The 144179-nt window shown below is 43.1% G+C and overlaps 1 protein-coding gene across 2 annotated transcripts; it reads left to right on the top strand.

Moving 5' to 3' along the window:
* Positions 1–65871: 65871 nt before the first annotated feature.
* On the top strand, positions 65872–143938 carry LOC124717161. Of its 2 annotated transcripts, XM_047243929.1 has the most exons (8): positions 65872–65938; positions 111549–111773; positions 117992–118096; positions 122668–122793; positions 127613–127696; positions 134369–134500; positions 136540–136655; positions 141998–143938. In XM_047243929.1, exons 2-8 carry the CDS (start codon positions 111552–111554, stop codon positions 142122–142124), a joined length of 912 nt encoding a protein of 303 aa, XP_047099885.1. In that variant the 5' UTR covers positions 65872–65938; positions 111549–111551; the 3' UTR covers positions 142125–143938. The 2 variants fall into 2 exon arrangements, with proteins under 2 accessions (XP_047099885.1, XP_047099887.1); XM_047243931.1 differs by lacking the exon at positions 127613–127696.
* Positions 143939–144179: the final 241 nt, after the last annotated feature.

The following is a 144179-nucleotide window of genomic DNA, read 5'->3' as shown; positions in this document are numbered from 1 at the left end:
ATTATGTTGATGGCTTGATTATGGACGAAAGTTCGAAACTGGTCGCCATTTAAATAAAAACAAACTTCTGTGCCGCTTCGAGGGTTTTGTAATTTCATTGGCTCATAGCAAGTTGCTGCCTACTGCCATCCAGCATGCTCGAGCTGCTGTATAGAATTATTGAATAAGTGAACCTGACTCGAATTAATCACATTCAAATCGCGTTATCCATTTAAATTCTCAATTATGGTCGAGTCATCACCCTTGGTTCAACTTCGTCAACTGCCAATCAGGTCATTTTACTTTACGAATACGACATAGAGTATATTCGATGTATTATGTTGACCCACATTCCATTTAGCTCATGTTTTTATGAATAGTTTAATTCCATCTATCATTAAGGTGGCAAGATCCCGTCATCATCTTTGATTATTTTGGTGATAATGGGATTAGTCTCGCAGTAAGAAATACAGGGTTATTACAAATGATTGAAGCGATTTCACAGCTCTACAATAACTTTATTATTTGAGATATTTTCACAATGCTTTGCACACACATACAAAAACTCAAAAAGTTTTTTTAGGCATTCACAAATGTTCGATATGTGCCCCTTTAGTGATTCGGCAGACATCAAGCCGATAATCTAGTTTCTCCCACACTCGGCGCAGCATGTCCCCATCAATGAGTTCGATAGCATCGTTGATGCGAGCTCGCAGTTCTGGCACGTTTCTTGGTAGAGGAGGTTTAAACACTGAATCTTTCACATAACCCCACAGAAAGAAATCGCATGGGGTTAAGTCGGGAGAGCGTGGAGGCCATGACATGAATTGCTGATCATGATCTCCACCACGACCGATCCATCGGTTTTCCAATCTCCTGTTTAAGAAATGCCCAACATCATGATGGAAGTGCGGTGGAGCACCATCCTGTTGAAAGATGAAGTCGGCGCTGTCGGTCTCCAGTTGTGGCATGAGCCAGTTTTCCAGCATGTCCAGATACACGTGTCCTGTAACGTTTTTTTCGCAGAAGAAAAAGGAGCCGCACACTTTAAACCGCGAGATTGCACAAAACACGTTAACTTTTGGTGAATTGCGAATTTGCTGCACGAATGCGTGAGGAGTCTCTACCGCCCAGATTCGCACATTGTGTCTGTTCACTTCACCATCAAGAAAAAATGTTGCTTCATCACTGAAAACAAGTTTCGCACTGAATGCATCCTCTTCCATGAGCTGTTGCAACCGCGCCGAAAATTCAACGCGTTTGACTTTGTCATCGGGTATCAGGGCTTGTAGCAATTGTAAACGGTAAGGCTTCTGCTTTTGCCTTTTCCGTAAGATTTTCCAAACCGTCGGCTGTGCTTGCATTATTCGTCGACTTCCGCGGGCTACGCGTGAAACTTGCCTGCACGCGTTCAACCGTTTCTTCGCTCACTGCAGGCCGACCCGTTGATTTCCCCTTACAGAGGCATCCTGATGCTTTAAACTTTGCATACCATCGCCGAATAGAGTTAGCAGTTGGTGGATCTTTGTTGAACTTCGTCCTGAAGTGTCGTTGCACTGTTATGACTGACTGATGTGAGTGCATTTCAAGCACGACATACGCTTTCTCGGCTCCTGTCGCCATTTTGTCTCACTGCGCTCTCGAGCGCTCTGGCGGCAGAACCTGAAGTGCGGCTTCAGCCGAACAAAACTTTATGAGTTTTTCTACGTGTCTGTAGTGTGTCGTAACCATATGTCAATGAATGGAGCTACAGTGAATTTATTAAATCGCTTCAATCATTTGTAATAGCCCTGTACAATGCGTCGTCTTCAGCTTCACTAAAAATGGCCTCATTTTATAGTCACTTAGGTTAAAATCCGTTGGGTTTGATTTTCACAGTAGTGTCTCAGAGTTATTTATAGGCAGGGCGTCATTAGACATACCCACGAGCCTTTTCACCTGAGAGAAAAGCTGTAAGCCTACTACGGATCATCTTCTCTTTCTTAAGTATTTAGGGGCTGTGGATCCCTACAGAAACAAAGTTTTACTTCTAGATCTATGAGGGTGCATTCTTGAACATCCTCAAGCAAATAGAGACATATTCACATGCATACACCAACCCTACAAATTTAGTGAACGAACAAACCGACCTAAGGCCCAAAAAGTCCACAGAAAAGTTAATTCACATTGTAAATCAAGAAAACGGTAAAGTAATAAATAGGAGACTCTAAATACCACATATCCTTAGTAACAGCGATAACAACATGAAGAGTATAAACTAAAGATATAACACAACATAAATCATATACAACAACAAAATTAATACGAAAAAATAGAACATATAAAACAAAAATCTCAAATATAATTAGAACAAAATCCAGACAAAAACATAATTAGAACCAAACATATAAAAATGATAAAAAACAACCAAATTTCCACACAACACTTATTTATAATGGTAACTATGTAAACACGTAATGTCGCTAATGCTCTGTCATCCAAGCTGTCAAGAGAAAAATGGCATACATAAAAACCAACTAAAATCAGATATACATCTCCAGTGTACAACTAAGAAGAAATATAACTCTGAAAAAGACAGGACAAGGCAGCAACTATATCACATGTAAGGTAAAAACTCTTAAGGTTCATTATAGGTTTTCTGATGATATTTACAAACCATTATATTAAGGCCATTGCTTACCTAAAAAATTTACAGAGCACCTCATGATGGCAACATGCCGAACTGGGCTCATCGTGAATCATCTATAAAATAAAGGACCATTTAAAAAGTAGTGTAGCTGGCTCATTTTCGTAATAATCATGTTATTAAAAGACATATTTTGCACTGCAGGTCCAAAAGAAGAAAAACCTTCTAGCTCAGTTCTGTTATCCAGCCAGCAAAGTAACTGACGTCGGCAGAAATAAATAATCGTTCGAGCCACATCTAATACGACAGTCACACGTATGGCGTCATAACCACGAGGATCGGAATTTCGTCAGAAACTTTTCTTTTTTGCTTAATCAGCCTTCTGACTTGTCTGATGCGGCCCGCCACGAATTACTCACCTGTGCCAACTCATCTCAGAGTAGCGTTTGCTGTTTGCTGGATGTATTTCAGTCTCTGTCTTCCTCTACAGTTTTTACCCTTTACAGCTCCCTCTAGCACCACGGAAGTTATTCTCTGATGTCTTAATGAATGTCCTATCATCCTGTGACTTCTTCTTGTCAGTGATTCCCATATATTCCTTTCCTCGACGATTCTCCGGACAGCCGGCCGCGATGGCCGATCGGTTCTAGGCGCTTCAGTCTTGAACCGCGCGACCGCTACGGTCGCAGGTTTGAATCCTGCCTCAGACATGGAAGTTTGTGATGCCCGTAAGTTAGTTAGGTTTAAGTAGTTCTAAGTTCTAGGGGACTGATGGCCTCATATGTTGAGTCCCATAGTGCTCAGAGCCATTAGAACCATTTTGTGCGATTTGAAAGTTGGTGGTAATAATATATGCTCTACATCCCCGGCGAAGATCGGATTTCGGAATTTAGTGAGCAGCCCCTTCCGTTTAGCGCATCGTCTATCTGCAAGTGTGTCCCACTTCAAACTTTCTATGAGAATTGTAACGCTCTCGCGATGGCTAAATGTACCACGAATGTTGCCGCTCTTCTTTGGACCTTCTCAATCTATTGACTCAGACCCAACTGGTAAGGGTCCCATACAGACGAACAATACCCTAAGACTGGACGAACTAACGTATTGTAAGCTATTTCCTTTGTTGAAGGACTGCATCGTTCCACGATTCTACCAATAAACCGCAATCTAGAGTTCGCATTGTCCTTTACTTGTGTAATCTGATTATTACATTTGAGATCATTTCGAATAGTCACACCCAAATACTTGACGGATGTTACCGCTTCCAAAGACTGCCCATTTATTTTGTACTCGTACATTAAGGGAGATTTTCGCCTTGTTTTACGCAGTAGGTTACACTTACTAAAACTGAGAGCTAACTGCCAGCCATTACACCACGCATTTATTTTCTGCAAATCCTCATTGATTTGTTCACAACTTTCGTGGGATACTACTTTCCTGTAGACTGCAGCATCATCGGCAGACAGTCTAATGCCACTGTCAATACTATCAACCAGATCGTTTACGTAAATCGTCAAAAGCAGCGGTACTATTACTCTGCCCTGTTGCACACTTGAAGTTACGCTTGTTTCTGTTGAAGTCACCCTGTTCAGGACGACATACTACTGCCCGTCTGTTAGAAATCTTTCTATCGAACCGCATATGTCATCGGATACGCCGTAAGCGCGCACTTTATGGAGGAAGCGACAGTGTGGAACTAAGTCGAACGCCTTTCGAAAGTCGAGAAATATGACATCAACCCGGGAGTCGGTATCTAGAGCCTGTTGTGTATCATGCACCAAGAGGGCCAGCTGTGTCTCGTATGACCGCTGTTTGCTAAAACCGTGCTGGTTTCTGCAGATGAGCTTCTCAGAGTCTAGAAAGGTCATTACGTCTGAACACAAAATACGTTCCATGATTCTACTACAAATCGATGTCAGTGAAATTGTCCGGTAATTATGTGCATCCGATTTTCTACCCTTTTCATAGATTGCTATGATCTGGGCCTTCTTCCAGTCCCGTGGGACTTTTCGCTGTTCCAATGATCTCTGATAGATGATGGATAAGAGTGGTGCTATATTTGCAGTACAGTCAACATATAATCTTTCGGGGATACCGTCTGGGCCAGATGCCTTCCTGGCGTTTAAGGATCTTAACAGTTTTACTATCCCAGATACACTAAACAGACGTCAGCCATCCTTGCGTTTGTTCGATAATTGAAAGGGGAATGGTACGGCAGTCCTCTACCGTAAACGAAATTTTGAAAGCTAGGTTTAGAATTTCGGCCTTCTGTTTATCATCATCAGTTACATTACCCGTACTGTCAGCAAGAGAAGGTATTGAATTATTTGTAGCGTTCATAGATTTTACGTACGACCAAAATTTTTTGGGGTTATTTTTAGAATCTGCTGATAAAATATTGCTTACAGTTTCGTTAAAAGAATCTCTCATTGACCTTTGACAGCTGCTTTCATTTCGCATAATTTTAGTTTTCGGTTTTATTAATGTTCACCCTGTATTTTAATATTTTGGACACCTGTACATACAGCGTGGATCATTTTAATCCATAATGGGAAATAGCTCGGGATAGAGGTGAGATACAGCAAAATGTTTTAGATAAAAGTTGTAGGTGGCAAAGATGATCTCACATTCCTACTAACAGCCGTGACCTTGAACGTGATTTTCAAGGCAGTGTGGAGGTTAAAGTGATTTTTTTATAGGAACCCCAATATTTGTTTTAAGATGTGATAAGAGCGCCAAATTTTACGTATAAAACGATACATTATTAAAGGTAACGGCTAAGGTTTGATGAAGGTCAAACAAGCAAGTATGTTCTTAGTTCTCGTAGGGTCCGCCACCATAGCTGAGTGGAGAGCAAGCCGGGTTGTCCTACCGGGGGCTCGGGTTCGATTCCCGGCTGGGTTGGAGAATTTCTCCGCTCAGGTGTGACTGGGTGTTTGTGTCGTCTTCATCATCATTTCATCCTCATCGACGCACAAGTTGCCGAAGTGGCGTCGCCTCAAAAGACTTGCACCGGGCGTTCAGGTCTACCCGCCGCCAGGCACTCGCCACGCGACATTTCATTTCATTTCCTCGTAGGAGTTAACTCGGAATAGGGGAGGGACACAGCAAAATACAAATTGGAAGGGGCGTTCCGAGGAATGAATGACTTACTTTTATTTATGTTTGTTGTGTGTCGCAAACGTCAAAATAATTCTACACGTTGTGATGTGTTTATTTTTGCCAATAAACACGTTAACTAGAACTTAAAATTCAAATCTCTCTTCACTCTTTCCAAATCCGACACGCAAATAGGGGTTCCCGTAAAATAAAACTCACCTTTCGAATGGTCTTCGCTGATTACCTTTAAAATCATGGTTATTGGTATGATATGTCACCCCTTATGCCACTGCCAATTTGTATCTAACATTGTATTTTGTTGTATGCCATTGTATTCTGATGTATCCCTCCACAAATCCGATTTAATCCCTACAAGATCTAAAAACATATTTGCTTATTTGACCTTCATCGAACCTTGCCAAGAGCTTGAATAACGTGTCATTTTATACGTAAAATTTGGCGCTCTTTTCAAATCTTAAATATTGGAGTTCCCATCTTAAAAAATCATTTTAACCTCTACATCTACATCTACATCCATACTCCGCAAGCCATCTGACGGCGTGTGGCGGAGGGTACCTTGAGTACGTCTATCGGTTCTCCCTTCTATTCCAGTCTCGTATTGTTTGTGGAAAGAAAGATTGTCGGTATGCCTCTGTGTGGGCTCTAATCTCTCTTATTTTATACTCATGGTCTCTTCGCGAGATATACGTAGGAGGGAGCAATATACTGCTTGACTCCTCGGTGAAGGTATGTTCTTGAAACTTCAACAAAAGCCCGTACCGACCTACTGAGCGTCTCTCTTGTAGAGTCTTCCACTGGAGTTTATCTATCATCTCCGTAACGATTTCGCGATTACTAAATGATCCTGTAACGAAGCGCGCTGCTCTCCGTTGGATCTTCTCTATCTCTTGTATCAATCCTATCTGGTACGGATCCCACACTGGTGAGCAATATTCAAGCAGTGGGCGAACAAGTGTACTGTAACCTACTTCCCTTGTTTTCGTACTGCATTTCCTTAGGATTCTTCCAATGAATATCAGTCTGGCATCTGCTTTACCGAAAATCACGTTCAAGATCACGGTTATTAGTAGCACCTTCAGCTTCTATCTCAAACATCTTGCTATATCTAATCTCTACGACGAGTTATTCCCCATTATGGATTAAAATGGTCCACCCTGGATACATCTGATAAATTGTCCGAGCTGGTCAATGAATTACATTCAAATACACTCATGCTGATAAATTAAGGATAACTGCAGAATGTGATGCCACACAACGGGACACTACACAAAACTGGCGCTAATAGCATAGGCACATAGGGAACACACAGGACACAGATCTGTAAGTCCATGGTATTGGTGATAAGTTGAGAAAACCGTCTCGAAACGCATGTGCTACAAAACGCCATTGTTTCCTGCGGATGTACCACGACATCGATATGGGATATGATCACCATGCACACGTACGCTGGACGCACAACGGGTTGGGATACTCTGGATCAGGTGGTCGAGCAGCTGCTGGGTTAAAGCCGCCCATTGTTGCACCAGTGCCAGTCGGAGCTCCTGAAGTGTCGTAGGGGTTTGAAGACGTGCAGCGATACGTCAACCGAGAACATCCCAGACGTGATCGATGGGGTTTAGGTCTGGAGAACAGGCAGGCCACTCCATTCGCCTGATATCTTCTGTTTCAAGGTACTGCTCCACGATGGCAACTCCGTGGGGCAGTTCGTTATCATCCACCAGAAGGAAGGTGGGACCTACTGCACCACTGAAAAGGAGAACATCCTGGTGCAAAATGACGTCCCGATACACCTGACCTATTACAGTTCCTCTGTCAAAGACATGCAGGGGTGTACGTGCACCAATCATAATCCCACCCCACACCATCAAACCACGACCTCCATACAGGTCCCTTTCAAGGACATTAAGGGGTTGGTATCTGGTTTCTGGTTCACGCCAGATGAAAACCCGGCGAGAATCACTGTTCAGACTATACCTGGACTCGTCCGTGAACATAACCTGGGACCACTGTTCCAGTGACCATGTACTGTGTTCTTCACACCAGGCTTTACGGGCTCTTCTGTGACCAGGGGTCAGTGGAATGCACCTTGCAGGTCTCCGGGCCAATAAACCAAGTCTGTTCAGTCGTCTGTAGACTGTGTGTCTGGAGACAACTGTTCCAGTGGCTGCGGTAAGGTTCCGAGCAAGGCTACCTGCAGTACTCCGTGGCCGTCTGCGGGCACTGATGGTGAGATATCGGTCTTCTTGTGGTGTTGTAGACTGTGGACGTACCGTACTGTAGCACCTGAACATGTTTCCTGTCTGCTGGAATCGTTGCCATAATCTTGAGATCACACTTTGTGGCACACGGAGGACCCGTGCTACGACCTGCTGTTTTTGACCAGCCTCCAGTCGCCCTAGTATTCTACCCCTCATAACGTCCTCAATATGTGTTCTTTGAGCCATTTTCAACACACAGTCATCACTAGCACGTCTGAAAACGTCTGCACACTTACTCGCTGCACCGTACTCTGACATGCACCAACACACCTCTGCCTATGTGGACTGCTGCCAGCGCCACCGTGCGACGACCGCATGGTCATACGCCGAGGTGATTTATTAAACCCACAAACCGCCCACCAGCGTTATTTTGTAACGCCGGAAATGCATATCCTCCTATTTCCATCTATTGTACTATTATTTTTTTTCCTTGTTTTGTTACCTCAAGATATGACATTTCTGTCTCTTTATATATTGTAATTGTTTTACTGTTTGTATATATATATATATATTTATGCACTTATGTCGATGTATAATTGGTTTGTTGTGTAAAGAGTATTTGTATTTTTACGCTGGGTCTTGCCTAGGGAAAACTGCTATCGAACGATTACATCGATAGGTCGTGTGAAGAATCAAAGTGTGTAGGATCTTTGGTAGTGTTAACTCTGCCGCGTGGAGCGCGGGCAGAACAGTCAGAGTCTGGCGGGAGTAGCGATTGGAGCAGGTGTTGTGTGACGCTCCCGCGAGTTGCCGCGCTTTCGGGGTTTGGCAGCATGTAATTGCGCTCGACTCGCGATGATAGTTTCTGACATGGTGTCGCGGACGGGAAGCATTAGCTGGCGCACATCAAGAGCCCGTTTCGCCTGGTGACCGTGTCGAGAAGAAGGCGCGCCAACATCCAGCTTCTGCAACAGCGACGGCCGACAATGAGTGACTGTCGCCACCTCCTCGATCGACGGCTTCAAACCTTCAATCAACCAACAAGGAAGACTAAAAGCACGTAAAGTTTCAGAACTGTATGGCAGACCTCAGCTTTTCAAATTGTTCCATTTGCCTCGCAAAATTACAGCAACTTAGCATGAACCTTTGTTGCTCATTGTCCCAATTGCATTACCAAGCAAGGTCCCTTCCTTTTCCGGAATGAACCCGAGTATCGTTGAAATTCAGACGCCAGAATTAAAGTAACATCATTTCACTGCTTTAATCTCAAAGGTATTCATAGCTGGCTTCAATATTCAGATTACACAAGCACAAATTAAGAGCGCGAGTTTTGTTATCGTATTTTAGCTTACCTGTGACTGCAGCTCAGCTTGGTACGTACTAAATTTTACTATTGTTAATTGTTCAGGATCATTTAATTCAAGTTCAAAGTTAAATCTCTTATTTCTAAATTGCGTAGATTCAAGTAGTTTTTGAAATGATTGTTGAGGTAGTCCAAGACTAACCGTATTTTACTGAATTTCGATGTGCTTCAGAAAGAAAGCTCACTATTAACTTCAGTCACTAAATTAACTTTCGATTTTCCGGTTATTAATTCTTTTGCTAAATTAAGTCAGGGTGTAGCGAAATTTATTACTTCTGACAAACTTTCAGTTTTCACACTACACGTGTCAACCTTCAGTTGCCACGCTTCTAGTGTTAATTATATGTGTAATAACCTTTCTTTTTCAGTTACTATAGTAATTGTCCTTAGGACTGGCGACCGTGATTTCCCCCAAATCTCAAATATCTAATTACCGCTAGTTAATTGTTAACGTAACGGCCGCACATTTACTTTCTTTATTAACTTTACCCCTTTTCAAAATTAATTTCCACCAGTTTCATTTGCATTTTTCCTTTCATTTAGATGTAACCCTTTCCTCCCTCTTTACCGACAGATTAACTTCGGTGACGATTGCTTTTCCAAAATCCCCATTAGGTACACGCGGTTTCATTTTTCACTGTCATTAAGGTCGGTAAGTGAGGGGGAGGTTACAATTTCACCATGTGTCAGTCGCCTTTTCTTGCTACAAACGGAATAATTAAGGCACGCCGGCGAAGGGCAGAGCAAACGTGCAACGAGAGCAGAGAGGGGGTCACCCAGGATCCACCGCCCCCGCTCCGCCGTTCACCGGGACGCGGCGGCTGGCGGCAGTCTCGGCGTTAAGCGGCCGCCAGTCGACGCCGCCGCCTCCCACTCCGCCCCCGCCTCTCCAGCGGTGGTCGGCCACCGGCGAAACCTGTCGCCTCCAGTCGCGTAGTGTCGTTTCGTTTCGTTTCCGCTGGAGTAACGGTCGGTGGGTCGCGTCGCCGCTGAATCGCGAAGCTGCGGCCCGGCTGATACGCCAGCGGTCGGATCGAGGCCTGGAGCCCTACACTGCACCGTAGCGCTGGGCGAACGACACTCGCGCTCGAACGGGCCCGAGATTTTCCGATACATGGTACCGTTCGAACAATCATGTGATATTTGCAACACACGACGGGCGATGGGCCTCCATCTTCCACCATAATCGAGTGCATCAACATGAGGTGGCAAATATGAGGTAGCCAAGGAGGTGGAATCGTGGGTTCTACTATGCCAAGACTGCTTGGTAGCTACAACAGGAAAACACAACTAATTAGCAGGAGTTCAAAATAAGAAAGTATTTATTACTTAACATTGCTGTAGTCCATGATCAGTCGGTTGACAATTGTAGAAGACGCGACTAGACTAAGCGTCTGTAGAATGACATAATTTACAACTCAAATCTTGCAGTGACGAATTAATCTTTGGTAATCTTGAATGTCGAATCCGGTGAATTTGAAGACGTAACTGGGCTACGAAGACTTGATGGCAGCAACGACTCAGCTGCAGACGATGACTAACATCGGCGTTGGCTGACCACTGAGCGCGGCTACGAACTGTAGACTGGCACAACTGCACCACTCTCCTGCTGCACATGAAGTGGCTTAGCGGCGAGCCTAAGTACTGCGACTGGCTGTGTACTCTTTGGCTAACACAGCCGTTCTTCTGTTCCGTTTATCGAGAGAATCGCATCCGGCGGATCGATCTCTCAAGCGGCGGTGTGGTCGTATGACTGACGACATCACAACGGGGCTGCAACGAACGTACAAGGAACTATGAAGTAGTACAACAATAAGCTATAGTTTTGCTTAAAATTTAAAATTCGATAATTTCGTGCAACACTGGAGGAAACAGTGTTAATTTATGAGCATGAGTGTATTTGAATGTAATTGATTGACCAACTCGCACAATACACCAATACACCAAATCCTACTGCATTTGGACAAATTTTCAACACAAGTTCTCACACAGTGCAGGTATGAACAACGGATTCAGCTTTTGACGCACTGTCCACAGGGCCATCTTACCACTAAATCTGACAGGGGTGCGACGAGGGGTTCCCCTTGTTAACAGGATTAAATACTTCGTGATGTACAAGCTACTGTGGATGTCCATCGCTCTCATTAAAAAGAACTGTTCCTATGCTCTAACGGTGGCACAGGGCTTCCGCAATGTGTAGCAATTACAGCTGCTGTTTTGAGTCACATATGTAATGCATCACTGGCTCTGTTTTTCCAGATAGGCTAAAATACACCATTGTCAGGCCTCTCCACAAAAAGGGGGAAACCACAGATGTCAATAATTACAAGACAGTATCCTTGTTTACAGCATTTTCAAAAATCTTTGATAAAGTAATGTACTCAAGAGTGAAACTTCCTGGCAGATTAAAACTGTGTGCCCGACCGAGACTCGAACTCGGGACCTTTGCCTTTCGCGGGCAAGTGCTCTGCCATCTGAGCTACCCAAGCACGACTCACGGCCGGTACTCACAGCTTTACTTCTGCCAGTACCTCGTCTCCTACCTTCCAAACTTTACAGAAGCGCTCCTAGGTTCGCAGGAGAGCTTCTGTAAAGTTTGGAAGGTAGAAGACGAGGTTAATAATAGTATAATTTTAGAGAAGAGGCCTCACCCACACAGATATGTAAGCACTCGCATTCTTTTCAACATTTACATATTTTTTCTGTGTTTTACACAGCTTTATGTATTTTACCCAATTACTTGATTCCCCACCCACTGCTCTTGACATCAGGTCAGCATCGCTTTAACGTCACGTCGCATCGCGCCGCAATGTCACGTCACGGCATCGCTCCGCGTTCTCGTGTCGCAGCGTCGCATCGCGTCACGTCACGTCGACGTCATGATGCTCTCAGCCAAACGCTGGGCAGCGCAGACCCAATTTATGTATCACTGTTAAGCCACCACTCCATTATTACTATGTGTGGATGTAACAGTGTTAGAAACGAATACGTAGCTGATTCTATAAGCACTACCGATCTCTAACCAAAGGTATTCTATCTATAAGAAATAACAGAACTCAATAGATGAACCCCTGCCAAACCACCTCCACAGTACTTTACTAGATTGTGTGATGTAACAGTAATATTCTGACACTTCCAAGGAAAGATACCGCATGTGTATAGCACTGCCCTACAGTACACGCCTCCAGAGATGAACAGTATCTGCGACTAAAGCGAAAATCATATCGCCTGCAGGGTAGACTACCCCTCACACACCGACGTGTGCGTGTATAGCCGCGAATTCGGTGCTTGGAATATCAACGTCCACACGCTACACAGAAACTGCCGGGGAAGTTTTACATCACTCCTTGTCCCAGAACTCCTGAAGGGACACGTTCACGGTGCATATTGTGTCACAGACACAGTTCAAAATCGCTCTGAGCACTATCGGACTTAACTTCTAAGGTCATCAGTCTCCTAGAACTTAGAACTACTTAAACCTGACTAACCTAAGGACATCACACACATCCACGCCCGAGGCAGGGTTCGAACCTGCGACCGTAGCGGTCACGCGGTTCCAGACTGTAGCTCCTAGAACCGCATGGCCACCCCGGCCGGCACAGACACAGTCTCTTTGACTGTTCAGAGATGTCACTAAAGCTACCCAAAGATGTCAACAACCATGCATGAGCAGCGCCTATTAGACGGAGGGGGACCGACAGCCGATCAGTTAAAATCGTTCCACCAGGAAGGAGGTACACGGCTCGTTTTATCTGTAGTTCAACCATGCCTAAAATAATACCGCGGTTCGATCGCGTCCGCATTGTTTCTTTGTGCCAGGATGGGCTATCAACAAGGGAAGTGTCCAGACGTCTCGGAGTGAACCAAAGCAATGTTGTTTGGGCATGGAGGAGGTACAGAGAGACAGGAACTGTCGATGACATGCCTCGTTCTGGCTGCCCAAGGGCTACCACTGCAGTGGATGACTGCCATCTACGGATTATGGCTCGGAGGAACACTGACAGCAACGCCACCATATTGAATAATGCTTTTCGTGCAGCCACAGGACGTCGTGTCATGACTCACACTGTGCGCAATAGGCTGCATGAAGCGCAACTTCACTCCCGACGTCCATGGCGAGGTCCATCTTTGCAAACACGAGACCATGTAGCGCGGTACAGATGGGCCCAACAACACGCCGAATGGACCGCTCAGGATTGGCGTCACATTCTCTTCGCCGATGAGTGTCGCATATACCTTCAACCGGACAATCATCGGAGACGTGTTTGGTGGCAACCTGGTCAGGCTGAACGCCTTAGACTCACTGTCCAGTGAGTGCAGCAAGGTGGAGGTTCCCTGCTGTTTTGCAGTGGCATTATGTGGGGCTGACGTACGCCGCTGGTGTTCATGGAAGGCGCCGTAACGGCTGTTCGATACTTGAATGCCATCCTCCGACCAATAGTGCAACCATATTGGCCAGCATATTGGCGAGGCATTCGTCTTCATGAGCCCTATCGAACATGCCTGGGATAGATTTAAAAGGGCTGTTTATGGACGACGTGGCGCATGCTAGTAAGGTATAGGAAACATCGGGTGGCCACGTCCACCACCAAATCCATGGCTACTAACGAGAGACCGCCACATGACTACCCAGCACTAGCCCAAGCATCTACCCAGACATGGTAGAGAAATTTCAAAAGACACTCAATCACTCAAGGATCGGACATCCCGCCCAAACCAACTTGTCGCATTATGCCGACGCCGTTACAGATAAACATTGCTAACATTTTTAGCGCCAACCACTCCCCTCCACTACGTTATCAAGATTTATGTGAGTTTGAACGTAGTGTTATAATCGGCATATGAGCGATGGGACATCAGCGTCTCCGAGGTAGCGATAAACTGGGGATTTTCCAGTACGACCATTTCGCGAGTGTACCGTGAATGTCAGAATTCCGGTAAAACATCAACTCTTCGACATCGCTGCGACCGGAAAAAGATCCTGCAAGAACGGAACCAACGACGACTGAAGAGAATCGTTCAGCATGACAGAAGTGCAAATTGCTGTAGATTTCAATGCTGGGCTTTCGGAGCCGAGGGCGCACTCGTGTATCCTTGATGACTGCACGACACAAAGCTTTACGCCTAGCCTGGGCCCGTCAACATCGTCATTGGACTGTTAATGGTTGGAAACACGTTGCCTGGTCGGACGAGTCTCGTTTCAAATTTTATCGAGCGGACGGACGTATACGGGTATGCAGACGACCTCATGAATCCATGCACCTGCACCAGCAGGGGACTGTTCAAGCTGGTGTAGGCTGTGTTATGGTGTGGGGCGTGTGTAGTTTGAGTGATATGGGACCACTGATACGTCTAGATACGACTCTGACGGTTGACACATATGTAAAGCATCCTGTCTTATCACCTGCATCCATTCATGTCTATTGTGGATTCCGACGTAAGTGGGAAATTCCAGCAGGACAATGCGCCACCCCACGCGTCCAGAATTGCTACTCAGTGGCTGCAGGAGCACTGTTCTTAATTTGAACACTTCCGCTCGTCACCAAACTCCGCAGGCGCGAACATTATTGGCCGTATCTGGGATGCGTTACAACGTGCTGTTTAGAAGAGATCTACCCCCCCCCCTCCCCCCTGCGACCGCTATGGTTGCAGGTTCGAATCCTGCCTGGGGCATGGATGTGTGTGACGTCTTTAGGTTAGGTTTAAGTAGTTCTATGTTCTAGGGGACTGATGACCTCAGATGTTAAGTCCCATAGTGCTCAGAACCATTTGAACCATTTTTTAGGTAATCTTTTTATCATTCTACAATAAAGTGAACTAGTATTTCGTATGTTGTAGTTCCATTCGCCCATTTCCCAGAGCAATCAAAGAACTCACAATTATACCGGACACTTGTAGCTTAGTCGGGGCATAAATGCAAGGATCAAGTCAGGGGTCAGAACGAACGGGAAAACGTTTGTAACATCAACAGGGTCAATGCTCGCAAAAGAAACGTTAACGCGTCGTTCTTTGTGAAGTTCGACTATCTTGCTTCCGAGTGTTGTTCATTAAAGACAGACGTCGAGTCTCTTAGCCTGTTTCTGCAATAGGTGAGGGTGCAGAAATACGAGCAAAACTGTAAGTGACCGCAAAATATTGCCAGGACATATCTTCATACACCGAAATTGCATTTAAAGACAAAGCGATTTGCTAACTAGCAAACCAACTTCAGATAAACAGCATTTTGCTGCCAATGGCAAACTGTACGATATTGTGAAGAACGTGCTAACGCCATAAGGCATATGTAACAGATATAAAATATTTAATGCCTAATTTTAGTTTCAATAGTTGTTACGTAAAACATGTTGTGTTTTTCCAGATCTGAATGACGCGCGACTCACCCATAACGGCACAGACGTGCTGGCACATGTTTTGGTAAAACAACTGAATAGCAGCTGTTTGCTTAGGCAGCCTTAGCAACGTCCCTGTGATGTCCGCCGGGTGTACAGGGTATTCAGTTTATCTGAAGACGTCCATATATCTCGAAATCAAGACACTGAATCCAAAAAATTCACAATTCAAAATTGTTTGCCTCGGAGGGGGACACCCAACGATACCGAACTAAACCAGACCCCCCCCCCCCCCCCACTTCTACCCCACCCAATGCGTGGGGGCGGGGAGGAAACTTTGAAATCTTAAATGGGAACCCCCATTTCTAAAGTGCATTCAAATTCTACGGAAAAAATACATAAGTTTTCCCTGAAACATTTTTTTTTTCGTTACGGAACAGACTGTGCTCCAATCTGAAAAATCAAGATCGGTAGAAAACCGTATGTTCCAAAAGGCTATCCAATGACAGCTGAATTGCCGCGCGGGGTAACCAGGCGGTATAAGACGCCTTGCACGGTTCGCGCGGCTCCCCCCTGTCGGAGATTCGAGTCCTGCCTCGGGCATGGGTGTGTGTGTGTGTGTGTGTGTGTGTGTGTGTGTGTGTGTGTGTGTCGTTCTTAGCGGAAGTTTAAGTCAGATTAAGTAATGTGTAAGCTTAGGGACCGATGACCTCAGCAGCTGGTCCCATATGGCCGTACCACAAATTTCCAAATTTTTTGACAACTGATTTAACCCCACGGTGCGAGGGTAGGGGAGGAAATTATTTCATAACTTTTAATAGGACTGCACTGCCTGTTATGGTAAGTCGTAGTTCGCTACAAGGCCACAGTGGCGCTTCGAGCAGTCCCCTTTTCGTTTTGTCGGACAAATACGACACTGAGAAAGGGGCATCCTATTAAAAAGGAAGCTTATGGAAGCGGTAAAAATAGCATTATTCCAAATACGCTTGTCATGTGGGAGCCGAATGACGCAACAGGGGACTACCGTGACCACGTGAACCAACAAAATTATGAAAAGTGGTTGACAGGGAAGGTGATTCCCAATTTAAAACCTAACTCTGCACTAATTCTCGACAATGTTCCATATCATAAAGTTAAAATAAACAAAGCTTCAGCGTCTTAATTCCGGTAAAGACGGTATCAGAAAGTCAAAGAAGAAAAAGAAAAGATTAGTGTTTAACGTCCCGTCGACATCGACGTCATTAGAGACGGAGAACAAGTTCGGCTTGTGTCAAGGACGGAGAAGGAAATCGGCTGTGCTCTTTCAAAGGAACCATCCTGGCAATTCCGTGAAGCAATTTAGGAAACTTACGGAAAACCTAAATCAGGTTGGCCGGATGCGGGTTTGAACCGTCGTCCTCCCGAATGCGAGTCCAGCGTGCTAACCACAGCGCCACCTTTTTTGTTCGTTTTCGTTCGTTGCATCTGCTCGGGGCGGACGCCGTAAGACATTCGTTTTAAGTTCGTCGTTGATCCATTAACTCAGTTTTTTTTTTTTATTACAGAGGGCAGCTAACCCTGTGACCGAACACTCTGAGCTACCGTGCCGGCAATGATGATGATGAGGACAACACAACACCCAGTCCCTGAGCGGAGAAAATCTCCGACCACACCTCGCTCGGTCAGAAACTGGCTCACAAAGGAACGGATTCCATTCTCGGATGACATTCTGACGCCTGTTCTGTATGAGCTTGTTCGAAGAACCGAGCCAGGAACCGTGTACAAGACTGTACAAACTGTTGGACACGTTCTTTTATGCTTTGCTCTTACCACCCGGAATTAAACTAAATACACAATATTTGATGTTTTGTGGAAGGTTGGATAGCTTCTAGGAAAATTCCATGCAACGTTTCAACTGTGAAACATTTGTGTGGAGAGAAATTTAATTCAATGACTAAAGGAGATTGGATTCCGTTGTGAGCGTGAACACATCCAGCAAGAAATCACTTTGGAGGCTTATATAGGTAAAATAATGACAGAAGCTATTTTATTATCCGGGCAACTGCAGCTGCTGAAAGGCATGATGTTAGGAAGAACTCCGCTTACAGGTGGTAAAATTGTTTATTGAAACATGACCGGTTTTTGTAGAATACCATATATGGGTGCAATATCGAAAAACACCATTCCAGTTTCAGATGGGGCAGAAAACTCAGGCACAAGAGAAAATCTATGGTAAATAAATATAACGAAGCTGGGTGTATACTCCATTATATACAGTGATTGCCATAAGAAACATGAAGGACAAACCGGTAGGTCATTTCGAATAAGATTTCAGGAACATTAATATTTTCAAAATTTCGCGGCCGTACCAGCAACTGTATAAATATTAATTTTAAATTAACAACAGCCTCAGTTGCAATGTTTACCCAGATTTATCTAGGTTTTAGTTGGAATACACCAACCTTCTTCATAATAAAAGGAACTACGACTTGTCCACAATGGACAACGTCAAAAACTAAAAACTATAATATAGTAATAGTAATTATTACAAATGTTAAGACAGTCGATAAATCTTTGTTCCTTACAGGATAACGTATACGTCAATCTCGTCAGCCGCATCTGGTTATTCATAAAATTTTATGTTTAGGAGTACATGTTGGTACCAGTGTTAACAAGTACGCATGACCCACTATCGCGCATGCGCTCTCGAGGCTATAGCCAGTTCCAGTACAACATCCGTTGCTGCCGCACTGCGGTCGCGAAGTGGGGCCGAGGCTGTTTCCGAGATAAGTTATTGCAATATGACGATGTATTACTATATTATAGTTTTTAGTTTTTGACGTTGTCCATTATGGACAAATTGTAGTTCCTTTTATTCTGAAGAAGGTTGGGTTATTCCAACTAAAACCTAGGTAATCATTGCAACTGAGGCTGTTGTTAATTTAAAATTAATTCCAAGAAGACTATAACCTAAATAACCCGCGATTAGCATTAACAGCCCACTTACGTGATGAGGGCCACAGCATCACAAGCCCTTCAGAAAATTTAAAAATACTTCACAAAAAGGAAAAGAAGCCGTATTTTATACATACTACGGGAAGAGGAAATTTGTAGACGTAGAAAAGAAAACGCACAATTCACTTTGAATAACCAATTGTAATTAAAGTACCACAGCAGTCCGGCTACTTTTGATTGTTTGTATGATTAGGTGTTAGTATGTTATTGAACCGTTGATTATTTTCAAAGAATATTCTTAAGAATTTATTTTACTTACTAGCGATTCATCAAGAACATTAACACATTTAATCACACTATGTAAGCGTGGAAGTAGTTGCCAGGGAGTAACTGATGAAATCACAATCAAATTCCTTTCAACAAATGGGAATTTTATTCACTTTAATAGTGCCTAAAAGCATTTTTTAAAAGAAACAGATTTAAAATTATAATCAGAAAGCACCCTCTAAATATCAAGTTACAATTTATTCAGTGGCAGAAAGAAATAAGTTTTGACTGTATGAGCTTTCGGGCAGAGAACCTTGCCGCTTCCTTTTGACACGGCCGTAGTTACGACCGCTCACAACAGCCTCTGAAAGACTACACTGGTGCAAATCTGCAACACACCAGATTACTTTAAACTAAAAGTTTTAACAATTTACACAAGCACACAAACTGTGCAACCCCATGGAAGTGGTACAAGACACTAAAAATTAAAATATTAACTTTGCCACCGAAGGTGCAACTTGATTTTAACTTCTAAGAAAAGTCTTACGGTGAAAGGGTGGCAACTTTATATACTAAAATCATCATTTAAATAAAAGCCCATAAAATGCAATCTTATATAAAATTCTACAACGTTGGTCAAACAAGTTAAGATGCTCTACAGTACACAGATACCACCTCTCAAGATGATAAACAAGATCAAAACATATTTCAGGAATTAGGCCGTTACACTCAAGGCAATAAATTCGTTAACACACCAAATCCGACAAACATGACAGAGACAGCTCCGATGACAGACAGACACTAACTGCCTAACAAATGCGGACGAGAGACAGAGGAGCAAGCTGGGGACGAGAGACCAAGAAAACAAGTAGAATGTAACAAGAGTAAATCACACAACATATAACGAATCACTTAACTTCTAATAAGCTGCGATTTCTCGAGAAGACCTGCCTGGCGCAGCACCCCCATATCGCTCTCCCGAACCGTCCGCTGCCAGCCGCTTCAACGGAAGCAGGAAGGCGCGCCGATCTCCCGTCTCACGGCGTCGCAGCTCGCGCCGGCCAGACCGATGTCGTGGGTTGACTCCTGCTGCTCTCGTGTCGGCCGCGAAGCCACAACACCCCGCTATACGGCGCGGCCCACTGGACTCACGTGGCGACCTCACATGCGCCGATGCAGTTGTAGGGGAAGGAGTAGAAGAAAAGGTTACAGGAGAATATGGGCTTCGGACAAGGAATGAAAGAGGAGAAAGACTAATTGAGTTCTGTAACAAGTTTCAGCTAGTAATAGCGAATACCCTGTTCAAAAATCACAAGAGGAGGAGGTATACTTGGAAAAGGCCGGGAGATACGGGAAGATTTCAATTAGATTACATCATGGTCAGACAGAGATTCCGAAATCAGATACTGGATTGTAAGGCGTACCCAGGAGTAGATATAGACTCAGATCACAATATAGTAGTGATGAAGAGTAGGCTTAAGTTCAAGACATTAGTCAGGAAGAATCAATGCGCAAAGAAGTGGAATATGTAATTACTAAGGAATGACGAGATACGTTTCAAGTTCTCTAACGCTATAGATACAGCAATAAGGAATAGCGCAGTAGGCAGTACAGTTGAAGAGGAATGGACATCCCTAAAAAGGGCCATCACAGAAGTTGGGAAGGAAAACATAGGTACAAAGAAGGTAGCTGCGAAGAAACAATGGGTAACAGAAGAAATACTTCTGTTGATTGATGAAAGGAGGTAGTACAAACATGTTTCGGGAAAATCAGGAATACAGAAATACAAGTCGCTGAGGAATGAAATAAATAGGAAGTGCAGGGAAGCTAAGACGAAATGGCTGCAGGAAAAATGTGAAGACATCGAAAAAGATATGATTGTCGGAAGGACAGACTCAGCATACAGGAAAGTCAAAAAAACCTTTGGTGACATTAAAAGCAACGGTGGTAACATTAAGAGTGCAACGGGAATTCCACTGTTAAATGCAGAGGAGAGAGCAGATAGGTGGAAAGAATACATTGAAAGCCTCTATGAGGGTGAAGATTTGTCTAATGTGATAGAAGAAGAAACAGGAGTCGATTTAAAAGAGATAGGGGATCCATTATTAGAATCGGAATTTAAAAGAGCTTTGGGGGACTTACGGTCAAATAAGGCAGAAGGGATAGATAACATTCCATCAAAATTTCTAAAATCATTGGGGGAAGTGGCAACAAAACGACTATTCACGTTGGTGTGTAGAATATATGAGTCTGGCGACATACCATCTGACTTTTGGAAAAGCATCATCCACACAATTCCGAAGACGGCAAGAGCTGACAAGTGCGAGAATTGTCGCACAATCAGCTTAACAGCTCATGCATCGAAGCTGCTTACAAGAATAATATACAGAAGAATGGAAAAGAAAATTGAGAATGCGCTAGGTGACAATCAGTTTGGCTTTAGGAAAAGTAAAGGGACGAGAGAGGCAATTCTGACGTTACGGCTAATAATGGAAGCAAGGCTAAAGAAAAATCAAGACACTTTCATAGGATTTGTCGACCTGGAAAAAGCGTTCGACAATATAAAATGGTGCAAGCTGTTCGAGATTCTGAAAAAAAGTAGGGGTAAGCTATAGGGAGAGACGGGTCATATACAATATGTACAACATCCAAGAGGGAATAATAAGAGTGGACGATCAAGAACGAAGTGCTCGTATTAAGAAGGGTGTAAGACAAGGCTGTAGCCTTTCCCCCCTACTCCTCAATCTGTACATCGAGGAAGCAATGATGGAAATAAAAGAATGTTTCAGGAGTGGAATAAAAATACAAGGTGAAAGAATATCAATGATACGATTCGCTGGTGACATTGCTATCCTGAGTGAAAGTGAAGAAGAATTAAATGATCTGCTGAACGGAATGAACAGTCTAATGAGTACACAGTATGGTTTGAGAGTAAATCGGAGAAAGACGAAGGTAATGAGAAGTAGTAGAAATGAGAACAGCGAGAAACTTAACATCAGGATTGATGGTCACGAAGTCAATGAAGTTAAGGAATTCTGCTACCTAGGCAGTAAAATAACCAATGACGGACGGAGCAAGGAGAACATCAAAAGCAGACTCGCTATGGCAAAAAAGGCATTTCTGGCCAAGAGAAGTCTACTACTACCAAATAACGGCCTTAATTTGAGGAAGAAATTTCTGAGGATGTACGTCAGGAGTACAGCATTGTATGGTAGTGAAACATGGACTGTGGGAAAACAGGAACAGAAGAGAATCGAAGCATTTGAGATGTGGTGCTATAGAGGAATGTTGAAAATTAGGTGGACTGATAAGGTAAGAAATGAGGAGGTTCTACGCAGAATCGGAGAGGAAAGGAATATGTGGAAAACACTGATAAGGAGAAGGGACAGGATGATAGGACATCTGCTAAGACATGAGGGAATGACTTCCATGGTACTAGAGGGAGCTGTAGAGGGCAAAAACTGTAGAGGAAGACAGAGATTGGAATACGTCAAGCAAATAATTGAGGACGTAGGTTGCAAGTGCTACTCTGAGATGAAGAGGTTAGCACAGGAAAGGAATTCGTGGCGGGCCGCATCAAACCAGTCAGTAGACTGATGACCAAAAAAGTGCAGGAATCGTGAAGTTGGGATCCGGGTTGACGTCCGCGTAAGCCCCGGTGACTCGGCCCAGGTCGTGGTAGCGAAAACAGCAGCCTGATCCCCAGCCGGGCGGTTTGAGGCGCCATGTCACGGATTGCGCGGCCGCGCTCGCCGGAGGTTCGAGTCCTCCTTCGGGCATGTGTGTGTGTGTGTGTGTGTGTGTGTGTGTGTGTGTGTTGTTCTAGCATAAGTTACTTTAAGAAGTGTGTAAGTCTAGGGACCGATGACCTCAGCGGTTTGGTCCCTTAGGAATTGACACACATTTGCATCCCCAGCCACCACACACTGCGTCGTCGTCGCCGCACTGAGCGTGTTCTGAAAGAAAGAGGCGAAGTCGCGACTCGCCGGACCACGCTAGGCGCCTGTTTCTGTGTTGTTTGCCGCACTCAGGCCTGGAGTTGGAATATCGGACAGCAATGTATAGAAAAATCAATGTATCGGGAAGAGGTATGGGATATTTTTAAAGGATATTTGTCCTGTCTAATTAAATCAGGTAAGACTGAGGAAATAACATTGGGAAACGAGGCTGTGAAGGTGTTAGATGAGTTATGTTATTTGGGCAGCGAAATCACTGATGGTACCCGAAGTAGAGAGGATACAAAATGTAGGCTGCAATGGCAAGGATAGTGTTTCTGAAGAAGAGAAATTTGTTAACATCGAATTAAGACTTAATCAGCATGACGGATTGTCAATCCTATGGGCCCGGATTCGATTCCCGACTGGTTCAAAATGGTTCAAATGACTCTGAACACTCGCGGACTTCTGAGGTCATCAGTCCCCTAGAACGGTCGCGCGGTTCCAGACTGTAGTGCCTAGAACCGCTCCGCCACTCCGGCCGGCGATTCCCGGCTGGCTCAAAATGGTTCAAATGGCTCTGAGCACTATGGGACTTAACATATTTGGTCATCAGTCCCCTAGAACTGAGAACTACTTACACCTAAAGACATGACACACATCCATGCCCGAGGCAGGATTCGAACCTGCGACCGTAGCAGTCGCGCGGTTCCGGACTGAGCGCCTGAACCGCTAGACCACCGCGGCCGGCGATTCCCGGCTGGGTCGGGGAACTTTCTCCGCCCAGGGACTGGGTGTTGTGATGTCCTCATTGTCATCGTTTCACCCTCATCGACTGCAGGTCGCCGAAATGACGTCAAATTGATAGACCAGCACCCGGCGAACGGTCTGCCCGACGGGGGGCTCTAGCCATACGATAAAATAAATAAAATAGACTTAATTTGTTAGAAGTCTTCTCCGAAGGTGTTTTCCTAGAGTGTAGCCACGTATGGAAGTAAAACATGGACAATAAACAGTCTAGCCAAGAAGACAATAGAATCTTTTGATATGTGGTGCTACAGAAGAATGACGAAGAAAGGTGGGTAGATCACATAACTATGAGGAGGTACTGAATATAATTGGGGAGGAAAGAAATTAGTAGGACATCCTGACTAGAAGCAGGGATCGGTTGATAAGACACATTCTGAGACATCAAGGGATCACTAGTGTAGTATTATAGGGAAGTGTGGGAGGTAAAACTCGTGGAGAGAGACCAAGAGATGAATACAAAAAGCAGATGCAGGAGGATGTAGGTTTCAGTAGTCATTCGAAGATGAAGAGGCTTTCACAGGACTTAGTACCGTGCAGAGCTGCATCAACATTTGCCATCGGTAACGTTGACATTTGGTGGCGATATAATCGATTACTATTATTATTACTTTCAACTAGTTCATAATGGAGAAACCTCAACTCAAGTAATTGAAATTAACATAATGAGGTGGTAGTACAGTAAAAACAGGATATCATATGAGATATGGCACGAACACGAGCCACGCACGGCTCAACAATCATTTTGGTAGTACAGATGCGTCCTACCTCTGCAGCTCACGTACGGATCAACTGCAGCAGAAGTGACAACATTAATTTCCCGCTCTTGTGTCCCCATTTGTTTCACTCTACTACGATGTCTAGGTGTTACACTACCACTTTCACGTAACTGGTTGAAGAAGTTGTTAAATAGCTGCCGACATGGTTGACGTATATTGGGGTACCTTGCCGCACACACCTACAAGAACGAACTGTATTCCCCCTGCACTCTCCAGTACAGTATGAGAATGTCGGCTCTTTCTGCTTTGCTAAATCCCATCATCCACTCACGACCCACTGCTTGGAATGTCTCACACTAACTGACTAGCAAGTTGCAGTGCACTCGAGGAACACACAAGCACACTGTAACTAAACATAAGAACATCCCCCCTCCCCCCATGAACCATAGACCATGCCGTTGGTGGGGAGGCTTGCGTGCCTCAGCGATACAGATAGCCGTACCGTAGGTGCAACGACAACGGAGGGGTATCTGTTGAGAAGCCAGACAAACATGTGGTTCCTGAAGAGGGGCAGCAGCCTTTTCAGTAGCTGCAGGGGCAACAGTCTGGATGATTGACTGGTCTGGCCTTGTAACACTAACCAAAACGGCCTTGCTGTGCTGGTACTGCGAACAGCTGAAAGCAAGGGGAAACTACAGCCGTAATTTTTCCCGAGGGAATGCAGCTTTACTGTATGATTAAAGGATGATGGCGGCCTCTTGGGTAAAATATTCCGGAGGTAAAATAGTCCCCCATTCGGATCTCCGGACGGGGACTACTCAAGAGGACGTCGTTATCAGGAGAAAGAAAACAGGCATTCTACGGATCGGAGCGTGGAATGTCAGATCTCTTAATCGGGCAGGTAGGTTAGAAAATTTAAAAAGGGAAATGGATAGGTTAAAGTTAGATATAGTGGGAATTAGTGAAGTTCGGTGGCAGGAGGAACAAGACTTTTGGTCAGGTGATTACAGGGTTATAAATACAAAATCAAATAGGGATAATGCAGGAGTAGGTTTAATAATGAATAAAAAAATAGGAGCGCGGGCTAGCTACTACAAACAGCATAGTAAACGCATTATTGTGGCCAAGATAGACACAAAGCCCATACCTACTACAGTAATACAAGTTTATATGCCAACTAGCTCTGCAGATGATGAAATGTATGACGAGATACAAGAAATTATTCAGGTAGTGAAGGGAGACGAAAATTTAATAGTCATGGGTGACTGGAATTCGTCAGTAGGAAAAGGGAGAGAAGGAAACGTAGTAGGTGAATATGGATTGGGGGGAAGAAATGAAAGAGGAAGCCGCCTTGTAGAATTTTGCACAGAGCATAACTTAATCATAGCTAACACTTGGTTCAAGAATCATAAAAGAAGGTTGTATACCTGGAAGAATCCTGGAGATACTAAAAGGTATCAGATAGATTATATGATGGTAAGACAGAGATTTAGGAACCAGGTTTTAAGTTGTAAGACATTTCCAGGGGCAGATGTGGATTCTGACCAGAATCTATTGGTTATGAACTGCAGATTGAAACTGAAGAAACTGCAAAAAGGTGGGAATTTAAGGACATGGGACCTCGATAAACTGAAAGAACCAGAGGTTGTACTGAGTTTCAGGGAGAGCATAAGGGAACAATTGACAGGAATGGGGGAAAGAAATACAGTAGAAGAAGAATGGGTAGCTCTGAGGGATGAAGTAGTGAAGGCAGCAGACGATCGAGTAGGTAAAAAGACGAGGGCTAATAGAAATCCTTGGGTAACAGAAGAAATATTGAATTTAATTGATGAAAGGAGAAAATATAAAAATGCAGTAAATGAAGCAGGCCAAAAGGAATACAAACGTCTCAAAAATGAGATCGACAGGAAGTGCAAAATGGCTAAGCAGGGATGGCTAGAGGACAAATGTAAGGATGTAGAGGCTTGTCTCACTAGGGGTAAGATAGATACTACCTACAGGAAAATTAAAGAGACCTTTGGAGAGAAGAGAACCACTTGTATGAATATCAAGAGCTCAGATGGCAACCCAGTTCTAAGCAAAGAAGGGAAGGCAGAAAGGTGGAAGGAGTATAAAGAGGGTTTATACAAGGGCGATGTACTTGAGGACAATATTATGGAAATGGAAGAGGATGTAGATGAAGATGAAATGGGAGATACGATACTGCGTGAAGAGTTTGACAGAGCACTGAAAGACCTGAGTCGAAACAAGGCCCCGGGAGTAGACAACATTCCATTAGAACTGCTGATGGCCTCGGGAGAGCCAGTCATGACAAAACTCTACCATCTGGTGAGCAAGATGTATGAGACAGGCGAAATACCCACAGACTTCAAGAAGAATATAATAATTCCAATCCCAAAGAAAGCAGGTGTTGACATATGTGAAAATTACCGAACTATTAGTTTAATAAGTCACAGCTGCAAAATACTAACGCGAATTCTTTACAGACGAATGGAAAAACTGGTAGAAGCGGACCTCGGGGAAGATCAGTTTGGATTACGTAGAAATGTTGGAACACGTGAGGCAATACTAACCTTACGACTTATCTTAGAAGAAAGATTAAGAAAAGGCAAACCTACGTTTCTAGCATTTGTAGACTTACAGAAAGCTTTTGACAACGTTAACTGGAATACTCTCTTTCAAATTCTGAAGGTGGCAGGGGTAAAACACAAGGAGCGAAACGCTATTTGCAATTTGTACAGAAACCAGATGGCAGTTATAAGAGCCGAGGGGCATGAAAGGGAAGCAGTGGTTGGGAAAGGAGTGAGACAGGGTTGTAGCCTCTCCCCGATGTTATTCAATCTGTATATTGAGCAAGCAGTAAAGGAAACAAAAGAAAAATTCGGAGTAGGTATTAAAATTCATGGAGAAGAAGTAAAAACTTTGAGGTTCGCCCATGACATTGTAATTCTGTCAGAGACAGCAAAGGACTTGGAAGAGCAGTTGAACGGAATGGAAAGTGTCTTGAAAGGAGGATATAAGATGAACATCAACAAAAGCAAAACGAGGATAATGGAATGTAGTCGAATTAAGTCTGGTGATGCTGAGGGAATTGGATTAGGAAATGAGACACTTAAAGTAGTAAAGGAGTTTTGCTATTTAGGGAGTAAAATAACTGATGATGGTCGAAGTAGAGAGGATATAAAATGTAGACTGGCAATGGCAAGGAAAGCGTTTCTGAAGAAGAGGAAGTTGTTAACATCGAGTATAGATTTAAGTGTCAGGAAGTCGTTTCTGAAAGTATTTGTATGGAGTGTAGCCATGTATGGAAGTGAAACATGGACGATAACTAGTTTGGACAAGAAAAGAATAGAAGCTTTCGAAATGTGGTGCTACAGAAGAATGCTGAAGATAAGGTGGGTAGATCACGTAACTAATGAGGAGGTATTGAATAGGATTGGGGAGAAGAGAAGTTTATGGCACAACTTGACTAGAAGAAGGGATCGGTTGGTAGGACATGTTTTGAGCCATCAAGGGATCACAAATTTAGCACTGGAGGGCAGCGTGGAGGGTAAAAATCGTAGATGGAGACCAAGAAACGAATACACTAAACAGATTCAGAAGGATGTAGGTTGCAGTAGGTACTGGGAGATGAAGAAGCTTGCACAGGATAGAGTAGCATGGAGAGCTGCATCGAACCAGTCTCAGGACTGAAGACCACAACAAGAACAGAGGTTGAATGGCACAAACAAGTGTCGGTGTGGGAATTTTTCAAATTCCGATATCTCGTAAAGGACTCGCTCTAGAGTCATACAACAAACACCATTAACATATTAATTTACCCAACTTTTAATTTGTTAGTGTCAAAAGGCCTTATTTCATTTTTAAAATTATATGTTTGCAGAAAAAATACACTTTCTGAGTTTTATTACAATCTGTTTATTGGCTAACAATACGAGCCCCTGACTACCAATCCGTTCTGTGAAAACCGCACATCAGAAGCACTTTACATTTGTGCAATGTTTGCGGTGCAACTTCTAGGTGATTCACCATGTATATTGCTCCCTCCCATGAGTTTCTCGCGAAAAGACTGTGAAAATAAAGTTGGAGAGATTCGACCGCACACTGAGGCCTACCGGCAATCGTTCTTGCCGCGAACCATCCGTGACTGAAACAGCGAAAGGGGGGAGGGGATGGGGGGGGGGGGGAGAGATGACACTAGTCCAGAAAATACCCTCCGCCACGAACCGCGAGGTAGCTTGCTGAGAACAGATGTCGATGAGGACGTCGACTGCCTTCTCTGGATATCCCGAGCTTCACAGGACAGTGCAGGCTCAGCGATTGACGAAGTGTGTGTGTGTGTGTGTGTGTGTGTGTGTGTGTGTGATTCACCCTCCTCTGCCGTGGCCACGCCCCGATTCCCATCTCACCGCTCTCCCTCCCCCTTCCCCTCCCCCACCCTGCCTCCAGCCAGCCAGGGAAGGTGCGGGCTTTCTCCACTGGAGAGTCCTGGCTTCACGCCCCGATTGCGTACAACACAACTCGGCGCACTTCTGGCGGAGCGGAGCGTGGCGAAGAACAGCTGCGCTTAGCTGTCTGCCTCTCCTGTTTGCTTAACACACACACACACACACACACACACACACACACACACACGCTCATGCTCAGGTAAAAAGAATCGTCTTATAGCCCCAGAGTTAGCGAAAAGGAAAAAGTCAATATCGCAAAGTACTTTCAGCAGTACGAGACATTTATTACTGTAATGGACTCAAGACGTCAAAGTGGACAGGTTTGTTTGCAAGGCCGTCTGCTGCACACTGAGGTGACAAAAGTCATGAGGTAGAGATATCCAGATATACATTTGACAGTAGCATCACGTACACAAGGTATAAAAGGACAGTGGATTGACGGAGTTGTCATTTCAACTCAGGTTATTCGTGTGAAAAGGTTTGAGACGTATGACCGCACAGTGGGGGTTAACGGATTTTGAACACGGAAAGGTTCTTGGAGCTAGGCGAATGGGACATTCCAATTCGGAAATCGTAAGGGAATTCAATATTCCAAGATCCACAGTGTCAAGAGTGTGCCGAGTACATCACATTTCAGGCGTTACCTCTCACCACGGACAACGCAGTGGCTGACAGCCTTCACTTAACGACCGAGAGCAGTGGCGTTTGAGCAGTAGAGGTGTCAGTGCTAACAGACAAGCAACACTCCGTGAAATAACGTCCGAAATCAATGTGAGACGCACGACGAACGTATCCTGTAGGACAGTGCGGCGAAATTTAGCGTTAGTGGGCCATGGCAGTAGACGACCGAGGCGAATGCCTTTCCTAACAGCAGGACATCGACTGCAGCGCCTCTCCTGGGCTGGTGACCAGAGCAGTTGGAGGAGAAAGAGATTAGTGTTTAATGTCCCGTCGACATCGAAGTCATTACAGACGGAGAACAAGCTCGGATTAGGGAACGATGGGGAAGGAAATCGGCCGTGCCCTTTCAAAGGCGCCATTCCGGCATTTGCCTGAAGCCATTTAGGGAAATCACGGAAATCCTAAACCAGGATGACCGGACGCGGGTTTGAACCGTCGTCCTCCCGAATGCGAGTCCAGTGTTCTAACCACTGTGCCACCTGGGTAATAGATTTTCTCCGTTCAGGCAATGGGTGTTTGTGTCGTCTTCATCATCATTTTCATCCTGCTCGACGGGCAAGTGGCCGGAGCGGCGTCATCTCAAAAGACTTGCACCAGGCCATCAGGTCTACCCGCCGGGAGGCCCTCGCCAGACGACATTTCATTCATGACAGTAGAGCTGAGGTGGGAATTTTGCACTCTTCCATTTCATAAACAAACAGTGTGATTTGCGAACCAAGTACAATTGGCAACTACCGCTAGAGCACGCTGCTGTAACAAATCACTAAGATATATTGGAAAATTACGTTATGATTTAAATACTGAACGAGTTACGTATTTTTTCATGCTTAGGAGACGAGTTTAGAGAATTTATTGTCACTATTACGTGGAAATGTTTATAAAAGTATTTTGTATGATGTTTGCAAAAAATGGTTCGAATGGCTCTGAGCACTATGGGACTTAACATCTGAGGTCATCAGTCCCCTAGACTTAGAACTGCTTAAACCTAACTAACCTAAGGACATCCATGCCCGAGGCAGCATTCGAACCTGCGACCGTAGCAGCAGCTTGGTTCCGGACTGAAGCGCCTAGAGCCGCTCGGCCACAGCAGCCGGCCACGTCAGAGCGGTAGGGCAGACGTCAAATGACATCAGCCGATCCGACGTAACCGCTTTCCGCGATGACTACCCTATTGGAAACCTACCTATCGAACATGTTTTTGAACAGTTGTACCACCTTTCCAAACATGGGTTCCAATTAATACTATTATATACTCACTGCCCTCTACAAGTCGTAGAAGTGTGCGAACTGTATGAGGTATGCAGGCCACAATTTGATTTTATTTAAAGAGCGACGAATTTCTTTCTTTTTTGGTATTTGTTACCGGATTTCTCTACAATGAGCTGTGGAATTCTTCAGACTCAGCATTTCGTGATACCTACTTCCTTCTTCTTGTCTTCTTTTTCCACTGTAATGTTGTTTGCTCTGCGTACCATTCTTCTGTATACAGTTTTCTTATATATCTGAGTGACAGTTTATTGCAGGAATTGTCCTTTTTTCTGTATGTTTTGACCTTGTAATTGTTGTTGTGATTTTCTGTGCACATATCTAGGAATGAGGAAGTATTGAATAGGAATGGGGAGAAGAGAAGTTTGTGGCACAACTTGACTAGAAGAAAGAATCGGTTGGTAGGGCATGTTCTGAGGCATCAAGGGATCACCAATTTAGTATTGGAGGGCAGCGTGGAGGGTAAAAATCGTAGAGGGAGACCAAGAGATGAATACACCATGTAGATTCAGAAGGCTGTAGGTTGCAGTAGGTACTGGGAGTTGAAGAAGCTTGCACAGGATGGAGTAGCATGGAGAGCTGCATCAAACCAGTCTCAGGACTGAAGACCACAACAACAACAACATCTAGGAACAAATACTATTATTTTTCTGGTATTCAACTGAGAAATTAACACTGAGGTGACAAAAGTCGTGGGATACCGCGTAATACGGTGTCGGACCGCCTTCTGCCCAGCTTAGTGCAGCAACTCGACATGGCACGGACTCAACAAGTCGTTGGAAGTCCCCGACGGAAATATTGAGCTTCTATACCCGTCAATAATTGTGAAAGTGTTGCCGGTGCAGGATTTTGTGCACAAACCGACCTCTCAGTTATGTTCCTCAAATGTTCGACGGGATTCACGTGAGGCATACTGGGTCGCCAAATCCTTCGTTCGAACTGTCCAGAATGATGTTCAAACCAATCGTGAGCAGTTGTGGCCCAGCGACATGGCACGTTGATGTCTGGGAACATGGAGTCCATGAATGGCTGTAAATTGTCTCCACGTAGCGGAAGATAACCATTTCCAATCAATGACCGGTTAATGTGGATCAGACGAGCCAGTCCATTCCATGTAAACACTGCCCGCACCATTATGGAGCCATCACCAGCTTGCGCAGTCCCTTGTTGACGACTTGGGTCCATGGATTCATGGGGTCTGCGTCACACTCTATACCTAACACCAGCTGTTAGCAAGTGACTCATCTGAGCTGGCTACAGTTTTCCACTAGTCTAGGGTGCAATGGATATAGTCACGATTCCAGCGTACCTGTTGCAGGCCTGTGTCACGCTGTTAGCACAGGCGGTCGCCTCAGTCGTCTGCTGCCATAGCCTACACTCCTGGAAATGGAAAAAAGAACACATTGACACCGGTGTGTCAGACCCACCATACTTGCTCCGGACACTGCGAGAGGGCTGTGCAAGCAATGATCACACGCACGGCACAGCGGACACACCAGGAACCGCGGTGTTGGCCGTCGAATGGCGCTAGCTGCGCAGCATTTGTGCACCGCCGCCGTCAGTGTCAGCCAGTTTGCCGTGGCATACGGAGCTCCATCGCAGTCTTTAACACTGGTAGCATGCCGCGACAGCGTGGACGTGAACCGTACGTGCAGTTGACGGACTTTGAGCGAGGGCGTATAGTGGGCATGCGGGAGGCCGGGTGGACGTACCGCCGAATTGCTCAACACGTGGGGCGTGGGGTCTCCACAGTACATCGATGTTGTCGCCAGTGGTCGGCGGAAGGTGCACGTGCCCGTCGACCTGGGACCGGACCGCAGCGACGCACGGATGCACGCCAAGACCGTAGGATCCTACGCAGTGCCGTAGGGGACCGCACCGCCACTTCCCAGCAAATTAGGGACACTGTTGCTCCTGGGGTATCGGCGAGGACCATCCGCAACCGTCTCCATGAAGCTGGGCTACGGTCCCGCACACCGTTAGGCCGTCTTCCGCTCACGCCCCAACATCGTGCAGCCCGCCTCCAGTGGTGTCGCGACAGGCGTGAATGGAGGGACGAATGGAGACGTGTCGTCTTCAGCGATGAGAGTCGCTTCTGCCTTGGTGCCAATGATGGTCGTATGCGTGTTTGGCGCCGTGCAGGTGAGCGCCACAATCAGGACTGCATACGACCGAGGCACACAGGGCCAACACCCGGCATCATGGTGTGGGGAGCGATCTCCTACACTGGCCGTACACCACTGGTGATCGTCGAGGGGACACTGAATAGTGCACGGTACATCCAAACCGTCATCGAACCCATCGTTCTACCATTCCTAGACCGGCAAGGGAACTTGCTGTTCCAACAGGACAATGCACGTCCGCATGTATCCCGTGCCACCCAACGTGCTCTAGAAGGTGTAAGTCAACTAACCTGGCCAGCAAGATCTCCGGATCTGTCCCCCATTGAGCATGTTTGGGACTGGATGAAGCGTCGTCTCACGCGGTCTGCACGTCCAGCACGAACGCTGGTCCAACTGAGGCGCCAGGTGGAAATGGCATGGCAAGCCGTTCCACAGGACTACATCCAGCATCTCTACGATCGTCTCCATGGGAGAATAGCAGCCTGCATTGCTGCGAAAGGTGGATATACACTGTACTAGTGCCGACATTGTGCATGCTCTGTTGCCTGTGTCTATGTGCCTGTGGTTCTGTCAGTGTGATCATGTGATGTATCTGACCCCAGGAATGTGTCAATAAAGTTTCCCCTTCCTGGGACAATGAATTCACGGTGTTCTTATTTCAATTTCCAGGAGTGTATAAACGCCAGATTTCGCCGTATTGCGCTAACTAATACATTCGTCGTACGTTCCACATTGACTTTTGCGGTTGCTTCACACAGTGTTGCTTGTTTATTAGTGTGGTGTCACCGCCAGACACCACACTTGCTAGGTGGTAGTTTAAATCGGCCGCGGTCCATTTAGTACATGTCGGACCCGAGTGTCGCCACTGTGTGATCGCAGACCTAGCGCCACCACAAGGCAGGTCTCGATATACGAACGAGCACTCGCCCCAGTTGTACGACGACATTGCTAGCGACAATACGGACGAAGCCTTCCTCTCATTTGCCGAGAGACAGTTAGAATAGCCTTCTGCTAAGTCCATGGCTACGACCTGGCAAGGCGCCAATTGTAACAGTGCATGTATCTTACGAGTCGCATTTGTATAGTCAAGAGAGATGTATCACAAGGATCATTAAAGTTAAGTATAAAGCAGCTACGTACTTTTCTTGCTACCATTCAATAGTTATCCTGTTCCAGACTTGACGCCCGTCGGCGTGTGTGTACGCGTGCCTTTCTTTCGGCTACCTCAAGTGGCGTAACAGTCTTGTTACGTCACTACAATTAGCACTGACACCTATACGGAAACGCCGCTGCTGCCGGTCTTGAAGTGGCAGCCGTTAGCTTCTGTACGGTCCTTGGTGAGATGTAATGCCTGAAATTTGGCATTGTCGTCACGCTCTTGTCAGTGTGGATTTTGGAATACTGACTTTCCTAACGATTTCCGAAATGAAACGTTTCATGCGTCTAGCTCCAACTACCACTTCTTGGTCAGTGTCTGTTGATTCCCGCCGCGCGGCCACAATCACATCGGGAACCTTTTCACATGATTCATCTGAGTACAAATCATAGCTCCGACAATGCGCTACCCTTTTATACCTTGTGTGTGCGATACTACCGCTATCTGTACATTATCTGATCAAAAATATCCGGACACCCCCAAAAACAAATGTTTTTCATTCTATTGTGTTGCCACCTACTGCCAGGTACTCCGTATCAACGACCTCAGTAGTCACTAGACATCGTGAGAGAGCAGAATGGGGCGCTCCGTGGAACTCATGGACTTCGAACATGGTCTGGTGACTGGGTGTCGCTTGTTTCATACGTCTGTACGCGAGATTTCCACAGTCAGAAACATCCTTAGGTCCACTGTTTCAAATGTGATAGTGAAATAGAAACGTGAAGGGACACGTACGGCACAAAAGCGTACAGGCCGACTTCGTCTGTTGACCGACAGAGACTGCCGACAGTTCAAGAGGGTCGTAATGAGTAATAAGCGGACATCTATCCAGACCATCACACAGGAATTCCAAACTGCATCAGGATCCACTGCAAGCACTATGACAGTTAGGCGGGAGGTGAGATAACTTGGATTTCATGATCGAGCGGCTGCTCATAAGCCACACATCACACCGGTAAATGCCATACGACACCTCGCTTGGTGTAAGAAGCGTAAACATTGGACGATTGAACAGCGCAAAAACGTTGTGTGGAGTGACGAATCACGGTACACAATGTGGCGATCCGATGGCAGGGTGTGGGTATGGCGAACGCCTGGTGAACGTCATCTACCAGCGTGTGTAGTGCCAACAGTAAAATTCGGAGGCGGTGGTGATATGGTGTGGTCGTGTTTTTCATGGAGGGGCTTGCACTCCGTGCTGTTTTGCGTGGCACTATCACAACACAGGCCTACATTGATGTTTTAAGCACCTTCTTGCTTCCCACAGTTGAAGAGCAATTCGGGCATGGCGACTGCATCTTTCACCACGATCGAGCACTTCTTCATAACGCACGGCCTGTGACGGAATGGTTACACGGCAATAACATCCCTGTAATGGTTTGGCCTGCAGACAGTCCTGACCTGAATCCTATAGAACATTTTGGGATGTTTTGTAACGCCGACTTCGCGCCAGCCCTCACCGACCGACATCGATACCTCTCCTCAGTGCAGCACTCCGTGAAGAATGGGCTGCCATTCCCCAGGAATTCCAGCGCCTGATTGAGCGTATGCTGCGAGTGGAAGCTGTCATCAAGGGTATTGGCGGGTCAAAACCATACTGAATTCCAGCATTACCGATGGAGGGCACCACGAACTTCTAAGTCATTTTCAGCCGTCTGTCCGGATACTTTTGATCACATAATGTATATTTTTAATGTATATGTCTGCCTGTAGCATTGTAGCTCCAAAAGGAATAGTCTCATTTTAATACAGTTTTTTTATTTCAAAATTGGTTTAATCGGGAAGGTTCTTTGTTATGTTCCACGAAAGTCTATTCAACTGTTTAAATTTTATCAGTTAAATTAAGTAAAAATATGTTCCACCATCGCGCTCTCTTGATATATGCTACGTAACACATATGACCTGCGTCAGGTTACATAGTGCCGGACAGTAGAGCTAAGAAAGATATAAATAAAAGCTCGAGATAAGATGAATGTTAATAATTATAGAGGGATCTCGCTACTACCAGTAGGATACAAAATTTTGTCAAGGAAATTACTTCAAATCGTGGAGCCAGTTCTGGATAAAAAAATAGGTGAATATCAAGCAGGTTTTAGACAAGGTAGATCCTGTGTTGAACAAATATTTAACCTGAAAACACTAATTCGTTACAGAATCTCAAGAGGCCGGAGATTTGCAATAGTATTTGTAGATTTCAAAAAAGCATACGACTCGGTAGATAGAGAAACATTACTGAAAGTATTGGAAGAATTTGGGGTCGATAAGAAAACAATTCAAATTATCAAACAGACGCTAACAAACAGTAAGGCCAAAGTTAAATTTATGGGTGAAATTTCAAGGAAGTTCGAAATTAAAACAGGTGTTAGACAAGGTGATGGTTTATCCCCAATCCTCTTCAACTGCGTACTGGAAAAGATATTGAGAATATGGAAAGAAGAACTCAAAGGCACCAAGAATGACATCAGAATTGGAACAAAAAAAGAAAAAATAGAAGTGGACTGTTTAGCTTTTGCAGACGATCTGGCAATAGTTACAGAAAACGAAGAAATAGCTCAGAACTACCTGGAGAAACTACAAGAAGTTTCGGCCAGAGCTGGACTGCAGATTTCATTTGAAAAAACCGTGTATATGTCTAATCATAGAAATAACAAGAAAAATCTTATTACTAAATACGGCAATATTAAGAGAGTAGAAAAATTTAAGTATTTAGGTGAAATAATTCAAGTGAATGGTTTAGACAAGAGTGCAAACCAGGCGAGAGCAAGGAAAATGGAATTTGCTTTTCAAAAAACCAAAGACATATATAACAAAAAAAACATTTCGATTCAAGCTAAATTAAGACATTATAAAACTGTCATTAGACCAGAATGCCTGTATGCATCGGAGTGCCTAACTCTTAACAAAAAGGGGGAAATAGAAAACATGGAAAAGAAAGAAAGGAAAATTTTGAGAAAAATATTAGGACCGAGAAAGATTGGAGAAGAGTACAAGCTAAAGAGTAATAAGGAAATATACAAAACTATTGAGAAAGTGAGTGAGGCAATGCGTAAACGCAGACTAACGTTTTATGGTCACCTGTCGAGGATGGATGGAAACAGACTAACAAGAAAAGTGTTTGAACATAGTAACAGGAACGAAAAAACCAACAATAAATGGATACAGATGGTGAAAAAGGATTTGGCCTATTTTAATGTCACCCGTGAGTCAATCAGGGACAGGGAAAAGTTTAGACAAATAGTGAACGAAATTAAGTGTTTTCCAGAAGAAACGAAACTAAAGAATAATAACAGGAAATGGTCGGAAGAGCGGAGGAGGAACCACTCGAAAATGATGAGGAAATATTGGGAAGAGAGAAAAAAAGATCAAAAAGCCGGGCAAGTGAATTGTTGAACGTGGTCCAAAGATGGCCGAAATCGAAAGAAGAAGAAGAAAAGCTCGAGAGAACACACGTTGATCTTATACGATTGACCAATAATGGTATTGTTTGGCTTTAGATCTAGCCCGTTTCAGCACCTACAAAGCAGGACAACGGTGACTGTGACCCAACTGTAAAAGATAAACATATGCTCTCGCAGACTTTTTTGTAGTTCGTTTTGAGGTCTACAGTCAGTTCTAAATCAAATGATTTTTTCCTAACGGTATAGGGAGCTTATTGCAATAGAGCACAATATCATCCCAGTTTCTTCGAATTTAGAATTATCGCCACTGATTATTGCTTATGTTACCTAAGTTAGCTAAATATATACTACAACAAAGTCAATGAATATATGCGTGAGTTAAAGAAAGAAATACGTAAATCGCACAAGTGAAAAAAATTTCATGTCGCAATTTTGTGTTTCGTCCCGGAAAGTATTTGTGGAAATATGGGGATAGACTCTCGATCCTACAATATCTACTAGTAAAGTATAAAGTTTAAAAAGCATGAAATAAAACATAAATTAAAAATTTTAAAACCCCCGACACAAAAAGACACCTAAAAAGTTTAAAAAGTCAAGTTTATTATAAGTTTCAATATTCTGATCCAAACCTAGTCGCGTAAGTAAACAAAATAAAAACAGGGAGCATCTAAAAACGAAAAGGTATGAAATGTAAATACAAGTGAACTACCGGAGCAACGCAGGTAAATATCAAAACAACAATATCAATGTAAATACAAGTGAACTACCGGAGCAACGCAGGTAAATATCAAAACAACAATATCAAAAAGTTGAGTCTAAGTTTTAATTAATCACTTTGAAAAATTCGCACCTCGCGCTCGCGGTTTAGTGAAAGTATAATCAGACCACTGCAGGACATAGGCCTCGTAAAGTAGATTAATACATGAAACTACATTCGTACGTATTCATGCAAAAATAATATGTAATATAAGTAACTGACTCTAGTCTTTGACCATGTTAGGCTAATTAAAGACGGAATGGTTTTCATATTTTATATCATAAGTATTTATAATTTCACTAGCTATTGTAGATGCGGGACGCGCAGGACTGGAAGAGATGACGCCAAACACAAGAGGCTTGTACCCAAAAATAATGGAAGTATTGTACGCTGTCCTAGAAACAATAGTTACCGGTAACTTGTTTTTTTTTGTTTTTTTTTTAAATTTCCTTAGCGGTCCCCCGGCGTGACGACGCTTCGATCAAAATAATACCTCTTATATTAAACTTAAAGGGGCAGTATACAGGGTGGTCCATTGATAGTGACCGAGCCAAATGTCTCACGAAATAAGCATCAAACGAAAAAACTACAAAGAACGAAACTCGTCTAGCTTGAAGAAGGAAACCAGATGGCGCTATGGTTGGCCCGCTAGATGGCTCTGCAATAGGTCAAACAGATATCAACTACGTTTTTTTTTTAATAGGAACCCCCAAATTTTATTACATATTCGTTTAGTACATAAAGAAATATGAATGTTTTAGTTGCACCACTTTTTTCGCCTTTTGATAGATGGCGCTGTAATAGTCACAAACGTATAAGTACGTGGTATCACGTAACATTCCGCCAGTGCGGACGGTATTTGCTTCGTGATACATTACCCGTGTTGAAATGGTCCGTGTACCAATTGCGGAAAAGGTCGATATCGTGTTGATGTATGGGCTATTGTGATCAAAATGCCCAACTGGCGTGTGCTATGTATGCTGCTCGGTATCCTGGACGACATCATCCAAGTGTCCGGAGCGTTCGCCAGATAGTTACGTTATTTAAGGAGACAGGAAGTTTTCAGCCACATGTGAAACGTCAACCACGACCTGCAACAAATGATGATGCCCAAGTAGGTGTTTTAGCTGCTGTCGCGGCTAATCCGCACATGAGTAGCAGAGAAATTGCGCGAGAATCGGGAATCTCAAAAACGTCGGTGTTGAGAATGCTACATCAACATCGATTGCACCCGTACCATATTTCCATGCACCAGGAATTGCATGGCGACGACTTTGAACGTCGTGTACAGTTCTGCCAGTGGGCACAAGAGAAATTACGGGACGATGACTGATTTTTTGCACGCGTTCTATTTAGCGACGAAGCGTCATTCACCAATAGCGGTAACGTAAACCGGCTTAATATGCAGTATTGGGCAACGGAAAATCCACGATGGCTGCGACAAGCGGAACATCAGTGGGTTAATGTATGGTGCGGCATTATAAGAGGAAGGATAATTGGCCCCCATTTTATCGATGGCAATTTAAATGGTGCGATGTATGTTGATTTTCTACGTAATGTTCTACCGATGTTACTACAAGATGTTTCACTGCATGACAGAATGGCGATGTACTTCCAACATGATGGATGTCCGGCACATAGCTCGCATGCAGTTGAAGCGGTACTGAATAGCATATTTCATGACAGGTGGATTGGTCGTCGAAGCATCATATCGTGGCTCGCACGTTCACTGGATCTGACGTCCCCGGATTTCTTTCTGTGGGGAAAGTTGAAGGATATTTGCTATCGTGATCCACCGACAACGCCCGACAACATGCGTCAGCGCATTGTCAATGCATGTACGAACATTACGGAAGGTGAACTACTCGCTGTTGAGAGGAATGTCGTTACACGTATTGCCAAGTGCATTGGGGCTGACGGACATCATTTTGAGCATATATTGCATTAATGTGGTATTTACAAGTAATCACGCTGTAACAGCATGCGTTCTCAGAAATGATAAGTTCACAAAGGTACATGTATCTCATTGGAACAACCGAAATAAAATGTTCAAACGTACCTACGTTCTGTATTTTAATTTTAAAAATCTACCTGTTTCCAACTGTTCGTCTAAAATTGTGAGCCATACGTTTGCGAATATTACAGCGCCATCTATCACAAAGCGAAAAAAGTGGTCCAACTAATACGTTCATATTTCTTTACGTACTACACGAATATGTAATAAAAAATGGGGGTTCCTATTTAAAAAAATGCAGTTGATATCCGTTTGACCTATGGCAGCGCCATGTAGCGGGCCAACCATAGCGCCATCTGGTTTCCCCCTTCAAGCTAGACAAGTTTCTTTCTTTGTAGTTTTTTCGTTCGGCGCTTATTTCGTGAGATATTTGGCCCGGTCACGATCAATGGAGCACCCTGTGTACTTTCTTCTAGTAGTTGTGAACATGGAAGAGGATGTTCTTTTAATTTTCTCAGTTAAGGCAGACTTTCCTCTCAATGTGGACGATGCACCTCCCCGTCTTCTTAGACGAGTGCAGCCGTGCCTCGCGGGGCTGGCTACGTGCGTCCCTGTTCTGAAGGACGCTGATCCATCTCGACAGGCCCGCTGAAGCGCGCGGTCTTGTTTCCAGAGAAAACGTCTGGCGCTATATGGAACAGTGGGTGAAACTCTAGCAATCAGCAACCGCGAAATCTGCCTGCTCCAAGGTAATTAATCTACAGCCGGGTGTGCCACGGCTTCAGCGGGCTGCAGGTTTTGTTCTTGCTGAGGCTAGAGGTGGTGTCATGCGGTGTTAACGCCGTCTTCTCTGATGAGACTGACATACACAGCTGTCCTTAAAATGTGTAAGTAAACAAACTGCTAACTACAGAGCGGGAACCAGCCCTCTTCTACAAATTTTAGGGGAGATACGAAAAACTTCTTTATACAAAAACTTTAAAGCAAAATTATTCTACATTTTTTCTATAGTCCGATTAAAAATAACTGATAGTTGGCATCTGTCACTTGCCGCTACAGTGTTGCCACATCGGTTGCCAGCTTCCGCTCAGTTAACGGGCGACACGCAAACACGGCGGGTCACTTCACAGATGCTGATAGTGTGTAACGCGGAGCAATGTTGGAAGCGCCGCCGCGAGGTACGACGGAAATGCGAGATGTTCTGCCGACAGCTGATTTTAACTGACCAGCGACTGAACTGCGCCAGACGACGGGCTTAGTAGCCTTGAATTTAAAGTCATGTCGTAATCGAACCACAGCCTCGTGATGTGCAATGTTTCCGCGACAACGGCGACCGACAATCTGCTACAGAACTAAAATCATGATCGCTTTGTTCACGGCATATAAACTCAAGAGAGAAACATTTGATAATATGTTTCTTTGCACGGTTATCTTTCGCAGTAGAATTTCAGTTTTAGCGGTTAAGCAAACTGTAATATGGTATCTGAAGATCCTCTCATTGGCATCACGGGATGCCGCGTTACCAACCGATTAGCAGTCCTGGCTGACAATTGGTTGCAGATTATAAGCGACACAAACAGATTCCGAACGAGAAGAGAATGATAGGAACGAAAATAAAAGTAAATAAAAAAGTCAATACGATGATGAAAAGAGGCGGTGAAGTATCAGAAGTATAAAAAAAATTCAACCAGTTAACTGAATAAAAATGATCATCACAGTATTATGATTAGATTTTTAAACAAATCGAAAATTTCAGTGCATTTGTCGAGATTTTTATTTTTATTTTTTTTTTTTTTTTTTTTTAGTAAATGGGGAACCGTTCCAGGAGCAAAGTGGACAGGGCACATTTTACGAGACCCGGCCGCAGTGTCTCCGTCGTCAAACAGGAAGAAATGGAAGGGTTAATGGCTGCTGGAAAATATTTATTTATTTATTGACAAAAATAAATCCGGATTTTTAATGACGTCTCTCTGTCGCCAAGATTTTAAATGAAGAAGGGATATGTACTACTTTCGTGGAAAAACGGGATCGAACCTACGATCTTCTAGACATGAATTTTGTACGCTATCCACTACGCTATGCCATCACACTGCTAGAAACACTTGTATTTATGACTGTGATGTCCAAGTCAGTTAATTGACAGCCTTCAAAAATTCGACTTCACGCAAGACCGTTCGAAGCTTATCTAAAGTAAGCTAATCTCCTTGCTTTAAATAACTGTACTAGTGTTCAAATAATTTACGGGGTTTGCTGTCGGGTGACGTCGTCGACAACCTCCGGTATTTCGACAGCAGCACACCCTGCCATTCTTAAGGCACAATTGCAAGGAGGAAGTAATGTGCAAGGAAATTTAATACCTCGGTTCACAGAGGAGAAACAAGGAAGATACCACACACAGAACAAGTAACCGCAGAGTCAACACACAACCAAGGATAACCAACATCAGAAATATCGATAGTGACTATTAATCAACAGGTGAGGTAGCACTAATTCTGTCCCTCTGTTTTTTGATGAGAGACAGAGCTGGATTCCAAGCAGCATTTAAACAAAATCCACCATCTCTGTTTACAAGGTTGCTTGATAGTTTGATTTCAACAGCTATTTCTGATGTTGGTTATCCTCGGTTGTGCGTTGACTCTGCGGTTACTTGTTCTGTGTGTGATATCTTCCTTGTTTCTCCTCTGTGAACCAAGGTATTAAATTCCCTTCCACATTTTTTCTTCCTTGCATTTGTGCCTTGAGAATGGCAGGGTGTGCTCCTGTCGAAATATCGGCGGTGGTCGACGTCACCCGGCAGCAAACCCGTAAGTTATTTGAACATTCAAATCGCCGGGAAAAGTTAAGGTCTCACACTGTATAAATGACGCTGAATCGTGTCTTGGGCAGAAGGATCTGGTAGTATTTGGTTAGTGCTGTGTATCAAATGTGTGCATTTTGTTAACGTCGTTTTGTGTGTATGTGTGTGTGTGTGTGTGTGTGTGTGTGTGTGTGTTGTTTTTGTAGTGGGTAACAGGTGTGACGAAATACTAAATACGAGGAGCAGATCTAGAATTCTGGATCCAGACACACCAAGAAAGAATGCCGGACAACGAATCGGAACTGAACTGATTATTGCGGCAGCTTGGCAACGACAAGCGGTTCGGGCGTGGCGTTGGGTCCATTGATGAAGGAAACCAGCTCCAACGCGTGACAATCAAATAATTTTAATCGGACTATAAGAATAAATGGCTGTTAGGCAATTTAAATTATGTAATTTCTATACACGTGCAGGAAATGCAAATGCGATATTTTGATCTTGCAGGAAATCCGTAGAGAACCTACCAGCCACAAACCAAAAATCAAGAGGTATGGTGCTAGCTTCAGGAATACCCCGTGAGCGACACAGGAGTGCAATATCACAAAGCCCGGCCTTACGATTCTGTCAGCGGCGATGACGCATACAGATGATTTAGACACTTTAACAGTCGAATTGAAGACATGGACTTGTTACCTCCATCTACAAGCCACTTGGGGCAGATTTCAGGTTCAGTGAACAAAGTAACCTTCAAGGCTAGTCAATCTACTTCATAATCGGAGATTTGAATAGCCACAGCACAACATGGATCTGCGAAGAGGCATATTCCAATGGGGAAGAAGTCGAAAGATGGGCAGAGAGTTCGGGACTCAAACGTATATACCAGCCTCTTTCAACAGTGGACGATGACGACATGGATACAACCCTGGCAGTACATTTGTAACAGATTGGATAGCTCAGTAGTCAGTGAAGCCTGTAGAACACGCGCTACCAAGGATTCAAATTACGAACGGCACCGAAAAAATAACCAGAATAACATTGCCTTGCTGGACGGAGCTTGTTTAGTACGCAGTTCTGCCGCTAGGCTTGTAAAGCGCAACTCATTGCCGGGTCACTGCCGCCTGTGTTGTCGACCTGTCTTGTTCTGTTCATCTGCAGTGCCTGTTTTTGCTAGCGCTGTTTTGTTCTTGTTTCGTTTTTTATGATGGCAAGATTAAGTGAACAACGTCCAGCCGTGAAATTTTGTTTTCTACTCGGTAAAAATGCTGCTGAGACTGTTTCAATGGTGACAACACCTTACCAAGACTATGCTATGGGAAAAATTCAAATGTACGAGTGATTTGCTCGATTTAGAAATGGCGACATGTCGAATGATAACAAACCTTGTTCTGGATGTCCATCAACTGCCCGAAACGACGAAAATATTGAAAAAATTAGACTGCTTGCGCTCACAGATCGTTGATAGACAATTGATCAACTGGCAGAAATTAGTGGTTATCTTGGAGCTCGGTTCAGCGAATTTTAACTGAACATCTTGGAATGGAAACGGTTGCTGCCAAGTTTGTTCCTCTGATTCTGACTGATAATCTAAAGGAAAGTGGGAGTTGAAACATGTCGTGCTACGAAACAACAGCTTGAAAGAGATCCAGATTTTCTGTCAAAGGCCATTACTGGTGATGGAGTCGTGGTGCTATGGTTACGATCCACAAAAAAGCAACAGTGAAGTCAATAGAGGGGGTCATCGTCCCCCGACCAAAAGAGTGTCGTCAAGTCAAATCAGACATCAAAACAATGCTGATTTGCTTTTTTGATGCTAACGGCATAGTTCATTGAGACCGTCAATCGAACCTTTTACTTGGAAGTTTTAAGAAGATTACGCAGCAATATTCGTAAGAAAAGATCCGATTTGTGGCAGACAGGAGACTGGTTCTTCCAGCACGACAACGCACCTGCACACACAGCCATCTCTGTTAGACAGTTTTTGGCCAAAAATGGCACGGTTCTGCTGCCCCATGCGCCTTACTCGCCTGACCTGACTTCGTGTGACTTTTTCTTATTTCCATGCCTGAAAAGGGACATGAAAGAGCACCGTTTTGACAGCATTGAAGAAGTCAAGAAAGAAACGAGGAAGGCGGTGTCAGCCATTTCTTAAGATGACTACAAAAATTTGTTCCTGTTTTTTGGGTATCCCCTTGTAGACCCATCACACTAAACGTAAATGCTGCAGCGTTCCCAGATACCGTCCGATTCAAAAGGTTCAGTTTCAAGAAGGCACGCTGGAGATATTTCACTGAAGAACTGGATGTTCAGATTGTTGAGATACCGTCAGTCGCCAGCTCCTACGATACATTTATACAGCTCACGAGACGAATATCTCGAAAACATATCCTTACAGGCTGCTGGAAGGAATACCTAGAAAGATATAAGCAGCTTTACAATACCGATCAATTCTCTGACGATACCTTAGATACTGGAGAGGAGCCACGACGAGTATCAAACACTAACAATCGCTCTGAGCACTATGGGACTTAACATCTCTGGTCATCAGTCCCCTAGGACTTAGAACTACTTAAACCTAACTAACCTAAGGATATCACACAACACCCAGTCATCACGAGGCAGAGAAAATCCCTGACCCCGCCGGGAATCGAACCCGGGCGCGGGAAGCGAGAACGCTACCGCACGACCACGAGCTGCGGACTAAGCACTAACAGAAGGGAGAAGTTGTGTGACTTAGTCACATCACTGGATATGAAACGGAACAGCAGACAAGCCTGGAGTCTACTCCAAAACACTTCAGACTGGTATTTCGCCAAATCAAATTCCCTGTCAGCTTTTACCCAATGAAAAATCCAGCCACAGATTTCCCCAACTTTCCATCAGAAGAGACCTGAAGAATGAACACCATTCACTCGAGGCACCTTCCGCAGTTAAAGAATTGTGGACGATAGTACGCGAAATGAAATATAACTACGCAGCCGGCCAAGACAATTTAAGGGTCGAACAAATTAAACACTGGGCCAAAAACTTTTAGGTAGCTAACGGAACTAATGAACAACTGCGTCAACACCATGCAGAGCCCCAGAGTCTGTGAAAAAGAGTGGTAGCCCTATTAAAACCAGGCAAGAATCCGACAGATATTAAGAGAAGACGACGAAGTAAATATTCCAGAATTCGAATCAAGAACAGCTGCCAAGCAGCTTACTCTCGGAGTAGAGAAACAACTTAAATCACTTAATAAAAGCAAGTCTTCTGGTCCAGACTGTATACCAACTAGGTTCCTTTCCAAGTGTGCTGATCCGATAGCTCCATACTTAACTTCCATATATAGCCGCTCCCTCGATGTAAGATTCGTACCCAAAGACTGGAAAGTTGCACAGGTCACACCAATATTCAAAAAAGGAAGCAGGAGTCATCCACCAAATGGCAGGCCCACATCATTAACGTCGATAATCAGGGTTTTGGAACGTATATTGTGTTCGAACATTATGAATTACCTCGAAGAAAACGGTCTACTGACAGTTAACACGGATTTAGGAAGCATCATTCTTCTGGAACACAACTAGCTCTTGACACACGTGAAATCTTGAGTGCTAGTGACAAGGAATTTCAAATTGATTCCGTATTTCTAGATTTCCAGACGGCTTTTGACATCGTACGACACAAGGCGTTCGTAGTGAAATTGCGTACTAATGGAATATCGTCCCAGCATGTGACTGGATTCGTGATTTACTGTCAGAGAAGTTACAGTTCGTAGTAACTGACGGAAAGTCACCGAGTAAAACAGAGGTGATTTTCGGCGTTCCTCAAGGTAGTGTTATAGGCCCTCTGCTGTTTCTTATCTGTATGAACGATTTACGAGACAATCTGAACAGCCGTTTTAGGTTGTTTGCAGCTGATGGTGTCGTTTACTATCTAGTAAAGTCATCAGAAGATCAAAACAAATTGCACAATGATTTAGAAAAGATACCCGTATGGTGGAAAAATTGACATTTGTCCCTAATTAACGAAAAGTGTGGGGTCATCCACATGAGCGCTAAAAGGAGTCCGTTAAACTTCGGTTACACGATAAATCAGTCAAATTTAAAGGCCGTAAATTCAACTAAACAACTATGAATTACAACTTAAATAGGAAAGAACATTTAGAAGACTGCGTTTTATTGGAAGGGCATTTAGAAAATGTAACAGGTCTACTAAAGAGACTGCCGACACTAAACTTATCTGTCCTCTTTAGGAGTACTGCTGCGGGGTATGGGATCCTTGCCAGATAGGATTGACGGAGTACATCGAGAAAGTTCAAAGAAGGACAGCACGTATTGCATTATCCAGAAATAGTGGAGAGAGTGTCACTAACATGATACAGGATTTGGGGCGGACATCATTAAAACAAAGGGATTTTTCGATGCGACAGAACTTCTCACAAAACATCATTCACCAACTTTCTCCCCCGAATGCTAAAATATTTTGTTGAAGCCGGCCTAAACAGGAGGGAACAATCATCATAATACGAGGGTTGAATGAAAAGTAGTGCCTCCACCTTCGTTAATTGGGTTTGGATGGGAATTTTTTAATAAATTAAACGCAGAAATAATCCTTAGAGTGTAATCTTTAATTACTGGTATTCACTTTTCCACAAAATCAACAGTCAATTTCAGACATTTCTGCCAACGATGAACAAGTTTTCTGAAGCCGTCACAGAAGAAGTCGACACTCTGTTTCCGCAACCACAGTGTCACAGTTCTCTCAAGGTCTTCATCAGAAGCATAATGATGTCCCCGCAGATCGTCTTTCATTATGGAAGTCAGACGGTGCTAAATCTGGAGTGTGTGGAGGATGCCGTATGGTGGTGAGATTCAGTCTCTGAAGTCCTGCTGTGGTAGCACGCGAAGTGTATGGTTTGGCATTGTCTTGCTTCAGGAAAACATTTCCCTTTCGGACCCTTCTTAGCCGTCTTTTCAGAGCTCGCAGCGTTGTGATGTAACGCTCTGGATTTATTGTTGTTCCACGATAAAGGACATCTACATGGAAAAAAGGTTCAAATGGCTCTAAGCACTATGGGGCTTAACATCTGAGGTCATCAGTCCCCTAGAACTGAGAATTACTGAAACCTAACTAACCTAAGGACAGCACACACATCCATGCCAGAGGCAGGATTCTATCCTGCGACTGTAGCAGCAGCGCGGTTCTGGACTGAAGTGCCTAGAACCGCTCGGCGTCCCAGAACACTGTGGCCATGATTTTTCGAGCTGAGGGCAGTGTACTGAATTTCTTTTTCTGGGGCGAGTCTTTGTGTCGATATTCCATACGCTGACGTTTCGTCTCTGGGTCGTAATGGTGTACCCAAGTTTCGTCTCCTGTCACAATTGAATGGAGAAATGCGTCACCAGTCTCCGAACGCGAGAGGAGTTCGTGGCAAATTTCAAGTCCGTGCGCTTTCATTCCAGGAGTCAGCAGCCAGGGAACCCATCGTGCACAGATCTTCCGATAGCCAAGCAAAGCGATAATGTGACCCACACGTTCTTGTGAAATGCCGATTGTGCTTGCAATTTCTCTCTGAGTGATACGACGATCGTCCTGAATCAATCTGTCCACATTTTGCTTGTGAAACTCGGTGGTTGCTGTCACAGGACGTCCAACTCTTTGTCACGCAAATCAGATGTTCCCGCCTAAACATCTTTATAAACTTACTCACCCATCGACGCACAGTACTCACATCAACACAATCACCATAAACTGCTTTCGTTCTCTGATGAGTCTCCTTTGGAGTGACACCTTCTGTTGTCAAGAATTCAGTGACTGCACGTTGCTTGAATCCCATTGACCGACCGTCTGCACAGGGTTCCCTACTCCAAAGTGTAATAACTCAACTGTTACATGCTAAGGCTTCCGTCCAACTGGAGCTGTAGAGAAGAGGCTACGGAACAAGCCAGTACCTGCCGCATACCAATGCTGACAACTGTTGAGGAGTTACGAAGGTGGAGGCATTACTTTTCAGTCAACCCTCGTAAAATAAGGAAAATCAGAACTCGCACGGAAAGATATAGGTGTTCGTTTCTTCCGCGCGCTGTTCGAGATTGTAATAATAGAGAATTATTGTGAAGGTGGTTCGATGAACCCTCTGCCAGGCAGTTATGTGTGATTTGCAGAGTACACATGTAGATGCAGATGTAGATGAGCTTTCGCCCAGTGTCACTGCTGTGCCACTTGCTTACGGCCCTGCCTGGAATAGCCAAACCCGTAAATGATCAAGATGGCTTTAGACCAGGACGCTAATGCACTGGGAAAATTTTGAATTTCATCCAGCTCAATGCAGATGGATATGGATGAAAGTAGGTGAGTGGTGTGGCTTTAATTCATTTGATCGCAGCCTGTAACACTGTTAACCAAAATAGACACACATACATATATAAGGCTTACAAGGAGACCTAGATTTGTGCAGTGTGTAGCGCAGAATAGGCACTTCTGTGGTACTATGCAGGGAAAAAGTGGTAGGTGGAGAAACGAAAAAAATGGTCTCGCTCAGTGCAGTGTTATTACTTCTATTGCTGTTCAACATACGGGGTGCATTACCTATAACTAGCATCGGAAATATTGAGGAAATGGGAAGTGCTATTGATATGAGGATTCCACAGAATTGATTTGTTGTCCGGGCCTCGTGTTGTTAGCCAACCAACAGACTGTAATAATACTTAGAAAGTGTATTCTTGTGCAAACATACACTTGTTTAAATGGAATAATGCCTACTGGCACTAACAAACTAGAAACAGGCTAAATTAGAATGTCAGTGGTGTTTGTTGCGGGATTCTAGTGCGAGTCTTTCTATGGGATATCATATTTTGAAAAGTTCTTACAGGATATCATATTTTGAAAAGTTCCCTCAGCGACATTTGTAAGTGCCATTCAACCTGCGTGGTTGCTTGGTACAATGTTGTTATGTTTGCTCACAGTATGCTTGTGTTTTCCTTGAGTGCATTGCGACTAATCGGTCAGTTAGTGCGTGACACTCGAAACAGCAAGTCGTGAGTGGAAGATGTGATTTTCCAATGCAGGAAAAGTCGACATGCTCACGGTGTATGGAGATCGTAGAAAGAATGCAGTTCGATCTTGCACGGCGCATGCGGCACGGTATACCAACAGGCGTCAACCATCTCGGCAGTATTTATCAACCTCTTCAACCAGTTGTGTGAAATTGGTAGTGTAACACCTAGACAACCGAACAGAAGGAAACAAGTAACGGTAGAAGAGGGTGAAACTAATGTTCTTGCTGCTGTTGCAGTTGATCCGCTCGTTAGCACCCGCACAGTCGATCGAGGACGTGGCGTGAGTCATGCAAATGTCCTACGCATTCTCCATCGACATAGGTTCCACCCCTATCACATCTCTCTTCATCTAGAGTTGCACGGTAACGATTATGAGAATCGTGTTATCTTCTGTACATGGGCATTGCAATAGGATACTCCAGACTTATCATGTATCTTGTTTAGTGACGAAGCCACATTTTCCAATAACGGCCAGGTAACCCACCATAACATGCACTATTGCTCTGTTGGCAATCCCCAAAGGTTAAAAATCAGCGTCCATGGAGCGTAAACATCTGGTGTGAAATTGTGAACCATCAGCCATCAGACCCGTTTTTCATAAACGGAACACTGAACGTGCACAAGTATCGCAGCCTCCTAACAGACCAACTTCCACGGATGCTGGAAGACGTTCCTCTGTAGACTGGGAGGATCTTGCGGTACCAACATGATGGCTGTCCAACCCATACTGCTCGAAGTACTGCGGCATGTCTTCACGAATTGTTTCCATACCGTTGGGCTGGACACAGTGGCGTTTACGCGGGCCAGCCAGTTTCCCGGATTCGACGCCCGTACATTTTTTTTCTGTAGGGAAAGCTTAAACACGTTGTCTACAAGGATATATCAACTACACCCAATATTGTGCGACGACGTATTACTGCAGCCTGCTCAGACACCCCTGAAATGATAGTACGTGTGCATCAATCGTCCCATACCAGACTGAAAGCGCGTATTGCCGCTGCCGATAGTCATTTTGAACAAAAGCCGTGATGGTCAGTTTTCTCGTTACTGGTCAGAATCCACATAACTAACGTACGCTCTTGTTTTGGTCTTTAGTGTGTGCTTCCACAAGTATTGTACAAGTGTCGGTGTGAGAACGATTGTTATACACTGAAGTGTCAAAGAAACTGGTATAGGCATGCGTATTCAGGCACAGAGAGATGTAAACAGGCAGAATACAGCGCTGCGGTCGGCAACGCCTACACAGGGTGTTACAAAAAAGGTACGGCCAAACTTTCAGGAAACATTCCTCACACACAAATAAAGAAAATATGTTATGTGGACATGTATCCGGAAATGCTTACTTTCCATGTTAGAGCTCATTTTATTACTTCTCTTCAAATCACATTAATCATGGAATGGAAACAAACAGCAACAGAACGTACCAGCGTGACTTCAAACACTTTGTTACAGGAAATGTTCAAAATGTCCTCCGTTAGCGAGGATACGTGCATCCACCCTCCGTCGCATGGAATCCCTGATGCGCTGATGCAGCCCTGGAGAATGGCGTATTGTATCACAGCCGTCCACAATACGAGCACGAAGAGTCTCTACATTTGGTACCGGGATTGTGTAGACAAGAGATTTCAAATGCCCCCATAAATGAAAGTCAATAGCGTTGAGGTCAGAAGAGCGTGGAGGCCATGGAATAGGTCCGCCTCTACCAATCCATCGGTCACCGAATCTGTTGTTGAGAAGCGTACGAACACTTCGACTGAAATGTGCAGGAGCTCCATCGTGCATGAACCACATGTGTCGTACTTGTAAAGGCACATGTTGTAGCAACACAGGTAGAGTATCTCGTATGAAATCATGATAACGTGCTCCATTGAGCGTAGGTGGACGAAACTAAAATGAGCTCTAACATGGAAATTAAGCGTTTCCGGACACATGTCCACATGTTTTCTTTATTTGTGTGTGACGAATGTTTCCTGAACGTTTGGCCCTACCTTTTTGTAACACCCTGTATAAGACAGCAAGTGTCTGGCGCAGTTGTTAGATCGCTTACTGCTGCTACAATGGCAGGTTATCAAAATGCGAGTTTGAACGTTGTGTTATAGTCGGCGCACGAGCGATGGGACACAGCATCTCTAAGATAGCGATGAAGAGCGGATTTTCGAGTATGACCATTTCACGAGTGTACCGTGAATATCGGGAAACAGTCAAAACATCAAATCTCCGATATCGCAGCGGCAGGAGAAAGATCCTGCAAGTACGGGACCAACGACGACTGAAGATAATCGTTCAACGTGACACAAGAGCAACCTTTCCGCAAATTTCTGCAGATTTCATTGTTGGGCCATCAACAGGTGTCAGCGTGCGAAGCATTCAGCGAAACGTCACCGATATGGGCTTTCGGAGCAGAACGCCCACTCGTGTACCCTTTATGATTCCACGACACAAAGCTTTACGTCTCACTTGGGGCCGGCCGTTGTGACCGAGCGGTTCTAGGCGCTTCACTCCGGAACCGCGTTGCTGCTACGGTCGCAGGTTCGAATCCTGCCTCGGGCATGGATGTGTGTGATGTACTTAGGTTAGTTAGGTTTAAGTAGTTCTAAGTCAAGGGGAGTGATGGCCTCAGATGTTAAGTTCCATAGTGCTTAGAGCCATTTTTAATTTTTTCTCGCCTGGGCCCGTCAACACCGACTGTTGATGACTGGAGACATGTTGCCTGGAGCGGATGGAAGTGAACGGGTACGGAAACTACTTCATGAATCCGTGGACCCTGCATGTCAGCAGGGCAAGCTGGTGGTGGCTCTGCAATGGCGTGGGGCGTGTGCAGTTTAAGTGATATGGAATCCGTGATACATCTAGATACGACTCTGACAGGTGACACGTACGTAAGCATACTGTCTGATCACCTGCATCCATTCATGTCCATTGTGCATTCGACGGACTTGGGCAATTAGATCAGGACAATGCGACACCCCAAGCGTCCAGAATCGTTACAGAGTGGCTCCAGGAACACTCTTCTGAGTTTAAACACTTCCACTGGCCCATAAACTCCCCAGACATGAACATTAGTGAGCATATCTGGGACGCCTTGCAACGTGCTGTTCAGAAGCGATCCACACCCCCTCTTACTCTTACGGATTGGTGGACAGCCGTGCAGGATTCATGGTTTCAGTTCCCTCTATCACTACTTCAGACGTTAGTCGTGTCCATACCACGTTGTGATGTGGCACTTCTGCGATCTCGTGTGATCACCACGCAGTATTAGGCAGGTGTACCAGTTTCTTTGGCTCTTCGGAGTACTATATCTCATAAACGACTCACAGAAGTATCCTGGAACAAACACCACTTTCTAATTTACCCAACTTTTAGTTTGTTAAAGTGAAGAGCCATTGTTCCACTTAATAAAGTGCATGTTTGTACAAAACGTTTCCTTTCTAAGTACTATTACAATCTGTTGATTGGCTAACAATACGCGTCGCTGAGTACCTATCCGTTTTGTAAAAATCGGACATCAATAGCACTTTTCATTTTCATCTACATCTACATCTACATCTATACTCCGCGAGCCACCTTACGGTGTGTGGCGGAGGGTACTTATTGTACCACTATCTGATCCCCCCTTCCCTGTTCCATTCACGAATTGTGCGTGGGAAGAACGACTGCTTGTAAGTCTCCGTATTTGCTCTAATTTCTCGGATCTTTTCGTTGTGATCATTACGCGAGATATATGTGGGCGGTAGTAATATGTTGCCCATCTCTTCCCGGAATGTGCTCTCTCGTAATTTCGATAATAAACCTCTCCGTATTGCGTAACGCCTTTCTTGAAGTGTCCGCCACTGGAGCTTGTTCAGCATCTCCGTAACGCTCTCGCGCTGACTAAATGTCCCCATGAAGAATCGCGCTGCTTTTCGCTGGATCATGTCTATCTCTTCTATTAATCCAACCTGGTAAGGGTCCCATACTGATGAGCAATACTTAAGAATCGGACGAACAAGCGTTTTGTAAGCTACTTCTTTCGTCGATGAGTCACATTTTCTTAGAATTCTTCCTATGAATCTCAACCTGGCGCTATTTGCGGCGCAAGTTTTAGGTGGTTCAGCCTGTGTACACCAACAGACAGCCAACGCATCCCGATGACAGTATGTATGCTGCCCGCGGAAGCACCTCTGAGGAAGTGGGGGAAAAATTAATTAGCAGCCTTGAAATACGGGGGGTTTACTACCACCAGAACCATCTGTAGCCAAATCCAACAAAGACACAAGTTTGCAGTTTTCTCCTGAGGAATAAGAAATTCAAAAGAATACACCATGTTAGCTGGAAAGGATAAGAGCTAGAGCACTGCTACATCCCAAATGCTTAGGCGTGAAGATCTACCCCAGGGCCGGCCACAAATTCCGCACGCGTGCGGTGCTCCTGCACATGTGCAACTTCCGGGTCACAGCGTGCACGCCGCAGCCGTCAGCGTTCATGTAGTGCATGTTTCTACGCACAGATGTCGCTTTATCCACTTGCTGGGTACTCTGTACCGGCGCATTCTAGTGCTCTTTCCACAGCTTGCAAGCCAACCGTGGGAAGGTATTTCGCGTATTAAACATTTAAAATACTCTCACAGTCTACTCACTGACGCGTCTACTTTTATGTTAACAGTTTGACCCAGTAAGACAAGTAATACAGTTAACAACCGTGGGTTTTTATTAAGGCAGCTTGACTGACGGCACGTAAATACGCGTAATGTTTTTGATCTAGTATTTAAGAAAGAGAGCACTTAGCGACTTCCAACGAAACTTAGTCATGGTTTCAAATAACATTAAACCAATGCAAAGTTTCCTATAACTAATTCTCGGTGTCCTCAGTTACACCCACATAATTTCTGTCTCACTGACCTCTGAACAGAATGACAACCGCAGACCTCTCGATGCTGAACTGTACCAATATTGCTATATGTTTCATCAGTTCCGTCTGAAACCTGCATAATAACCGACAATTAGATGAATGTTATGTTTTATCGACTTCAGCTGAGCGTAGCCCTTCACACATCAAAAAAAAAAAAAAAAAAAAAAAGAAAAGAAAAACCCTAAATGTAAGTATACAACAATCGGTTTAATGACCAATTTTTCTGATAATAATGTAACATGGAGCAGAATGAGGCAATAATGCACAGTTAGTAAACAATAATTTTTAATTATGAAAGGAATAAATCCAAACACGTTTATCACTGGTCATCTGGTCATGAGAAATAATATGGTTAATATCAGGCACAAAAGCACGGCTCATTGACAAAAGCAAGCAGTTGCGGGAGATTTTCATCACTGATGCTTGATCGAAACGACTGAGAACATAGATCTTCCATTCTTTGCTTTTTCACAGTACCTGCCATTTCGCAGTACTTCTCTGTTCGGTCACCAGGGATAAACGAGTCTGGGTATGTTGCGCTCTTGCTTGTACCACATAAACAGGGAAGTGGAGCCGCCGCCGTTCATTTAGGACACATGTCTAATAACAGATGTCGCTGTCGCACACGTGCGCACATGTGCAGCACTTCCGCACGTCTGCACACTGTGCAGCGTTTGGCCGGCCCTGATCTAGCCGCTCACAGGGACAGCTGTCCCCAGTATACGGCGGCAAGATGTGGAGAGTAAGAGACAGACGACAGATAAGCGTCACCCTCTACACGGACTCCGACAACAGACCAGACGGCTTCGCTGGAGAAAGTGGTTCGTTTGGACGTCAGTGGCTGTCAACGGCGCTATGGAAAGGAGGAGGCTTCCGCCAGGGAACGAGGCAACACCAAATCGTATCCTGGAGCTGAAGGAAGAACTTGCGCCCGGAGGTAAAACATCCTTCACAACCTAGAGGGCTCTCAACAGGCTGGGGACTGCGGTCTCAAATTGCAAGTACAGCGTTGCCCGATGGGACTACTTCGAGGGGGAACCACGACGTCACGACCATCCGCTGGCGTGTCCAAACCTCAGGACAATCTGTACACCGCTGGATTTACAGCTAGCTGATAATAAGGCAAAATATATTTAAACTTAAAGTGGACTTCTACTAGATTTTTAATGTGTGGTGTTCTGGACACCAGCAGCTTAAAAACTTTTTTTTTTCAACTGGACATGCTTCCTTTTTTCCAGTATACACAGCCGGCCGGTGTGGCCGTGCGGTTAAAGGCGCTTCAGTCTGGAATCGCGTGACCGCTACGGTCGCAGGTTCGAATCCTGCTTCGGGCATGGATGTGTGTGATGTCCTTAGGTTAGTTAGGTTTAAGTAGTTCTAAGTTCTAGGGGACTGATGACCACAGAAGTTAAGTCCCATAGTACTCAGAGCCATTTGAACCATTTTTTCCAGTATACAATGTAGAGTATAAACCATACGCCTCGTATTTTGAGGTTGTAAATTTATTTTACGAATTTTTCTCAAGCGAAGTACATTTTAAACATTATTACATCAAAATTAGTTCATATCCTTAAACTCTCATCAGTTTGATTTCCCTCTGTTGTCATATATGTGTCAAAATTGCATTCCAAAATTGCATCCTTTCTTCCGGAATGTAAATTAAACATGACAGTATTATGTAAAGGATAGATTGCTAATCATATTACAGTGGAAATCTTGAGTCGCACAAAACAAATAAGCACTTGCCCGCGAAAAGCAAAGGTCCCGAGTTCGAGTTTCGGTCCGGCACACTGTTTTAATCTCCCAGGAAGTTTCATATCAGCGCACACTCCGCTGCAGAGTGAAAATCTCATTCTGGAAACATCCTCTAGGCTGTGGCTAAGCCATGTCCGCAATATCCTTTCTTTCGGGAGTGCTAGTTCTGCAAGGTTCGCAGAAGAGCTGCTGTAAAGTTTGGAAGGTAGGAGGCGAGGTACTGGCAGAAGTAAACCTGTCAGGAGGGGCCGTGAGTCGTGCTTGGATAGATGATGAAGTACGAGCGGCACTGACATGGGTGGCGACTTAGAGCGAAGCGTCGGGGAGCTGCCTCGACGTGTCAAAATCCAAGGTCCTGCTCATTGGTGAGGGCTTGCCGGAGAGATGCTTTGCCCCCCTTAGTGTCGCCGCCACCATAAGATGTCTTGAACTTGATTTCGCAGCAGATCTGCGCCGCTCAGCGACTATCAATGGTAGACGCTTGCTACAGACAATCAGAGCAAATCTCGCAGATCACCGGCTACGAGCTCTCGACGTTATCCAACGCGCGCAATACGTGAACATGTATCATGCTTCCAGTATACCACACGTGGCTCAAGTACTACCAGTCCCAAATCTCCTGGCCCGACGACTGTTGATGGCTTTCGGCTCCTTCGTCAGCTCGGGGATGTTATTCAAGGTTCAATATGAATCCCTTGCACTGCCATGAGATTGTGGCGGGGTGGGACTCAACTACGGGCCGACTCGTGTCAAGGCACTTTACGTCCGCTCCCAACTAAAACTTTGGCATCATTGCCCGCAGAGCCTTACTAACCTCCTGCTTCACAACTTTGCGCCGGCCTCCTTTTCCGCTCCAGTCCTAGTATCGACCATTCCAACCCCGTTTTATTACATCCAACGATTTTTCCTGGAATTCAGTTATGTCTACCGGTCCTTACCGCATACACGTTTGTACCTCACGAAAACAGTTTCCGAATTGTTACAGCAGTGCCGCCCGTCCAACCCCATCGAACGTAAGTATCCACAGTACGTGTGGCGACACATATGGAAGGCGATCCATGCGCGTTTTCTCGAATCAGACGTTCAATCAGCGTGGTACATCACCGTGAATGGCAAACAAGTTAACCGAGATCGTCTGCACCGCATCCATCTCGCCGATTCATCCCTCTGCACCCACTGTGGAGTGGACGACACGGATGTCCACCGGTTCCACTGTGGCACAAAGTTCGACGTCTGGACACTTGCGCGGCGAATTTTGGCATTTCTTACTCGACAGACACCAGCTCAGATCGACGTCCACTTGCTTTTGTACCCCGATAAGACTTTCTAATACTCCGGCAAAACTCACTCTGTGAATTGGATCTGTGGCCACACGATCCGCTATCTTTTTACTTCTGGTGACAAGTCTACGCTAGGATATTGGACTTATCTCAACGAACGACACTGCGTCCTGATACGCAACCCACGCTATAAGCAATATTTTTCCAATTTCTTACAGAGCACCTTCGATGACCCACCTCGTAGCTGGAACGTCCAAGCCCTGAGAAGCTGAAAACTGTATTAACCGAACCGAACTGAATAGATCTGCTACCAAGAACCCACGCCTACGCAATGAGAAGACACGTTTGGACGAGGTGGCCTGCTGTAGGCGGAGACACTTCAGGCGCTCCTGTAAGAACTGGTCTTCCACTACGTCGCACGACGACTTTATATATATATAAACTAAAATCAAATTAAAAAAAAATAAAATAAAAAAATATAGCTCAGTTGGTAGAGCACTTGTCCGCGAAAGGCAGAGGACCCGAGCTCGAGTCTCGGTCCGGCACACAGTTTTAATCTGCAGGGAAGTTTCATATCAGCACACACTCCGCTGCAGAGTGAAAATCTCATTCTGGAAATAAGCTTTGCATCAAAAGGCCTCCTTCTTAGTTACACAACACATACACACACATTCACGCAAACATGGCCACTGTCTCTGGCTGCCGAGGCCAGACTTTTCTTTTTTAATATCATTCATTTTTAAGATGTTTGTGGGTGGTTTGGTTCTATAGGCACTTTCCTTGGCAAGTTCTGTATTCACCTAAATGTTCCTAATTAAAAGCTGTTATCTCTGTTACATTGAGCTACCTGCAGTATATCTTTGGTGAAACTAAATTCGTGACTGACAGGGCAAAAGAAATCCTTTGCTCCTTTGGAACACGTTTTTCCGTAGAATGTTCACCAGCAAGAACTGCACTGTGTAAAGTCTTCCATTTTCACGTGAACACCAAATTTGTGTTTCATGTGTGAAGAACGCAACATGACGTGAATCATTTCATTACCGTGTAACATCGTCCCTGGTTTTTCAGTTTCCTCCCGACGGTGCCAAAATCACTGTGTTGTTTACAGCAGAAAGGGGACATGTACAAGGCACGTTCCCTTTCAGTAGTGGGCGGTGAGCTACATCTGTTGCTAGAGGCGCTTTGTTGCCCGTGGGAAAGTTCCGTCTCTGAAGAAAATGATGCGCCTACTCTGACTTCTCTGATGGAATAAAATGAATTTTGAAAATTTTTGACATGTTTCCTTTGTGCAGTTAGCGACTGAAATACTTTGAACGTTAGTGATCATCATCATCTTCACTTTAGACATGAGGCCTTTTCTTTTTGCTTTGGCTGTTACGGTATCCATCGTTTTCTCGGTCTCCCTTGGCTTCTTCTCCCAAACGGCTTAAATCTTCTTATCTGGAGAGGTAAACTTTCTCCCCTGATTCTTTCCATATGTTCATTTTATTTTAGGTAAACTTTCTCCATTCATTCTTTAGAGATGTTCATTCTGGTTTCTTCTATTAGCTTGTATTTTATTGAGGATGTTAAATATATTCAGCTCTTCCCTAACTTCCGAATTTCTAAATCTGTCAGCTCCTGTGCATCCCTGTACTGTTCTCCGAAACCTCACCTCCGTTGCTTGTATTCGACTTTCTTGATGTTCACTTACAACCCACGCTCCACTTCTGTAAACAAGCGCTGGAACTCCCATAGTTCAATAAAATTTCGATCTCGCTTCTTTCCTCGTTTTATTTTTTTATACATCTTTTTATTGTTCTACATATATTCCCAAACTTCGTTAATTTCTTCTATATGTCTTCGTTATACTATATGTGACGTCACAAGCTAAATAATTAAAACGTTTGACCTGTTTTATTATTATACTGTCAATTACAGTTTTTGTCCGTACAGTATATTTCCCTTCGAAAGTCACTAATTTTGTCTCCTTTTACGAAACCGTCAAATGATACTGTTCACAAAGCTTACCTAATGAGTGTACTCCCTTTGTGGGTCATCTTCACAGTCCGCCAGCAGTGCGACGTCGTCCGCGTATGAAAGGCGATTCTAGCGGAAGTTACTGATAATCTTAACTGCCCGTTCAAAATCTCCTTCCATTTCCAAATTGTGTCATCTAAATAAATGTTAAAAGTGTGGGTGAAACGCTGTACCCTCGTCTTAGTCCTTAGTTCGTAGCTATGTGCTGTGTTTCAGTGCCACTTAAATCTCAAATTATAATCGTGTGTTTGTACAGACTTTTTAAAGCTTTTATTGGGTGTTGTGGCTAACCTCTTCCTCATAATTCTCCACAGTTTCTCTCTATCGACGTTATCGAATACCTTAATAGAATCAATGAACGCTAAATCTGTTTCACCATTACACTCTCTCTCTGTTTTTCGGTTATTTTTTTATTATAAATAGTGCATCTGCCGTCGATGAACACCGCCGAAATCCCATTTGCTTTTTGCGTAACAAACTCTCAGCTACAACATTTAACCACTAGTGTTGCATAAACTTTGCATGTGGTGTCAAGTAAGCTGATTCCTCTGTAGTTCTCGCAGCCATTGCGGTCCCTACATCTGCGTCTGCATCTAAATGGCTGCTCTGCAAATCACACAAAAGGCCAGGTAGCAGGGTCATCGAACCACATCCTCACCAGTTCTCTATTATTCCATTCTCGAACAGTGAGCGGAGAAAAGGAACACATGTATCTTTCCGTATGATCTCGGATTTCCCTTATTTTATTAAGAAGATCGTTTCTCCCTAAGTAGACCGGTGTCACGAAAATATTTACGCATTCAGAGGAGAAAGTTAGTGCCTCAAATTTCGTGAGGAGATCCCGTCGCAAAGAGAAATGCCTATGTTGTAATGATGTTCACCCCAAATCCTGAGTCACGTCCATGACACTCTTTCCCCTGTTTCTGGATAACACAAAATGTGCTGTCCTCCTATGAACTTTCTCGATGTACACCGCTTATCCTATCTGGTAAGGATTCCAAACCGCGCAGAGGTACTACAAAAGAGGACGGACAAGTTTAGTGTAGACAGTCTCTTTAGTATATCTGTTACATTTTCTAAGTGTGCCGCCAATAAAACGCTGTCTTTGGTTTGCCTTCCCCACAACATTTTCTATGTGTCCTTTCCAATTTAAGTTGTAATTCATAGATATTTCCAGAATGAGGTTTTCACTCTGCAGCGGAGTGTGCGCTGATATGAAACTTCCTGGCAGATTAAAACTGTGTGCCCGACCGAGATTTGTCGTGTAACTGAAGTTTAACGGATTGCTTTTAGCACTCACGTGGATGACCTCACACTTTTCATTATTTAGGGTCAATTGCCAATTATTGGCAGCGTATAGATATCTTTTCTAAAACGTTTTGCAATTTCTTTTGATCTTCTGATGACTTTACCACACATTAAACGACAGCATCATGTGCAAGCAAACCTAAGAGGGCTGCTCAGATTGTCTCCTAAATTGTTTGTATAGATGAGGGACAGCAAAGGGCCTATAACGCTACCATGGGGAAGGCCAGAAATCACATCTGTTTTACTCGATGACTTTCCATCAGTTACTACGGACTGTGACCTCTTTGACAGGAAATACAGATCGAGTCACGTAATTGAGACGATATTCCATAAGCACACAATTTCACTACTAGCCGCTTGTGAGGGGCGTATAGATATCTTTTCTAAATCGTTTTGCAGTTTGCTTTGATCTTCTGATGACTTTACTAGACACTAAACAACAGCATCATGTGCAAGCAAACTTAAGAAGGCTGGAAGTATAGAAATACGGAATCTATTTGAAATCCCTTGTCGATAGCACTCTACACTTCGTGTGAATAAAGGGCTAGTTGTGTTTCACTAGACGAGGCTTTCTAATTAAATGTCAATAAATCGTTTTCTTCGATGTTATTCATAATGTTCGAACACAATATATGATCGAAAACCCTTTTGTATATCGACGAAGAATTGTTTTTATTGAGTGATTTCAGTTGGTTCACTTCTCCGAGGATACTTACTTTTAACCTGCTCATGTTGTTAGCTGTTCTTGATTCGAATTGTGGAACATTTACATCGTCTTCTTTTATGAAGAAATTTCGAAAGGGTCTGCTTTGTAACTCTGCTTTAGCAGCACTGTCGCCGGTAGTACATCCTTTGCTATCGCGTAGAGAAGGCGGTGAATGTGTCTTGTCACTAGCGTACTTTAAATGCAGGACGACAACCATTGAACTATATGAAATAAAATCGTCATAACTACTGAACGGTTCGCGGTAGGACGTAAAAAATACACGGTTGGCCGCGGGGGATGATGGAAATTAAGATGCGGCTGTATGGTTTGGTTTAGCGACGAAGCCCACTTTCATTTGGGCAATAAACACAATTGGCGCATTTGGGGGACTGATAATCCGAATTTCCCGATCGAGAAGTCTCATCACGCTCAACGAATGACCGCTACGATATTCCTCGATGGCACGGTGACTACCGAACGGTACGTGGAGGTTTTGGATGGTGATTTCATCCCCATTACTCAAAGTGACCCTGATTTCGACAATATGTGGTTCATGGAAGACGGAGCTAGACCCCATCGAAGCAGGAGAGTGTTTGATATCCTGGATGAGCACTTTAGGGACCGCATTCTGGCTCTGGGGTACCCAGAAGCCACTGTCGTGGGCCTCGACTGGGCGCCATATTCTCCGGATCTGAACACATGCCACTCGTTTTTGTGGCGCTATATTCAAGACAAGGTGTACAGCAATGACTGCAAAGCCACTGCTGAGCTGAAAACAGCCATACAGGAGGTCGTCGACAGAATTTCGCTATTCATCTGCGCCACATCATCGTCAGTGATGCCAGGCATATCGAACATGTCATAACCTAAATCCGAATATCTACGAGGGGCGTCTGAAAAATCCGAGACATAGCACCACCGGCGCGTATCGTGGTCATGTTTAGTTAGAAGCATCTTTGCGAAGAACGCACACCAAGTTTCAGCCATATTGGTCTATTTCTTTGTGTTTGGCACTCGTGTGAATAATGGAAGTCGAGTGATTGTCAAAAAATAGGACGAAAAGGAATTTCATGTGATGATTAAACATTACTTTATGAAAGTCAAAACACCTCAGGAGACTAAAGAGAAGCTTGATAAACTTTACGGTGACTCTGCACCTTCGATCAGAACAGTTTATAAGTGGTTTCAAAATTTTCGGAGTGGCCGTATGGACACAAGTGATGCTGAACGTTCTGGACGCGCTGTGGAGGTTACGACTCCAGAAATGATTGATAAAATCCATGATATGGTGGTATGACAGAAGAGTTAAGGTGCGTGAGATTGCTAGTGCTGTGGGCATCTCGAATGAACGGTTACATAATATTTTGCATAAACATTTGGACATGAGAAAGCTATTCGCAAGATGGGTTCCGCGATTGCTCACTCTTGACCAAAAACGGAATCGTGTGAAGTGTTGCAAGGATGGTTTGCAGCTGTTCAGGAAGAATTCGCAGGACTTTAAGCGTCGTTTCGTTACTGTGGATGAAACATGGATACATTACTATATTCCTGAGACGAAACAACAATCTAAACAATGGGTTACGAAGGGAGAATCTGCAACAAAAAAGACGAAGACCATTCCTTTGGCCGGAAAGGTTATGGCAACTGTCTTTTGGGATTCTCAAGGGCTAATCGTCATCGACTATCTGGAAAAGGGTAAAACTATTACAGGTGCATATGATTCATCGTTGTTGGATAGTTTGAAAACAGAGCTGCAAGACAAACGCCGGCGATTTGACCGCAAAAAAGTCCTTTTCCATCACGACAATGCACCAGCACACACCTCAGCAGTTGTGGTCGCAAAATTAATGGGAATATGATTCCAACTCGTTTCACATCCCCCCTATTCTCCAGACTTGGCTCCCTCGGACTACTATTTATTCCCAATTTGAAGAATTGGCTGGAGGGACAAATAGTTTATCCAAACGAGGAGGTGAGTGCAGCAAGTAATAGCTATTTTGCGGACTTGGACGATTGCTATTATTCGGAAGGGATCAACAAATTAGAACAGCGTTGGACGAAGTGTATAATTCTAAAAGGAGACTACCGTAAAATGGGGTTACTTTGTAACTGTAGGGGCTACTTTGTGACATACGTTAATTTTCGCTTATTTCGAATCTCCCGCTGCGTCCAAGATGCCTAGAAACCAAAGATTAGCTCCAGCGGCAGCGAGCTGCATCTGCCGCACTTCTTTTGTTCGTCAGCAGTGCGTTCGTGTTGAAACCTGCTTTGGAGCCATTGTTTGAATTGTTGTAAACTTTGTCTGCTGGAGCCGTTCATGTGAAAGAACTGCAGAAAACAGGTATGTATACCTGATTGTTAATTGTTTATGCAAGCAGTATAATTATACAACCATAAAACCAGCATACCAATAGTAGAAGCGACCACTTGTAAGACGAAGGCGAAATCTTCGAGTCCTGGTGCCGGTAATACTCAGCAGCTGAAGAAAAAGTGTTCTGAAATCTCAAGAAGAGTCACTGATAAGGTCGAGTCCTTAGATGAGAGCGAAAGCATGAAGTGGACCGATGATGATCCGAGTGACTCGAAAGCTGTGAAAGTTCATCAGATGAGCCATCAGACAGAGACGCACCTTATACTACCGGTAAGTGACATCGAGACACAAGAAACGTCCACAACTTGAAAAGGGCTACTAAGAAGATCCCTGAATGCACATTCAAACTTGATGTCTTTCTGGTAGTGAACTTCGAAGGGGAAATGTTCCCTGGAAGAGTGACTGATATCAAGCCAGGAGGCTACATGGTAAGCGACATGGAAAGGTCAAAAATATGCTGGAAGTGGCCAGAACGACATGATTCCATTTATTATTCAACAGAGGACGTTCTGTATAAAATAGCACTTCCAACACCAGTAGGAAAGCGAGGTCTTTTTGATGTTAAAGATTTACTTTTAGATTAAGTAGCTACCTTTGTAAATTCTTTATGTTGTCAAACAATAAATGGTTCAAATGGTTCAAATGGCTCTGAGCACTATGGGACTTAACATCTGAGGTCATCAGTCCTCTAGAACTTAGAACTACTTAAACCTAACTAACCTAAGGACATCACACACATCCATGCCCGAGGCAGGATTCGAACCTGCGACAGTAGTGGTCGTGCGGTTCCAGACTGAAGTGCCTAGAACCGCTGGGCCACACTGGCCGGCGCCAAACAATAAACCAATGTTTTGCATATTGCTTTAAATAAACATCTGATGGGGTAATTTTGTGTCAATGTTTATTTTCCATGCATTTCGAAGCAAAAACAAAGCTTGTGACGTAGTAGCCCCACCCAGTGGGGTAACTTTGTGACAACTTGTAAGAGTTATATAATGGTTTTCTGTTGAATATATTTATTTGTATAACATATCGCCACATAGTGGAAGGTTTCAGCAACTTCTTGGTATTAGTTACTAAACTTCATAATTTACACTGTGTGGCCCATGCGAGCGAAACTGTCACAAAGTAACCCCATTTTACGGTATGTCGAAAAATAAAAAAGGTTTAACCCAAACACGTAAGTGGTTTTTATTTTTGCACGGACGTTTCAAACGCCACTCGTATAGTGATGTTTGTTGTTGACTAAAGTGTGTGCACGCCGCAGTTTTTAAGTAATGTACGTATTTTTTTCCGTGTAGTTCAATAAGTGTCAGTCTGCACGACCAGAATCTGTTTGGATTTTCTGTTAGGTTTCGAGACAATGTCTCGTTGTGGAAACTGCATTTTTTAAATAGTGAGATAACTTTTCGTTCGCCGTCGTCATTTTAGGAAGTTTTTTATTTTATTGCGTTGTAGCTGTCGGAGGTGAGTCGCTTCCCTGGCGAGTGCGAACAGCCCGAGAGCGGCGGCGTAGCCTCAATAGGTCCCGCGAGGAGGAAAGTGGTCTGCCGTTAGGCGGCCCCAGGCCGGGGGGAGGGGGGGAGGGGGAGCGCTGGAAGTGTGTCGCTCTTATATAGCCGGGTTCACGGCCAGGGCCGATACTCAGCCGCCAACCACTGCAGCCGCCGCCACGGGACGCCTTCCGCTAAGCCAGCCACCCCACACCGACAGCAACAACGGTGAGTAACGATGTGCTAAACCAGAATGTGTTTCCGAATATTGAACATCAAAAGCAGTCTCGACAAGCGAGGAAAAAATACTTCACTTGTCACGTCGGCAGGCTACTAGTTTCTGAGATAAACTGGAGAATCAGTCATGATCGCCTTTACAGCAGCCCTTTAAGCAGATTACAGTTCGCCCGCTGGGGAGACAACTGACCGTTGTTCTTGCTTGTGCCCAAACGAGTTCCAGCACCCTTTTGTCCTCAGTGCGTATTTTTATTACAGTACGTGAAATACAAACACGTAAGTAATCTCCGTTGTAACAAAATTATGCCTATAAACATTTTTGGTCTATTGTGAGATTTACGTTGTTCTCTAGACTGTCAGGTACTCCAGCACCATGTTTCCCTCGTATACAGGTTACCAGTGCAACGAAGTGTCGTTATTGTGGTGTTACTTTGCAAGGTAATAAGTAATTTTATGTGTAAACTTTATTCTGTTGCTTCAGCATGCTTCGCAACTACAAGGTGTTTCACAATTCATGTTACACACTTTGAGAGGTTGTAGAGGGGGCTTAGTAGGTCAAGTTTTGGATAGGACCGATGTCACATAAATAAACGTTAAAAACTGTGGGTGAAACGCTGTACCCTTGTCTTAGTCCTTAGTTTGTAACTAATGCTGTTTCAGTGCCACTTAAATCTAAAATTTTAGTCGTGTGTTTGTACAGACTTTTTAAAGCTTTTATTGGGTGTTGTGGCTAACCTCATTTCCTCATAATTCTCCACAGATTCTCTCTGAAGACATTATCTAGTACATTAATAAAATCAATGAACGCTAAATGTGTTTTACTATTACACTCTCTCTGTTTTTCGGTTATTTGTTTTTTCTATAAATAGTGCATCTGCCGTGGATGAGCCCCGCCGAAATCCCATTTGCTTTTTGCGTAACATGATTCAGTGACGCACCAGAGCGTTGAAGTCACAGGCAGCGACGCCTGTAAATGTATGTGATGCAGGGTGATTCCGTGGGGCCGTTACAAACTCTCTAGTATGATGGAAAAGGATTAATCTAGCAATTTGAGATAAGGATCCCTGTGCCGGAAACAAACGAGTCGATAGTCGTGGGCGACAACCATTCTGATAGCTCTGACAGTGGAATACATGTACTGTTACTGTTGTTGCTAGACTGTAGGTCAGGCAACTTTCAGAGGTGGTAGTATGGACCAAAACGAGGAGAAAATGTCCATTAAACGTGGATCCTAAACTGCACACCTGAGAATCTATGAGAACTTGTTCAGTAGACGAAACAGTAGCGAAGAAGAACAAGTGCTCATGGCTCCACAGGTATGTAGTTCAGTGTCCAAGTTTACAAGACATTTTGTCCTTGTTTTGGTCCGTACTACTGCCTCTGAAAGTTGCCTCAGCTACAGTCTTAACAACAACAGTAACAGTACATGTATTCCACTGTCATAGGTATGAGACCGATTTCGCTCATAACTTTCGACTCGCTGCTTTCCGGTACGGGGACCCTGACCTCAAATTGATACACTTATCCTTCTCCGTCATACTAGAGAGCTTGTAGCATCGTCACGGTATTAGCCTGTATATAGACACAGTTACAGGCCCCGGCGCCTATCACTTTTGACGATTTATAGCGTCGGTGCATGACGTTTACAATGTAAAACTTGGTCGACTAGGCCCCATCTACAACCTATAGAAGTTTTTTAGTATGAACTGTAAAACACTCTCTACGCTATGTGATGAGCTACAGGCCACAAAATAAAGTTTTTAGATAAAATCATTTATGAACTCGCCAAGTGACATCACAGCAACAAGATTTCGTTGCAATGGCAAACTGTAGAATAACGAAAAGATGGTGTCGCAGTACTTAACAATTTAGACAATAAATTGGAACTTGTAAGAGACTTGAAATATATTTAAGCGTAATTTTGTTACAGTGGCTATGAGTTAAAGTGCGTTTCCATTTCACTGACTGGACTAAAAATACCTACTGACGGTCTTGCGAGACGCACAGACATCATAAGCAAGAAGAACAACAGCGGGTGCATTTGGAACGCCACAGATGAGCTGAGTCCCGCGTTTGCACGCCGGGCATTGAACGTTGGCGCTTCCGCATTTAGAGGACGCGGGTTCCGTTCTTCGGGCATACTACGTGCTTCTTGCTTCGTTTTTTTTGTGTATTTCTTCTAACAAGGCAAGTGCCGCTACTCGAACGGCTGGAATGTACTAACATGATTTTAAAATACGGCTGTGTTCTAGCACACGTGCCGATAAATCTCCAAATGTATGTACAGCCGACGTTTCGAGATTAGCTAACACAAAGACGACGAGCAAAAGTCACTGGTAGAACCATAGCGACAGTTTTATATAGCTGTTTAGAGAGTAAAACCTCTGTTCGAGTTGGTTTTGGACATTAGCGAATTGACAAGTCGCGTATCGCGTTACGTGGCCAATATCTCACCATCCGCGTTCATTCTGTTACCTGCATGAAACTTCCTGTACTTGCACACACAGTTATAGACGTAAAATGATCTGTGTACTAAGTCGATATTGCTCTCGCGTCATTGTACTGCTGCAATGTGGATACAGCGGAAACAATGCAGCATGTCAACAAGTCCCTGGCAAACTCTTCCATTCCGCTGTGTTGTAATCGCTCCATTTCATCGAAACTCCACATTCGCACCTGGACGACGAATAAGAGGAGGACGTATGACAACAGTATTTGGGAAATTTGACTCTCATGGTGTCGAGAATAGACTCCTGATGTAAGCTAACCCGAGTGTGCTAGTAACAAGAATCCCACAGTAAAGGCACCAATGAAATCAAATACTCTTTCCGGAATGGCGAGGCCTGGGGATGGCGGTAATGTGCCGCCGAAACTAGTCGTGTGATAGAATAAAGACTTATCAAGATACAGCTGTGGAGGTACTTTTTCTCATATATATCATCAGCCGAAGTCCCTCGTCATGTAACAAGACGGGCATCCATAAATTTGACACTGTACCACACACGCGGCTCGTAGTGAATTTGCTTCCTTATGGAATATCGTCTCAGTTATGTGACTGGATCTGTGATTTCCTGTCAGAGAGTTTACAGTTCGTAGTAATTGACGGAAAGTCATCGAGTAAAACAGAAGTGATTTCTGGCGTTCCCCAAGGTAGTGTTATAGGCCCTTTGCTGTTCCTTATCTATATAAACGATTTGGGAGATAATCTGAGCAGCAGTCTTTGGTTGTTTGCAGATGACGCTGTCGTTTATCGACTAATAAAGTCATCAGAAGATCAAAACAAACTGCAAAAAGATTTAGAAGAAATATCGGAATGGTGCGAAAAGTGGCAGCTGCCCTTAAATAACGAAAAGTGTGAGGTCATCCACATGAGTGCTAAAAGGAACTCGTTAAGCTTCGGTTACACGATAAATCAGTCTAATCTACGTAGAAGCCGCAAATTCAACTAAATACCTAGGTGTAACAAATACGAACAACGTAAATTGGAAGGAACACATATAAAATGTTGTGGGGAAGGCTAACCAAAGACTGCGTTTTATTGGCAGGACACTTAGAAAATGTAACAGATCAACTATGGAGACTGCCTACACTACGCTCGTCCGTCCTCTTTTAGAATACTGCTGCGCGGTGTGGGATCCTTACCAGGTAGGACTGACGGAATACATTGCAAAAGTTCAAAGAAAGGCAGCACGTTTTGTATTATCGCGAAATATGGGCGAGAGTGTCACAGAGATGATACAGGATTTGGGCTGGAAATCATTAAAAGAAAGGCGTTTTTCGTTGCGAAGGATTCTTCTCACGAAATTCCAATCACCAACTCACTCCTCTGAATGCGAAAATATTTTATTGACACCGACCTACATAGGGAGGAACGATCACCACGATAAAATAAGGGAAATCAGAGCTCGTACGGAAAGATATAGGTGTTCATTCTTTCCGCGCGCTATACGAGATTGGAATAATAGAGAATTGTGAAGGTGGTTCGATGAACCCTCTGCCAGGCACTTATATGTGATTTGCAGAGTATCCATGTAAATGTAGATGTAGAAACTAGTCGTGTGACAGAATAAAGACATTCTCAAGATACAGCTGTGGAGGTACTTTTTTTCATATATATCATCAGCTGAAGTCCCTCGCCATGTAACAAGATGGACATCCATAAACAGAACATCGAAAATTATTTTTCTCGTCAAATAACTGAGCTTTCCACGGCTGAAATAATTTTGATTAGAATATTTTATCGATTTGCGTTCTCATTTGTGCATAGAGTAGGCTTCTCTGTAGTACATAAATACCTATTAGGTTTCAAATATTTCGTCTGTCTTGCTAGAGAACGCTAATAGGAAAAAAATATCAGGACCTCGCGAAAGTTTTCAGTGTGTGACGAAAACAAAGAACATAATGTAGATTAAAATACACAAAATATGATCCATTTCTATAGTTGCTCGCCCAAAATGGGTTTTAACTTCCGAAGTTAGCAGACGCCGCCATAGTTCCTCGATTCCGCGGATGCACAGTGTGCAGCATACACAGAAATTTAGAACGTCAAACTCGGCACGATCTACAAGTTGTTTTTGTAAGAGGGTGCAAAAATGCAGCAGGACATAGAGAATGCTCCACTGAACAATCTGAGGTAGGGAACCCGAGGTCGGAGAAGCCAGCTTATGGAGATGCAGAGGTAAATTTGTCTACCGCTTTGTACAGCATTACTGTTTTCCACCTTGTTTGCAACTAACATGTGTACAAGTTTATAAGTACTGTGTTGTTTAATACGCCGGCCGCTGTGACCGAGCAGTACTAAGCGCTTCAGTCAGAAACCGCGCTCCTGCTACGGTCGCAGGTTCGAATCCTGGCACGGCCATGGATGTGTGTGATGACCTTCGGTTTAAGTAGTTCTCAGTCTAGGGGACTGATGACCTCAAATGTTAAGTCCCATTGTGCTTAGAGCATTTTTTATTTTTTTTTTAACAGCCAAGGGGACAATGTAAATCCGAGCCATTTTATGGTCAAGTAAACAAAACCTGCATCATGACTTCCTAGTAATCCGGCTCGTTCTCCTTGCTTCCTTGCAGGAAATTAAGAATGTATATGTAAATAAACAAACGGTTCAAATGGCTCTAAGCACTATGGGACTTAACATCTGCGGTTATCAGTCTCCTAGACTTAGAACTACTTAAACCTAACTAAGGACATCACACACATCCATGCCTGAGGCAGGGTTCGAACCTGGGACTGTAGCAGCAGCGCGGTTCCGGACTGAAGCGCTTCGAACCGCTGGCCTCCGCGGCCGGCTCCGACGAGTGAACCGCAATATGTGCGTGGTAGAGTAACTATGGTGTACGCGTACGTGGAGAAAGTGTTTGCAGAGCAATCGCCGGCGGCGGAATAAGGGGAACCAGCCCGCATTCGCCGAGGCAGATGGAAAACCGCCTTAAAAACCATCCATAGACTGGCCGGCAAGCCGGACCTCGACGCTAATGCGCCGGGCGCCCGGAAAGCAGTGCGTTAGACCGCACGGCTAACCGGACGGGCTACTTCAGACATTAGTCGACTCCATGCTAAATGGTGTTGCGGCACTTTTGTGTGCTCTAGGGTGCCCTACACTATATTAGGCAGGTGTACCAGTTTCTTTGACTATTCAGTGTACAAGTCCTTTTTAGGCCCACAGCTAAACACTACCTCAAACAACATAAAAGGAATAACATCAACCAGAGAAGAACTGTTACAAGAACTTTGCAGACAGGACCAGTGTCACGTGCTGCGCATACATGAAACACATAGGAACTGCGACATGCGTAGACTGAAGATATAGGGAACGCTCCTTGCCGTCGAAAGACCACGTTATAGATACGGAAGCGGTATTTTCGTTCATCTAGACGTCGAAATTCTATCCACAGCCGAGCGGTTTAGGGCGCTGCAGTCAGAGACTGGGCGGCTGGTCCCGGCGGAGGTTCGAGTCCTCCCTCGGGCATGGTTGTGTGTGTTTGTCCTTAGGATACTTTAGGTTAAGTAGTGTGTAAGCTTAGGGACTGATGACCTTAGCAGTTACGTCCCATAAGATTTCACACACATTTGAACATTTTATTCCTATCCACAGCACTCGCAGAGGGAAATAAGAATGAAATCGTAACTGTAGAGACGGCTCATTGGACCATTTTCCGCCCCCGGTAGCTGAGTGGTCAGCGCGACACACTGTCTATCCTAAGGGTCCGGGTTCGATTCCCGGCTGGGTCGGAGATTTTCTCCGCCCAGGGAGTGGGTGTTGAGTTATCCTAATCATCATCATTTTGTCCCCATCGACGCGCAGGTCGCCGCAGTGGCGTCAAATCGTAAGACCTGCACCAGGCGAACGGTCTACCCGACGGGAGGCCCTAGCCACACGACATTTCATTTCATTTTATTGGACGATTCATTTGCCTAATTCACTTTTAAAGTGTTTCTTTCTTTGTCGGAAACGGATGTTGGTTTCTCGTGAGCCCAGTGGCTGGGTCGGGCTGGCCTTTGTTTTGGGGGGCCAGTCGCCTCGCTAGCCGCGCCACCGCCGGCTGCGCCCCCTCGGTATGTGGGCCGCCGCTGCCGCTGCCGCATCCGGCTTTCTCCCGTGCGGCCGCCTCCGCCTCGTCGCCTAGGCTGGCCGGCGTGCTCTCAGCTGACTCTGACCGAGGCGAGGCGAGGTCACGGCAGAAGCGCGCCGCGGCCGCTCGCCCGCTGTTCGTCGCTTCGAATCCCTTACGCTGCTCCCACGCCACACGCGAGCTATGCGACTCCGTTTGCGCGTTCACCTGTTTCCGTTTTCTACCACTCTAATCTGACCGGTGTTCTGTTCTACGTCTGCGTCAACATATAAGCTGTTTCCGTAACTCTGGAACCGCTACGGTCGCAGGTTCGAATCCTGCCTCGAGCATGGATGTGTGTGATGTCCTTAGGTTAGTTAGGTTTCACTAGTTCTAAGTTCTAGGGGACTAATGACCTCAGCAGTTGAGTCCCATAGTGCTCAGAGCTATTTGAACCATTTGTTTCCGTAAGAGCGTGAGAAATTTCCGCCATTTGACTGTCACTTGTTCATTTATTTTATATTTCATGATCTCAGCTTCGTACCCAATCTCAAGTGCGTGCTGAAATATTAAAATACACTACTGGCCATTAAAATTGCTACACCACGAAGATGTGCTGCAGACGCGAAATTTAGCCGACAGGAAGAAGATGCTGTGATATGCAAATGATTAGCTTTTCAGAGCATTCACACAAGGTTGGCACCGGTGGCGACACCTACAACGTGCTGACATGAGGAAACTTTCCAACCGATTTCTCATACACAAACAGCAGTTGACCGGCGTTGCGTGGTGAAACGTTGTTGTGATGCCTCGTGTGAGGAGGAGGAATGCGTACCATCATGTTTCCGACTTTGATAAAGGTCGGATTGTAGCCTATCGAGATTCTGGTTTATCGTATCGCGACATTGCTGCTCGCGTTGGTCGAGATCCAATGACTGTTAGCAGAATATGGAATCAGTGGGTTCAGGAGGGTAACACGGAACGCCGTGCTGGATCCCAACGGCCTCGTATCACTAGCAGTCGAGACGACAGGCATCTCACCCGCGTGGCTGTAACGGATCGTGCAGCCACGTCTCGATCCCTGAGGCCCGCATCTCGTGGTCGTGCGGTAGCGTTCTCGCTTCCCACGCCCGGGTTCCCGGGTTCGATTCCCGGCGGGGTCAGGGATTTTCTCTGCCTCGTGATGGCTGGGTGTTGTGTGCTGTCCTTAGGTTAGTTAGGTTTAAGTAGTTCTAAGTTCTAGGGGACTGATGACCATAGATGTTAAGTCCCATAGTGCTCAGAGCCATTCGATCCCTGAGGCAACAGATGGGGACGATTGCAAGACAACAACCATCTGCACGAACAGTTCGACGACGTTTGCAGCAGCATGGACTATCAGCTCGGAGGCTATGGCTGCGGTTACCGTTGACGCTTCATCACAGACAGGAGCGCCTGCGATGGTGTACTCAACGACGAACCTGTGTGCACGAATGGGAAAACTTCCTTTTTTTCGGATGAATCCAGGTTCTGTTTACAGCATCATGATGGTCGCATCCGTGTTTGGCGACATCGCGGTGAACGCACATTGCAAGCGTGTATTCGTCATCGCCATACTGGCGTATCACCCGGCGTGATGGTATGGGCTGCCATCGATTACACGTCTCGGTCACCTCTTGTTCGCATTGACGGCACTTTTAACTGTGGACGTTACATTTCAGACGTGTTACGACCCTTGGCTCTACCTTTCATTCGATCCCTGCGATACCCTACATTTCAGCAGGATAATGCACGACCGCATGTTGCAGGTCCTTTACGGGCCTTTCTGGATACAGAAAATGTTCGACTGCTGCCCTGGCCAGCACATTCTCCAGATCTGTCACCAATTGAAAACGTCTGGTCAAAGGTGGTCGAGCAACAGGCTCGTCACAATACGCCAGTCACTACTCTTGATGAACTGTGGTATCGTGTTGAAGCTGCATGGACAGCTGTACCTGTAGACTCCATCCAAGCTCTGACTCAATGCGTATGCGTATCGAGGCCGTTATTACGGCCAGAGGTGGTTGTTCTGGGTACTGATTTCTCAGGATCTATGCACCCAAATTGCGTGAAAATGTAATGGCATGTCAGTTCTAGTATAATATATTTGTCCAATGAATACCCGTTTATCATCTGCATTTCTTCTCGGTGTAGCAATTTTAATGGCCAGTAGTGAATGTCTGACCAGTGTGTAACATGTCATCATCGAAAATACATATCTCTGATCTCATAGACCAGTTGTCGTATCACAGAATACGAGTACATATCGAAGATGCATAACATGGCTGAAATTGTGCGCAATGAAAAACCACTGAGAAACAGTACGGCGTACTCAAAACTAATATATTGCTGTGACCTGCATTCGTCACTTCTTTTACGATCTCTGCCAGTGTTTTTACAACAGAAGTTGTGAATGCAGGTCATAGGCATAAATTGGCTGTTAAATGCGCCATACAGTATGTTAATGGTTTTTTATTGTACACAACGTCACCCATATTATGTATCTTCGATATGTATTCGCAGCCTGTAAAACAAATGGTCTATAAGTCTAGATACATTTTTTTCCGATTACATATCACAGACATTTCAACTTACACTTGAGAATAGCTACAAAGCCGGAATCGTGATTCTGTGCAATAAATGAACAATCAACTGTAAGATGGCAGATATGGCAGGGGAATATAATGACAATAAAGAAAAAAATGGCGGGGATCGCTTTCAAAACATTCTGTACGACTGTGGTCCTCGACGAAGGACAGATCTAAGTCAAGCTTCATTCTGCACAGTACATCGCAGTAACTTAGTTGCAAGTATTAGTCGCAGTTTCTGCATTTCCCACAGCAGTGGTACTATGAGAAGCCCTCTCAGCCATGCGCTTCCCAGTCGTTTGCACAGTACGGGTGTAGGTATAGATGTTGTAGCCTTCATGAAACTCGACTGAAACTTCGTGTTTTTCCTAAATAAAAAAAAAATAATCGTCAACGCCTTGTGGAACATGACTGAAGAGAGCTTACCGTGAGACGCGTGGGCAATTTCTAACACTTCAGCGCATTCGATTTTCCATAAAAATTTAGCTGGGAAAAAGATTTGTTCCGCGTCGAGCCAGCACTATTTCACCGAAAGTCAAAAAGGGCCCCTGTCAACTGGCATACGGAAATTATCAAAAAATTCGACCGGTGTAATTCAAAATTCATAAACGAGAGTGTGTCCGGAGAAGAAACTTAGACATGCGCATTCGAGCCGAAAACCAGGTAGCAGTCAAGTGTCTGAGTGTTCTCAGATGCCCCGCAAATGACTGAAGGCGTTTGTTCCCAGAGCTCGTTTCTTCGGCTGCACTGCATCTGACACGGTCACACCGATTTGAAGGACCGGAAACAGTTATTGCTGAAACGTAATCAACAGTTTGTTTGGCACAAGTCAGCGAGGATATCAGAAAAAGCAAGCTAAAACGTCGCGTCGTCATTCATCACTAGAATAGATTTTTGCCGTAGCATGTCAGACAGTTTAATACTTATCGGAGGAGAACACGAACTTCATTATTGTCTCACTGCCCTCCTTACCTTGATACGTCGTCTGAAGAATTATTTTCTTTGCAACGACAAACAAAAAAAGGCGCAGACAGCGACTCTCATCAGCTCAACAAACTGGTCCGTAGCTCGTGGTCGTGCGGTAGCGTTCTCGCTTCCCGTGCCCGGGTTCCCGGGTTCGATTCCCGGCGGGGTCAGGGATTTTCTCTGCCTCGCGATGACTGAGTGTTGTGTGATGTCCTTAGATTAGTTAGGTTTAAGTAGTTCTAAGTTCTAGGCGACTGATGACCATAGATATTAAGTCCGATTGTGCTCAGAGCCATTTGAACCATTTTTCAACAAACTGTCGAATCCATCCACAACCGCACTTTTGAGGTACCAACATCAAAGCGGAAAAAAAATGTTCCGGAAGGCATCCCAAACTGAACGTACATTACTGGCTATTAAAATTGCTACACCAAGACGAAATGCAGATGATAAACGGGTATTCATTGGACAAATATATTATACTAGAACTGACGTGTGATTACATTTTCACGCAATTTGGGTGCATACATCCTGAGAAATCAGTACCCGGAACAACCACCTCTGGCCGTAATAACGGCCTTGATATGCCTGGGCATTGAGTCAAACAGAGGTTGGATGGAGTCTACAGGTACAGCTGCCCACGCAGCTTCAAGACGATACCACAGTTCATCAAGAGTAGTGACGCGTATTGTGACGAGCCAGTTGCTCGGCCACCATTGACCAGACGTTTTCAATTGGTGAGAGATCTGGAGAATGTGCTGGCCAGGGCAGCAGTCGAACATATTTTGTATCCAGAAACGCCCGTACAGGACCTCCAACACGCGGTCTTGCATTATCCTGCTGAAATGTAGGGTTTCGCAGGGATCAAATGAAGGGTAGAGCCACGGGTCGTAACACATGTTAAATGTAACGTCCACTGTTCAAAGTGCCGTCAATGAGAACAAGAGGTGACCGAGAAGTGTAACCGATGGCACCCCATACCATCACGCCGGGTGATACGCCAGTATGGCGATGACGAATACACGCTTCCAATGTGCGTTCACCGCGATGTCGTCAAACACGGATGCAACCATCACGATGCTGTAAACAGAACCTGGATTCATCCGAAAAAATGACGTTTTGCCATTCGTGTACCCAGGTTTATCGTTGAGTACACCATCGCAGGCGCTTCTGTCTGTGATGCAGCGTCAAGGGTAACCGCAGCCACTGTCTCCGAGCTGATAGTCCATGCTGCTGCAAACCTCACCGAACTGTTCGTGCAGATGGTTGTTGTCTTGAAGCGTCCCCATCTGTTGCCTCAGGGATCGAGACGTGGCTGCACGGTCCGTTACAGCCACGCGGGTAAGATGCCTGTCATCTCGACTGCTAGTGATACGAGGCCGTTGGGATCCAGCACGGCGTTCCGTATTACCCTCCTGAACCCACCGATACCATATTCAGCTAACAGTCATTGAATCTCGACCAACGCGAGCAGCAATGTCGCGATACGATAAACCGTAATGTCGATAGGCTACAATCCGACCTTTATTAAAGTCGGAAACATGATGGTACGCATTCCTCCTCCTTACACGAGGCATCACAGTAAGGTTTCACCAGGCAGTGCCGGTCAACTGCTGTTTGTGTATGAGAAATCGGTTGGAAAGTTTCCTCATGTCAGCACGTTGTAGGTGTCGCCACCTGCGCCAACCTTGTGTGAATGCTCTGAAAAGCTAATCATTTGCATATCACAGCATCTTCTTCCTGTCGGTTAAATTTCGCGTCTGTAGCACGTCATCTTCGCGGTGTAGCAATTTTAATGGCCAGTAGTGTATTTTAAAGGCAGATATTTCGAGAAACGGTAAATCGATTTCCAGAAATGGATCGTTCAGCTGCAGCGGAGTGTGCGCTGACCTGAAACTTGCTGGCGAATTAAGACTCTGTTCCGGAATGGAAGTCGAACCCAGGACATATGCCTTTGGCGGGTAACTGACTGAGCTATGTGTGCGAGACTTGCGGTCCGCCCTCACAGCTTCGCTTCCGCCTGTACCTTAACCGCCGCTTTCTTAATTTCGCAGAAGGCCTGCTCCATAGCTAGCGGGACCCGCGCCTCGGCCATTTCTCCAGGATATCCTCCCTCGCACGGGTGCCAGTCCCCCAACGCATGCGGCACAACTCCTGTCGAGTGTGGAAACTGGGACAGGAGGTGCACAGGTACGGGCGGAAGCGAAGCTGTGAGGGTACGTTGCGAAACCTGCCTGGAAATCAAGTTACGCCCTTAAGGTAATTGAGGTGTTAAGATCAAAAGAATACACGTCACACAACAGTAATTATGAGATACATTGGAAAGAATGTATCATCGCGAATAGCAGTACTTCCAATTCTTTTAGTTACTGCCACATGCTCATCGGGAAGAACTCAGTCTTATACCAAAATCTGTAACCATAGGACAAACGTAAATAACAGAAAATGGTAATGGAAATTGACTGGCGTACCCTCCTTTTGGTATAAACAATACTCATGTTATCATAAATGCCGTGTAACTAAAAAAAGAAGTATATTTTCAAGCAAGATATTCTTTCTAATCATTTCAACATGTTCATACACATTCCCATTACCTGTATAAACATTCATAAGTAAACAACTCATTCTACGTTCTGTTCGGCCCAAAGCATAGTATACGTCGGTATAAGACATTATGGAAATGAATGCTTCAAACCAGCCGCAATAATGTAATATGTTTTTTTAGTATTTTACACGACAGGCCTGTATCGGCTTATTTCCATCATGTCGGAAGTGACGACCATATTGCATCTATAGTAAACTCTTTCTATCACGTCCCGATAAGTGTAATAGTTCTTATAGTAAACGAAACGTAAAAATACGTTTTATTAGATATTTTGCCAGTTCAGTTTTGGAAGTTCTTTACGATAGTGCTAAACATGTAGCATCATAGTTGGTTCAAATGGCTCTGAGCACTATGGGACTCAACTGCTGAGGTCATTAGTCCCCTAGAACTTAGAACTAGTTAAACCTAACTAACCTAAGGACATCACAAACATCCAAGCCCGAGGCAGGATTCGAACCTGCGACCGTAGCGGTCTTGCGGTTCCAGACTGCAGCGCCTTTAACCGCACGGCCACTCCGGCCGGCTAGCATCATAGTCAAGAACTCTCAAAACACATAGCAGCATGGTAAAGAACTGTCAAAACAAAACTGTTAAAATATCTGACAAAAAACGTATTTTTACGTTTCGATAACTACGAGAACTATTATACTTACCGAGGCTTGGCAGGAAGACTTTACTATAGATGCAATATGGTTGTCACTTCCAACTAGACGTCACTCGATAATGGAAATAAGCCGAAACAGGCTTGTAATGTAGAGTATTAAAAAAAAAGTCTTACCTTATTGTAGCTGGTTTGGAGCATTCATGCCCGCATCTCGTGGTCGTGCGGTAGCGTTCTCGCTTCCCACGCCCGGGTTCCCGGGTTCGATTCCCGGCGGGGTCAGGGATTTTCTCTGCCTCGTGATGGCTGGGTGTCGTGTGCTGTCCTTAGGTTAGTTAGGTTTAAGTAGTTCTAAGTTCCAGGGGACTGATGACCATAGATGTTAAGTCCCATAGTGCTCAGAGCCATTTTTTGGAGCATTCATTTCCATAAACAATACGATGGACGTTGATATCCTTTTTAGTGTCTTGACTTGTAACATGGGAGCATTAAAATGTCAAATGACAACACCTTCAGCCGTCTAAATTTCCAGTTTTATTTTAATCTTTGCTACCAGTTTCAGCTTTACACTATGACCTCTTCATGCCCCCTGACCGACGATTAGGAATAATCCCACTTATTGTACAACCAATTAATGGAATCCGTACACGTCTTCTTCTGGCAACACTTCATGATTCAAAATGGCACCCATCAGTCGTTGTTTCCGTTCTACCTTTATTATAGCAGATCCAGATTTCGGGTAGGGAGTAGCCATTATCAGTGCGAAGAATACAAGAAGCACATAGCCAGAGCATATTATACAAAAATTACAGCTCATGAGATAACCTGTATCGCTTGTACGTTAAATTACATACCAGTATTTCGGAGTTGTTATACATGCCCGAGTCCGTCTGCGCCTGTTGTGCGGGCTCTTGTCACAGTTTATTAAAAAGTAGTGTGTAATGAAGCTGGTCATTGCAGAGAACAGATGAGATGGCTGTGTGGAGCCCTCTACATGTACTACGCAATACATAACCTTCACAATAAAGCAGATAGAGTCTCCAATAAAATTTAAAAGTTACATAGGAATAAAATAATATACAAGTAAGATTATTGACTTACTGCCACATTTAACACCTAATATCAGAAACATAAAAATGCGAGATTCACTCCTAGTGAGTCAATTATTTTAATTTTTAAAAGCATGATTAAAATCAGATGTATAAAAATTTACAAACAGCTAGGAGGCACAGGATGCATGCTCCGACTATTGGAATTGATTTAAATATTTTTTCCCTTTTTTATTTATTTTAATTGTGCTGACGTGGTATATGGCTCATATTACTTATTGACCGACGCATGTCTTCTCTGCAAAGCCTACATTCATCACACAGTAATCTTTAATGAACTGTGGTAAGCCTAAACAATAGGTGTAGATGTACTAGGGCATGTATAACAACTCCGAAATATTAGTACGTAATTTAATGTACAGGGTTATTACAAATGATTGAAGCGATTTCACAGCTCTACAATAACTTTATTATCTGAGATATTTTCACAATGCTTTGTACACACATACAAAAACTCAAAAAGTTTTTTTAGGCATTCACAAATGTTCGATATGTGCCCCTTTAGTGATTCGGCAGACATCAAGCAGTAAATCAAGTTCCTCCCACACCTTGCGCAGCATGTCCCCATCAATGAGTTCGAAAGCATCGTTGATGCGAGCTCGCATTTCTGGCACGTTTCTGGGTAGAGGAGGTTTAAACACTGAATCTTTCACATAACCCCACAGAAAGAAATCGCATGGGGTTAAGTCGGGAGAGCATGGAGGCCATGACATGAATTGCTGATCATGATCTCCACCACGACCGATCCATCGGTTTTCCAATCTCCTGTTTAAGAAATGCCGAACATCATGATGGAAGTGCGGTGGAGCACCAACCTATTGAAAGATGAAGTCGGCGCTGTCGGTCTCCAGTTGTGGCATGAGCCAATTTTCCAGCATGTCCAGATACACGTGTCCTGTAACGTTTTTTTCGCAGAAGAAAAAGGGGCCGTAAACTTTAAACCGTGAGATTGCACAAAACACGTTAACTTTTGGTGAATTGCGAATTTGCTGCACGATTGCGTGAGGATTCTCTACCGCCCAGATTCGCACATTGTGTCTGCTCACTTCACCATCCTCTTCCATGAGCTGTTGCAACTGCGCCGAAAATTCAAAGTGTTTGACTTTGTCATCAGGTGTCAGGGCTTGTAGCAATTGTAAAAAGGCTTCTGCTTTAGCCTTTTCCGTAAGATTTTCCAAACCGTCGGCTATGGTACGTTTAGCTCCCTGCTTGCTTTATTCGTCGACTTCCGCGGGCTACGCGTGAAACTTGCCTGCACGCGTTCAACCGTTTCTTCGCTCACTGCAGGCCGACCCGTTGATTTCCCCTTACAGAGGCATCCAGAAGCTTTAAACTGCGCATACCATCGCCGAATGGAGTTAGCAGTTGGTGGGTCTTTGTTGAACTTCGTCCTGAAGTGTCGTTGCACTGTTATGACTGACTGATGTGAGCGCATTTCAAGCACGACATACGCTTTCTCGGCTCCTGTCGCCATTTTGTCTCACTGCGCTCTCGAGCGCTCTGGCGGCAGAAACCTGAAGTGCGGCTTCAGCCGAACAAAACTTTATGAGTTTTTCTACGTATCTGTAGTGTGTCGTGACCATATGTCAATGAATGGAGCTACAGTGAATTTATGAAATCGCTTCAATCATTTGTAATAGCCCTGTACAAGCGTTATAGGCTATGCCCTGAGTCGTAATTTATAAATTATGCTCTGACTGTGCACTGATAATGGCTAGTCTCTAGCCGTAATCTGGATCTGCTCTAATAGAGCTGGAACGGAAACGACGACCGAGTGGTGATCTTTAGCATTTTGAAAGTTACAACACAGTCGTGGAAGGAAGAAAGATTAGATTTAACATCCCGTCGACATCGAGGTCATTAGAGACAGAGCAAAAGCTCGGATTGTGTCAAGGATGGGGAAGGAAATCGGCCGTGCCCTTTCAAAGGAACCATCCCGGCATTTCCGTGGAGCGATTTAGGAAAATCACGGAGAACCTAAATCTGGATGGCCGGACGTAGGTTTGAATTTTCGTCCTCCCGAATGTGAGTCCACTGCGCCACCTCACTCGGTCATAGTTGTGGAGCGTATTCCTCTGTCTTAACAGATGGTAATTTGTTGACTTCGTGATTCAGTCATTGCATATTGCTCCGTCTTACGTATATGTCGCGAATAGATGAAGAAGGTGAGGCTAGAGAGATTCGAGGCCACACGGTGGCTTATAAAGTAATTATTCTCCCCGCGAGACATTCATGACCGGAGCAGCAAGGGGGCGCGGGGTAAAAGTGGTACAAAAAATGGCTCTGAGCACTATGTGGTCATCAGTCCCCTAGAACTTAGAACTACTTAAACCTAACTAACCTAAGGGCATCACACACATCCATGCCAGAGGCAGGATTCTAACCTGCGACCGAGGCAGTCGCGCGGTTCCGGACTGAAGCGCCTAGAACCTCTCGGCCACACCGGCCGGCAATAGTGGTACACAAAGTATCCTCCGCCACACACCGTAATGTGGCTTCCGGAGTGTAGATGTAGATGTAATCTGAAAGGAAATTTCAATAAAGCGCTTGTACAGGAAAAGTTTTCCTTTCATTGTTTTTGTAGAAAGTTGGAATGTCATCCTCGTAGAAGTCGTAGCGTGTCCGGAAATGTGACGTGACGTCAGGCAGACCAACCGAAGCCTCCGCCTCCCGCAGAAAGTGGGTGCGTGGGTGCGTGTAGAGGCACGCACTTTCCCGGATGCGTGTCTGCCTGCCTGGACACGTAGTGGGATCGCCGCAGTTTGGCGACCGCTACGGCCCACACTCCGCACTCTGCACCAGCGCGGCTCAACCTATTTAGGCTTGAGGTCTACCGGATGCAAATTTTGTCGGTTTACAGACCTCCTGATTAAAAATTCATGAAGGTTTAAGTACAAAACAATATCGTAGACAAAATTAACCATTTTAATAACATAAAAAGTAATTTTCTCTCCATGAAAACCTGTAGTCCTACCAGTCAATTCCAAGACATTACAACTGTGAAAAAAATTAAAATGTACACCATCAAAACGTTGAAAAAGGTTGAGAGAGATAGTTGGCTTTGCATGTTATTGGCAAGTTTGTTATAATCTGGTGAATAATTTGTCAAAGCCAAACTTACACAGTCTGAAAGACGAGGATCAGTCAGTATATTTCTACACTTACATTTCACTATATTCGTAGCTGAAAACACATAGATAAGGTGATCCAAAAAAACGGTACAACATGCGATGCCACTTTTACAGTGTTAGGATGTGGTTTTACGCTCACTAATTTCCAAAAGGTATCTTCACTGTATTCTGAATTTAACGAAATGATGAATACACTAAGCAGATTCAGAAGGATGTAGGTTGCAGTAGGTACTGGGAGATGAAAAAGCTTGCACAGGATAGAGTAGCATGGAGAGCTGCATCAAACCAGTCTCAGGACTGAAGACCACAAAAACAACAACAATTTTGAATCTTCAAGTTCAGTCCAACCAAAAGAGAAAAGAGTACTCATTTTATTTCAAGTATCTATCACATCCACTTTTTGGAAAGGTTGAGCTATGAAAGCTAGAACAGGTTCCATTACCTTGGAATCTGAAAATCGGTTTTCTAACTCTGTCTTCAGTGCTTTCAAGTTGGCCGGACATTTCTTTGCAGCTTCTCAATCCAATGATATTTGTTCATCCGACAGTTCCGACACTGTTTGAGGAAAATGTTTCACATTTAATGCCTGTGACTGTGCTGTCCGAAAGTCTTGTTCCTATGGCAAAACCAGACTGAAAGAAGCAACCGATTGATCGGACACACTGAGGCACCAAGGAATCGTCAGTTAGTCAAGGAGGGGAGTGTGAAGGCAGACTAAGGCATGGATACATTTGAGCAGCAGTGGCGAGGCGTGTGGTATTCGTAACTGAAATTGTTAATAGTGACGGTATTAATGCTTTAATTATTATTATTACTGTTTAGGTCATTGTTTACAAAAGAAAATGTTCAAATGTGTGTGAAGTCTTATGGGACTTAACTGCTAAGGTCATCAGTCCCTAAGCTTACACATTACTTAACATAAATTATCCTAAAGACAAACACACACACCCATGCCCGAGGGTGGACTCGAACCTCCGCCGGGACCAGCCGCACAGTCCGTGACTGCAGCGCCTTAGACCGCTCGGCTAATCCCGCGCGGCGTTGTTTACAATTATCCATGTAACAGTATTGTTGTTGCAATTATTATTATTGTCATTCTTCTTCTTAGTATTATTAATATGTTATTGCTTACGATTATCCGTTATTGTGTCCCATCAAGCCCTAGTATTACACTGAATAATGTCTCATGCCCTCTATTAAAGCGAGGTTAGAAAGTCTGGTTTGCGATTTTGTATTTCGAAGGTAAGTTTAGATTCTGTCCCACGCCGAAACTGATCTTTCTGCCGAAGCAGTAGTTGCTCTAAACACTGGCTTTTTCCGGAATTCGTCTGAAGAATATATCATAGATGGTGCCATCTGAAGAATATATCACAGATGGTGCCGTCTTTAGTCGAAGGATATCAAAATGTCCACCGTACGATAACTTCAAGAAATTAAATGCCACCTCAGGGAAGTTATCTTTATATTGAGTATGTTATTGTTGTTGCTATTGTGGTCTTCAATCCAAAGACTGATTTGACGCAGCTCTCCATGCTATTGTATTCTGTGCAAGCCGCTTCATCTCCGAGTAACTACTGCAACCTACATGCTTCTGAATCTCCTTACTGTATTCATCTTTCCCTCTACGATTTTTAACCCCCCCCTTCCCCCAATTCGTTCCAGTACTAAAATCGTGATTCCTTGATGTCTCAGAATGTGTCCTACCAACCGGTCCTTCTTCTCGTCGGATTGTACCACAAATTTCTCTTCTCCTCAATGCTATTCAGTACCTCCTCATTAGTTAGTTATAGACTACAGTTTTCATGATTCATAAGTGAAAGAAACTCCAGATTATCCTAGTCAGCAACCCTGTCAGTTAACAGATGCAAACAACATGGCCAATAGCACAATTTTTCTGTCTCTTTACAGCCACATAACCATTAGTAAGAGGAGTGCCAAGATTCTTGAAGATGTCTGACATAATTTTTAGTTAACGTTTATAAATGTGGAATATTTCGTGTAGGGATTGTAGGCCGCCCCCATTGGATCATGTCACTGTTACTCCCAAAATTAAGTCCTTGAAACGGATATTTCCGCATATTTTCCAGTACGCATTTACAATCTCATATGTTTGTATCTTTTGAGGAGCCCGCCGCTTCCTCCATATTGCTTCGGTAACTCACACTTCCGCAGAAGCTAATTTAAAATTGTGTGTACACTGAAACTATAATGACAAGATGATAATATGTAGTGAAACATTATGAAACACTAAAATATGTACCATGATTTATATCTGAATCCTTTCACCACTGCCGGCCGGAGTGGCCAACCGGTTCTAGGCGCTACAGTCTGGAACCGCGCGACCACTACGGTCGCAGGTTCGAATCCTGCCTTGGGCATGGATGTGTGTGATGTCCTTAAGTTAGTTAGGTTTAAGTAGTTCTAAGTTCTAGGGGACTGATGACCTCAGAAGTTAAGTCCGATAGTGCTCAGAGCCATTTGAACCATTTGAACTTTCACCACTGCAGTGCGCTTAAGAACAATGCGCTTGTCTTTAGAAAAACTGGAGTGTCATAGGTGCTACACGATCACCAACTCTCTTTACCAGCTGCACAGCCTTCCTGATCTTTCTCGAGGAGAAGCAAGAGAGGGAACGGACCCAGCAATGCGATGCGCGAGCGAAGTTCATGGCGATTGCTGGAGGTTACAGGTGTGTAGCGTGTAGCTGACCAGCCCCTGTGGCCTTGAAAACCAAACTGACGTCTGTCACACCGACGGCCGCTGATATCTCAAATGCCTCCGTGTTAACAGTGCGTTTTACAAGTGCCAAGTATGCACGCAACTGAAATTGTAGAAATAATATGTTTTCCAAGAATGTTTAAGTGTAAAAAAAAAAAAGCGTCTTATCTGCGACTGTAACCGACGATGACAGCTGTTACTACAATCAAGCGCCAAAGAAATCGATATAGGCATGCGTACTCAAATACAGAGATATGTAAACAGGCAGAATACGGCGCTGCGATCGGCAACGCCTATATAAGACAACACGTGTGTGACGCAGTTGTTGGATCGGTTACTACTGCTACAATGGCACGTTATCAAGTTTAAGTGGGCTTGAACGTGGTGTTATAGCCGGCCCACGAGCGATGGGACACAGCATCTCCGAAATAGCGATGAAGAGGGGATTTTCGAGTACGACCATTTCACGAATGTGTCGTGAACATCAAATCTCCGACATCGCTGCGACAGGAAAAAGATCCTGCAAGAACGGGACCAACGACGACTGAAGAGAATCGTTGAACGTGACAGATGTGCTACCCTTCCGGAAACTGCTGCAGATTTCAATGCTGGGCCATCAACAAGTGTCAGCGTGCGAAGCATTCAACGAAACATCATCGACTTGGGCTTTCCGGGCCGAAGACTCACTCGTGTACCCGTGACGCCTCGCCTGAGCCCGTCAACACCGACATTGGACTGTTGACGACTGGAAACATATTGCCTGGTCGGACGAGTCTCGTTCCAGGTAGTATCGAGCGGATGGACGTGTACGGGTATGGAGACAACCTCACGAATCCATGGACCCTGCATGTCAGCAGGGGACTGTTCAAGTTGGTGGAGGCTCTGTAAAGGCGTCTAGATACGAGTCTGACAGGCGACATGTACGTAAGCCTGCTATCTGATCACCTGCATCCATTCCTGTTCAAGGTGGCCGAGCAGTGTTAGCCGCTTCAGTCTGGAACCGCGCAACCGCTACGGTTGCAGGTTTGAATCCTGCATCGGTCACGGATGTGTGTGATGTCCGTAGGTTAGTTAGGTTTAAGTAGCTGTAAGTTCTAGAGGACTGATGACCTCAGCTGTTAAGTCCCTTAGTGCTCGGAGCCATTTGAACATTTGAACCATTCATTGTCGATTCCGACGGACTTGTGCAATTCCAGCAGAGCAATGCGACACGCCACACGTCCAGATTTGCGACAGACTGTCTCCAGGAGCGCTCTTCTGAATTTAAACACTTCCGCTGGCCACCAAATTCCCGAGACTTGAACATTATTGAGCATATCTGGGATGCCTTGCAACGACCCGTTGAGAAGAGACCTCCATCCCCTCGTACTCTTACGGATTTATGGACAGCCGTGCAGAATTCGTGGTGACAGTTCCCTCCAGCACTACTTCAGACATTATTCGAGTCCATGACTCGTCCTGCTGCGGCACTCCAGCGTGCTCGCGCGAGCCCTTCATGATATTAGGCAGGCGTACCAGTTTCTTTGGGTCTTCAGCGTTGCACACCTCGCCCCTACTAAGCACGTTCAAATGGATGCACCACGCGAAACACTGCTGAGAAGATTTAGAGAACCGGCATTTGAAGTTGACTGCAGAAAGATTCTACTGCTGCCAACTCGCGTAAGAACAACGACGAGAAGATAAGAGAAATTAGGACTCGAGTCATGGAGACATACAGACAGTCGTTTTCCCTCGCTCCATTTGTGAGCGGAGCAGGAAAGTGGTACAGGTCACCTAGTGGTATGCACTATACAGTTGCCTGCCGAGTTGTATGTAGATGCAGATGTAGGGAGCCTGTGCTGTGGAGTGGCAGCAGGTGGGTGGGGGGAGGGGTAGGTGGGGGAGGGGCATGACTGTCAGGTTGTGGCCTGGAGGCCTGTGGCTGGCGCCTGGTGCCGGGGTTCCGCTACTCGCGCCGTTACCTCCCGTCCCATCAGCGGCAGCTATCGGGGACACGTCCGAGGTTCCCCTGTCTCCGAAGGATGTCAGCGGCCGCACCGCTCCCTGTGTGAACGCGTCCCACTAAACTAGCGTCTGTGTCGTCTACAACCACTACAGTTGTTCAAATCCCTCAGCTCAGCCGTATCCAGTACAAACAAGTGAACTATACTACTGGCCATTAAAATTGCTACACCACGAAGAAATGCAGATGATAAACGGGTATTCATTGGACAAATATTTTATACTAGAACTGACGTGTGATTACATTTTCACGCAATTTGGGTGCATAGATCCTGAGAAATCAGTACCCAGAACAACCACGCCTGGCTGTAATAATGGTCTTGATACGCCTGGGCATTGAGTCAAACAGAGCTTGGATGGCGTGTACAGGTACAGCTGCCCATGCAGCTTCAACACGATACCACAGTTCATCGAGAGTAGTGACTGGCGTATTGTGACGAGCCAGTTGCTCGGCCGCCATTGACCACACGTTTTCAGTTGCTGAGAGATCTGGAGAATGTGCTGGCCAGGGCAGCAGTCGAACATGTTCTGTATCCAGAAAGGCCCGTACAGGACCTGCAACATGCGGTCGTGCATTATCCTGCTGAAATGTAGTGTTTCGCAGGGATCGAATGAGGAGTAGAGCCACGGGTCGTAACACATCTGTAATGTAACGTCCACTGTTCGAAGTGTCGTCAATGCGAACAAGAGGTGACCGAGACGTGTAACCAATGGCACCCCAAACCATCACGCCAAGTGATACGCCAGTATGGCGATGACGAATACACGCTTCCAATGTGCATTCACCGCGATGTCGCCAAACACGGATGCGACCATCATGATGCTGTAAACAGAACCTCGATTCATCCGAAATATGACGTTTAGCCATTCGTGCACCCAGGTTCGTTGTTGAGTACACCATCGCAGGCGCTCCTGTCTGTGATGCGGCGTCAAGGGTAACCGCAGTCATGCTCTCCCAGCTGATAGTCGATGCTGCTGCAAACGTCGTCGAACTGTTCGTTCAGATGGTTGTTGTCTTGCAAACGTCCCCATCTGCTGACTGCACGATCCGTTACAGCCATGCGGATAAGACGCCTGTCATCTCGACCGCTAGTGTTATGACGCCGTTGGGATCCAGCACGGCGTTCCATATTACTCTCCTGAACACACCGATTTCATATTCTGCTAACAGTCATAGGATCTCGTCCAACGCGAGCAGCAATGTCGCGATACGATAAACCGCAATCGCGATAGGCAACAATCCGACCTTTACCAAAGTCGGAAACGTGAATGTACGCATTTCTCCCCCTTACACGAGGCATCACAACAACGTTTCACCAGGCAACGCCTGTCAACTGCTGTTTGTGTATGAGAAATCGGTTGGAAACTTTCCTCGTGTCAGCACGTTGTAGGTGTCGCCACCGGCGCCAACCTTGTGTGAATACTCTGAAAAGCTAATCTTTTGCATATCACAGCATCTTCTTCCTGTCGGTTAAATTTCGCGTCTGTAGCACGTCATCTTCGTGGTGTAGCAATTTTAATGGCCAGTAGTGTATTTGCATGCATTCCGTAGTCTGTGTCGGACCTGACAAGAGATGCAGTACAATGCTATACTTTCAAGGGCTCTTCCAATCCTCTGCTGTTGTCCCGTCTGCCCATTTGCCAGCTTTCAGCTCTCTCTTCTTCATCATTCATGGTCTTCACATTACACTTGGCTGTACACGCTTCATACTTCCTGGCAGTGAACCATTCCAGGATTGCTTTTTGCTCAGCTCCCCGCACTTGGCCATACCATTCAAGAGCTCTATTGTCAGTACATTGCACGACTGGTCGTTCCGTATCTCCCTAATTTCCTCATTTCTTCTCCGCTCTGTTCTAGATATCCCTGGCTGCCATCCATACTCCATCCATCTCTACTGCCTTCTCAGCCCCTCCCCCAGGGTCCATCCTTCTACACCGTACATTAGTATACTTTCCACTACCGCTTGCAGAATCCACTCATTTGTTTATTTTGATATTGGTGGGTTCCACAAAACTCCATTTGGCATTTTAATTGCCCATCTTGCCTGCTGTATCCTGCGTTCCCCATCTGCTTCACAGTTACCCGTGGAATGGATAATACAGCCTAAGTGTTTGAACTGCTTTACAGCTCTAATAGTTCCTTGTGGCAGTACCATATCCTTATCATCTTCTCCCAGTACTAGATATCCTGTTTTGCTCATATTTATTCTAAGCCTACCTCCCTCAAATGATTCTATTAACTTCTTTATCATAAATTCGACATCATCTGTACTTTGTGCTCTCAGTCAGGGGCGACTCTAGAAGTCGGTCAAGGGTGGGGCTAATTGGGGGGAGAGGGGGGGAGGAAGCGGTTTACGAGAATGGAATAAGGCTTAACAAAAGGAGAGTTTGGGTCCTCTACCGACAAACTGGTAAAATTTGGTGTTGCTTAAAGTAGTTTTTGGTAACTGTTTTGGAGTTCAGGGTATAAAATTAGGTAGTAAGCTATTTGCCGCTCTTATTCTTTTGTTAAAATGTGTTTAAAATACATTGTAAGCTGTATTGCTACATAATTGTTAAAAAATGATTGAGTCTGTTGGAGTAACATATTCGCTGATTTCTGAAGTCATTTTATCTAGCGTAATATGATACTCCATGGGGCCACCGCCCTTGCTCTCAGTACCTGATCGTCGGTAAATAACAATGAGTAGATAGTACCATGCTGAGAAAGAAATCCCTTACCTCTGCGTGACTGATTCTACGTTCCAGTATATACTGCATATACTGTATACTTCAAACAGGTTCCATGTTTGGAATGTCTCACTCAACTTTCTCCCTACTTTAATTGCTGCGCACGGTTGGTGATACATTCTTAGACTTAGGGATATCTGTTGTGTTTCTCCATCTATATACTCCATTGCTTCCCACAGTCCGTTGATGGGTACAGAATCATACGCTTTTTCTAAGTACACAGATGTTACGTGTACGTCCTGACTTTTATAATAAACATTTTCTTTTATCTGTTTAAGACTAAAAAAATGATCCATACAAGATCGTCCTACTTCAGAACCTGTCTATTGCTCTCACATCCTTCCCTCATTCATTCTCCAATCTGTTTTCAGCACAGAAATAAAACTCTACTGATAGAAGCCATAACACTAATTTTCCTATAATTATTTGGGTACTTCTTGTTTCCCTTTCTTGTAGACGATACACACTACTCTCTTGTTATTTCCTCTCCCTCTCCCCAACGCCTAAACCCAATAAAAATTCGTAGTTATGTGTGTCTTCTACCACCCATCGGGGTCATTTACCTATAAAACTCTACATATGTGTTACGTCCTCCTTTCAAGTTTAACGTATATAAAGGCTACGCGAGCACTCGACCTTGGGGAAACCTTACACTGCAACAGGAAGTAATGATTTATGTAGACATTAGGAACTCTATTCCAGGCCTCCTGTTGATTTTGCAAATTCACGAACCGAACGTCAGGTGACACTTCTGAAATGTCATCATCAATCTTCGCTCACTACAAGAAACTTCCCGCTCTGAACGCAGAGCTCCGTTAAGACGTGCATCGCCAACCTGTGCTTACCAAGTTGATGTACTCATTACATCATTTGATACTGTGACCACCGTGGCTTCTGGTATCGCACTACTAAAACAAAAATTAGCTCCTCGTCGAGGCTTTGAAGGCCCAAGGGATGTGTACGGGCCGCCATGTTGTCCCCCAATGTGCGGCGTTACGCTCATGCACCATGGAGGGTCATGCCGCCAGCGCATCGCTCTCCCGGCCGCTCTGCAGACTTTCTGGGCCTTGTGGGCGCTGGGTCTAACTCGAGTAGCTCCTCATTTGGCATCACGAGGCTCAGTGGTCTCCCTCCCGGTACCGGGCATCGAACCCGGGTCCCCCGAACGGCAACTGTCTATGCTGATCACTAACAAGGGGAGGCCGCAACGTTTGGGTCATGGATTTAGTTCAGACTTTGTACATCTTTAATACTCGATTAGGACAAAAAATGTGCAAATAGTAAGGCGTACCGCTTAGGCGATTTGGAGAAAATCACCAGAGATGTGTTACCCGTCATTGAGGTACGGGTGCGTTGCGAACTTGAGCAAAAGCTGGCGACGCTCTTGTGGTTAGCGTCCTAGCTCCGTAATCTCTAGATCTCCATATGCAGTCACCCTCATTTTTTTTAAATTTTTTTTTCGGCGCTAGTCATATCATTTCGTACATATTATACTTCAAAGGTAACAGGATGAAAAACCAGGCGTATTTGCGTGAACTTTTATTGGATTTCCGACGCCATGTGGCTGTTTACGACAAATATTATGCGACTTTTATTTTTATTGGTAAGTTAAAAACTTTGTCAAGCGCCTTCAGACTTGTTCATATTTGATTGACAACGAACAAGAAATTACTTCTCGTGAAGATGCTGTTAAAATGCATTTACTCGTACATCACCAACTTTTGGCACCGATATTTACAAAAATGTTGCTTTACGCACGGTTTGTATCTAAAATGGGGGAAGAAGAAGAATTTTTCCAAAACGTCACCGACCTTTGTTTTTCCGTAGAAACTCTGAAGATTCCTAGTGCACGCGGGAAAACTGCGTCCATTCGATGTAGTACATGCCGCTTTCGTTTTCCGTGTCTGTGTGAAAAATGTCATCCTCCAACTTCTAATGTCGAGAGCACATCCGACGTTAATCTTGCATTACCCTCGTATTCTGACATACTGTAACTCATTCTATTACTGAATAACGTTATTTAGATCTTTATTTATCGATGTTTAGCTTGGACATTCCAAGCCTGTCCCTTATCCTTGAGACCTGTGTCTGCAGATCGAAGCGCCCATGTGCTAAGCGGTCCTCCGTACCTTGTCCAGTTAAAGGCATAAGGGATGTAGGGAACCACGAGAGGCACACATTTTCAGGAAAACTTTATGCGTTTGGATGTTTACTTGTCGACAGTTATAAATATGATATTTGTTTTGAAAATAAACAATTAGCAAACAACCAAATAACATTGCAAATTCAATAAAAGTTCATGCAGATATACGCCTCTTTTCATCAAATTACCTTCCCAATGTAATATGTATTAAATAATATGACTAGTATTGAAAGAAATGTAAATTAAAAAAAAAACATGTCATGTAGTTGTGTGGCAACGCCCGTGCGCGCGCTGTAGATGTAAACAGTCGAGTGTGAGCGAGAATAACTGAGTGTAGGCTGTTTATTGTCGTTTGTTTACTCAGTTCGCATCAAATACTACTTTTTGTTAGTGGACTGACTGTGGAACTAAATCACGGAATGCGATTCTAACTCTAACAACAAAATAGAAGCCTAGTAGTAACACACCTGTAAAAAGTAAAGCGCAGTGTCCAGTCAAAATGCGGCTGGACAGGAAATCAAAAGACTCATTCAACGATGAGGTATTTCTTGAGGAAGAGGTTTTAGTAAATTGTTTATTAAATATAATACCCCTTATACTCTCGAACGCTGCAGTCAAACGACTTTTCTCTGTGGGCAAAGACTTTTTGTCTGTTATACGGCCGGCCGTCGTGGCCGTGCGGTTGTAGGTGCTTCAGTCTGGAACCGCGTGTCCGCTACGGTCGCAGGTTCGAATCCTGCCTCGGCCATGGATGTGTGTGATGTCCTTAGGTTAGTTAGGTTTAAGTAGTTCTAAGTTCTAGGGGACTGATGACCACAAATGTTAAGTCCCATAGCGCTCAGAGCCATTTGAACCATTTGAATCTCCTAAACGAGCCTCATTTTCGGATGAAAACTTTATGTCGATGTTCATGAAGGGTCAGAGAAAATTTAATGCTGATGTTTATGAAGGGAAATGTGCACCTTGTGTTATATAATATCTGATTCTCCTATAGTTTGGTTCTCCCGTGATTGTGAATGCTTTAACAGTTAACGAAGTTAACTTTTTTAATAATAGATTAACGATTAGTGAGTCCGCAGCTCGTGGTCTTGCGGTAGCGTTCTCGCTTCCCGCGTACGGGGTCCCGGGTTCGATTCCCGGCGGGGTCAGGGATTTTCCCTGCCTCGAGATGACTGGATGTTACTGTGTCGTCTTCATCATCATCATTCATCCCCGTTACGGTCGGAGGAAGGCGATGGCAAACCACCTCCGCGACGACCTTGCCTAGTCGGCGGTGCGGGTCTCCCGCATCGTTTCCTACGCTCCTCGGAATATGGGACCTCATCATCATCAGCGATTAGTGAAGTTAATGTTTTGATTAACGATGCCCAGCTATGATGAGAAGCAAAAGGAAGGGTATTCAAATAAAAAGTTAAAAAAAAATTCTGTGTCGACTTCAGTTCATTGTCGGAGCAGAAGAAGAAGATACTGTTAAGCTATTAGAGCGAAATTACAAGGCTGAGAGGAGGAAGCGCCTGAGCTTGTTTCTTGCACACAGCGTTGTGTTGGAGCCTGCCTTTCCGAAGTGGCGCCGAGTTGTGGGGGAGGGGAAGGCGGCGCTGCGACTTCGCCTCTCGAGATAACGGTTCCTTAGACCTCGCTCCCCGCTGGCGGCTAAACGGTGTCTGGTTAGAGGGCCGGCGCAAAAAAGGGGATCGCGATATCGGGGGCAGGCGGATGTCGGGCCGGCCGCATTCCTCGCCTGGGGGCTGCCAGCGCAGGTAGCGGAGGCGGCGGGGGCGGGAGCGGGGGCGGAGTCCTCACTTCACCGATCGGCAGCGCGAGTTGCGAGGACACTCCATAGACGTCCACCTGTTGCACAAGTTCTGAGCCAAACCGTAACGCCTCGTCTCAAATAGACTGGCCTCACTGATAAAATACAGCACGGATTACAGAAACATCGCTCATGAAACCCTAACGAGCGTTTTTCCCAGACGATGTGACATCCTAAAATCCGAGGATGAAAGCTGTCAAGTGGATGCAGTATATCTCAAGCTACAAAAAAGGATTCCATTGAGAACCACTCCAACCCTTATTAACGAAAATACGATAATACGAACTGGTTTTTTTTTCATTACAAACTATTTCGTTAAAGCCTCGACAGCGAAAACAATGGCCTTGCTTCTAAATAACATTTCTATGACCAGTCACGATTTTCTTTTATTCATATTTTACACGACGCGTTTTGAAAAGTGATTCCCATTTTCAAGTGTGTTTTCTCTTTGTACTATATCATTTTACGTAATGTTTTCGATGTACGAGGTTCAGCTTTGTTTTGTTGCCTCTACTGCAGTATATAAAAAACGTGCAATTTTTAGTCAGTTATAGACTTTTATACGTAGTTAATAGCGAAATTTACAACAACTTGTACTTACAGTTTTCGTATGGTCCATCTGTGCAGAGTGTCACATGTTAAACATCATACACAATTTTCTGCGCAGAGTATACATCGAGGATAATTTACATAAACAAACAGTTACCACGATGTTTTTGGATGTAGATGACAAAGACAATGTTGTAGATCTTTCACAGAGTATACTTCCCTGCAGAGGGTATTTATCTTAATAATCTGGCTGTGGCCAAGCGGTTCTAGGCGCTTCAGTCCGGAACCGCGCTGCTGCTCAGGTCGCAGGTTCGAATCCTGCCTCGGGCATGGATGTGTGTGATGTCCTTAGTTAGGTTTAAGTAGTTCTAAGTCTATGGGACTGATGACCTCAGATATTAAGTCCCATAATGCTTAGAGCCATTTGAACCATTTAATATTTTGGATCATAATTTGGTTATATCTGTTTCACATTTCAAAATATAAAAAATATGACCCATACTCAGACTCTGGAATATAGAAATAACACGTCAGGAATGCTCCATCTTCTGCCTAGGACCAACAGGCCGAAATGTGAATCACAGGTACACAGAGCACATTAAAGTCTACACACACAACATCAGCAACAGCCACATACATACACAATACAGGAAACATACTTGCAAAAGTAGAGCAAGATGTCAGAGTATTCCACCGACTAAGTAAAGGGCATAAAATAGATTTGTTAGACGAACTGAAGATATATTCACATTACAGAAATTATGAACATAAAATGTTAATCGAAAAACTTAAAAGTGAATCAGTGAATTTCTTCAGATGGCTTGACAATATGCTTAAATAAAAATGTTAACACATAAAAATAAGCACAATTCTAAATAGATATAAGCATATTATGATCCAGATTATACCCTCTGCAGGGAAGTGTATCATACTCTGCGGAAGACCAGTAGTATTACCTCTGTAGACTATATCTAAAAACATCTTTGTAACTATTCATTTATATATGTTTGTTATTTTCGATATATACTGCGCACAGAAAATTGTGTGTGATATATACTCTGCACAAATGGACTATAGGAAAACTGCAACGTCGTATAAAAATCGATAAATAACTAAAAATTGCTCGTTTTGTATGTATTGCAGTCAAGTCAACAAAAGAAAGCAAAACCTCACACATCGAAAACACCACGTAAAAATGGCATAGTACAAAGAGAAAATGAACTTGAAAATAGGAATCATTTCCCGAAAAGTATCGTGTAAAATATGAATGAAAGAAAATCGTGAGCAGTAGCAGAAAATTATTTATAAACAAACGCACTGATCATACCGACTATCAAACGAAATCTGAGAGTGGAAACTATAGCATCAGGCAAGTCTAACAGGGGAAATGGAAAGTGGTGACTACAGAGAAGGGCAGTACGAACGGTGACAGGTTTGTCCGGCCCGCGGGAGAGAGCAAGGAAAATGCTGGAGAAACTTGCAACAGATAGCGAGTCGTCCGCGGAGTTGCAGGAACGACTATTAAGTGGGGAACTAGGAACAGATTAGAGTTTCCTAAGTATCGCTATGATAAGGACAGGTGAGAGAAGGTGACGCTAATTAATGCTCGCATAGGGAGACCTGACCAATCGCTACACCCCTGCCCACCCGGGGAAAGAATGGGAAGATACCCCATCTAAACTCCATATACTACGGAAGCCTCTATATAGTTCACGGTGTAAGGGCGTAAATCTTACCGACTTTATAGCCTTTCATTCTCACCCTATTCGTGTACTGGGCGCGGGAAAAATGACTGCCTGTACGGATCCTGACCCCTCTCATATTATTCTCAAGAGATACACGGTGGTGGCAGCAGAACAGTCGCACAGTCTCGTTCGAATAGAGGTTTCCTAAACGTAGCCAGCGGGATTTCGCTACAACTACGTCGTCGTTGTTGAATGGATTGTGCCATCGTCCGTAACCAGAAATACGGGAAATACATTTCTAACATTCTTTGGAGTGCTTTCTTCCACCCGATGTGCAGTTGGGTTGTCCCTACAATAAGCAGTTGATCTGATGCACTTTCACTTTATATATCCCCAGCGGAATTATTTCGAGAAGACGTGCATGGATTTCTCCACGGCTACGGGCCACTTTAACAGACTTCCGAGGGGAAAAAAATCTTTTTTCTCTGCTACATACATTTGTTACCCTCTCCCTCCTTTCCTTTCCTCCTTTCTTAGTTAGGTAGAACTATTTGGATACGCGTAGTTAGGGGCCAAGGCCTGAAGTGGTACGAATATTTTTGTCTTTAAGTTCAAAGAGGCGATGGCGAATGGACCCTTTATAATCAGGAAAGTGAGGGAGAAGAGTTAAAGAAAAAAAAGAAAAAGAAAAACAAAGTTAGCGGCGCTGACTGCCAGGCGGGAGGTTCGCGTTCGATTCCCGGCCTGACCGGAGATTTTATCCGCTCGGGGACTGGGTGTCGTCTCGTTCTCATCATCATCGACGTACAAGTCACCGAAGTGGCGTCGAATAAAAAGACTTGCACCAGGCGCCCGAACAACTACAGATGGGATCTCAGGGCTAATAATGCCATACGATCCTTTCACTTCATTTCCTGAACTATGCGTCGTGCGATGATAAAACTTAGCAGGTACGTTCAGTGATATACGTAGATACCACCTGAAAAATATGTTGTGAATAAAATTAGTGCCTGCCGCTGTGGCCGAGCGGTTCTAGGCGCTTCAGTTCAGAACCGCGCTGCTGCTACGGTCGCAGGTTCGAATCCTGTCTCGGGCATGAATGTGTGTGATGTCCTTAGGTTAGTTAGATTTAAGTAGTTCTAAGTCTAGGTGACTCATGACCTCAGATGTTAAGTCCCATAGTGCTTAGAGCCATAAAATTAGTAGTAAAGAAATAATAAATTAAAATGTGATACCAGATGCTGTAGTTTAATTGTGTGCCATTTTAAGTAGAAGCTAGTTTTTGACGCATCATAAACGTCTATAACGTCGCATCTCCTGAATGGTTTGTCGTGTTATGATATAACTTTGCAGGGGCATTCAGGGCTATATGTGGACAGAGTCTGCAAACTGTGTTGCGAATACACTCGGCAGTAGAGAAGTAATAATTTAAAGCTTCACCTATGAAGCTGAAGTTTCCGTCAATAAACTGCGAAAATGTAGTGACCGATGAACTTCTTTCCTTTCATCATTTTATGATTTTGTGTCAGTGTATGTGTGTGTGAGGGGGGCGGGATGCCATGGAAAGAAAGCTTTTACGTAAATGTTTGAAATTATGCGTAAAGTTTGTTTGAAATCGCTAAGTGGTCTCATTCTCAAATACTGGATGAATTTGCACGCCGTCACTTACGCTGGCTGAATACAAACACACAGTGTCTGACTGTGTTGCTTGACTTATTGTATTAAACTTTTAACGTAAACTTATACCTCCTATTAAGCAAATTATGAGATCTTTTTAAATACAGTCAGTAATTATGCCAAATATCGGAAATAAAATTTTTGGTCGACGATGTGGCACAGTATCGAGCGGCACCCACATCTCCCCCTGCATCCGTTGTTTGGGAGATGTCGTTTGTGATTAAAGCGATCCGTGTCTCACACGACTGGTTTTTGCCTGAATCCGTGCTGATTCTGTAAGGGAAGCTCCACTTCCCCAGGAAAACAATAATGCTGTGACATATGTGCTACAGTGGAAAGCACCCTCTGCCATACACTTCACAGTGGTTTGTAGAGTACGGATGTCGATGTAGAGAGTAAAATTCTGACGACCGACAAAAGCACGAAACCTGCGCAGTTGTCACTGGGCTAAACGCACACACGGCGCACTACCGTCAACGTAGCATCTATAGAACTTTGCAGAAAGACTTCAGCGTCTCGTCCACCACTGCTGTGATTTGTACTGAAACACGTGCTGGAATCTGTTGCCGTAGCGTTCCGTGAGGGCGCATTTCGCGTAACATGAATCAGCCTTAAGGCAATTAAGACATTCCGCAACTCCATCGTTGTCCTTTGCTGGCGCTCGGCTTCATCTTGACGCGACAGTCTTTTAGGTGTAACTCCTGAACGTAGCTCTCCGGAACTCAACGCTGCCGCAGTGGGCACAAACAGCGGCAAAACGTGACACCTTGGTCCAACTTTGTTCCGCCAACACTCGACACGAATGCACGCAAATTATCGCGTCTGATCTGTCAGCAGAAACTATATTTGCCACGTATAAATGGAGGTACAAGATATATCAAATCTTCCTTCGTTGCATTCTTTCCACACTTACATATGAATTTTTATTTATTGAACGTGATCAGAGTAGGGACTTCAAACCTTCTCGTACCTCGGACGAGAGTTTTACACATACAGTACTTTTTACATCATAGTTACGAAAATACAATAATTTTATTATGATAAATAGCAATAAATTGTATTAATAGAATTTCAAATGAACTGAAAAAAGATTTGAATTATTTTACGTCGAGGTGAATAACAGTTCTACCCATAACAACTAACGGCTAATGGCGTTAAAACTAGCGGTTCTACTACTACTGATGATAATAATAGTGATATTAGCAGATACAAAATATTCTGGTACAGCGAATTCCGAGGAAGAGAAATTTAGGTAGATTGCTTCAGCTAAGTAAGGGTTTTGGGAAATAACGAATGACTGGTTGGAAATAACGCCATTTAGTTGTAATGCGGTAGGAAGTGCGTACAGGACAAAGGTGGACAAAACTGTCTTTTTAGTAGAAATGTCATTAACTGTCACTTGAAGCTCGATATGATGCCAGCTCTCTGATATAGTGGCTGAAACCCTGGTAGAAGTTGGTTCCTTTTACTGAAAAGGACTTCCAGAAAACGACTGAGTGATGCAGAGGGACGGAAAGGCTTTTGCTCTGACACGAGAGAAGTTGAGGTGGAGGAGAGGTATGAAGCACTGTATACGTTGATCACTACACCTGGTTCCCACAGCTGTCAGTTCGTTTCCCATGCAGGCGTTGAAGTCTCCGGACGCGCTTTGTTTACACGGGGGAGGCTTGTGTTTCCGATACGTCAACGCGGGTGCTGCGTTTTGTGGTAAACGCTCCCACCTCATGTTGGGTAAACGGTTGACAACGCCGCCCCTCCGTGCCTTAAATAAAGCCACACACGCTGCCGGTACGCTCGGAAGGAACAGCAGCGGGCGGTTTCTCGTAACTACGAAGAAACACGAAACTTTCGCAACTGAACACACATTTGTAACACGGCAGAGTGCGAAACAGCAGTGAAAATTTGTCCGCTGCGAAAAATGTAATACATTCTGGAAATAAAAGGCCTGCTGCAACAGAATAAAGGCTGCCGTGGTGATTCGTCAACATTTACCACCACGAATAATCTGCAAATGACTTCCTATGTTTACTGATTCAAAGTACACACAGAGGTTCACGACTTTGTTGTAGGCTTCTAGTGCAGACAGACGATGAGATATCACTACATTTTGCAGGGATGATCATTATCATCGTATCTGTTTCGTTAAGCGTGTACATGAAGTGTAAGTCTGTAAGGATAGCACAAGATTATTTCATTGGATAGGTGTTCCATAGACGATTCATCGAATGTCTACAAGAATGTCACTGACTAGCGCAGCATCTTCCAGCAGTGTCAGAAGACAATCCGTCACGGACAAAGAAGAGGACTTCGTCGTGGACATAACGCAATAATCTTGTCTAGAAAAAAATGTGAATGAACGAAAAGGAGCTGCAAATTGGCCGACCTGCTCTATAATCTGACACCACTAGGCATACTTAATAACTTAAGCCTGAAAAGTCGCTTACTGGGTCTGAAATGTTTTATGTGCAACGGGTTTATGACAGGACTGAAAATTTCTTGGTCGGGAGAACGCAGCACATTTTGGATGGAGAGTACTGGAGACACATAGAAGTAGCTTCAGGCATGGCCTAGGGAAGCACGCTAGAAACGTTACTGTTCACGTTAAATGTTAATGAACTAGCAGAGACTATTAATAGTCTTATAATAGTTTTGTAACAGCTACCAACCACCAAATGACGTATTTTTAAAACAGTGTATTTTTCCTTACACTTTGTGCATCATCAAACAGCTCCATTGCACTTTGATGAAGAACTATTAATGAGTTGTTGAGTGTTTTCAACCCATGATGCTTTGCAGCGAAATATGACTTTGAATTTAAATGATTCGAAATGAAAATTTAAGATGAACTCAAGGTGAAAAACAAAAGAATAAATTGATGGCCTATGTACTTACAATAAAGAGGAATGTCCCAGTGAATAAAAATTTGCCAATGTTTTTAAAATATGTCATTAATTAAGTGGCTGGAAGCAGTTATTAAACTTACATTACCATAACACCGCGGAACCCTCAGAATGATAGCTACTGACGAAATTACGTCAGACTGTTTGCACTGTTGTAGTTACCTATAACGAAGCAGTAGCTGCTGTGGTCTGCAGTTAGACGACTTGTTTGTTGCAGCTCTCTACGCTAGTCTAACATGTGCAGATCCCTTTATCTTGCGTTACTATTGCAAACTGTATCCACCTGAACCTGATTAATGCCATCAGTCCCTGGTTTCACTCTATAGCTTCTACCCGCAATATTTCCTTCCCTTCTCTTAGACTTCCCTTCTTTCAGTCTAGTTGTATCACAAAGATCTTTACTTCCCACTCTATTCAGTAACGCTTAACTAGCTCCATCTACCCACCTAATCTTCAACATTCATCAGATTTCAGAATCATCCGTTCTCCTCTGGATTTGTTACGAAGTATTTTCTGAAGCAGCTGCGCAAATATCCAGTCAGATTCCGAAGTGGTACAATGACTGACAACTTGCTTGAATGTTTGGAAACGTAAAGTGCACTTCACACTGGCCAAGACGTAGTATCTTATGATTACAATATCAGTAAGGCACAACTGATATCCATGAGCTGACCGTTATACCTGGCTGCAACAATTTGTGGGGATACGAAATGGAATGATGACGCAGTATTACTAAAGTAGGAGACAGACTTCCGCTTATTGGAAAATATAGCCAGTGTGCAAAGAAAAGAGAGTCATGCGATCCACCCTATCAACTACTGTGTGGTTACAACTTAATGAACTATGTCCATTTTTACAATTTTCGTCTATTTTTGCATTACGGGCGGTCGATAATAATAATTATTATAGCTGTAGTCATTATTATTACTAATTTGGGACGGAGTGCCACTATATTGGGTAGTATGCAGGATGTTGGACAGGATAGATAAGTTGTTCACATCGGCAAGGGCTAAGGATGGCGACTTGGCGATCTTCCTGGTTTCCCGTAGAACTGCGCAGACATGTTGCTTCCGTCCTGCAGACAGCTCTGGCTCATTCCTGTTTCATATACGTTAGCAAAGGTAACTTGAATAATAACTAAAAGTGGCCACTAAGCGAAATAAAGGTTTCGCTTCATGTCCTGATCCCTGTTGTTTATGGCATAAGACGCAAATAGTGTTTGGCGCTAAATTAGAGATGCTATCAACGTTTCTCTTAAATACATTAACAATTACAGAATGTAACGCTCGTTACAATGAGAAGTGTAGCACGTTAACATGACTCAACATTCTCGTCAATTAACATTCATTTGATAAACAAAAAGGCAAAAATCGCTGCAGAGCTGAATGCCGCACTCGCAAGCCCTGTCAACACCAAATCAACAGAAGGGAGCTCCATGAGCTGGGAACTGCATGGAGGGCTGGATTCCCAAAGCCACTCATCAGTGATGCAAATGCACGTAACAGGAAAACGTGGTGCCGAAGCCGTAAAACCTGCACCTTGGAGCAATGGAAGAATGTTATTTGGTCGGATGAGTGTTATTTGACACTGTATCCAACTTCTGACAGTTTATGCTCCAAGAGTGAACGGGGGTTCAGTGATAGTTTGGGTTCGAATCCTGCCTCAGGCATGGATGAGTGTGATGTCCTTAGGTTAGTTAGGTTTAAGTAGTTCTAAGTTCTAGGGGAGTGATGACCTCTGATGTTAAGTCCCACAGTGCTCAGAGCCATTTGAACCATTTTTGATAGTTTGGGCAGGCATATCGTTGTAGTCCATGGCCTCCGTGGTTGTTCTGCAAGCTCACACAAGTGCCAAGGATTATGTGGTCGTTTCGGCTGATCAGGTCGGTACTGTGTTTGTTCCTAGTGGTGATGCTGTGGTTTTGTGTGCACAAGGACAAACTGTCGCATCTCCCTTGGACAGTACAGTCACCAGATATCAATACGAGGGTTGGAACCTTAATAGTGGCAACTATTTATTTACAGCTCGTAAAAAATAGATACGTGTTTCTAAGTTTTACTGACCTTCAAAGTAGTCACCAGCATTGTGTATAACCCGTTGCCAGCGATGTGGAAGTCGTAGGATACTCTTAGCAGTGCCAGTTGTGTTGACAGTTCGAGCGGCGCGGTCTATTACCTGACAGATTTGTAGTAGTTCTGAAGCGAATGCCGTGAAGTGTTCATTTTTTACAGTCTGGAACCGCGCGACCGCTACGGTCGCAGGTTCGAATCCTGCCTCGGGCATGGATGTGTGTGATGTCCTTAGGTTAGTTAGGTTTAAGTAGCTCTAAGTTCTAGGGGACTAATGACCACAGCAGTTAAGTCCCATAGTGCTCAGAGCCATTTGAACCATTCGATACCGTGATAGACATCTCTTCTATTGCAACCTCTTTGTTTTCCATATTTTGCGAGGAGGTAGCAGGGACCAAAACAAGGAAAATACGCCCAGTGAATGTGGGCTCTAAAGTGTATACTTTGAGAGCTATGAGCACTTGTTCATCTTCGCTGCTGTGAAACACAGGTCTTCTGCTTAACAAATGCCCATATCTCTTAAAGGTAAGTATACAAAGTCGAGCGATTGTTCATGGGTATTGTAGAGGAACTGTCCATAGACAAGTACCTATACAATGTGTATATTCATTCTAGCTTCTCTGTCTTGTGTACGCACTTGAATGTCTTGTTCCTCGATATTTGCTAAATACTACTGACCTTACGATCTCGGCTTGTGCCGTGATAATAATGGGTAGTGGAAACGTGCACTGTTTGCGGAGGGTCCTTGTTTCGACTGTAATTTACTTTCGACTTTGAAAGTAGAAGAAATACTTTGAATTCCTACTTAATATTTTTTCACCAACTCTTCCATAACCAACTTCTTCTTGATGCTATTTTTATATTCGGAATTACTAACTTCCCACAGTCATGATGCCTTGTGAAAATCTTCAGACAACTACAACACTTTGTCCATTGGCCACAATTTTATGAGTGATGTTTAACTACAAGAAAAACAAAAATAATAATGAACCGACGAAGTGTTCTATACGGCGCAATGAGAATAGCTGGCGGCCGTGTCTACAAACACGTCCACAATGTTGCGCAACATTGTCTAGGAATTGTCTCACGTTTCCCATTTCAAACGGGGGTCAATAGTTCGATGATTTTGCTGCAAAAGCGTGTCTGTAGGCAAGAAATGTCTCTCATTTGTCTGTATAAAAAATGAATCGACTGTCTATAGACACTGTGTGCTTTTGCTTTTGCTTGTACCTTTTGTCCCGTGGATACGCAGGGTCAGCATGGTTAATCGGATGTGGCAGTGTTAGTGGAAGAGGTGCTCGGATACCCTTCCTCCCACCACCCTGTACCCCCCAACTGTCTGCGACCAGTGTAATCCATGGAATAGTGCGAAAGTGTTCAGATGTCTGCGAGCCGTGTAACTGAGGCTGGACGTGGGGACCAGCCCCGTATTCACCTAGGGGGATGTGGAAAACCGCCTAAGAACCACATCCACGCTGCCTGGCACACCGGCACTCGTCGTTAATCGGGGCCGGCGCGCCTGCCTGAGTCCAGGAAGCAGCGTGTTAGCGCGCTCGGCTAACCTGGCGGTTCGTCTGTAGACACTGTCTAGTTATACAAATCGCTCGGTTTTGTAGACTAGTGTGTGGGAAGGCCTAAGGTATTCACTTTACAGCTCATATTTACTGGATTTTTTCCCTTGTTTTGATGTAAGGAGCCTGTTCCCAAATTTTTAATACGTCGTTGTGAAACAGACTGAAATAATTTATACGAGTTAAGGTACCCGTTTTTACCCTGATTTCCCCAAGTCAAGGTCGTTCTTCTCGCGCTTCATACGTAAGTGGAACGGGAAGAATGTAGTACAATGGGAAGCGCCCTCAGCCGTGTAACTAACAGTGGTTTTCAGAGTGGAGGCAGGGATGTAGAGTCGGGAGCAGAAATCGGAGTGTCGACACATCTACATCTACATACATACTCCGCAATCCACCATACTGTGCGTGGCGGTGGGTACCTCGTACCAAAACTAGCATCTTCTCTCCCTGTTCCACTCCCAAACTCCGGCCGGAGTGGCCGTGCGGTTCTAGGCGCTTTAGTCTGGAACCGAGCGAATGCTACGTTCGCAGGTTCGAGTCCTGCCCTGGGCATGGATGAGTGTGATGTCCTTAGGTTAGTTAGGTTTAATTAGTTCTAAGTTCTAGGCGACTGATGACCTCAGAAGTTAAGTCACATAGTGCTCAGAGCCATTTGAACCATTTTTGAATCACTCCCAAACAGAACGAGGGAAAAATAACTGCCTATATGCCTCTGTACGAGCTCTAATCTCTCTTATCTTATCTTTGTGGTCTTTCCGCGAAATATAAGTAGGCGGCAGTAAAATTGTACTGCAGTCAGCCTCAGATGCTGGTTCTCTAAATTTCCTCAGTAGCGATTCACGAAAAGGCCTCCTTTCCTCCAGAGACTCCCACCCGAGTTCCTGAAGCATTTCCGTAACACTCGCGTGATGATCAAACCTACCAGTAACAAATCTAGCAGCCCGCTTCTGAATTGCTTCTACCGGGTAATCAAAAAGTCAGTATAAATTTGAAAACTGAATAAATCAAGGAATAAAGTAGACAGAGAGGTACAAATTGACACACATGCTTGGAATGACATGGGGTTTTATTAGAACCAAAAAATACAAAAGTTAAAAAAATGTCCGACAGATGGCACTTCATCTGATCAGAATAGCAATAATTAGCATAACAAAGTAAGACGAAACAAAGATGATGTTCTTTACAAGAAATGCTCAATACGTCCACCATCATTCCTCAACAATAGCTGCAGTCGAGGAATAATGTTGTGAACAGCATTGTAAAGCATGTCCAGAGTTATGGTGAGGCATTGGCGTCGGATGTTGTCTTTCAGCATCCCTAGAGATGTCGGTCGATCACGATACACTTGCGACTTTAGGTAACCCCAAAGCCAATAATCGCACAGACTGAGGTCTGGGGACCTGGGAGGCCAAGCATGACGAAAGTGGCGGCTGAGCACACGATCACCACCAAACGACGCGCGCAAGAGATCTTTCACGCGTCTAGCAATATGGGGTGGAGCGCCATCCTGCACAAACATCGTTCGTTGCAGCAGGTGTTTATCACCCAGGTTCGGGATGATGCGAAACTGTAACATATCGACGAACCTCTCACCCGTCACGGTAGCAGTTTTGCTGTCCAGCGCCATCCCTCGGACATTTTGTGTACTTTGTTCTTTTTTTTGTTCTAATAAAACCCCATGTCATTCCAAGCACGTGTGTCAATTTTTACCTCTCTATCTACATTTTTCCGTGGTTTACAAAGTTTTCAAATTTATACTGACTTTTTGATCACCCGGTATGTCCTCCCTCAATCCGACCTGATAGGGATCCCAAACGCTCGAGCAGTACTCAAGAATAGGTCGTATTAGTGTTTTATAAGCGGTCTCCTTTACAGATGAACCACATCTTCCCAAAATTCTACCAATGAACCGAAGACGACTATCCGCCTTCCCCACAACTGCCATTACATGCTTGTCCCACTTCATATCGCTCTGCAATGTTACGCCCAAATATTTAATCGACGCGACTGTGTCAAGCGCTACACTACTAATGGAGTATTCAAACATTATGGGATTCTTTTTCCTATTCATCTGCATTAATTTACATTTATCTATATTTAGAGTTAGCTGCCATTCTTTACGGTGTGCGGACATTTGCCATGCCGGACATTTGCCACGGCGGACATTCGCCAAGATTTTACCTGCTCCGTAGTGTTGCGTCGCTTGTCTTACCCTCCCCCTCCACCCCATCACTCGCCACCCGACCCGCAGTAAAGGTACTTATTGAGCCTTTCCGCTGGTTTACTTAACATAGGTCCAGAATCTCTATGGATTTTCCGCCACATTTCTAGAGAGAGTTTCGTTGTGGAAACTATTAAATGCATTTCGCATTGAAATACGCACCAAATTTCGAGCCACAGTAAAACTTCGGCCATCTTGGAGATTTTGCGCTCTTCTAAATTATACGTGCCTTTTTCGGGCTCCTGCAGCAGCTTTCTGTCGTGTTTTGTGTACCATCGGGTATCAGTTCCGTCTGATATTAATTTATTTGATATGAATCTCTCGAGTGCTGTTGATACTATTTCTTTGAACTTAAGCCACATATGGTCTTCACTTACATAGTTTGCAAGGATTGGAGACTGTCTCTTAGAAAGACGTCAACCGAATTTTTAGTTGCTTTTATAAATATATATATTTCGCGTTTAGTTTTGGTGAATTTCTTTGTTACGGAATGGAGTCTCGCTACGACTGTAATCCCTGTATCCGTCGTGATGCTCAGGGTTATTTGTGGCTAAGAGGTCAAGTGTGTTTTCGTAACCATTTACAATTTGAATGGCCTCGTGAACTAATTGTTCAAAATAATTTTATGAAAATCATTTAGAACAATTATGGAAGTTGTTTTCTATCTACAGTAGGGTCTGAAAATGTATTTTTGTCAACATACGGAAGGTAGATTGAAGTCACTGCCAACTATAATTGTATGAGTAGCGGACCTATTTGCGATGAGACTCGAGTTTACTTTGAAATGTTGAGCAACTGTTTCATCTGAGACCGGGGGTCGGTAAAAGGAGCCGGTTAGTAATTTATTCCGGTTGTCGAATAGAACCTCTGCCCATACTAAGTCACAGGAACTACCTGCTTCAATGTCGCTTGTGAGCAGGAACACACATTACATTATTTTTCCTTAAGTTGTGCTTCTTGTTTCTGTTGTAGTGGAGATCATTAAAATTACGGCTTTACCCTCCAAAACCTAGGATGCTTCCTCTGTGATCCTGTAAATACCAGAGCTAAACTATGTAGAACAATAACGTACGTTACAAGCATAGAATTCTGTATTACTTCATTTCCTTATTTCTAACATTTTAAAATTGTACGTCGACTTTAGATGACACATCAATCATACATGTTCTTATCTCTGTTTATGAACGTACTTTCAGTCATGTTTTGAACATTGTCCCACTACACTTTATTAACTAATGTTTCGCCGCAAGGGATATCGGATTTTAGAGAGTAAATTAATATGGAGTATGTCGTTCTTCTTTTCAAAAATTCACATACCCATTTCTTCCCTTATTGTCTTTTGGGCATGTAGTTGTAGTAAATAAAGTAGACACAAATGCAGCGATCAAAAAGAAATGATTAGCGTACATTCGCATTCTGTTTACATCGTCCCTTTCTTGTTGCTCCCATGGCGATGGACTGTTTCTATCGCAACCAGTAAGCGTGAAAGGAAGCTACTGTACAGACAGGGGGATCTATATTTATACGTGGCGGAACTAATTACATACTGACATAATCGTCGGAACTGCTTTCGTTTCCCACAAGATATAAATATTTGGATTTCGGAAAAGAAGCTCTGTATTTGGCCAAGATGTCGAAGAAGAAGGACCCTTACGTACTGGTTGTATCGAATAAAATGTGGAGACGGCGGTTTGAAAGCGGACAGAAGAAGTACGAGGAAGGGCGTCCCTTACCTGAAGGATCGCTGCCTGGCGGAGGGTCAAGTATGGCAAATGTCCGGCGTGGCAAATGTCCGGCATTCTTCTTTACACCAGTCACAAATCCTGGCGCGCGAGCGAGCCCGGATGAAAGCAGAGGCGGCCGACCGTGCGGCGAATGTGTCCCTGGCCGTGGGCCGGCCGGATAACTCGGCCAGTGGACCACTGGGGCGCCGCGCCGGGTCGCTGACCGCGGCAACAAGTGGGGCGTCGTCTGACCCACTGACACGGCCACGGGTGCACAAACTGACAGCGATGAGAGACCGCTGCCAGTATTAACCGGAAGAGGATCGTCAATTCCCACCTCTGCCACATCTGTTCGTATCTTCCGTGTCGTCGGTAAGGTGTCGTCGTTGAGTGACTGTAGGAGGATACAAGATGACTTGGACAGGATTGTGATTGGTGTAAAGAATGGCAGCTAACTCTAAATATAGATAAATGTAAATTAATGCAGATGAATAGGAAAAAGAATCCTGCAATGTTTGAATACTCCATCAGTAGTGTAGCGCTTAGTCACGTCGATTAAATATTTGGGCGTAACATTGCAGAGCGATATGTAGTGGGACAAGCATGTAATGGCAATTGTGGGAAAGGTGGATAGTCGTCTTCGGTTCATTGGTAGAATTTTGGGAAGATGTGGTTCATCTGTAAAGGAGACCGCTTATAAAACACTAATACGACCTATTCTGGAATACTGCTCGAGCGTTTGGGATCCCTATCAGGTCGAATTGAGGGAGGACATAGAAGCAATTCAGAGGCGGGCTGCTAGATTTGTTACTGGTAGGTTTGATCATCACGCGAGTGTTACGAAAATGCTTCATGGACTCGGGTGGGAGTCTCTAGAGGAAAGGAGGCGTTCTTTTCGTGAATCGCTTCTGAGGAAATTTAGAGAACCAGCATTTGAGGCTGACTGCAGTACAGTTTTACTGCCGCCAACTTACATTTCGCGTACAGACCACAAAGATAAGATAAGAGAGATTAGGGCTCGTACAGAGGCATATAGGCAGTCATTTGTCTCTCGTTCTGTTTGGGAGTGGAACAGGGAGAGAAGATGCTAGTTGTGGTAGGAGGTACCCTCCGCCACGCACCGTATGGTGGATTGCGGAGTATAGATGTATAGGTAGATCTTCCGCCTTTAGATCGGTCCGCGACTGTAAAAGCACGCTATTATCACAAGGCCATTGTTACAGAGTCGTTTCAAATGGTTCAAATGGCTCTGAGCACTATGGGACTTAACATCTGAGGTCATCAGTCGCCTAGAACTTAGAACTACTTAAACCTAACTAACCTAAGGACATCACACACATCCATGCTCGAGGTAGGATTCGAACCTGCGACCGCAGCGGTCGCGCGGTTCCAGACTGGAGCGCCTAGAACCGCTCGGCCACTCCGGCCGGCTGGTGCCACTGAGCCCGCACCATTAACCACAGCTCTTCACATCACTGCAGGCCAGTTGGACCAGCCGGCTGGCCAGTGCTAACCAAGTTAAATGCGGCAATAAAGCTGTTGTCCCGTATTATCGCTCAGTCGAAGGGCGCGTAACAGTCAGCATAAAACGTATCCTCATTTTCGTGCTCGAGTGTACTCGTGACAGCTTGGCTTCCACCTGAAACAAAATCCAATGAGATTCCAGCAGTCGCGGAAGAATACTAGGGGTAATGTTTACATCTGGTTTAATCACAGCACAGTCCTGCAGACCGCAGAATATGTGACAACTATTACGTTCTCATCATTTGCTTTTGAGGGATCACATTCACATTCGTACGAACACCTATGTTGGTCAAGAAGGCATCTCTCACTCACTTACCAGTCGTACAAATTAGGTGCGTCGATAAGAGATACCTATCATATGACACACGTACTATCACTAATGTTGTGTATGACACACCACAGATGTTTTCCGGTGGAGAATTCGGTTGACTTGTCGCCTTGTCATCAAACACTTGCAGCTGCCATTGCTTCTTTTCTTGGACCGTTCACTGCTTCTATTTTGCTTTTTTTTTTCACAGTCCAGTCTTCCCGTTTTCATGCTTGATATGTTTTCAGTTTTTGATGGGCTCTGCACTGGGCTCTCTTTCCACCAAGCCTGAGAGGTGTACGGTGGGGAGTTTTGTCAACAGTGGTATTGGGAAATTGGTTTACAATACCCAGTTTGGGTCCCCCATGTAAACGGGATGTGTGTCGTGTGTTGGCAGGAGATGCAGAACCACGCCCACGGCCGCAGCAGGGCAGAGGCTGGTCGCCGGCTGGTGGCCACGAGCTTCCTGGTGCTGGTGCTAAGCTCGACGGTCCTCGCGCTGCCACACCCGCACCAGCACGCACTGCCAGAGGCACGCAGGTTCGCCGAGAAGTCCAATGTGCTCAAGAAGGTCTCTGTCGACAACAACGAACTCGACGACGTCTCCACCAACTCCGTCCAGGTGAGCGACAGCTGCAGCTTCTGCACGCCCGACCTAGACAAGTTACCTCCTGTTTGCACGCATGATGATTCTTTAATACTGCTTCAATTTAAAAAACCAAATCCTGTAGATAGAAAATTACTTTCAGAATTCCTTCCTAGTCTCAGACCAGCTGTGTGTGACAGAAGCTCAGAAGTTCCCACAAAATTGACAGTTCTTTTTTGTTGTTGTCATCATTCTCAGTTTGAATATTGGTTTCATGCAGCTCTTGATACTACTCTGCCCTATGCAAGCATCTTCATCTTCGAATAAATACTGCAACCTACGTCGTTCTAAATGTACTTGCTGTATTCATTTCTTTCTCTCCCTCTGTGGTTTTTATGCGTCCCTCCCCCCCCCCCCCTGCCCCCCTTCCCCTACACTTCCCTCGATTCTTCGACATTTCAGGAAGTGTCCCAATCAGTTGATCCATTCTTCTAGTCAAATTGTGCCACAAACTTCTTTTCTTCTACTTAGTACCTCCTCATCAGTTACGTGATCATCATCATCATCATCTTGGACAGTTCCCAGCCTCTGGCTGGGTCTGTATGGAACATAGACCTCTCCATCGCCTTCTGTCTTGCCACCTTGGTCCAGTCTTCTCCTTTCTTCCGGACACATTCCTCTACTCCTTTCAGCCATCTGTCTCTCAGTCTTCCTCTTGGTCTCTTTCCTTCCAGTTTCATCTCGTGCATCTTTCTGGGTATCCTCTTCTCCTCCATTCTCTTAACGTGTCCATACCATATCTGCCTTGATTTCTCTATCTCCTCCTGTAATGGTTCCACCTTCACTAGCTCTCTGATCCTCTCATTTCTTAACCTATCTATCTTTGTCACTCCAATACCGTTTCTCAAGAATTTCATTTCACTAGCTTGTACTTTGCTTTCCTCTCTTCCTTTCATAACCCAGGATTCTGATGCATATGTTAGGATTGGGACATAGTATGACCAGTATATAACATTTTTACTGATTTGGGGTACATCTTTGCTCCAGGCTTCTGACACTCTTCCGAAACGCTTCTGATTTTCTCCCCCACTCGTTTATTTCTTTGTCGTTTTTTCCATCTTCCCGTATCAGGCTTCCTAGGTACTTGAAACTCTCCACTCTCCCCAATCGTTCCCCACCAATTGTTATTCCAGTTGTTCCTCTCTCCTTCTTTCTTGTTGTGATAATCATCTCAATCTTAGTTACACTAAATTTCATCCCATAAAGTGATCTACCCATTACATGAACTACCTATTCGATCTTCACCATTGTTCTGTAGCACATCATTTTGAAAGCTTCTATTCTCTTCTTCTCTAAACTGTTTATCACCCACATTTGGCTTCCATAGGTAGCTACATTCCATACAAATATCTTTAGAAAATACTTCCTAACACTTTTTCCATATTTATTGTTAACAGATTTCTCCTCTTCAAAAATACTTTGCTTGCCACTGCCAGTTTACATTTTATGCCCTCTCTACTTCAGTCACCATCAATTATTTTGCTGCCCAAACAGCAAAACTCATCTCCTACTTTAAGTGCCTAGCTTCACAGTCTAATTCCCTCAGTGTTGACTGATTTAACTCAATTACATTCCGTTATGCTTCTTTTGTTTTTGTTCATCATCTTACATCCTCCTTTCAAGAACTCTGTCCATTCTGTTCAACTGCCTCTTTGCTGTCTCTGACAGAATTACAATGTCATCAGCAAACCTGAAATTTCTTATTTTGTCTCCCTGAATATTAATTCCTACTCCAAATTTTCCTTTAGTTTCCGTTACTGCTTGTTCATTTTACAGACTGAATGACATCAGGGATAGCCTACAACCCTGTCACTCCCTTCTCAACCACTGCTGCCCTTTAATCCTCCTCAACTAACTGCCGTTTGCCGGAATTTCAGTCAACACTGTCAAATGCTTTATCTAAGTTTGCAAATGCTATAAGTGAAGTTTTGCATTTCCTTACTCTATCTGCTAAGATACATTGTAGAGTCAGTAGAGCCTCGCATGTTCCTGCATTTCTTCTGAATCCAAACCAGTCTTCCCAGAGGTTCAGGTTCTACCAATTTTTCCATTATTCTGTGAAGAATTCACATCAGTATTTTGCAACCACAGCTTATTAAACTTATAGTTCAGTAATTTTCAAACCTGTCAGCAACTTCTTGTATTGCATTTCTTTGTATTGTCCATAACATTGCAGAAATTGCTGTTACTAACACATTTGCCTATACTGCCAATATTTCAAGTGTGAGCTTTGCTTCTACAAACACAAATCCCATTGTGTTCAGTATCGTGCCCCTCTCACAGAAATTTGCACACAGTCAACTTATTCCACTTTACACAGTTTCCTTGTCACTGTCAATAGATTTAATAACATTTACAAGAAACCGTTGCAGTTGAAGGAGAAGCCATTTCCCACGATCGCGTCCTGTGCTTGCACTGTGATGTTAACGACTCTTGCAACCATAAACTCAAACGTGAGCAGTTAGTTGCCACTACATCTGGGATACCATTCCTTTTGTTAACTAATAAAGCTGTCATCAACTCTTAGTTTGGTAAAAAAAGAAACACCATTGCTGTACTAGGCATAGTTCTGCTGGAGGTGATACGTCCTTCCCTTCTCCTGACCTCTGAAATGACTCATCCAGTCTGTAACAGGGGCCCTGCACACAGTGTAATGTGAACTCCATACCACAGTGCAACTCGACATTAGTAGAGGTTGCCAGAAGTGAAGGAACTGATATTTGAGAAAAAGAAGTGGGGATCAAATCCCGGACCTCTGGATGCCTAATCTTGTACTTTACGACTGAGCCACTGTACTGGTAGCAGAATACTAAATAAGTGGCCTAAAGTTAATAAAAGTAACATACTAATCTCTTTGACTCATCTATAATACAGGGAGTTACAGAAGTCAAATGATGCAGAGGGAAACAGTAACTGAGAAAGTAACTGAGATGGTTGTCGCCGGTCCACAATCCTATGGAAACTGTTTATTGAGTGAGCAATAAAGCAAAGAGAGGACACATTTGTAAAACAAAATAAGAGTTCAGCTAGAGGAAAACTTTACAACTTGGTCAATGACACTGCGGTCATATCAGAGACAGCGAAGGACTAACGAGATCACATGAATGGAATTGATAGTGATGAAGACAGAATCTTTAATAATGAATTAATATTTGTAACACAGCAGGGACTGGAACCCAGATCTCCCGTAAATTATGCAGATTTGCTAACCATGACACCACTGTAGCACTGTGGCCAACAGATGCAGGACTACCACAGTCCACTGCCCTTCGTAACTCCAACTTCAGTTTACGCCTTCAGGGTTGTCCGTGCAGCTGTGCCAGTGGGGTAGTGGTTAGCACGTCTGCCTAATAAATAGGAGAACTGGGTTCAAGTACCTGCTGTGGTACAAATATTGATTCATTACTACAGCTTCTAGCCTTCGTGAAGATAAGTTGAGAGTCATATGCCCCCAAGAAAATGGAATTTATAGTGTTTTGAAAAATATTATAACATGAATCCTAATATTCACAACTGCAACAAAAAGTAATTACAAAAGTAATTTTAGGCACCTCTAATTGAGCCCTGTATTCTAACATAAAAATTGCAAATAAGTAACCACTAGACATAAAATGCAAAATTAATAAAGCACATCAATTAGTACATGATAATTTTCCTAGCTCAAATAACATTTACTGCCCTTCTTAATAAATTAAATAAGTCACCAGATGGTCGCCTTTGACAGCTCTGTATCAGGAGGAAACTTTTGGATGACTGAAACAACTGACCACCTTAATAATTTTCATAGAACTATAAATTAACTGTCAACCAAATAATGGTGTTCTCACCTCTGTGGAATTAACAGCTAATTTTGTACACTTTGCATTGGACAATAAACTGGGGTGACACAAGCATATGAATAAGTTAACGAAACAGCAGATAATGAAGGAAAAAAAAAGAAAGAAAGGAAAGATGAAACAGAATATCTTTGAAAAATTAAAGCTCACAGCACAGATTATGTTGTGGGATGATGAAGTATTGAATAGAATTGGGGAGAAGAGGAGTTTGTGGCACAACTTGACAAAAAGAAGGGACCGGTTAGTAGGACATGTTCTGAGGCATCAAGGGATCACAAATTTAGCATTGGAGGGCAGCGTGGAGGGTAAAAATTGTAGAGGGAGACCAAGAGATGAATACACTAAGCAGATTCAGAAGGATGTAGGTTGCAGTAAGTGCTGGGAGATGAAGAAGCTTGCACAGGATAGGGTAGCATGGAGAGCTGCATCAAACCAGTCTCAGGACTGAAGACCACAACAACAACGAAACAGCACACTATTGCCTGGCTAAAGTGACAGAGGTAGTTGCTGAAATCTGTCTTTTATGCAAGTCTGATGTGACGAGTTAACCGAAAACATTTTATCTCAGTCCTGCCTGCTTTAACCTTGCAAATCTGTGTCACTGTGTTGACCTTTGATTGTTTCACTTGATATTCTCCCACAAGATATATATATATATATATATATATATATATATATATATATATATATATATATATATATATATATATATATATATATTATATATAAAAACAAAGATGAGGTGACTTACCGAACAAAAGCGCTGGCAGGTCGATAGACACACAAACAAACACAAACACACACACAAAATTCAAGCTTTCGCAACAAACTGTTGCCTCATCAGGAAAGAGGGAAGGAGAGGGGAAGACGAAAGGAAGTGGGTTTTAAGGGAGAGGGTAAGGAGTCATCCCAATCCCGGGAGCGGAAAGACTTACCTTAGGGGGAAAAAAGGACAGGTATACACTCGCACACACACACATATCCATCCACACATACAGACACAAGCAGACATATTTTGTGTCTGTATGTGTGGATGGATATGTGTGTGTGTGCGAGTGTATACCTGTCCTTTTTTCCCCCTAAGGTAAGTCTTTCCGCTCCCGGGATTGGGATGACTCCTTACCCTCTCCCTTAAAACCCACTTCCTTTCGTCTTCCCCTCTCCTTCCCTCTTTCCTGATGAGGCAACAGTTTGTTGCGAAAGCTTGAATTTTGTGTGTGTGTTTGTGTTTGTTTGTGTGTCTATCGACCTGCCAGCGCTTTTGTTCGGTAAGTCACCTCATCTTTGTTTTTATATATAATTTTTCCCACGTGGAATGTTTCCTTCCATTATATTGATATATATATATATATATAGTTATAATAGAGGGAAACATTCCACGTAGAAAATATATATCTAAAAACAAAGATGATGTGACTTACCAAATGAAAGTGCTGGCAGGTCGACAGACACACAAACAAACACAAACATACACACAAAATTCAAGCTTTCGCAACAAACTGTTGCCTCATCAGGAAAGAGGGAAGGAGAGGGAAAGACGAAAGGAAGTGGGTTTTAAGGGAGAGGGTAAGGAGTCATTCCAATCCCGGGAGCGGAAAGACTTACCTTAGGGGGAAAAAAGGACGGGTATACACTCGCACACACACACATATCCATCCACACATATACAGACACAAGCAGACATATTTAAAAATATGTCTGCTTGTGTCTGTATATGTGTGGATGGATATGTGTGTGTGTGCGAGTGTATACCCGTCCTTTTTTCCCCCTAAGGTAAGTCTTTCCGCTCCCGGGATTGGAATGACTCCTTACCCTCTCCCTTAAAACCCACTTCCTTTCGTCTTTCCCTCTCCTTCCCTCTTTCCTGATGAGGCAACAGTTTGTTGCGAAAGCTTGAATTTTGTGTGTATGTTTGTGTTTGTTTGTGTGTCTGTCGACCTGCCAGCACTTTCATTTGGTAAGTCACATCATCTTTGTTTTTAGATATATATATATATATATATATATATAATATTTTTCAAAGAAGTTCTGTTTCATCTTTCTTTCTTTTTTTTCTTCCTTCATTATTTTCATTAGACATTACAGAGCTTGTCAGCTTGTTGTGCCCTATCAGGTGATTAATATATGGAAAGCATCTACATTTAATTCAGTATATTTATGCTCAAAAATATAACACATCTAAATAAGTACAAAGAATATATTGTTAAATTTTTAAGCATGACAGAATGCCTGTGTATCCAAGAATGCCTGTGTGTGCTTCTTACATTGCTTTCATAACTAAATGTACAAGACAGACAGCAATTTCTCTTCACATTCGACTGTCTGAGACGTGTTGTAATCTTGCTATGTTGTGTGCAGCCACAGGAGGGGTTCTCGTGGAGTAACATGCTGAGCATGTTCATGCAGATGCTGTTCAACCCACAGCAGGGGCCTAACAAGTCCGACAGCATTGACACTGAGCAGGTGAGTTGCGACGTCACTTAAATACTAACAACCACCTTTCCAGCAAGTAAGAAAAATAACAGCTGCAGGAGGTAGTGAAACCAATGCTCCAGTGGCTCAAACAAGCAAGCACTGCCCACAAAATGGTATTCAATTTAACTGACTTCCTGAGACTCACACTTTCCATTCAAAAGTGAGACAATGAACCTGATAGTGAAATGGTAAAGTTGAGAATATGCTTATACAATAATGTTACAGAGCTTACAGGGCCAACCGCCTCCAGTTTACAATGGTAATTTTGAGTACATCTGAATCTCTTGTATGATGTTCAAACTTTTAATCATGTAGACACCTGTGATGCTATATTTGTTAAAATAGTTATTTCCTGACACTGTTGACATTACCATTATTGACCAAACTGAACAGTCATCTCCATATCACTGTATGGCACTCTAGCGTTAGCTTCATTGACAATTATTGAGAATTCTGTTCATCTGTTTACATTTCTCTGTCCTGACAACATTTCATATCACCTCACATTTATGGCTGCTCATCAACTCATCCTGTAAAGAAAGGTCCAACTGTTGCAGACGCTATAATTATCTGAAAATTTACACTTCTCCTTGTTTTTTTGCATGTGGTTCATTAATGATCAAATTATGTATCAAAATAACAAAGAAGAATTCACAAACAACAGTGCGCTCCAATGCTGTTAGATATCCGTTACAGTCATTTTCTTACATAATCTTTGTTACAACTATTATTCCTGCCTTACACAAACATGAGTAACATAATATCACTTGGCTGTTCTAGAATGACAGGACAATGGAAGTGACACAGAGCAACTGTGGCAGGATAGCGCTCTTCATGAATTACTATATGAAAAGAATATTTCCCATGGAGAAACCTAGCCTTCTTTACTACACTTTGCAATGTAGTTCCAGAAAACATGACAGTGATTTCCTCATAACAATAAAAATTGCTAACTTTATTCATGAAGCCTTTTACCTGGGTTTAAGAGAGGATATGGTAGGAGAACAGAGCACAAAACACACCTACAACATTTTGAAAACTGCAATGCTAAACTGACATTAATGAAGGTAAAGATACCAAAGCATTTTGGTCCAACAACTGAACCACAGAAGCAAATAAGGAAGCTAATCCCATCTTAGCATATTAAAATAGGTACAAATTAAGAAAAGCACAGATTGTTGCTCAGAATTGCAACATTATAAGAAGTTTAATAATGAACAATATGTTATGTCTTCTCCTTGTCCTCACAAAGCATATGGCATTAGTGAAGTGATCAGGAACATGTTTTGTCATATAAAGGGTTTCTAATTCTACCAAATCCAAGTTATAGTAATGATCTAACTCTCCTATAAATGGCAGAAAGAAAGAATGATAAACAGCTTTAAGTCAACTGAACAATTTCCATACAAACTCACCATCTTGTGCTTTTCACACACTTTTGCTGTGGTGGGAGGTGTGTGCTATAAAGTATTTATTTAAACCACAAATATATATTCTGAGTTTACTGTGGATTGCATTCGACTCTCTTACAGATGACTGCAATAGTCAGAAGTTCTGACTGTAACTGGAAAATTTCTCCCGTATATTGTTTTAAAACAAATTAGAAAGAAAAATATGCTTTAACACCTGTAATCTTACTGTTAAAAGAATTATGCATCAGACAAAGTAATTGGATGCTAAGTTTCACAATGGGAAAGCTAGCATACAATTGTATAAAAAACACTTAGAAACTTGCACAGCATACAATTAGAAAGTTTGTTCTTACAAGGAACTGGAGGCAGGCCCTATAGGGGGCAGAACAAGTGGAAAGTCATGGCCATTCCTGCAACTTGACTTTCCATTATTCCAGTACTTTCTTGTCTAGTATTCTCTGCCCCAGTTCTATACAGACACACTGCAATAGCACCAAATTACTCACATTCGTTAAGACTTGACAATAAAAAAGATATGTAAGATTGGAAATGTAAAATCTGGAGAAGGCAACTCATACGCAGTATATAACTACAAGAAATTGGTGTAATACACCTCTGCCTGAATTGTATACTTAAGGCTATGTTACAACATATTACATTACAAACTAACACACACACACACACACACACACACACAAATAAAGCTTTGAATCTGGTTTATTTTTGATTATCTTTAAAGTTTGAAAACACAGACTATTTTATTTATTTGGGAGTTGGAAACACCATACTCTGTGACCTCTGCAACAGTCAAGGAAAGTTAGGTCTTGTGTTAAACGACTGAAAATAGCACATTACAGTAAAGAAGCAATTATTACACCATTAATCACAACACTAAAAGAAAAAACTGATTTTAGCACAGAAAAGGATGAATAATACTGCTACATGTTTAATGATATAATAATCCAAACAGTTAGCAAAAATAAAAAAAACTTTCTTCCCCCACCTTCCATTGAATGAGAGAATATTTAGAAACTTGTAGCTTAGTAATGTCAAAGAATTATATATTTGTTTTTGTTATTAAACTGTATATTTTCTTTTACTGTGATATGAATTTGTTTGCAAATGCACGTACATTTCAAATAAATTTGTTACATTTTCCACCTACTTTTTCTCATTGTTATAATGTAGTATGTAACTAACCACTGAACACATACATAGTTAAACTAACATGGCAGGACTTACATATTCGTGCATTATATGGAAGTGGGTCAGTAGCCTAGCTTTGATGGACTGTAATTGAAAAATTGAAGAGATCTGAAGTTTAATGCCTGTGACAGTTGAAATATGCTACAAAATAAGCTTTCATCAAGGATGTAAATTCCAAAATTATGCATAAAAATATACATTGCTCCAGAGTAGGTAATCCTATTTGTGAAATATTTCACTCTCAGTCTAACACAGAAGTCTGTATATTGAAAGTGGAGAACTACAGTAAACATGAAATTTAAGGAATTCCAAACTTATGTAATAATCAGGGTATGGTTACTGATTATTGAAAACCTTCTTTCTACATCTCAGTATTGTGTTTACTTTTACTTGTTGTTATAATTATAAAAATGCATGTACCACAGGTGCTTCTTATGCAAGGCACTTATATGGAAGGGCACAGACTGTTTTTAATTAAACCACCACAATTTACTTTGAAGACTAATAGGGTATTGTTCACAGAGAATTTGTATATTTAATGAATCATATAAAACTAATTATAGTATCTGATCAGTGTTTTATTGTCTCTTCACATTACATCTCCCTGAACTGACATTACAACGAAGTAACATGTGAGCATTTTATTCACCAGACAGCCAGTCCATGCACTGACACGTAATGACATACATACCTGCATTCTCCCAGAGCGTCATCTGTGACAGCAAGGTGCCCTACCTGAAGACAAGGTTGGCTATGAATAGGAGAGGCTCAGTGAGACGCATCACTATTCTTTGCACCCCTCGAAATTTTGCAGACGACAATTGGCAATGACAGGTGTACCCCAAAGCAACATTTTCACCATCTGGACCTTCTGCTAAGTTGTGAAGACGTGGCATCACATGGGATACAGTTTCTGATACCCGTTCATTCCAACAGAAATGATTGGTTACTACTGCAGGCGATGTCAGTGCCTTGCACTCTTCTCAGCCACTATCTATACAAGTGGCAGACAACCCAACCCACAGCTAATAGCTACTTGCAAAGATTCTCCATTTCATTCTCTCAACCTCAGGGCCAAATTTACAGACAGTGACACTCTAGGCCACTTCGCTGCCCCCATCTCCTTTATTTGTTTTCGACTTTCACGATTCTTTTCTCCAACTTTTCTTATCCTCAATTCTGTTCTCCTCCGTTTTCTTGGTGCTCATGCTAGAACCTTCATGCTACCATCACAGGTCCCATCCTCAATGCCTCTTCAACAAAAACACCAACTACAATAGTATTTCCACTCCCAACTTTACCATCACAGTTGCAACTTATTTAACAGCTGCTGTGGTTTCATTAAACAGTGTTAAAAAATTTCTATTGCTGTCACAGTAACTACTACTGCTTGGACAGTTCAGATTTGCATTTTTACACTTTTACAAAATCTTTTAGAATGTCCAATATTTTGTTTCCTATTTTGTGCACCATTTATCTTCTTCACAGTGCTCATTGTATTGGATACAGTAATTTTTAAAAAAATTAGAGCTAACACATGCAATGATGACAACTGACTAGAAATTTCAGACTAGTAAACAAGCTGATGTGAAACACAAGTACACAGCAGTTGTGACCAGCAGCATTAGCAATCACCCTCCAACTGAAATCTGCAATGAACCAGTTACTAAATGAGCAACAATGCTGCTAGTTTTCCTTTCACATAGTCGTACTACTTACAAACTTTTTTGTGAACAAGTCTACATACAGCATTGCTCATTTGTAGTGTTTTGCTTGATTTCCATGCAGAACTGAACTGACCTTAGCTAAGTAAACAAGTCTAGAATAATTCAGACAGAGTTTCAAAAGTAACTTTATTAGCGGTAAAATTTGTTATCTACATTAATCACCAACCGACGATGTGAGAAGACATACTGATGTAAATGTTTCTCTCGACTGCAGGGAGTGGCTCCTTCGCCTTGGGCCAACCTGCTGTCTGTTGGACTCAAGATCCTCACAGCCATCCTTGGTGGTGGAAACACTGCTGGAGATGGCATAGACAAGGTTGACAATGGCAGCCCCATGCAGGTCAGTACACAATGTGGTGCAATGCTTACAAGGGCTTATTACATGTGATTGTGTTTGAGCATACATGGTTAATGATAAACCTACTTCTAACAACCATAGCCTCACCTGAAGCTTTTCTATTGAGATGCTACAAAAAAGCACAGTTGCCTACATCTACTATATGGAAGCCATTACAGTCATCGTTATGAAAGCCTCCCAGAAAAGAGTTATTTATCTCCCATTCTACTCCATTAGTATATGCTGTACATGAAAACATGGTGCCTTTTATTTCTCTTTATGCACCTAATTTTTCTAATTTCATTGTTTATCCTCTTGCACACCATATGTTTACAAGTGATTATACAAGTTAACTATTTTAAAAAAAGTAAATACTGTAAAGCACCCCTGTTAATGCGTTATTTATTAAAAACAAATAGGCACTGTTAGTGGTTCAAAAGTGACAGGTTCATCCTCTGACAGTAGTTCATGTTTAAAATTATTCTATGCCAGACATGCAATTTTTGCTGTTTTTCATTGTGGCCAAAGTTCCTTGAGGTTGTTTGGTCAACAGCAAAAAATGATATAAGAAAATGATTACTTTACTGTAATTTGACTTGACAGTGAACTAAACCAACATAAACAAATACCTCAGATAAGAACTGGATTTTGTGTTACTTACCTCAAAAATACTGCATTAACAGCCATCAGAGAATGAACTGCCATTTCAGAGTCAGTAATGTGCATTTGTTCTCAATAAAGAGTGTTGTTAACAGAGGCTAGTTGTTGTCAGTTTCACTTTATTGTAATAATTTATGTACCTTTTCAACAGCCACCATCTCACCATGTCAGTTTCTGACAAAACAGCAAAGAACTTATCTTGTTTTACAACTGACAGCAAAACCATGTCAAAGTAGTTATTCATGTATTTTGGTCACGAAATGCAGAAGTTGCCAATAACATCAACAGAAGCACAAACTCTACAATAACAATGCAGATCTACATGATACAACATAACAGGAATAGTACAACAGAATCCACTTGAAAATGATGGAAAACCTGGGATGCAGTAATAACAGTATGAAATAGACAGGTTGCTACTCACCACACAGTGACAAGCACAACAAAAAAGAGTGCTAAATATTTAAGCTTAATGCCAGAAGACAGTGGCCGTGTGTGTGTGAGTTGTGCTTATGTTAATGTATATGTATTTCTATTTCGGAAGAAGAACTTTTTTCGTTTGAAAGCTTAAATGTTTAGCAGTCTTTTTCATTGTGCCTGTGTGTGATTCAGTGCCAGAATCTACCTTAAGAGTGATGTGGGAAATGGGAAACAGGGCAACCTTAAATAACAAAGTACAAATCAACCTGTTTGGAGATTTGTTTACTTGCACTTCTCAATCTACATCCTCAACTTTGGAGAAAGAATGCCTCACTTACACTGTTAATGCATTGTTTGAGTCACTTCTGCTTTTCTCTGTTCACTGCAAACATCCTCATCTTTTACGTGTGTCGTAATCCATACATCCCATATTTATTCCAGTTTTAAGCATCCTTTGTCTCATATAATGAACCAATCTGCTTTGTTATCTCAGTAGTTTGTTCCCTGTATTGAGCTTTTCTATCTCTGCATTCTATTCGGTACACACAAATTATTTTAGCCATCTGTACAAATAGATAACAAACTGTATTTGATTACATGCTGATTATCTAAGAAACTGCAGTGTCACTGATAAGAATACATCAAACAATTTCATCATTGTAACAATGAGCAAATGAATAAAATCAAATTTCACTTTAATTCCATGTAGTAAGTAATAATGACACATTAATGGCTTTCTTCTAGTAGGTGTGACATATGTTCTTAGAAACTACAATCGGGGTTCATTGCATTCATTCTGTCCTGCACGAAATTCACATATAATGGAAAATATTGTTTCACTAGTTATCTCAATTTGAGATAATGTGACAAATACATTTGTCTAGAACACTTTTACAAAATTGATTTCACTATTGGGATCTTCAGTCTTTAACAGTGATGCAAAAGCTTTTAAAACTTTTTATAAATCTAACTCGACCTGTTTTGTCATTTACTTTTCATTTCTAGTGACATTAGTATAGCAGCTCTTGTAGCACACTGTGCTTCTGCTTTGCTTACACCTTTTTCAGTTTCACCATAATAATGGTATGGTAAGCTGACTTTATTACAGATAAATAAAAATCTTAAATTTCTATTATTTTGTATCCTCCTTATTTTCTCTTATTCTTACATTCATTCCATCTCTTTCACTTGTGAATACTATGTATATATGCAAAATTTATTACAAATGTACATTACTGGTTGGAATACACAAACTCAAGCACAATTTCACTCTTATTGCCCCACTGGCGGTGATGGGACGACAGAATCCTGTATATTGCTAGCTGTAGTAATATCTGTAAATGTTTGATAGATTAATGACAAATGGAGCCAAAAAGTAGTAGTGTTGCAGTTAATGTAAGCAAAATGAAGCTGAATTCTAACACCCATACACACATCACACAAACAATTTTAAGGCAAATCAAAATTAATCAGCAAATTTACACATACAAGAAATAAACTTGGTATTAACACAGACATGTAATTTATATACAAGTCAAATTATTACTACAGACATCTGTATCTACGTGCCTTGCTCTCATTAGAAGTTGACTGTAGGTATTTACAAATTATTACACTACAATTGCACTGACAGTAGGACACTATACTTTCCAAGAACTACTGAGAGGCATTTCTTTTCTTGCTCTGTGATGGAGTGTGGTTATTATCTGATGCTGCAATTCATCACAGTAAGACGCTCTTAAGCTCATTAGTTCAGTATTCATACAATAGCAAATGGCACATTCTCTCATCAGTTATAAGGGGTATTCCAAAAGAAATGAACCAGAGGCAAAATTACAGAAACCAGTACCTGTATGTTAGAAGTATTGATCCTGGCTATTGGGAGAATTGTCCCACTGTGACACAAGGTGGTGAATGACTGTCTCATAAAATTCCCCGGGCTGCGATGTTAACCAGTTCCACACGTACAGCTGGATGTCATCGTTCGAGGTGAATCGTTTGCCTCTCAGAGTCTTTTTATGTGGACTAAAAATGGCGTAATGACAGGGAGAGAGGTCTGGATTGTATGGAGGGTGACCGAGGACCTCCCATTTTAATTTCTGCAGGAGACCCGAGACTGTGTTGGCCATATGAGGCTTTGCATTGTTCTAGAGCAGAATGACCCCACGGGTGAGACTGCCTGGTTGTTTTCATTTGATCACTTAGCAAAGGGTGGTCACGGTTTGCTAGTTACACTGGGCGTTAACTGTTGTCCCGAGCTGCAGGAAGTGAATCAGAAGGGGGCCACCTCGGTCAAAGAAGAACGTCAGCATAACCTTTCCTGCACTCATGTGGATGGCCTTGGCTTTTTTTGGTCATGGTTACCCTTGATGCTTACACTGGAGACTTTGTCATTTTGCTTCTGTTTCGGAGTGATGACACCATGATTCACTGTCAGCCAGGAATGCATTCCCTTCCCGAGCATAGTGCTGCAGATGAGCAAGGCAGTAGACCTTTTGGTATGCTTCCTGGTGTGGTTGAAGACTGTTGGGCACCCATTGGGCACACACTTTGGCCATGTGCAATCCTTCCTTCATGATGGTGCAAACACTTCTGACGCTCAATCCAACCATGGCGGCTATGGCTTTCACCGTCACTTGGTGGTCCTGGATAATGAGTGCATCCACCAGCTGGATGATGTCATCGGTAATGAAGTGTGGTACTCTAGATCGTGCATCATTGACTAACGACACCCGTCCTTCCCTGAAGCACTTGTGCCATGCCTTGGCTCTTGCAAGGGACGTGCAGTGTTCGCCATAGACTTATGACATTCATCAATGAATGTCTGTTCCTCCTACTCCTTCAGCTATCAGAAAATGAACAAGACCTCTTTGCTCTTCTTTTGATACTTCCATGTCACTGTTTGCAATGTGACTGTCAGCACTGGATGATTGATGGATGCTGCTGCTACCTCTGTATAGTCACATGTGTGCACACTTACCCTCTAGTGCAGGCTGTGTACTTCCACGCTCTGGTCAGAACAGCACCTCATTACATGTACCACGATATACCCTCCTGCCACTGGTTTGCACATTCCAGACTCTGGCTCATTTCTTTTTGAATGCCCCTTATACATGCTGGGTGAGTCAAAAGTGAAGAAAAATATTTCACTGACTGCATACTGCTGTATGCAATGAGTCAAAAACCATTGTAATTCTTGTCTCTCTCTCAGACTTCTTGTTCATGTAACAGAAAACAAGTTAATCAAAAAAGAAGACACTAAAGAATGTCAAGGTTTGGCTACATTATTTTCCCACAGATATATCACATGACAAACTTGTGATTTGTGTCAGCCAGCACTGATGAGACAATGGGAAAGACTCATCTCATTCCAGAGCATGATAAATCATGTATGAACTTGTGAGCCACACATTGCATACAGTTTACAGACTGCAGAGCCCCATGAAATGAGAAGCATATTAAGGCATATTAAGGCATATTAAGAAATCATGCCATTCTTTCCTCCTGTCTAATGAAAGTGCACAGGACCACTCAAAACTTCTTTTCACATTTTACTTTTGCCAAATTCAGTTGCAGTGCTATTTTACAGACATAGGCAAACTGGGAATACAATTTTGTGTTTGTAGCTCTCTCTCACACACACACACACACACAACGGCACTGCTTGTGGTGGCGACAGTAGTAATTAGAGGAGGCACCCTCCCCTCACCTCTCACCTCACCCTCGCTTCTCGCACGCGCAGGGCATCCTCGCAGCCGTGCTGACGGCTCTGTTCGGTTCCCGGGACCCCGACCAAGTTGCGACCATGGCAAAGCAGGCCGGCGAGGTGAGTATCTGCTCCACCCGGACCTCCCAGACCCCCGCATGCAGCTGCTGCTTTCTGGTACTGGTGCCGGTGAACGGTTCTTTACTTTATTTACAGACACACTTCTTCTAAAAATCGTCCTGAGTCCTCAGTCAGATAGCATTTAAACTGTGCTGTGCATGGCAACAACTTGTAGAATGCATGCCGATACTGTATAAAATAACAGGCACCGCTCAATAATATTAACACACTAAACAAATACGAGGGGTGCCTTTTAAGGTTTTACAAAAAATGAGTAAAGTGCACCATTGTTTCACAAAAAATTCATTTCAAAACTTATTGGTAGGTATTTGAACCATTTATGGATACATTTTTTCCACTTGATGTTGCTACCTCAAAAACTTGGTTGTGTAATGTCTCAGAAGTGTACTGTGGTGACGACCGTCACTGCTCACAAAGTGTTTGATCTAAGTGAATAAAAAGAAGCAATTAGGAGATAAAGCAGCTAATACAGCAAATGGGTCGTTAATTCTGCATTCTCCTCCATCATTTGATTAACTATTGAGTGAAATGCTGTGTCACAACTGGCATTGTGTTGAAAAATGATGCAGAACTTATCAGTGGTTTTTCCTGATTTCATCAATGACTTGTGAACAAATTGTTGTATACCATTCAGCATTTGATTCTTCAATTCTCTACAGTAACAGTTGCCATGTGTCCAGTGTAACCTAACAAACAGGCAATCATTTTCTAGGAACTGTTTTGAAAACTGAACACTTTTGTCGGTTTCAGTCATTTGGAAACTCTCAACAGGTGACTGCCATTTACTTCCCAGACCATAGGAATATAGTGCAAGTTTCATCACCCATTATGGTGTTGTTTTAGATTCTACATATCCTCAGCCAAATTCTGAGAGCATTTATTTACACCAATTCATGAAAGCCTGTTTTTGAACTATGATAAAACTACAAAAACTCTGTCAGGAGCAGATCCTTTTTGTAGCCAAATATGTATGAGAAGTCAAATATACTGCAGTCTTCAATGTGCCCACAGATGCCTCTAATGCATCATAAGCCAGATGTGGATCCTTGTTAATTGTGTTAAGCATGACATCCATGTTTTTTTGAATGACTAATGATTTCAGTCGACCTTCACAAAATTTGTCAGTGTCAGAAGTATAAGTGTGACAAATTTCTGCAAACCAGTTGCAATAAGTCTTCTAAGGTGACTGATTATCAAAAGCTGAATGATGTAATGTGATGGATTGTTGTCAAGTTGGGTATTTATGAAAACTGTAAAAAATTGTCCGGCAACAATTTTCATGTCATATTTCCATTTTCTCACAACAATCTTTCTTCAAATCCTACTTGTAAATAAAATTCTTGGCCAAATAACAAATGATAAAGTTTGAAATAATAGTAATGTTACATCTCAGTAGTGTCATCTACTGGTTGGCTGTAAAAACCTGTGATAACCCTGGTACAACACTATTGCTAATGATTGTAATGAGCTCCTAAGATGTGTGTAGAAATTCTGGTGGCACCTTAATCTCTACATTGTGTGTGCTAGTCCTCTCAAAGTATGAGAGAGGAAGGAAGGGAGAAGGTAGTAAGATTATAAGAAGATGTCATACAGAGGCATCAGGTATACAGTACGATGCACTGATTACGTGATCCAAGTACTACTAGTTGTGACAACTGCATCAATCCTACAATTATGAAATTTGCAGCATAAGTGTTGTTTGACAACCATATGCACAGCCGTATAAGTTACATTTTAGTATTCTCTCAATACCAACAGAGGGATTGTTGGTCATACATCCACACCCTCTTTTCTTTACCTTAAGTGCTAAATGAAATTTGTACAAATTACAGTAATGGACATCCCAGGATAGAAACCATAAACAAAGATGAGGCATCTTAGCCACTCACTTGTAATTAAATAATGTGGAGCACAAAGAAATGAGAAACATCGCAGATTCTAAGTGTCCACCTGATGGAATCTCACACTCCTGCCCACAGCTGACTTTACAGTGTGAGATTCCATCAGGTGGATAATTAGAATCAAACATAAACATGAGCACAAAAAAAGACAGTGACAGAGTCAAGCTCAATGTGTTCTAAGATGCCTCTCAGCTGTAATGTGGTGCCCACAAATGGGAAAGGCCCAATACCATGCCTAACTTTACTCTGTCAGATTACTCAAAAAAAAATAGTTTTAAGTCATCATATTTCTCAAAAAATTGGGGGAAAGATGGGTACATAGAACTAGATACACAAACTAAAGATGTTAGATACACAAACTAAGGGAAATGGATTTAGGTTCATTCTGCACATCTGACATGCACTGTAAATGCCACAATTGTTTTACTTGTTGCTATATTGATCAGTTAAAAAAAAACCTGCAGTTAGTCCAAAATATGTCAGGACTATAGCCAATCCAGACAATGCTACCTGCAGGACTGCAGTGTACTGGTGTCAGTACCCACCCTGCACGTCACTTCTTTGTGCTGCAAAATGTCGACTAGAAAAATTACACTGTTAAGCCAAAACATTATGACCACTGCCCGCCACAACATTGGATGCCACCTGGTGTCATTGCAGGCATCTTATATGGTAACAGAAGTATGTAAGTGGAACAGACACGCACAGGGATCACCCTAGCGAAGATACAGGCTGAAAATGGGGAAATCCACTGAGATAAGCAACTTTGACGAAGGGCAGGTTATTATTACACAGAGCCTGTGAATGAGTATCTCAAAAACGGTGAAGCTGGTCGAATGTACATGTCCTACGCTTGTGAGCATCTACAGAAAAAGGTAGAAGAACAGTGAAACTTCTACTAGATGTTAAATAGTTGGATATCCACAACTCTTCCAGAACATGGGATTTGGAGGCTTGCCTCTTCTGTAAAGTAGGATATATGGTGATCTGTGGCACCTCTGCTGAAAGAGCACGATGGTGGTGCAGCACAAGTGTTTCGGAGCACACCGTTCATCGTACATTGTCGAACGTGAAGCTCCACAGCAGACCAAACTTACATGTTCACATGTTGACCCATCAATCTATGGAAACATATCAGCTCTTTGGATGAATCACATTTTTGCTACACCAGGTCAATGGTTGTCTCCACAACCACCATCAATGACATGAACGGTGGTTCGAAATGTGCAGTGCGCCAGACACATGATGGTGGGAGCAGTATTATGCTACAGGTGACATCCTCCTGCACTTGCATGGTACCTGTGGTAGTAATCGAAGACACCCTGACAGCTGCAAACTGCCTGCACCCCATCATGCCTGGTGTCTTCTCTGACAGAAATGTCATCTTTCAGCAGCATAACTGTCCTTGTCTCAGAGCCAGAATCATGATACATTCATTTGAGGAGCATTATAGTGAACTCACAGTGATGTCAAGATTGTCAAATTTGCCTGATGTAAATCCATCTGAGTCGCTATCAGGCACCATCACTGTGCTCGCAAATCAGTGGCCTGCTATTTACAGGAATTACATGACCTGTGCACAGACATCTAATGCCACATACCACCACAAGCCCACCAACAAACTGTCTGATCCCTGATACACAGAATCAGTGATTTCATTCCAAAGATGGATAAAGCTATTAGGCAGGTAGTCATAATGTTTTGGCTCATCAGTGTTCAAAACAGTGGAAATCACTAGATAACAACAACTAAAAACCAATTAGATATCCCATTAAAGAATACAATGAAAATAATCTGAGCAAATGAACTAGGCTGTGCCATAAAATAACCTGCCATATTGACAGGCATTTAACTTTTTGAAACATTTACAAACAAAGGACTTTAATTTAACGTGTCACTATCTACTTACAACTACTTGGTTGAAGCACTCTCTGTCCACCAATAAATTATTTCAGTTTAGGGATTGATTCTGGTTCTCTAGATAATTGGGAAAAAATGTATTAAAGGTCGCCAGAAATGGAATAAACAAACCATTGTTCTGGTATTGAAAAAATGTAAGATCATAAGAAAGTTCTCTTTGGTCAACACATATTAAAAATCAACATTATTCATTTGTCAAATACAATGTGTTAGCCAATGTGCAGGACTGTAAGCAGTAATCAGCTCCAAAGTAGATAAGATTACAAATGTATGTGTTTCTTTGCACCACTTATTTTACTGGCAGTTACAACAGTTATTCACACATACACCTCCTTCAATAATGATTAACCAGTAACCCTGAATCTGTCATTAATTAACACTAGCTAGCACAGAAAATCTAAAGCATGCAGATATTACAAGCATGAAATCATTAGCAACGCAATGGAAAATCCTGGTAGGAATATACGGAACTGCATGAGGAAACGTAGCAACTCAAAGTAGGGACGGCACTGAGAAGCTTCCAGATAATTAACAATACAGATGTTGATTACTATTGCCTGACTGGTGATCCTTGTCAGTGCACGGACACAAAGTCTAATGCTGTACAGCAGCTCAATCCAGTCAGGCTGCCAAACTGAGAAGAGAGTTTGTTTCTGTATTCTGATGGAGCATCTGGTTTCAATATCTAAGCCATAGTAATCGACACTCTTTTTCCACACAGTAAGTTGTTCTCTTTCCTCATGCAGATGTAAGCATGAATGCACAACTGGCAAAATTTCATTTTCTGCATGGTTTCTGCAGTTTTAACCTTTAATACCAAACGTTTTCATATGCGAGCTCTAAAATATGCATGTCAAACAAGTTTGTTTGAGAAGATTTCAGCTTTGCCTTTATAGTACAATAAAGTATAAACAGCATGCTAATGTGTATGTCATGAATTTGCAGATATCACATATTATCCTTATGTTGGTCTCATTTCTAAATTCAGTATGGCAGAAATCATTAGGAAGACTGTTGGGTTATGAAAGTTTTTTTTTTCTCCAGTAAACGTGGAATGTTAAACTGTAGCAAGGAGAGAAAGGAAAAAATTGGAGATAATATGCATGAGACTGAAACAGTCTTCGGTTACCTTGACATCTGCAAAACAATACAAAATTTATCATTTGTAAAACCACATGAGAAATGTGGTTAAGTGCAGCCGCAAAAATGGAGAACTGATTATAGCTATGCAGATAGTCACAAAGAATGTGAATTAACATAAGCTCTGTCATTTAACAAAGGTGATAATGAAGAATTATTAAAGTCAAAATTATTTCAGACTACAAAAAAACTTTAGATTCTTGATGTACTGTTATTAGATGATCCATTCACCTGTTTTATTTACAGTATTTAATTCATTCAATTTATTTTGAAATTATAAAATTTCATCTTCAGACATGCTTGTAGCAGTTCAACTCAACTGGAACATTTAAGAAAATGTAGTCGCATCAAAAGTCAATAGACCTACTAATGCACAATATGAGGGTGCACTGAAAAGTATTGCCTCTGAATTTATTTTTTGAAATTTCTTAAAACTTTTTAAATAAAACAAATGTTATTAACATCCTACATCTTTGTTCTCCGCATTTAGATATTTATTTCTCAACATACTCAGGTGACAAACACATTTCAGCATTGGGAAACCAGTTTGTTGTTACTGTCCACAGCAGAATGTTTGACTTTGTTCACAGACCCACAACCTCACATATGCTTGCACTGCTTCATCACTAGCAGTGTGAAGTCCTCAACTGTGTTCTTTAAGTTTATGGGGCCAAGTGGGACTGTATGGAGGACGATCGATAATAGTGAGCCCGACACATCAGATCGTTGCAAATGCCCCAGCACTCAGTGTGGTCCGGCACTGATATGCTAAAGGAGAGGATGCTCCATATCTGGATGAACTCTTCAAATTTGTAACTTGATTACAGAATGCTGTTTCTGATATATCATCATAGTTGCATTACAAGCCACCATGACACATGCTACAGTTCAGAGCCCTCTGCAAATATGTAGACATGTAAAATAAAGATGTATAATGTTAATAACATTTGTTTTATTTAAGAAACTTTAAGAGTTTTCACACAAAAAACTGGAAAAAATTTTTTTCCGCATGCCACCATATGTGCCAGTCCTTGTGTGCACCCAGTATGAAGGCCAAACATCCAGTAAGAGAAGTTTCATGTCTGCCCAATGAAAACTGGATACACACAAGAAATGCTGTATTTTAGGCATACAATAGCACTACTGCTTTTCAATGTGGTTATATTTTGGGCCACTATGTTCTTTAATGTTTGGTTTAGATGGATTCCCATAAGCAAATCTGCAAACAAAATTGTATAATTTTGAAACTGATGATGTGAATTGTATACCATCAAAAAACAGCTGAATGGATTATCCAGAAACAGTATATAAACAAAATACTGGTGAATGCCCCTAAGGTTCCATTCATAAGAATGAAACACACCAAAATACTTTAGATGGCAGAATTGATCAATGTTTTGTCTCTGACTTAAAAAAGTCTGAGGGTCAACATGTCCATGACTTCACAGTTTGCAGTTCACTATTCAGCGACATGGGATATATATAATAGCCAATTGTAACTTGTAGCCACATTCATGCTGAACTTCTTACCATTTGTGGAAGATCGAACTGCTTTCTTTGGGGCTTCACTTGATCAAACTACATGGTTTTAACAGCAGAAAATATAAACAAAAGACAAAAGAGGGGCAAAAAGTCATCTGATGCTTTAGAGTAGGGTGTGACTGTAAAGCACTCACCACTAATGTTGCAGTTCATCAGCATCGTTGTTAACCTGCTGGATGCCCTCAAGACATCCTTCAGCCAGCGTTCGATGGCAGCCCGCTCCATCGGCAAGAGGGACTCCATTTCTGAAGCTGCTGTGGCCGGACTCGCTCTGCTCAAGGTATGTTAATGACAGTGGCCATCTCTTTGCCCATCCACGCAGTGAATGTTGAGTTGCTCTCTGAATGAGACCAGTGGGCAACTGTTAACATTTCTCCCAAATGTACTGTGTCACTTTGCATTTACATGCAGTTTGCCACCAATTAACTGATGGTTTAAGAGTTCCACCAGTAGCTCAAGAAAATTATTGAAACTTTTTTAAATAAATAAAATGGGACTTTCATCAGTACAGAATTTACTCTGGGGGTGGGGGAATGAATTACATAAAAGGGATTTTAGACATTTTTGGTGATTACATTGTCTTGCAAATTCCTCAACAGTAGGAAGAAGTGGAGGATAAGTTTGCACAGTTAACATCAGAAGATAAAATTAAAAAACAGATGTGCAGATGATCAGTGCTCATTGTGAAGCCTGCCAGCTAACCCACACACAAACAAATGCAATGTATAATATATACTTGGCAAAGAAAAACGTGCAACATTGTTTTATTGCCAAGAAGTCATACTATCAGATGGGGTATCCATGGTCAATTATTTAAGCACATAAATCTTTTAGTCACATAAATGTAGTAGTCAGGAAGTCAGATGCCAAAATGATTCACTGCAAGAATACTTAGGAGAATTATGAGAACATTCATTTAGAGTCCTAGAGAAATGTTCTTTAGTTTCAGTCAATTGTCAAATTAATTTAATGAAATCAACAGAGAACACTTGATGAGAGCTACTCAGTTCATCACTGGTTTACTTCATCAGTGCCAGGGTGTAACAGAAATGTTTAACTGCCACTGAGACATGCTACAAGACAGGTATAGAGTATCACATGAAATAATAATAAAATTCCAAGAGCACGCAATCCGACATCACTTGAGGAACATATTACTTCCTTGCAGACAGTGACCTTGGTGGAAAATTAATGAAATTTGGTCTTATTTAGAAGTCATTTACCAGCATAACATCTACAAATGGAAGAGGATGGAGGAAAAAATTATGCCCACACACTAACTAGGGCCCACCACAGAGTGGCCTGTGGAGGTCAGATAATCATTTAGAAGTATACTATGCTTATCACTGAGATCTCTCTATGTTTCCATAGAGCCTCTGGCTGTATATTCCCAAATCCACTACACTCTTGGATGTAACAATATTATGAGATGGAAAGTTGCTAGTCACCATGTAGCAGAGATGCTGAGTCGCAGTTAGGCACAACAAAAAGACTTTCACAATTATAGCTTAAGGCTGTTAAGGCCTTTGTCAACAATAGACAGATGTACGCACACACACAAAATATATATATATATATATATATATATATATATATATATATATATATATATATATATATATATATATATATATATATATATATAATGTTCACATGTGTGTGAAATCTTATGGGACTTAACTGCTAAGGTCATCAGTCCCTAAGCTTAACCACTACTTAACCTAAATTAACACATACCCATGCCCGAGGGAGGACATGGACCTCTGCCAGGCTCAGTCCCACAGTCCATGACTGCAGCACCTTAGACCACTCGGCTAATCGCATGCGGCACGGAAATACAACTCACACACTTGATTGTAGTCTTAGGCAACTGAAACCCCACTGTAGCAACTTTCCATCTCATAATATTGTTACATTCCATCCTGGATTTTCCATTGTCTGATTGTCTGACACCCTTGGGTATATTTATACATACCTCAATTTGTTTTCTCCTGAGTTCCAAGTCCACAACTTCATATAAAGTTTAGCACAAGTTTAAATTTGTGCATTATTTTACAATCCTCCCTCGTATTTCATGAGTAATAGATACATTTTTATTGACACTTCAGTTAATTAATACTACTCCAGTGGTTGAAGAATGCAAGTTTGCAACCAAAGTAGGCCATTGAAAGGTCAACTATAAGCAGTGAATGTTATGACAGAAACAAAACAACAGGACCAGTATATGTGGGTACAGTTTAAGACATGGAAGTTTCCAGATCAGAATGTGGAGAACAATTTTGTACATACTCAGTGACGTGCTGCTCATCTGTCATCCAGGGCTATGTGAGGACACTGAAAACGAGTGACTCGAGCTGCATGCAGAGGATGGTGTGCGAGGCCAACCAGGAGTGCTCCGCCGACACCCAGGGAGCCATCTACTGCCAGCTGGGAACGTGAGTACATGATTCAGTGTGCCATGCTCAGTAGCAAGGCCTTACAGTAAATTAAATACATTTCCCACATTAAGTAATAATACCTTAGAATAGCCTTACAATAAATAAAGTTTTTTTCAAACTTCCACCTGTGGCAAGTGGTTAAAATACACACAAGCTTTCAGATTACTTAGGAGTGACAATGGCAACCCTCAACACTCAATAACCATTCAAATTATCATAAAATCATAACAATTAAAAAGTCAAGAATGATGAGGTGCTTCCAAAAACTGCATAGCTGTATGAAAGTGTTTTATACGCAACTACCAGTTTTGCTTTGGTATAGATGAATCATCAGCTTTATAATGACTACATTTCCAAACTGTCCTCGACAATAACGGAGTCCCAGCTTTTGGAAAGTTGTCCGCATTAAGAGTCAAACCACCTCGATGGGTTATCATAATAAAACTGAGTGCACACAATAGATACTTGTCAAAATATACAAACCATGACTGTTGAATGAGTTGTAGGACAGATTTTCTCTAAAATAGAAAATTTCGCTTACCAAGTAGTGATTCTAGCTCCCATTGAAGTACTACCCTTGGCTGCATAAACACAGTTGTCAACATTTCTGGAAGTCTTGGAAGCAAGAACAGAAATTTTCAACTGTGATGCTTGTAAGCTCATTTGTCACAGCCCATTGGATGTCTGAGATATCTTGATGATGGTTTCCTTCTAGTCACTTTTTCACTCACAAAAACAAGAAAAAATTGCAAGAGGTCTGTCAAATGTGTGATGGCAATAAGAAAATGTCTGGCGAAATATTCGTTAACAGATAAAGTAGTATGGGGACTTGTAATATCTTGCAGTAAGAACCAGTCCTGATAATGCCACAAATCAGGGCAGCAATGTCAAAATGCTTGTTGCAATCATTTCAAGTCTTTGATGTAAAGAGTTCGGTTCATTATTTGACCTTGAGAAACATACTAATAGTGAACTAATCCTTTACTATCAAAGAATGTGTTCAACATTGCCTTTATTCTTGAAGGCTGTCGTTTGACTTTTTTTGGGGCTGGTGATCCAGGGCTCTACCATTCACCACCTTGACGCTTCGTGTGAAGGTCATACCCAGCAATAATCTTTGCAGAAATATGGGGTCATGTCTGGCTCTATCCAGTATTTCAACAGAAATTCTTAATTTTTCCTCTTTCTGTTCATCTGCTAGTATGTGAGGGTATATTTTATGAGTTTTGCATTAAGTTTCCATTCCCCTAAATCTTCGTGTAAAACCTTATGACACACATCACAATTCAAATCACGTTCTTTTGATATCACATGCACAGTTACATACCAGTCTTCTTGCAGTAACTGCCTTACATGCTCCACTTCTAGATCGTTGTGGACAGCAGATGGGTGACCTGCTCTGGGATCATCTTGCACTGAATCTCTGCCTTCATGAAACCTTTTGTGCCCCTCGAACACATGACTTTTTGAAAGTGCCTCACCTATGTTTGCTTGCATAATTATTGTCCATGTTTAACTAGGGCTTTTCTCAAGCTTATTGCAGAACTTAATGTTCACTCTTTGCTCACAATCAGCATCCATTGTGTCTCCATAACTAATGCACCAAGAACCCAAACTGTGTTGCTAAGCACAACGCTGTGCTGTAGTGAGTTTGTGCAAAAACATGGCCGAGACCATTTTGAGGATACTGCCATAAAAACAACATTTGTTCCTTTTTAGTATTACAAACTCAGAAATGAAGAAACCTGTCTTGGAACTTTCTGGAAAAGGCAATAAGATCTGGGAGACATGAGCTGTATAAAACCAATATAAATAAAACTTAAAATCCCATGTGATGTGCGTACTTGTGCCATCTTGGTAACAGGCCAGTGTGGTGCAAGCAGCCCATGGAGGCTGGCACTAAGCACATCACACAGGATTTCAAGTTTTATTTATATTGGTTTAATACAGCTCATATCTACCAGATCTTATAATATATCCTTCAAAGTATTATCCGACTTGGCTCATTCAACAATCATGCTTTGTATATTTTCACTAGTATCTTTTGGTTGTACTCAATTTTATTATAACAGTTCACCAATGTGGTTTGACTCTTAGTGTGGACAACTTACCAAAAGCTGGGACCTCATAATTGTCCATTACAGTATGGAGATGTAACCATTATAAAACTGAAGATGCCTCTATACTGACATGAAAGCAGTAGTTGCAAATAAAACATCTTCATACAGCTGTGTGGTTTTTGGAAACACCTCATCATTCTTGACTTTTTAATTGTTATATTTTTATGATAATTTGAGTTGTTATTGACAGTTGAGAGTTGTTATTGTTATCCATAATGCCTCTGAGCGGGTGGTTGCCCTCCCCAGAATGTCTAGTTTCAGATAAATGCTCCTCTGTCATCGTCAAGTGGCCACTGACTGTCATGTGGTTGCTGCTCCTGTTTGCCTGTGACTTCACTAGTGTAAAGTCCAGTCTCACTTCAACTGGTTCCTAAACTGGCAGCTAAGCAGAGCTCAGTACCTGGTCATTGGAAGGCCAAAATGGGCATTGCTGCGGTACTGGTCACTTGTGACGCAACATGCAGTAGTATGGCAATGTAAAGAAAGAAGTGGTAATCACACAAGAGTCAGTGTCCATGCAACAGTGGCTGAGGAGGATATGACTCACAGTTCGTAGGTGTTTAACAACTTCATATGAATGGAAGCTGGGAAAATTTTAATACTTTATATAATTACAAGATCACAAATCCCTGCAATCTAACTGTTTCTAACATTTGATCTGAAGTAAATGAATATTTCCATTGTCAAGGATTGATGATGACACAGATTAATGAAAGATTAGGCAAATTCTTCCTCTTTCCAGTAGTTATTCTACTGTGGATTGCTTAAGTTAGTTACCTATGAGCCATTGTTGAACAACTGGAGAGATGAAGAGAGACCTGCTAATTGTTGTGTGTGGAGCCAATTAATGGGCCACGAAAAAATTGATGCTATTTACAACTATCTACCTAGCACCACACACTAGGTCATATCTGACCACAGTCACTGAGGAACTCGAACTTTCTTGTGGGATACTTTCAAAAGGTGTAGAACAGTTGACATCACACACAGCACATTTAGTTTTGTACAAACAATGTCAAAATACAGTTTGTTGTTGGATATATTTCAGCCAGGGGTCACACAGATGATTTCATTACCAGTTTTAACCTCTTAATGAGTCACCATCACATGATTTGAAAATATTATCACATACATGTGACAAATGTAAAATATTAAAATCATCTGCCAATGACTTGTTAAGTGATTGATACCATCTGTGTGACCTATAGCTGAAGTACACAATAAAAAGATTTCATTTACAATACAATCACTGTGTCATACCTAGTCTGTGTAAGGAATCAACATTTAGCCGCAAAAGCCTCAAGTTCTCCATAGCAGTCAGTTTTGCATTGGAGATCATGTATCCTTCTGCAATGTTTCAAGTCTTTTGAGCAGTTACAATTATGGCTGTAACCAAAAAAATTAAATGGAGATGGGTCAGATGTGTAGCCACAAGAACGAACATAGAGAAAAATCACAAAAATATGGATTTTGCCAAAGTAGTGAACATGGCATTTCAAGCATAATTACATTCTATTCCTATTATTGTTATAGAATAATTTACCATGTAGCTAAACTTATCCTTACCCTATTGTACTTAATCTTTGATGTTCCAATGTCGTTTGACCAGGTATTTAAATTTAATGATGGTTTCTGGGAATGGATTGGAGATATGTCCTGGCAAATTGTTCCACCCCTTTGCTCTACCAACATAATATTATTTACATGCATTGTTGCTTCATGATATCACACTTCTTTTACACTGACTGTCTTTCCTTGTCTTTCACGCACATATAGTTCTCAGTGTCCAGTCTTTGTCACATGTCTTCTTCCTAGCCACAAATGCTTGGTAAATTTCCCCAATTCTAGCTCTTTACCTTCTTTCTGTTAGACTTTCCTATTTCAGTTCCTTAATTATTTCTCTGATACTGATTGTCCTTCTGTAGTATACCATTATAGAACTGGCTGCACTCCTTCCATCTGCATCTTTGCTGGAGTCCCATATTCCCGCAGTATATTCCAACTGGCGTCTTCTCCTTTGTACCATTCTGTCTCTCAGTAACTTTCATGCCAGATTTATTGCCTCACCTACGAGTAGTCTCCATTGTAGATTCCCAGTGCCCAGTGTCGCATCTAGGTACTGGCGTTGTTGGCCTGCTGTGGTGTTGACCAGTCACAGCAAAGCTTGCATTCGTATCTTAGAGCACTCCTACCCTTTAGTCAAGATGGCCATTTGACCCTGCAGCTTCCAACATTTCCTCACTCTGGATCCTGTTCCTGATTACTTCTAGATCCTGTCTTCTAAGAGTTTACTTCCTCAAAATTATTATATTAACAGCAAACAATCTTAATTCTGAGTTTACCCTTTCCCTGGTATTATTGACGTAAATCAGAAACAGCAATGGCCCTAGTTTATTGCCTTGTGTTACATCTCTCTTTGTCTTCACTGCCGTCAATGTGAAGTTTTCCACCTCACCCTCTGTTAAAATCCGAACAGTAGCTGGGATCAAACTGTGGTGCTACCCTAGGACTATAAAAGTTCTTTACAAGGAGGAAGGTGCATTAATGATACTAGAAAACATGCAGGATGGCAATGGGCCGATACAGTAGAAAATTACAATGCTTGTCAAATGGCTGTTGATGCTGGTGATGATCTAACTGGACTTACATTCCACATCTCACTCAGTGGCTTTTGATTAATTAAGGATTTTCCTTATAAACTGCACAAGGAGCTGTTTATTCTGATTATGTACAAATACTTCTAAATATTTTCTAAAGATATTTATTCACCATCACAGATTGGGCTGTTGGGTCATTCTCAAGTGATAGCTGTAACAACATGTATCACACAAACAGTTGTTCAACTTTAAAATATATTGTATTCTCAAAAATTTATAATAGTCAAACTATTAGTTTAAATTGTATACCACTCCTATCTCACTATAAAGTGCATCAGAGCAAAATCATTCCCTTTGAGTTCCTCATGTCAACCATGTTTATATATCTGCTATGTATAATTAGACAAGATTCTTCATCATCTATATAAAAGGATGTGGTACTACACCAAAATAAGAATATTATGTGACATCACATGTTTAAGCACGAATTCATTAAAAGTATTACAAACACATTAATTACTGTAATTCCTATTGAATTCGTGTAATATTGCACTCACACATTTAATAACAGTGTAGGTGGAACACATTATTTCTAAATGCATTCACATTTTGCTCACAACAGGTACGCAACTAGCTTCATGCTCGAGAGATCGAGTGATACGCCTTTCGATGCCTTCTACGATGCTGGTAGAAGAGGAAGGAGTGGAGAGGACTGCCGAGCACTGTTCCTCTCCTGTAACGAAGTCTAGAGAGCCACCTCCACCTCCAGCTGTCGCAACCCCGAGCTGAGCCGCGACGTCCCGCACGGACCGATACACTGACAGTGACTGTGGACTTACCACTTTACCCGACCGACATACCCTGACAGCCAAAACGTTATGCGACTACAGATGGAGACACAGAACTGATACATGTCTAAAACTACAGATCTGACAATGACACCACTGCGTATAATGCTTTAATACATAGATGAAACAGCAGACAGTTTTAATGAACTTTGACTGTCTGTAACAGGTGTAGCCAGTTTCCTGCTCGGAGGGATTTCACTTGCCATAAAACTCATTTATTTAGGTTCATAAATTGTCACAGGGGGGTACAATGAGAGTTGTAAAAGCAGCTGTGGGACTGTGAACAGGTGGATACAATATCTGGCAATAACAGGTGATTTTTCAGGAAAGAAATACTTTGGCTTTGTGATACCTAACTACTCGGTGAGACTAATTGGGCAGCTCGAAACTGGCAAGGCGATTGACGATTCGGGCTCTGGCCGGAGGAAGACGTATCGAGTCCGGCACTCGGCAGAATTCATCACTCCGCTCAGTAAATACACCAGATTCTTCTACATATACGTATATACGTAGACATAAATTATGTCAACACTGCACATAGATTTCACATACTATCCAATATATTATAGGCATTGTATTGTGGTAGCAATTACGAATTAAGACACAGGTGATATATAGTCGATAAGGTGCGTAACAGTCTGAGACCGTGGTCGTACGTGCTGTCGACTTCCTTCGTAGCACATGGAATCATAGTTCTCGTCACTTAATATCCGGGTGAGTTTTTGTCTACAACATTACCCCGAGACTGACGACAGTGTACAAGGACGGACTGCACGTCTCAGATGACTTACATTAAATTACCGTAGTGGACATATATTTCTGAATGTTTTCAGTATTGTATTTGTCTGAATGACTGAGTGTTTGTGTTGTTATTTATTGATAACTTATTAGATAGCCTACATTAAACTGAAATTTAAGAGCATTTCCATAATAGCATCCATTTGTTCAACTATAATTTCAGTTTCCCAAAGACAGCGTTATTTATTTATTTATAGATATATACTACAATTATTTATTTATTGTGTAATACAATTATTGCATATGAGAAATCATTTACAAAATTTATCCAATGTATACTGTAATTTCAGAAAGAGTTCTGCTCCAAAGAGAAAGGGTCCCAGAATTCAAAAACTTGACTCATTAACAAGTACCAGAAACTGTAATGGTCTACGGTTAGAGAGGACCTAAAAATGAATGATTCTGAATAATAAATGCTGGTGTTGCAGTGAAGCATTTCCCAGTACTGACAATCATGGAATATTCCATGTATGAGAGTGTCAGTACTCAGGAAAAATGCCGCATCTTCAGGGCAAGGGCAGTGTGTGACAGGGAGCACATTAAAAGCTAACCACTGCAGTGAGCACACCAGAAGAACTCCATAATCACACATATGGACATAATTTCTGAAGTAACTGACAGGGCAACTGGACATTGTTTCATTACACCATGCAGCTAAACTCTGTTACTTTTACATGATTAACAAATGTTGACCTTTTATATTCTCTCAAAGTGAGGAATCACCTGTACGCTGCTGTCCTGGTTCCAACTCACCAATTAACCTTCTGATTCACTGTTACACAGCATGAAGCGAATAAGATCTGGAGGAGAGGAGGAACAGACTCAGTTTACATGTGTACCAAGGAAAAATAAAACTCTGAATGACTGGTCGTGTATGTATGAGACTGAAAAAGCGCAAATGTAGTTTTGTAGAAACGTCCTTGTGAATTTGTTGTATATGTTACTAGTTAATAAATATTTTCACAAATACTTTCCTGGGATTTATTAAACATGTAATTTCAATGTGTCACAGTATAATATATGGTACCTCCAATGGCATAGTAATATGATAATACTATTTTAGTTTTATGACTGAAATATCATAACTAACATTCCATGAAACCATACACAGTTATTCTTTACATGATTACTGATTCCTTGTCTGTGCCATTGCAGAAT

Source organism: Schistocerca piceifrons, chromosome 9 (genome assembly GCF_021461385.2).
Source record: "Schistocerca piceifrons isolate TAMUIC-IGC-003096 chromosome 9, iqSchPice1.1, whole genome shotgun sequence".
NCBI lineage: Eukaryota > Metazoa > Arthropoda > Insecta > Orthoptera > Acrididae > Schistocerca > Schistocerca piceifrons.
The sequence above is the reverse complement of the archived record's forward strand: the minus strand, read 5'-3'. Positions and strand labels throughout refer to the sequence as shown.

Coding starts and splice junctions, on each gene's coding strand:
- LOC124717161 (XM_047243929.1), top strand. CDS start 111,552: ATGCAGAACCACGCCCACGGCCGCAGCAGGGCAGAGGCTGGTCGCCGG. Junction 118,097..122,667: donor ACAGCATTGACACTGAGCAG/GTGAGTTGCGAC, acceptor TCTCGACTGCAG/GGAGTGGCTCCTTCGCCTTG. Junction 136,656..141,997: donor ATCTACTGCCAGCTGGGAAC/GTGAGTACATGA, acceptor TGCTCACAACAG/GTACGCAACTAGCTTCATGC.